Genomic DNA, 144,179 nt, shown 5'->3' on the forward strand with positions numbered 1-144,179 from the left:
AATTGAGGTGATTAGATATTGGAGAGATAATATCTTTTATCAATAAATCAATGTAGAAAAAATGATCATAGTACCATTACATTAAAACTAGTGCATCAGGTGAATCTCTTAATAGAGTGGTCCTAATAGACCTATTGTAAATCCTTTAAGAGAGTACTCACTTAGTTGTGAAGTTTAACTCCTTTCGTAAAGGTAAACTTAATAGTCCTGTATGATTTTAGAAAAGTGGACCCCTCATAGAATAGGTTCTTGAAGGTTTTGTGGGAATCATCCCCACTACCATTTTACCTTCATGTTAGAGGGGTGCTCCATTACCAAATATTGTGTCAAGTAATGTTTGATTACATACAAGGTTAATTTTAATGAGGTGTATGGTTAATTATGTTTACTATGGTTAATGTGTGAAGTGGTAAAAGTCTTTAGGAGATTGTGATTCCCCCCCCCCCTCCCCCTCATCATATCACTTTCGCATTAGGATTCCAACAATTGGTATAAGAGCTTAGATCTCTAAGAAAGAAGTCTAACCACTTGAGAGTCAAAGTCTTGGAGATGGATACCTACAAACTAGCAAAAGTGATTAAAAATTAGAAGCCTAATTTGTAGATTGCATTAGAACAAGTAATGGTTGGAAAGAAGCAATTGAGGAAATCATTAAAGAGAAGTAAGGAGATGGAAATCCAACAAAATGATAGACAATACTAGGAAGAAAGAACTGAAGACATATACGATTAAGGCAGATCTAGTGAATATGATGCAAAAATAGTGGATCTATTGGACAAGAACAATAATTTGATTGAAGAAGTAAGAGTACTAAAGAGAGAATATGAAATGTGTTCAGTAAGACTATGTGAAAGAATGGAAAAAAAGAGATAAGTTGAAGATGATAAGACAATGGTTGATGAAGATACAAGGAAAATGGCTACAAGACATGATGAAAGGGGTATCAAAATACAAAGCTTGACATACAATAAAATTGACATAATCAATTAATTATTAAGAACTAATCATGAAATTGGTAGGAGGGTGGAAGAGGTTGCAAACAAAAGATCATAAAATAGTCAATTGAAAAATAAATTGAGATATGAAAAATAAATCAATGAAATAATAAAGATATCTAAAGAGAGGATCCCCTAAAAATGAAGAGTGGAAAATGAAGAGAGGTAAATAAAGGCTGGTTACCTTGGATCCCATAAAAATGAAGAGTGGAAAATCCATTAAGATGGCCTAAAAACTAGGGAAAAGGTATCTATTACTAATGAAAGGCTCAATCTCAAGGGGTAGAGGCATTGTAAGAAGTTTTTAAAAGAAATATAGTGATTGTGACTGTGATTACTAGTGCAAACTGAGCATTTTCTTCTTATGTGATGCTATATGGACTAAAGGAGTAAAAATTGAATTGAATTCATGAAATAGGATTAGTTTTAAGTCTTTTTCATTTTTTTTACTTTGAATGTAGAGTTAGTTTAGTTTCTTTAGTAAGGCTGTTCATTGGAGTCGTGTTAACTAGTCTGTGAAGAAATGGCTCCCCCATGAAATCTAACCATAGGAAACACTTGAGGGTAGAAGGGAAGGTTAGGGGAGTCATCAATGTACATATGTATAGGAGTTGGAGTTGTGAAATTTTGGGAAGATATTTTTAAACTCAAGCCCTAGGAGAGCTAGGAAGGCTTGGTTAGAGGTTTGAAAAGTGTTGAAACCAATGTTTAGGTGTAGGGAATGAATGGGAGGTACAAAAAAAGTACAATTCTAGGAAGGGAATAGTCATACCTTGACATATCCTTGAGATTGAGGTCTTACCAATCCATTTAGGTAAGTTTCCAAACAAGTTTTTGGTCTAGCCCTAGGAAATAGGCCTTTTAGTCCTATTTGACCTACATAATAGGAATCACCTGTATCGATAACTTAGGTTTTAAGACCAAAAAATATTTTAGGGAATCAAAAAATTTGTTCGAATCTAAATTTTATTTTTCTATTTTTTTGGAGACTTTTTGCAAGAAAGAGGAATCAATGGATTACTATGGCTAATTAGAACTAGCCCTAATTAGGCTTCTTGAGTCAAAAACTTGAAATTGTTAAGGAAGAGGTCTAAAGATATTTCCAAATGGCCAAAAATTTGAGAAAGTGAAATGATCTCATGATAGTTGATGATCCTACAAAGAAGGATGAAGTTAGAGAGCAAGTTGCACTTAGAACCCTCTAAGTGTGGGTGGAGAAGAGTACTAAAATTAGTGTGTTAGTCTTTTGAGGGTAAGAACAAAGGATCAAACTCTTGAAGACTAGTTTGGATTGGTGTTAATTAATCATCTAAACCAATCAGGAACCTAGGTGTACTAGGTTCTAAGAAGAGATAACTAGGTGTCTTGAGGAGAAATGCAAGCAACCCTTGGAACACTCACACCATATTTCTATTAGAGCCTATTTAGATTAGGCTTGTACTTCATGTTTCAGCCAACATAATTAGTTGGGGATATTACGCTAAGCGGAATAGTAGAAGACACAACTGTGGTGACTAACATTGAGTTAGCCAAGAAGGTTGAAGAATAAGAAGAAGATAACAAATTGCTAAGGGAAAGAATAACTCAAATAGAGCAACCCTTGGGTGAACTCCAAGACAAAGATGATAGGGTGAAAGAGAAAATTGAACTAAAGGAAGAAAGAGAAGCAAGGGAGAAGGAACTAGAGTTGGAAGAAGAAGCACCAACCCCTAACCCTATTCTTCCTAAAGAACCATTGTCAAAGGCATCAAAAGCATTGAGTGGAAAAGCTCTAGAAGGATTACCACTATTTAGTTAACAAATGGATCCAAATTCAATTGTGGACTAGATTGACATCATTGAGAACCATTTTGAATGTGATAGTATCTTTGAAGCACAAAAAGTTGTGGTGGCCACATCTATATTAAGAGGTTCATCTCTTACTTGGTGGAAGTTTTTAAAACTTGTAGGACCAGAAAACGGGCTAAAAGCATAACATACTATGAGCAAATCACAAACTCAATAATCATATGTTAGCACCCACTAGTATACCATGAAAGCCAAACTAAACAAAAGAAAGAAAACATAATCAAAAACTCCCTTTTCCGTTTGTAGCTCCCATGTCCTTCTTTCTTCTCCAAATGATTGTAGCTCCAAAGTTGCCTATAGTGCACACAAAATTTGAAGCAAAAGACTATGATAGTGATAATGCCATGAGAATACTTGAAGTGTGATTTTATCTGAGAGAGAGAATGCAAAAAGAAAATTAGTAGAGACTCAAAAACTCAAAGATTCAAGGACTCAAGACTTAAGCATTCGGATCTCTAAGGACCAAAATGAGAGAAAGAGTGTTCATTTTATAATTTTCATGTAGGGTGAGAGCATTGGATTTTTCACCCATAGACATGCGATGTGGTAAGAGATTCCTATGACACATATGACAGAATATGCCAATTGTAAGATTCTATGACACATGAGAGTCAAATTTTGCTAAATGTGGAAGATAATCTATGACGCGTCATAAGATTCCTCAACCCACTTAAAGCCAAGAATCTATGATGAATAAGCCAAATAGGGATATGTGTAAGAGGTAATAATAATTCCTATGACACATATGACAGAATATGCAAAAAATAAGATTCTATGACACATGAGAGTCAAATTTGGAAGAGAATCTATGACACGTCATAAGATTCCTCAACCCACTTAAAGCCAAGAATGTATGACGAATAAGCCAAATAGGGACATGCGTAAGAGATAAGAATATTTGATTATGAAAAATCTCAGCCAAGTGTCAAAGGAGAATCCATGAGGTGTCACATCCAAGTGTCATGATGATGGAATATTTGAATTAAAAATCCTCTTATTCCACAAAAAAAGAATTAGTAGAAAATGGAATTAATGATGGAAAATGGAACTTAGGAAATTAAGAATTTCCATGGTTTGTAGATAATGAATCAATTAATTAATAAAATTAATTAATTGAGGATGATAATTGGGAAGAATAATTAGAAAGAATAGGATTAAATTATGCGTTATTTAAACCTATAGAGAAAATTAGTAGATGATTGGCCAAATTGATTAAATGAATGAGACCGTATCTTTTGATGAAAATGTGACGATGATGGATATCGAATAAGATGATGAAAAGGTAGACCAAAGCCATGGTCAAGTTAATTGATAGATCAAAATTGATAACATGCCAAGGACACATGACATGAATTAATTGATATGTAACATTTAACCAACATTGTAAATGCTACAGGATTGAAATTGATTGATAAGGTTCGATCATAATAACACTGATGGACACTGTCAATATTATTAAAATGGTTGATGATGCCATGATCTGACATTGAAAGCCTCAACAATGTCAAATATTGAATGATATTTTGATCTAGTACTAAGAGCCATGACAATACTAAGGTCAGATTGATAAGATTGATAAGTTGATAGGTTTCCAAGACACTAAAAGCCACAATAATGCCTAGGAGTGGATGATTGATTTGGGATGTTTGATATGTTTTGAGTTGATTAGGACTGATTTCAAGTGATTCCAAGTTGATTTGGGGTGATTTTGAGTTGATTTGATATGATTCTAAGTTGATATGAAATTGATGTGAAAGGGGATACAAATGACAAAATATGGTCAATCTAGCCAAAAGATCAAAGTTAGTAGAATAAGAAAATGGGACAAATTATTATGAAGAAGTGATGAAGTCGTAGATGTGAACCATTTTTGAGCGTCTACATTTTGCCCCTCTTTGATACAATGTGATTTAAAGCGTTGTATCAAAGAATAACTGATGAGAAAGCTCCAACATGCCCCAATAGGGATGATATATATGGGCCCCCCCTCGAGAAATTGACTAAGATAAGCATATGATAAGTCAATTTATCAACAACAAGAAGACAAAACCATAGCAACTGGTCGAATGAAAATCAGAGCTAAAATGTGAAAGTTATGAGGCCTGGAGTGTAGACCTAAAACTGTGCGTGCATGCCCAAAATGATGGAAAGATGTCATAACATGAGGGAAATCATAAAAAATGGTCATATTTGGTCAAATATGATGAGACAAATGTTATACTAAGGTTGACCCAGGTGGAAAGCCACAGAAAGGTGATTGACAATGCAGGATGATGCAAGAATGCATGAATGTAAGATGAAGATGATTTGGTGAATTAGAAGACATGATCATGGTGATAGAGAATGAGATGAAGATTAAAGATGATATGAGGAGATGTTAGTATTATGGAAAGACTTTTGCTTCTAGAAAGTGCACTATATTTCAAATGGAGCTTTATTTTGATATGGCAAAGGGAATGCAACGCATCATGGCATAAAGGGTCAGAGCACAAATGCAAGCCTTTTGTGTAAACAAGCACGATGCAAAAAAAGAATGACCTTATCCTTCTTGAGGCATATGTACATGCCCCAGACTCTCAAAGGTACATTGTAATAGACAAAAATGGAAAAAGATGACCATGAACCATCTCGGCCAGTCTCATAGATTAGTTTTATATCATCGAGTGGCATAGGAACATGATCAAAGAAAAACAAAGCCAAAAATAAATCACTCACTAAACAACATGAGCCAAAAACTATCCTTGTCCATTATTACTTGCTTTTTAGTATGTTAGGTGTTTAGATGGTGTTTGACAGGTTGATAATGTGATAGCACTTGTTTGTGGATTCAGTTGATAAGTTCATAGTGACATGTTGGATTGATTGTTGGTTCCTATTGCTTAGATATTGTGATTGGCATTGAAGTGTAGTGCTTTGATTTTCAATCTGCAAAGTGCAAGTGTTTATGCAAAAGGGATTGTTATCGACAGTGAACATGTACAAGGTTTATTGCAAATTTTTGATGGGTTTTGTGATTTTTAGGGTTTTGTGGATATTTGATTTTTTTGTGTGACTAGTTTCTTCAGGTCATTTTACAATTTTTAGGGTTTATTTCAGGACATTTTATGATTTTCAGTGATTTTTTCAGGATCATATGTGAATGTTTAGGATTTTTTCAGGACATTATGCAATTTTTTAGTGATTTTTTTAGGACATTATGTGATTTTTAGTGATTTTCTTAGGATATTTTATGATTTTTAGGGATTTTTTCAGGATCGTATAAGCATATACCAGTGTTAGCTCCAATTCGTTATGTGATAGGTCCAATGGATAAAAAGCACTTAGGGGTATGCCCCTAGTTCAAATTCAAACTTACACACCATGTAGGTAATATGCTCCCAAACAAGACGCAAATTATGTACAAAGGCCAATGACAGTGTGTGTGTGTAGACTGGTGATGCTTAAGCAAGGTAACGAAGGACATTAACCAGTTCATGAGCCATGATAAGGGACTAAGGATGTCTTCCAATATGAAGGATATGATCAAGGAATTATGGAGGGGGAAAAGACTAGATGGAATCCTGATAGATGGAGGAGAAATAATTGATTACACATGGCGCCTGTTTGCCAGGTTTTCACCATGGTACTTGCCCAAAGTGCCTATTTGCCAGGTTTTCACTTTTGGATGGAATTTTTCTCTTGAATAAAATTTTCATGCCAAGATGCCTATTTACCAGGTTTTCATCAAGGCATCCATTTTTCATGACTTTTTTCACTTTTTTTCTTTGCTTTTTTCATGACTTTTTGCTATTTTTTTGATATTTTTTAAGGACTTTTAGATGAAATCAAGAATGTCACTGACAAATGTTGAGAAGATATCTATTATTGGTTTTGCTAGCTGATGAGCTCTAGATCCATGACAAACCATAATTATGGAGGATTTGTTTTGAGTTTGTAGGTAAAATCAAACCACTAGAAAGGCCTCAAGAGATACCATCGTGTACCGTATGTAAGACAATGTCTATCTCTTGTGAATCAAGGCATCTAAGGATAATTGGGTCAATAGAAATGTCATGTGGGATGTCACTGATGATGACATATGCAAAGGCTTGTTGGATAAAGGATTGATTTTGGTTATTGGACAAATTAGGTACCTGGATTTGGGGATAAACAAAGGGATATAAGGGAGGGTTTGGAGGTTTGAGACCAATGACCTTCCGCATGAACACTGATTGAGAGAGCTCCAAAAGACTTTGTGGCATGTTGAACACTGGAACACTGATACTCATGGTATCATATTTTTCATTTTGTATCAATGGGAGCTTCTTAGCTTTTGATTTTTTATGGTCTAATGGTGCCTTTCGGTTTTCACCAAGAGACCTATGCTTTTTATTTCTTTCTCTTTTTGCTTTGTAACTAGAAGGTGGAGTAGGCTCCCCAAAGTATGCTAATGTGTTCTCTTTAGAAGAAATTTCTTCTTTATGATCTTCAATCATAATGCCTTCAAATTCTATTATAAGAGTGTCATCATTGTCAAATCGATCAAAAATTGGTGGTCCACGTTGGTCCCTATCCAAAAGTTCAGGATAACTTGAGGAGATGTCGTCATTAATGTTGAATGGGATGTGGTTGAAGGTAGATATATGAGTAACTGATTCAACTGAGTCATTGGGGTTATACTCAGAGGCTAGGGGATTGTTGGTTTCAAGTGGGATATCCTCAGATGCCTTTTCATCATTTGAAACATCCACAGTCTTATATGTAGGTACCATGGTACTAGGAGGACCTATTCGTAATGGTTTAAATCCAAGCCCCAAACTAGGAGGTTGTCCTTCTGTAGTGATAGGTTCAATGCTTCCTTGTTTTTGAGATCCAAGACCACTATAGCCATCATAGCTTTGTTTATGCATGATGGTAAACCCAAGTCCATACTTGCTAGGAGATATCAAAGTGGGTTCTCATTCTGCTTTTTCTTTCTCAATACATATGGATGTATTCTCATTGATAGAAGTATCATTCTTTGTACTGATGTGAGAAAGTGGTGACTCCCTAATGTGAGAGACTTGAGACATAAAGTACTCTCCACACCCATTGTCTTCAATCTTCATCTTTTCCTTGGCTTTACTAAGTAGTATATCAGCATCCACATACTTAGAGTAATTTGTGGGTTGTGATTCATTGTTTGTTGGGATTTGGAATGCAGTAGCATCTCTTAGATTAGCACAAAATTGGAAAGGATCTGGATCATCGGGGATGGTAACCTCTATGTTGTGATAGGAAAACTTCAAACATTGATGATATGTAGAAGGGATTGCTTTCATAGCATGAAGCCAAGGGCATCCTAGTATCATGTTGCAATTCATTTCAATGTCTAGGACATGGAACAATGTGTCTTCAGTAGCTGGACCAACTCTGACAGGTAATGTGATGTTGCCCCTAGAGAAGCGTTCACCATCATCATAAGCTTTTATTGCGATTCTTTGAGATGGATCCACATCATCTTTAGAATAACCCAAATTGTTGACAACCTTAAGAGTACAGATGTTCAGTCCTACTCCTCCATCTATTAAGACACGTCTGACTTTGGCATTATGGATGAAGACTTTGAGATAAAGGGGATCATTATGGTTAGGTTTGTCCTTAGGAATATCTCGGGGTGAAAAAGTGATATGTTGTGATGCAGATAGCTTCCCAACCATGGCTTGGAACTGGGAAAAATCAATGTTATCTGGGAAAACTGACTCTTTAAGGGCTTGATCCAAGATCTTTTGATGTTGGGGAGATGCACACAGTAGGCCCAAAATGGATATTTTTGCAGGGGTTTTTTCGAGTTGTTCAACAAGGCTATAATTAGATGAAGTAGGAGTAGTAGGTCTACTTGGGGGTATAGGTCTAGTAGAAGCATTAGGTCTAGATGGGGCTCTAGGTAGGGTGATCTTGCTATGACATGTAGTGACAACACAACAAGGGTCTTCAACCTTCAATGTGAATGTGGATATGCGGAAGTCATACTCATTAAAGCAATTGATGGTGTAGTCATAACCGGTGCGTGTGTAATTCACATTACCTTGTGAGTTTGAGTTTGAACTTGAGGGTTTCTCTTTATCATGATTACCCAAAGGATATTTGAAAATAGTATGATTAGAGTTGGATGCTAATAGTGATGGATCAACTATGATGACACCATCATCAATAAGGTCTTGTATTGCATGTTTCAGTTGGAAGCATGATGAAGTTTTGTGTCCTTTGGTGCGATGGTAATCAAATACTTTTTGTCATCCCACCAATCAGCTTTAGTCAATGGTTCATCTTTGATTGGGGGTAATTGTAGGAAGTTATTACTTAGCAACTATTGTAATGCAGTCTCAAGTGGTATTCCCAATGGTGTGAATTTCCTATCTTTGGTTCTAGGATGTCTTTTGTCTTGTGTGGAAGTCTCAATTTTCTGTTGTGGAGCTGATGTTTGATTAGAGGTTTGTGAATTTGTAGGGTTTACTCCTTTCAAAGTCAATTGAGGTTGTGTTGTGCTAATTGTACGAGCATCCACAATACCATCATTAGTCACATTCTTATTTTTGGAGAAAAATTTTGCCTTGTCATTAGATGAGTTGGTGTTTGTGTTTTCTTTTTTTATCTTGAGGACTCCCTTACAGATAAGAGCATCTTCAATACTAGCCCCTTTCTTCATTAGTTTAGAAATGGTGCTTGGAATCTTGATTTTGAGTTCATACATTAAGTCTTGGACTAAGTTTTCAATGCACAAGTTTACTTGTTGTTCTTCAGGAATGTCTAGTGAGCATTGACTAACTAAGCTTCTCCAATGCAGTAAGAATGTAATGAATGATTCTCCTATCTTTTGTTTAGTTGAGCACAAATCAGAAAGTGTCACCTCATTTGTAATGTTAAAGGCAAAGTGGGAGATAAACTTGTCTGCTAGCTTTGACCAAGATTTGATATTACCAGGATGTTTGGAGTACCATTCAAGTGCAAGCCCACCTAGAGAATGAGGGAAAAATCTCATAAGGTAAGTGGGCTCATTACTGAGTTTGGTACATGAAGCAAAAAATTCTTGAATGTGATCAATAGGGTTTCCTTTTCCTCGATATTTTTCAAACCTTGGAGCTTCAAAGTGTTTTGGGAATGGAGGCATATATAGACTTTTATCAAATGGGTTAGGACGTAGGTCCCTTTCTATATATAGAATCTGTTTCTTTTGGACTCCCAATGCCTCAACTTGTTTGGAAAGTTCTTTGAATTGTTGTAATAGTTATTCATTGGGGTTTTGCATGATGCTCTTTCCTTCAAGTCTTTTGTGTCTATGAGTAGACTGTTTGCTATGGTGAGAACTATGTCTACTTGGTTTTGACATTTTTGTGTCTGACAAGTCTGATGAAGTATCACTGGGTGGTGGAGGTAAGTTGGTACCTCAAAGATAGAACGGTCCCTATTGTTGGAGAACTTGTTGTGGTATTTGATGTGGTACTTGTTGTGGGATTGACTGTGATTGTTGTTCCATGTTTTGTTGTTGTGTTGTGTGTTGTGGTTGTTGTTGGGATACCTCTATTGGTTGTATGTGAGACCATGTGCATGCTTGTTGTTCTAGAGGTATTTGTTGAGGTTTTTGTGGCACATGTTGTTGTTGTAACAAATGTTACTGGTATGTGATCTGTTGCTCAAGGCATTTTTGGTGTTCCAACTATTGCTTGAGTTGCTCTTGTTGTTTAGCAAACATCATTTGTTGTTTTTGGAATCGCTGCTGAAATTGTTGTTGATAAATTGTGTGTAAGTCAAGTGGGTCCATATGGGATTGCATGTTAGGAATATTGGATGTTTGCCCCACTTGAGGTTGTTGTCATTGTGGTTGATGTTGTTGTTGATATGTGGGATGTGTGTCAAGTGGATGTAGACTTGGTTGTCCCTTGGAAGTGTTGGGTCCTTGTACCATTGTAGGTTGTTGTTGTCGTGGGGGTTGACTAAGTCCTTGAGAATTGAATGTCATGTTTGTATTGTCATTTTGGTACCTTTGTGTTTTAGATTTTCCTGCTTACGACATCATATTGACTTGACTATGAGATGCATTTCTATTGGGAACTAGTGTAATGTCAATAAGACTTTTCCCTTGTGTTTCCATAGGGATGGTTGCACTTGATGTTTCACATGTTGTATTTATGAGAGGTTCTATAGTGTTTGATGTCGTAGCACTGGGTAAAGTTAGGAGCAAAGGTGTACTTTGTTGATTTGCCTCCAAAGAAGGTATGTCTGGAATCCCTAGAGCATGGGTCCCTTTAGGTACATCTTGTTGTTGCATCATGTGACTAAAATCAAGTCTTAATGTCCTTTTGGGGTGTTTAGGGATTGGTGGTATTTCATCAAACAAGGGGTTAACATTGATGTGTTCAAATGTACTTTGGAGGATTTCAATTGTTGGTTCTTGATGGGACCTCATAGGTGCCATTATTGCGTTTGAAAACTCCAAAGGTTGTTTTCCCTCATCTAAGTCCAAATTTATCATGGGTTGGATGTTTTCAATTGTTGTGTTGGTTTGATTTTTGGACCTAGGACCTTCCAAGTTTGGATTAAATTTGACAATTTCTTGAGCTGCCAAACGTTTGAAGTTCTTGCAAAAACCTTTTTCTTGACATGCCCTAGCCATTTCTCCATCAATGATTCCATAATCAGTATCAAAGTCATCACTTAGGTGGACAATACCTTGTTGTATGTTTGATGTGTTAGGTTGGCTGAATTCAAAGGAATGTGATTGTTTATCTTCAAGTGAGGTTGGTACACTTCCTTCTCTTGGTGGCATTGGCATGAATATAGGTTCAAATTCAGGACTCCATTGAACCATCCCACGTGTGGGGTAAGTGTTTGGAGGAAATCTCATGGTAGGTGTATTGTTCAAGGTTTGTTGTGCCATAGCTTGAGGATCTTGTGGATACATGTTCAAGGGGTCTGCTAGTAATGGTTGTGATGCTTCAATTTGGTCTTCGTCAAAGGTTTGTTGGATTTTATTTCTCTTTCTTTGTCTTGGATGAGGTTTTGGTTGTGCTTGTGCCTCAGAAAACAAAGGTTGATAAAGTTCCTTGGGTCTCTGTGCTACTTGTCTCCTAGTAAGTGCTGGCATGATACCTAAGAGTGCAAAGAGTGGTGGGTATACAAGATATGAGTGTTTTTTTGGGATTTTTTAACTGTTTAGGAATGTTATGCAATGTGCAAAAATGCTAAATGAATTATGGTTTTGATTTGCAAAGTGAAAATGTCCTAGGGATATTATGAAAATGCAAAATGCAAGGTGATGTTTTGAAGTTTGACTAGAGGGGATGAAAATGACTCTAAGGTATGCAAAATGACAATTAGGGTTATGTTTTGGACTTGTCAAGGATGCTAAAGGTTGATGTATGCAAGGTATATCATGCAAAGGATGATGTTCTAGGGTTCGTAATGACGTTTGGGACATGCAAAATGAGGGTAAATGCTCAAGAAGGTAATTTGGTTGATGGACAATTTGATAGGGTTTGGTAGTGAAAATGATACTAAGGAATTTGATCAATGCAATATGAAGGGGATATACCACTAGGGTAAGTCAAAATGACATTTGGGGATGCTAGGGATATGATTATGCTATGACAAGGGTATATGGAAAGTTTTGAACTTAGATAAAACCTTTTGAAAGTATTTTGCCTAAGAGTTTAACCTTGTGATAAAGGACTTTGGATCTTGACCAAAAACTGATAAAAGATGAAAAGATCAAATTGATAAAAGATGAAAAGGTCAAATCTATCAAGCCATAGATAGATGTTGACCCAAGAAAATGATAAGAAAAGATAAAAAGACTAGTCAAGATCCATTATCCATCAACACTAGGAGATACTCTAAGACTCATACTTTGTTTAGATTTTTGACTAAATTCAAAGGTTTTGGGAGTTCAAAATGATATTTTGAGGACTCAAAATGATGGTGATTCTGAGCGGATGTGTGATACGGACAATTCCTATGATGCAAAAGGGGATTTTGGGTGCTAGATTCAGTTTTGGGTCAAGTGCAGAACAGGGAGGTCTAGAGGCTCCTAGATGCAATTTTGGGGTCCTAAAGTGCAGTTCGGAGGCCAAAAATGGTCATGAAGGTACCCAAGTGTGCCTTAACAGTGCCAAGTGTGATAGGTATGCAAGGATGCAAGGTGGTGAATGCAAAGTGCTGATTTTGAGATGGGAATGCAAAAAAATAAGGAAAGTGAACTGAACCTAAATGCATGCAATATGAAAGGTAATAGATACTAAATGAGGACTAAAAGGTGCAATATGAAGTCTATATGATGTAAGAATGAAGCCTAGACTAGGGTTAATGCAAGTAAAATATATGCAAGTGTGAGATCTACATTTTGCCAAGCACATTTAAGAGCACAAGTAGCCATGTTTTCCAAGGTTCGAGTGTGTTGAATCAATGTTTGCAAAGTTTGATAAAGGTTGAAATGTCTTGGCAATGTGTGAGGTTTTGAAAAGTTCAAATGATATCCAAGGTGTAAATTTAAAAGTTTGGCTTTTATCTTGATTATGTTTTACACACATGCAAGACACATTAAGACAAGAATAGCTGTTGTAAAAGTTAACAAACACACCACAACCTAGGCTTTTAGGACTGTATCCACTGAATTCCTACTTGAACCGAAGTTCAGCCATCCTTATCCAAAGTGAACAACCTAGGATCTTGGAACCATAGGCTCCCCCTTACAACACACTCACTTCTTGGGGCTACCAAGATCTGCTTCCCAAGGGGCATGACTTCCCAAGGGACTGTTGCCTCTACTAAGGACCACGAGAATGTAGGATGTCTTCACGGGCATGGGTGACCCCTTGAGCCAGCGGATAGAAAGGATTTTGGCCATTAAAACATGGTTTTTAGTAAGGGCATTCCATTTGGCAAGTGAATGATAAACTTCCGCAGAAGGTCCCCCAGCCCTAAGAACCAAGGTTTGATGCACCACAAGGGTACTGGAGGAGAGCTATCACGCAACAATACCGCCGACACAGCTTTCACTATAATCGAGTTTTATATAGCGACTGGAATGTTGACCTGGATTTGGCCTGTTACCACTCTGAGGTCATCCCTTGGCATACCCAATATCGAGTATCTTGGTCCAAGGCAGGCCTCCTATAGAAGTTACATGGATTTCTCTTACACCCAAGATCCATGAATGGCCAGGGGAGAGGATACGTCCAATGCAACTCCTAGGGATCTAACACCGTAGACACACCAGGCAGAAAAGAAAAAGGTTCTTTTTAAGCACCAAATGAAATGTTATCTAATCTAGGAAATCCACACACATAGTTTTGAAAGACACACAAAGTCTTCGACAACATCCTACAAACAAAGCATTAGTAGTTTATGATCATGTCTTCATCCCACAATAGCCACATGCTGCAAATAGATCATCAGTAACACAAAATCACCTAATCTATGTCCTAGAGAGTGATAGGAGCTTGAAATGGAGATTTTGATTGGTGCATGTGCTTACTATGAACCTAGGTGTGCTCTGATAGTATAGATCTACGTGTGAAAAGGAAGAGCAGATAGTCATTATACCCTTCCAAGTGAGCTCCTTCCTTGCACCTACAAGCACAAAACAAGAAAACCCAAGTTAGATATGCATGTTCACATTGGGTTCACCAAATGTAGGACTAGAAAATGGGCTAAAAGCATAACATACTATGAGAAAATCACAAACTCAATAATCATACGTTAGCACCCACTAGTCTACCATGAAAGCCAAACTAAACAAAAGAAAGAAAACATAATCAAAAACTCCCTTTCCTGTTTGTAGCTCCCATGTCCTTCTTTCTTCACCAAATGATTGTAGCTCCAAAGTTGCCTATAGTGCACACAAAATTTGAAGCAAAAGCCTATGATAGTGATAATGCCATCAGAATACTTGAAGTGTGATTTTATGTGAGAGAGAGAATGCAAAATGCAAATTAGTAGAGACTCAAAAACTCAAAGATTCAAGGACTCAAGACTTAAGCATTCAAACCTCTAAGGACCAAAATGAGAGAAAGAGTGTTCATTTTATAATTTTCACATAGGGTGAGAGCATTGGATTTGTCACCCACAGACATGCGATGTGGCAAGAGATTCCTATGATGCATATGACAGAATATTCCAATTGTAAGATTCTATGACACATGAGAGTCAAATTTGGCTAAATGTGGAAGAGAATCTATGACACATCATAAGATTCCTCAACCCACTTAAAGCCAAGAATATATGACAAATAAGCCAAATAGGGATATGCGTAAGAGGTAATAATAATTCCTATGACGCATATGACAGAATATGCCAAAAATAAGATTCTATGACACATGAGAGTCAAATTTGGAAGAGAATCCATGACACGTCATAAGATTCCTCAACCCACTTAAAGCCAAGAATCTATGAAGAATAAGCCAAAGAGGGACATGCGTAAGAGATAAGAATATTTGATTATGACAAATCTCAGCCAAGTGTCAAAGGAGAATCCATGAGGTGTCACGTCCAAGTGTCATGATGATGGAATATTTGAATTAGAAATCCTCTTATTCCACAAAAAAAGAATTAGTAGAAAATGGAATTAATGATGGAAAATAGAACTTAGGAAATTAAGAATTTCCATGGTTTGCAGATAATGAATCAATTAATTAATAAAATTAATTAATTGAGGATGATAATTGGGAAGAATAATTAGAAAGAATAGGATTAAATTATGGGTTATTTAATCCTACAGAGAAAATTAGTAGATGATTGGCCAAATTGATTAAATGAATGCGACCGTATCTTTTGATGAAAATGTGACGATGATGGATATCGAATAAGATGATGAAAAGGTAGACCAAAGCCATGGTCAAATTAATTGATAGATCAAAATTGATAACATACCAAGGACACATGACATGAATTAATTGATATGTAACATTTAACCGAAATTCTAAATGCTATAGGATTGAAATTGATTGATAAGGTTCGATCATAATAACACTGATGGACACTGTCAATATTATTAAAATGGTTGATGATGCCATGATCTGAAATTGAAAGCCTCAAAAATTTCAAAGATTGAATGACATGAATGATATTTTGACCTAGTACTGAGAGCCATGACAATACTAAGGTCAGATTGATAAGATTGATAAGTTGATAGGTTTCGAAGACACTGAAAGCCACAATAATGCCTAGGAGCAGATAAATCATGATTGATTTGTGATGTTTGATATGTTTTGAGTTGATTAGGACTGATTTTGAGTGATTCCAAGTTGATTTGGGGTGATTTCGAGTTGATTTGATATGATTCCGAGTTGATTTGATATGATTCTGAGTTGATATGAAATTGATGTGAAAGGGGATACAAATGACAAAATATGGTCAATCTGGCCAAAAGATCAAAGTTAGTAGAATAAGAAAATGGGCTAAATTAGTATGAATAAGTGATGAAGTCATAGATGCAAACCATTTTTGAGCATCTACAAAACTAAGAGAGAAAATGATGGAAAAGGTCCTATTATTATATGGAAAGGTATGGTAAACAAAGTGAAGCAAACTATCTTTTTCAGGACTATGAAATTCAGCTTCATAGTAGAAGACAAAATCTTACACAAAAATATTTAGATGTCCAAATATAAATCAAGGAATTTCAAAAATTATGTTTGAGGTCTAAGGTAGTTGAAGAGGAAAGCATTAAGATTGTAAGGTAGTTGAATGGCCTTAAATTGTCCATTCAAGATGAGATGACCCGAGTGAACTTCAAAACCATTAGGCTATGCTATCAAATGGCCTTAAATATAGAAGAGAAAAGTAAGAGGGAGCAAGAAACCTCTAAAGGTAAGGCTAAGAGAAAGGACAATAGAGGTCAAAGAGGTGGTTATGGTAGAGAAGTTTCAGATTCAAGGACTCAAGGTGAGGTAAAATTCAATGAACAACAAGAAGGAAGCTCAAGTAGAGGTGATAGAGGAAGAAACTTTAATTATAGAGGAAGAAGTGGTGGACAAGGAGGAAGAGGAAACTACTTTGATATTATGAAGTTTTACCATTATAATCAAATGGGGCACCCAAATTATAGATGTCCAGAGAAAAGTGGTTCATCACAAGGAGGTGAAAAGAGGACAAATCTAGTTCAATATGAGTCAAATACAAGAGACAAGCATGGTGAAGTACAACTAAATTTAGAAGAAGGGAAGAACCTCATGATGAGGAGAACTTTGATCAAAGATCTAGTAAAGGAGGAACTAAGCCAAAGAAAATCTTTATTTAGGATAAAGTAAAAAATGATGGGAAAAGTGTGTAGAGTCATTATTGACTTAGGCTCTACTAACAATAGTGTGTAAGAGGAAATAGTCAGCAAGCTAAAATTGATAAGGATACCCCACACCAATCCTTATAAGATCACATGGCTTAACAAAGGCTGAAATTTTTTAGTGAATGAACAAGCATGGGTGGATTTCTCAATTGGAAGGTATAAGGATAAAGTTTTATGTGATCTGATACCTATGGATGCATGTCATTTTCTCCTAGGTAGACAATGGAAATTTGATTGCCAAGCTATCCATGATGGAGGAAAGAACTCCTATATGTTTAAGAAGTACAATATAAATTTTAAAATATAATCATTGATGGAAGATACTAAAGCAAGGGAAACTAGTCCAAATGTTCTCATGGTGAGTGAAAAGTAGTTCCTAAAAACCATGGAAGAAAGTGAAGGTGTAGGTTTTGCATTAGTGTCCAGACCAAAGGAGGGAAATGAAGATAAGGAGACTAAGAGGGCATAATCACCTTCAAGGGATGCTACAAGCTTACCAAGGTATTGTAAGTGATGGAAAACCATCAATCTTACCTTCTAAAAGAGATATAAGCCATAGGATAGAATTTATTCTAGTAGCTACCCTACCTAACAAAATAGCCTACAAGATGACCCCTCAACAAAATGAGGAAATAGAAAGACAAATACAAGAACTCCTAAACTAAGGCCTAATTAGGAAAAGTATTAGTCCATGTGTCATACCTACTATACTTGCACCAAAGAAAGGAGGAACTTGGATGATTTGTATGGATTAAAGAGCCACTAAATAGGATAACCATTAGGTATAGGTTCCCTATTCCTAGGATAGAAGACCTAATGGATTGTCTAAGTGAAGCCAAGTACTATAGCAAGATAGACTTGAAGAGAGGTTATCGCAAAATAAGGATACATTAGGGAGATGATTGGAAAACAACCTTCAAGACCAATCAAGGGTTGTATGAATGGCTTGTCATGCCATTTGGATTGTCTAATGCCCCCTCCATATTCATGAGACTCATGAATTAAGTTCTCAAGGACTACATAGGAAAGTTTGTAGTAGCGTATCTAGATGATAAATAATTTATAGCAAGACAAGGAGTGGGCACTTAGAACAACTTGACATGAATGATCATGCTAAAAAGAGCTTTGAGTTACTCAAGGAAAAGATATCTACTCAACCTATTTAAGTGTTAGCAAGATTTAAATTTCTTTTCACTATTGAGTTTGATGCTAGCAATGGAACAATTAGGGCTATTTTAATCCAAGAGGCAAAACTAGTAGCCTTTCATTATAAAAATTTGAGTTAAGCCAAGAGGAAATACTCATCCTATGAACTAGAAATGTATGTATTGGTCCAAGCTCTAAGAAAGTGGAGGCATTATTTTCTTCCCAAGGAATTCATATTGTATTCAGACAATTAACCACTAAGTTTCTTTAATTCATAAGAGAAGTTAAGTCACAAGCACATGAAGTGAGTTTAATACCTACAAGAATATACATTCAATATCAAGCACAAGAAGAGTGTTATAAACAAGGTGGCATATGCATTGTCTAAAAGGGAACACACACTCCAAGAAATTTAGTTGAAAAGCATGGGGATAGATAATTTGAAGGATATATATGTAGATGATGAGGACTTTGCTGACATATATAAGGTATGTGCTGAATACAAAAATCATTTTCATTGTAGGTATGTTGAATATACTTTACAAAATGATTTTTTTTTCAAAGGGAATTAGTTGTGTGCTCCTAGAAGCTCTATTAGAGAGAATGTGATACAAGAAAATAATAATGGAGCTTTGAGTGGTCATTTTGAGATTACTAAAATCTAAGATCTTGTTTCAAGGTTTTACTATTGGCCTAGAATGAATCTTGATGTTAGGAGGTATGTGGAAAGTTGTGTCATATGTCAAAAAGCTAAGGGCACTTCTCTAGGTGTTTTTGGGAGTTGATCTACCATCAAAATGTGCTCCCGATGCATAGAACAATATAAAATAATGACTAAAAGTTAACTATTGATGCACTACTTCTTATTCAAAATTGTTGGTGCACCTCTGAAAAAAGTGCACCTTCAAAAAGTGCTCCTTGGAAAAGTGCACCTTGGTGACAGGATCCAAAAATCCAAAAATTATTCTAAGTATCAAAACTTGATTTCCAACATCTAGGTTTTCTTTCCTTTTATACCAAAATGATATTCGGATGCTTTCTTTTGAATTTCTCTATTATTTCCATTACTTCCTTAGCCTCTAGTAAATCTAATGAATCATACTTATTTCAAATTACTTGTCGATAGATTCTCACTTCTATCCTCATATCCACAAAATCCTTAAGCTAAGAATCAATTTCTAATAATGCTTCTTCTATTTTGAAAGCTTGTCTAATATCATCTTCTAATGAAGTTGTGTCAAATGTATCCTTAAATTGTTGAACTACTATTTGCACTAAGGATAGTTTAGTCTTTGAATCACCTTCAAAAATCTCCAAGCTAGTGATGTTGTATTATTTATCCACTTCCAAAAATTTCTCTCGAGTATTATTGTTTATTTGTTGAATATCCTCATGTAGTCCTTCCATGACTTTATTCCCAAAAGATATCTTCTCTATCCAGCCATCTAAATTATCTAGTTCCTTCACCAAGTATATTTTCATAAGCTTCCAGTACCTTTTCCCTTTAATAGATTTGAGTGCTTTCAATTCATTGGCCTAGGTACATACCTCATCCATAATCCCAAAATTATGGTTAATAACAACAACCAATTTCTAAGAATTTGTTTGGATGTTGTTCAAAAGGTTCAAATTACCTTGTATTATTTGCACTCCCCTTTCCTCCAAATTTTGATGCCATTTCTAAAAAGCATCCAAAAAGGAATCCATTTGTGGCCCTGTCTCCCTAATTTTTGATGCATTTTACAAAGTCTATTGGCTCCACTACCTCATTTAGGTAATCAAGAGCTTTAAAATATCCACCATAGGCTTACCCATTATGACCTCCTTCATCTAATAGTCCTTTAGAGTCAACTCTTCAATGTATGGATGGGGAGGTGGAATGAAAATGTGTGCCAAGAGGTCTTGATGTTGATTATTCATTATGAAGGCAAGTGTTCTAACATCACCCTTAAGTGGCTCAAGTTTCTAGGTTGCCTTTATTAATTCCAAAATTTCCTCTTGTTTAGTTACTTCCATCTATCTCTTTTGTTTTAACATAACCTCCTTCTTCAACCATGATGGTTTCATGCCCATTGATGACATATATTGTACTAAAGAGTTTGGTTCTACTATAGGTTCCTTTCCCTTATTTCTCTTCTCCACAATCTTCTTATGTTGAGGAAGAACTCTAGAAAAAGTTTCTACATCATGTTGGTTTGGAGACCTATCCTTTGTATGTAGAGGATCTTATTGCCTTTCTTCTACTATTTATCCTTCCTTGGATACTTCATCGACATGCAACATATTCTCCTTCTTCTAGATTTTGACATTCAGATTCAATCATCAGAGGAGGTGGAGCCACTCATCCTTGATCTATTAATTTTTGCATACCCTCTGCTAGTGGGGGAGGGATTCCAAGAGGTCCTTGTGGTAGTGGAGGTAGTTGACTCCAATCTTACCTTAATGGCTCCTTCCTAAAGGTGTCCCATATTTTTTGTCCTACCATCTCAATGCCTATAGATGTAAAATCAAAGTTTGAGAGGTTAAAATGTTCTTCCCCCTTGCCTTCCATTTCTACAATCTATTTTTGTTTCTCATCTTCAAAGGTCAAAACCTATATGGGCTCCCTATGGATAGATTGAGGTATCTAAGTTGAACTTCTTCTCCTCTCTTCTTCAACCATAATAGTTGAGTGAGTTCTCTTACTCAAAGGTACAAATTTAATTTTTTCCCTTCCTCCTCATCTTCCACCTAATGGATGGTTTTTGGCATTTGTGGTAAGGGGTTACTAGTATTCTTTAATCTCCTGTTCACACCTACAACCACCATCTCTATTCAGGCTCTTTTGGGCTCTTCTTTCTCTTGTTGAGCTTGTTCTTCTTGAATACCTAGTTTTTCTTGTGCCACTTCCTCTTTCTTTCTCCTTATAGGGGCTGCCTTTATCTTCTTGCCCTTACCCTTTTGTGTTTCAAAACAATCAACCTCCCTCTCATGCTAGTGTACCATCTTTGGCTTTACTAGTAATTTTGTAGGGTAAGTTAGTATGGTGACCTTTGTTCCTTTTCCTTTCTTTGGTTAGGTTGTAGCCTAAAGAGTTAGGGCTTGAGGAATTGTATCCATCCAAAAAGGTTTCCTAATCCATTCACTTGTCAATTGAACCACATGTTGACCCTGATGATTAATATCATCATTCCCGTCACACCCAATTTTTTCATTTGTAATGGGTCTTTCATAGATCTTGTCCTTGTTGCACAATGGATCTATTATCTTAGGGACATCCTTGTCCCATGATTTGAGGGGTGTCTATATGTTTAGCAACTTTTTTGCTAGCTGTAGGTTCATTTTACAATAGTCCCTAATGCAAATATCATAGTAATCTATTGCATTCAGCCAATGGACTTCCAAGGCATCTTCATATACAAATTTATTCCCCACCAAATGTTGTACCATCTTGATGTTGTCAAAACATGGATGAGGTTCTTGATAATCCTCAAGAGGATATTGATCCCATTTTGAATTAAATGTAGCAATATCTTGCTTTCGCTTCACCTCAAAGGCTCTGATGGTGATCAACCACACCCATGTCTTCTTGTGTTTTTTCTTACCTATCATAGGTAGAGGTAAGTTGTCAAGCTATTTCAAGTAATATCAACCTTTCAGATGGATATCATAGAAGCTTCTTTGGGCACAAGAGATTACCAACTACCTAGAGATATGTGAAGGTCTTAAACTAGATGTAGTAAGCACCAACCTCTGTTATCCATGTTAAAACTTCTACTCACATCATCTTTCCATATTCCCTCTCAATGAACCTGATATTGACAAATATGAAACCATCATTAACCACCCTATATTCCACACTTTGTAGTGGGATCTTCTTTTTTACCAGCTGTGGATATACTACATAAGGCCAAGTATTTGCATCCTATATGCTTGCCTTTCTATACAATCTCGAATAACCCATAGTCCTCGCTGCCAAGAGATACACCATGTATGAGATCATATAAAAATGGGGGTCATTCTTCATTAAGATCAATTACTCATGCAAATTTTCATTGAGCATTATGGCCCAATCAATAGGCATCTTTCCCATCCTAATGGTTTCTATAAAGTGTACCATCCATGTTTCCAAGTGACTTGATGCAGCAAGGTCCATAGCTCTACTCAAGAGAACTATTGAGCATCCAATATCATCAATCATATATCCACGTGTCATATCAACTTTCCCCACTCTTTAGTCTGAGGGTGTCCTATAAATTAGGTACTTTGATTTTACCAAATCCTTTGCCTCTATTTCATCTTCCCTATACCACTTGTCTACACCCTTATAGGAGATTTGAAGGTATTGATCTATTTGTGGAAGGTGGAGGACCTTCTCAATGTTTTATGACATGAGATCTAGGACTATCTCTCCTATTACACTCTTGATGACCTTCTCCTTAGGCACATGGTGATGTGTTAAGGTCATGATTAATTCAAATGATTGAACTGATGTTGGGTGAGAAGCCATTTCCATCAACCCATTTCAGATTACAGATGAAACCATACCTAACTTCTCCTTATGGTTGTTGCACAACATGAAAAATATGTTCCAATAAGTGTGGCCCAATTTAATGTCTCAGATATCCATGTATTTATTTTGGAATTGGGATTTCTTCGATGCTCCTTGATACTTGAAAGCCACCAAATTCTGTGCCATCTTTGCTTCCATGGAGGATAAGGATGCCGCCATTATATCTATAAAAAGGAAGGAATATCAATATCTTGATGTTATAAAAACCATGATGACACTTAGATGGGACCCAAATTGACAACTAACTAAGCCAAAATAGGCCAAAATAGACCAAAAATCCCATTAAGTTCCTAGAATACACAATTTCATAGGTGCACAAGGTGCACAAGTTTTCTTGTAAATTTGCAATTTTAAAACAATGTGCACAGTTGTGCACATTGTGCACCTATGCACACACAAATGTGTTTGTCTATGTCTTTAAAGGGTTTTGTTAGTTTTTAGGTATACACATGCACACCTATTGAGGATGTGTACATGTGCATCTATTAAGGGTATTCACATGTGTATGTGTGTACCTCAATAGGTGGTTTTTATACCTTAGCAAAGTTAAAAGTTTTGGTGATGTGAAGGTTTGGAGATGTGGACGTGCAGGGCATAAGAGGGTGTAGGGGTGCATTTATGAGCAAGAGAAGAGAATAAATGTGAGGAGAGAGAGAGAGAGCATGGGGGGGATATTTATAGACCTAGGGTTCTAATGTACATCTCCAAGGTTGAACACTTGTGGACATGCGCACATTTGAGGGTGCACACATGAGAAAGTGTGCATGTGCACATTTTTTAAAGGATGTGAGTGTGTAGGTGCACACTAAGCACATGTGTGCAAGTGCACACTTCAACACTTAAAAAACCCCAAAATTGGATTTTACCCCTTTTCACATGCACGATACTACCTGATTGTGAACCTAGAGGAGGGTCCTAGATGACTGAGGCACCTAACTAGGTGATCTAAGATTATTTTGAAATTAGGGGTTCCCCATTTTGTGACTCAAAATGAGGTGTGCATTGTGAGACCATAACACACTTCAACTACTTATATTTTATTCATCTTGGTCACTCTCCCTTGCCTCCCTCACCTTGTCATTATAATTATCTATCCCTCTAACTCTCATCAATCTCTTCCTCTCTATCTTACTCTATATTTTTATATCTCTCTATTTTTCAAATTCTCACTATATACCTCCCTATAATTTCCTTTATTTCTATCTCTATCTTTTCTTACCCCTCTCTTTATCATTTAGCTCTCACTATCTATATTATATTTTCTCAATTTCTCTTTGATCTTATATATGTATCTATCTTATACTATCTATCACCTCAAATATCTTTATTTTATATCTTCATCTCCCCACTCTCCTCTTTCTATTCCTATCCCTCCCACTTCTAGTTTCTATATCTTTCCCTTCACACATTCTTTCACTATTTTTCCCTCCCTATGTCTTATGATTTCCAAAATTTCACCTCTTTATCTCTCTTCTTTCTTCATTTAATTCTCTAACCATATTAAGGGTTGATTTATTTGAATTTAATTGATATGTACCCTAACTTAAACTATTAGTAAAACTAAAAAAACCATAATTTTAATTAATCATTACTCATGAATCTTATTTCTTAATCTTACTCAAAATCTATCAAAATAAAATTAAAATATATGAATAAATATTTTGTAGGATTTTACTACAAGGGGAATATGAAAAAATCTGAAATGGTGGAATAGGATTCTATTTTCATAGAATGATTGAGGAATTGAAATCTTTAGCTTTTCTATTTGACTTTGCATAAAGTATGAAAAACCTTTGTCAAACTCTAAACACTATTGTTATCTCTGAAAATCTAAAAATCAATATGACCCTATTTACTTACCAACAATTGTTGACCTTTTTGCAACCATGAAACTTTATAAGGACATGGATGCCTAATTATTGTAAGGCTTGACTTATCTAGTATCTCATTTCCATAGTGTTTTCTATCCTACCACTATCTATAATCTGGTGCAACTTTATTTAAGTAGAAGTATTTGATCTAAAGATTTCTTTAACTTAGAAATCTACAACACAAGGAATTTCTGTCATTCATTACACACAAAATGGAAAGCATTGTTTTTCTTTACTCTTAGTTAAACATATATTTGAGAAATTGAAGTTAGAGAGGAAAGTGAGACAAAGAGATAACTTAAAAAAATGATCATTAAGAATAATACTAGCTTGAAAAATATAGTCCCATTAGAATATAAAATAAAATTAATCAATGATTAATGTTATCTTTTACTATTGCTTTCTCTTCATTTTGGACATTTACAAAAACACACTGCCAACAAATTTTCTATGTATATTTATCTCCTATGTCGTCTCTAAAACCTCTTGCATGTCTACAAAATCTTTTTTTTCTTTATTCAATTATTTCTTTGAATCTATCCACTCCTTTATAACCCCATCTCATTCCACATCACATATAATAATCAAACAATAAAATATAAGATGTAAGAAGGCTTCTTCATGAGCACACTATGTACTAATATTAGAATAATTTTTATTAATCTATATTTTCTTTCATATATCCCTTTGTATCTATTTAATTATTTCTTTGACACTCTAAAACCCCCCCCACACCCCCCGCCCCCTCTCTCTCTCTATCTCTCTCTCTCTCTCTCACATACACATAGACACACATAAATGAAAAATATCTCTACAATAAAGCTCTTAAAATTTTTGGCGAAAATGAAGAATCTTTAAAATTTCTTTGTATTTTTTTTTTTTAAGTACTAAGAATAGTCACTCCATTTTGTATTTTCACTTCAAAGTGAAAGTATTTCTATTTTGTGTTTTCACTTACAAATTAAAGTGTTTCATGATTGGATGGAAATATAAGTATTTTTATTCTGACCCTCTTTTACATTACTTTCTTCAATTCGTACTTGTAAAGTTGTAATATATAATTTCCTTCTAATTCTAAATTTTCTATCTTTAGATTTTCTATTTAATTTTTCACCATCTCATCTTTGTCAAAATTTTCTTGATATTTTTATTAAAAATGATGAGTTTATATATTTTATATATTAAATTATTAATTTTTTCAAAGTACTCATCTACAAATAATAAGAATATGAAACAACATTAATAATAAATAATGAAGTCTAAATGAAACATTCTTTTTAACCAAGACCATTAAAATTTAATTTAAGGAATTCATTCATTCTTATATGAACTATTGAATTGAAGTTGTACATCTTAAATTTAAATTGTCAAGGTAAGACTTAACCCAATATTATAATAAGGAAGTAATTAAAACACATATACTTTAACTAAGATGCAAATTTGACACACCTTATGAGAAGATTTTATCTACACCATTTCTCAATTTTTGAATTGGTTATGTGATAAAATTATTTTCAAAGCCTGACAGATAACACTCTTTTTTCATCACTATGGAAAACTATTAAAGTTGTTAAAGTTATACCATTGTACACACCATTAAAATATTTTCCAACTATTCTTGACAAAAAAATATGAAAACTCTGAAAATTTGTCATGTAATTTAAATTTTATTAATTACCAAGGGTTCCAAGAAAATTTTAAGATAAAATAAATTTCTAAATATATAAAATATTTCAAGATTTAAGATGACAATATATGAATATTATATTTTTTAATTTGTATAATTAGAATTTAAAAAACATAAAAAAATTCTAATTTTTTTTTTGTTAAATTCTAGTTATTAAATATAACATTTCTTATAATCTACAATTTGAATATATAATAATACTACATTACTCAAACTAGGACATTTATAAAAACATTCCATGGAGAATTTTACTTCCCAAAAAAAGTCAAATTTCAACCTTATAATAATTATAATAATACTACAGTACTCAAACTATGAAGTCTTTAACTAAAGAAATGATACTTCCTTCACACATTCTTAGACTTTGTAAGATAAATTTGGAGAACATTAACTAACACAAATAGGTGAGATTAAAGAAAATGAAACTGTTTCTTTTGCATTCTCAAAATTGAGATGCAAGGTTTGTAAAGATGTTTTGTGTTTCATTAAAATTAAGAATAAATGTTATTCAACACACACCCCCACAACTCAACCCATCATTGAAAAGATCAGCACTCAACACAACAGTTTGGACTTCATATCCCTGTGAATATAGAGCTCCCATCCATGCATTGTGAATACTCCAAATTTTCACTGACGTGGTGTTGGTAAAAAAATTTGTCATAGTAGAATTTTCCAAATGGAGTGTGTGGCAAACCGTTCACAAGAGTTGGACAGGCCCTTGGTATGCAGCCTTATTCTGTGTTTAGAGGGGTAGCTCCCTCATATGATATAATTTTTAAAGAATTTTCAAATAAAGAATCTAAAAACTTCAAAGATTAGGAGAAAATTGTTCAAGACGAATGCACCACACACCCTTACAACCTTCTTCGATAAACAAGATTGATAACAAAGGTGATCAAGGACTATGCTTGAAACCAACCAGTATTACTAGGCACATTCATTAACATTTATAAACACTTTCACAGTACCATGAGAATGTTTACTAAAACAGATAACAATTTTGATTTTAGAATAAGAAACCCAAAGCATATCTCATTCCATTTCCTTGGACCAAGAAGACAAAAGATATTTTCAATTTCAGAGATAAAAGGTGTACATACTTTCCAAAATTTATCTCTTAATCAAAATTTCAGCATAGCGTTCCCTTATTTTTCAAACCAAAAGGTCCCTTTACAAAGCCCAAAAGAGCCCTTATATAGACATAGAGGTTAATAACTACCTCTTTGTGGTTAATAACTGCCTCCAAAATACATGATTTGGGTGAGGTTAATTAACCTCAATAAAATTAACCTCAAATAACAATGACCACTAGTTGAAATGTATAACTTGGAATATGTCTTCAGATGGTTGAATCATTAGCTTGTTGAGTTATTTGATGCAGACACTTCTTTGTGATCATCTATGTACTTCCTTGTAGACATCCTTGTCCTATTGAATATCCCCTATGTGGGCATATGCTAGGAGAACACTTGCAAAGGAAATAGGGCATGGCTTCATACCTGATTTCCTCATTTCCTTGAAGAGGATCGAAGTTTCCTCAAAACACCACCTTTGAGTATATCATAAAATCATTATATTCTAGGAGACAAGATCTCTCTGAGGCAGTTATTCTTCAAAAACCACCAAGGCCTCATCAAGCTGTCCACTCTATGCATATCTAGCAATCACTATGTTCCATGAAACCAAGTCTCATCTGGGCATATCCTTAAATAGTTTTCGAGCATCACCAACTCATTTATTTTGAGCATATGCTTCAATTGGTTGATTCCACAAAACCAAGTTCCTACCAGGCATCTGGTCAAACATACTTTGAGCTTTATCAACCTACCCATTCTGAGCATATGATGTAACCATTGTTGATCAAGACACTAGATTTTTCTCAGGTACTCTGTCAAGACTTACATAGCTCTCCATTAAACAACATTGTACTTTATCCACTATAATTTACAATCTAACAGAGGTCTATGTGTTGCTCCAATTGGGCATGCGTAGAGAGGCTATTGGCAACTGATGTTAGATATAGCTTCACACACCATCATCTACATAGGTAGTGGCTCCTTCTATATTTTCTTCTCAAGCTACAATGATATTTACCTTTACACCTGCCGAATTGGATTTATTAAAGGTGTCAAGAACCTTTCCAATTCATCCATATTAGGCTCATACAAAAAATCATTTGATTCCTTAACATTCTATCAGTTGGGCAATCTGTCAAACATTTATCTAGCACCAATTGTGATTGATAACTGCAAACATTTTGCAATGAAAGCTCTTAAGAAGCCTTTCCTGTCGGCACCTTCAAGGTTGAGATTTGGCGATAGAGTGGACAGGTGACATATAAATATTTGAAGAAACCTCAGGCTCAGTTTCCTTTTCTTTAAACTATCTCTGCCCTGCAAGCTTAAAGATAATAATGCACTCTTTTGTGCATGTTGCGGTAATCTGAAATTCCACTGTGAATGTATTATTATATAGTCTCATTATCAAATGAATGTATAGTGATCAGCCCAAAAGTGGAAGCCGTTTATGTTCACCCATGGTGATAGTTTGAAAATTTCTTGAGCATCTACCAACATCTGCACCAATCATACATTTAGCAGGAGTCAAGCAACCTTTTTAGTGAGTGCTGAAATGATAGCATAATAATATCTATCACAATCCAAAAACCAAAAATTCGAAGGCTTTATATTGCACATTGTAGGATTATTTTAGTTTGCCATGGTTTATGCTATTTTTACAATCCGCCCTATTATTTGGAGGCTTATAAACTCTTACTTCCCTTGAGCGGGTACCCAATTAATCACCTTTATAATTCATTCAGAACTCAAATATGCAGCTAAGAAGCTTCTCATTGTTTATGTAATTTAAACCACCTTTTACTGCACATGATGAATCAGCAAGGACTCTGTCTAATTCATTTCCATGGTTATTTCCAATTGCTGCCATGTACATGTCTGACTTCTTATGGGAGAGTTTTCAAACAAGTTAATAACTGCCTTGTACAGGTTAAGAAAAACATGTTTTTGGATGTTATCATTAACCTTTTGAGAGGTTAATGAAAACATGTTTTTGATGGTTATCATTAACCTTTTGAGAGGTTAATGAAAACATGTTTTTGATAGCTATCATTAACCTTTAATAACTTGAGGCTCAGAAGTCAGATTTTAAAAATTTCAAATGCTATGTGCAGCTGAGAACGAGCTGAAAACATGAAAGTTTTTAGAAACTCAAAAATTCAAAGATAAAATGGCCAATTTAATGCATAAAACTAGGCAAAATTCAAAAATTAATCATGGCTTATAAAATTGAAACAGTTTTATAACCGGCCAATAGCTGGCTCTAACTGGGGACAAGAACTGACAAGGATGAAGCTCGAATCCAAAATAATTAGAGTAGTGCTTTAGACATGGGGCTATAGAGTCACTTGAGGGATCACTTTGCAAAAGAGGGAACACACACAAAAAATGGGATAGTAAAAAGAAAAACTAAAGAACCACAAACTCCTAACTAGACTATGTACAAGGTAGGTTTCCCTACCTCCAGCCACTCAAGGTATAATCATGCAAATCCATTCATAGGGTGAGGAAAATAAATACCATGGTGCACCAACATGTGACAATTCTTAAGCTTCCATGGGTTTGAATATAAGTGTGCTACTTGAATACTAACTATAAAGTTCATAGCACACCCCACATCTCTAGATGAGAGAGCATATCCAAATAACCAGGCTTCATCAAAAATCTCTGACTTTAAAATCAAATTTTCTTCTTGTTGCATGTCATAGATGACTTTATTTTGAAAGAGTTGAAGTATAAGGCTCTCGAATTATAGGATGCACATCCATGTTATATTGAATTTTCCCATGATCTATTTCTTCTTCATTATCTTCCAAAAGATTGTCTTGAAGTCTTAAGTACTATGAAGTTATACTGATATCATGGTCAACATGGTTGGTCATCACTTCAATTTCCCTTCCATTAATATCAAAATTCTCCTTTTGAAGATCCTTTTGGTGACTAAGACTCAAAGATATCAAACCTTGTATTGGATTTCCTTCATCTAATCTATGGTGTGAAGCAACTTGTGGAGTTATGGCCAGCAAACCTTGTCTTTGAATACCAACTTGAGAATCATCAATAGAAATGCTTTTCTCTAAGAATAAAGGATTAAAGTAAAAAATTTCTCCATAGAGGAAGTTACCATCCAAAGCTTTTGAGCACAAAATTGGGATAAAAGCATCATTAGAGTTTCCTTCCTCAGTTTCCTCCATGAGATCACCTACTAACTCATTACTTTCTTCATCATGGTTATTCTTCTCATAGAAGTTATTTGGCATAGAATTTCCTATTTGATGAAAAGACTCAAAAAGAGGAATTCCTTGAACTTTGAATGATCCATAGGAATTTAATTTCACTTTCGTTGGAATAGGGGAACTTGTCTTCATATCCATATAGCTTTCATCTTCAATATGTTCAATGATATCTATCTCCTCTTGAATCATCATTTCTTCTCCAAGACAATTTTCATGAATTGTGAAAGCTAGCATGCATGATAAAGAATTAAGATTACATGGTTCATCTTCTTCTCCTAGAAGCTGATTTTTAACTTTTTCATCAATTGACCATTTAATCACAAGTTCATCAATATCATCAAATGTAAAGGTCTCCATTTCCTTAGGGAAAGTGGATATTTGTAGAAGTTCGTGGCTGCTTTTATCTCCATCAATGGTAGTGGTTTCTGATTGTCTCATGACAACTAATGTATTGATGTTGTCAATAGATTCATCATCATGAATGGTCATCAAAGGATGATTTGGAATATTTTCTCCACATAGGAAGTCATCATCTAAAACATCAAGGCACCAAGAAGGAATAAAAGTTGTATGAAATTCACCTTGATCCTCATTTTCCTCATTTTCCCAAGATTTCAATATTTCTTTTTCTTTCCCATTAGGATTGAGATGATTGAATAATTTCTCCTGGATTTTGAAATCTTCACAGCCATGTCTTGATACATTTAAAAACCCTTCTTCTCCTATAAACTCTCTTTCTTGACCGTCTCCTTTATTACACATAGGATCCCTGTCTTCTTTCAAGCATGAAGATTTAGATGAATCCTTTTTAATATTTTGATTGGAAGATGTTCTACTATCAAGAAAATAATTCTTGCATGGGTCTTCTTTCTCAAGTTCTCACAATGTTTGAACTAAAGAAGGATGTACTTTGTTAGGATCTAGGTGTGCATTGCCATAGAAGGCTTTTAAAAATTCAACCTGATTGGGATCAAAGGAGTTATGACTTTAATGAGCAATAGGTGCAAGTATGGGGACACCTTTTTTGACCACCACTATCCATTTTCAATTGAAAAGAAACACTTTTATTATCAAGTTCTTCCTTATGCTCACATGTGGAACTTCCTTCCGAAAATGATTTGGGTCTGTGAGAGAAAAATTGATTATCTTTACCATCTTCTTCATCTATTTTTTACAAAGTTCGGAGCAAAGATGGATGAATCCCTCCTGGGTCTAGTTTCCATCCACCCTAGAAACTTTTCAAGAAGCTTGCCTACTTAGGATCAATCTAATTTTGCTAAGATATAGGTGCATGAGAGACATTATTAGTATTCTTCATTGTTGATTTAGATGAAGTATATTTTTTGGCAAAGCCTTCTTTATCTTTATACACTAAATCTTTTTCCAAAAAGGATTTTTGATCATGAAAAAGAAAACCATAATTCTTTCCATCCTCTTCTTCAATCTTTTGAAAAACTTGAAGTAAGTGGGGATGAACCATTTTAGGGTCCAACCTCTTGCCGCCATAGAAATTCTTCAAGAATTCAACTTGCAGAGGCTCATCAGGAATCTGTTTCTTTGGATACAAAAAGTATTCATCATCACTATCACTATCACTATCACTTTCAACTTTTAAAATCTAAAATAATATCTTCTTGGGTGTCTTGGAAGCCAAGGTTTGGTTGGAGAACTGGAAAAGTGATCTCATGTGGTAGCACCATCATGCTTCATAACAGGGGACTATCAATCTTCTTGTTTAGTCTCCCCAGAGGAGTCACCAAAAATCTATTGGTAAATAGATTTTTCACAGTAGAATTTTCCCAATAGAGTGTGTGGTAAACTGTTCACAACAGTTGGAGAGGCCCTTGGTATGCAACCTTCCTCTCCATTTAGAGGGGTAGCTCCCTCGCATGATATAATTTTTAAAAGATTTTCAAATAAAGAATCTAAAAACTTCAAAGATCAAGAGAAAATCGTTCAAAATGAATGCACCACACGCCCTTACAACCTTCTTTGGTAAACAAGATTGATAACAAAGGTGATCAAGAACTACGCTTGAAACAACTAGTATTACCAAGCACATTCATTAACATTTATAAACATTCGTACAATACCATGAGAATGTTTACTACAACAGATAACAATTTTGATTTTATAATAAGAAACCCAAAGCATATCTCATTCCATTTCCTTGCACCAAGAAGACAAAAGAGATTTTCAATTTTAGAGATAAAAAGTGTACATATTTTCCAAAATTTATCTCTTAATCAAAATTTCAGCATGTGTGTTCCCTTATTTTTTAAAACAAAAGGTCCCTTTATAGAGCCCAAAAGAGCCCTTATATAGACATAGAGGTTAATAACTACCTCTTTGTGGTTAATAACTGCCTCCCAAATATGTGATTTGGGTGAGGTTAATTAACCTCAATAAAACTAACCTCAAATAACAATGACCACTAGTTAGAATGTATAGCTTGGAACATGTCTTCAGATGGTTGAATCATCGGATTGTTGAGGTATTTGATGTAGACTCTTCTTCATGATCATCTATGTACTTACTTGTAGACCTCCTTGTTCTATTGAATATCCCCTACATGGGCATATGCTAGGAGAACACTTGCAAAGGCAACAGGGCATGGCTTCATACCTGCTTTCCTCATTTACTTGAAGAGGATCAAAGTTTCCTCAAAACATCCACTTTGAGTATATCATAAAATTATTATATTCCAGGAGACAAGATCTCTCTGAGGTAGTTGTTCTTCAAAAACCACCAAGGCCTCATCAAGTTGTCCACTCTATGTATATCTAGCAATCACTACGTTCCATGAAACCAAGTCTTTTTTGGGCATATCCTCAAAGAGTTTTCAAGCATCACCAACTCATTTATTTTTAGCATATGTTGCAATTGGTTGATTCCACAAAACCAAGTTCCTTCTAGGCATTTTGTCAAACATACTTTGACCTTTATCAACCTGCCCATTCTGAGCATATGATGTAACCATTGTTGATCAAGACACCAAATTTTTCTTGGGTACTCTATCAAAACTTACACAGACCTCCATTAAACAACATTGTACTTTGTCCTCTATAATTTAAAATCTAACAAAGGTCTATCTGTTGCTCCAATTGGGCATGTGTAGAGAGGCTATTGCCAACTGATATGAGATATAGCTTCACACACCATCATCTACATAGGCAGTGGCTCCTATATTTTCTTCTCAAGCTACAATGATATTTACCTTTACACCTGCCAAATTGGATTTACTAAAGGTGTCAAGAACCTTTCCAATTTAGCCATATTAGGCTCATACCAAAAATCATTTGATTCCTTAACATTCTATCATTTGGGAAATCTATCAAACATTTGTCTAGCACCAATTCTGATTGATAACTGCAAAGATTTTGCCACGAAAGCTCTTAAGAAGCCTTCCCTATCGACACCTTTAAGGTTGAGATTTGGCAATAGAGTGGACAGGTGACATATAAATATTTGAAGAAACCTTAGGCTCAGTTTCCTTTTCCTTAAACTATCTCTGCCCGGCAAGCTTAAAGATAATAATGCACTCTTTTATGCATGTTGCGGTAATCTGAAAATATACTATGAATGTATTATTATATAGTCTCATTATCAAATGAATGTATAGCAATCAGCCGAAAAGTGGAAGCCATTTATGTTCACCCATGGTGACATACAAGATGGATTTTATATGATCATTTCTCTTCCTCATATGGATAGAATAGTGTGTTCCTTTATAAAACTTGAAACTTGAAATAGTTTGAAAATTTCTTGAGCATCTACCAACATCCGCACCAATCACACATTTAGAAGGATTCAAGAAACCTTTTTAGTGAGTGCTAAAATGATAGCATAATAATATCTATCGCAATCCAAAAACCAAAAATTCGATAGGTTTATATTACACATTGTAGGAGTATTTTAGTTTGCCATGGTTTATGTTGTTTGTATAGTCTACCCTATTATTTGGAGGCTTATAAACTCTTACTTCCCTTGAGAATAATTTACTGATTTGATGCCTTGGTTTTTATTTGGCGGGTACCCAATTAATCACCTTTATAATTCATTCAGAACTCAAATATGCAGCTAAGAAGCTTCTCATTGTTTATGTAATTTAAACCACCTTTTACTGCACATGATGAATCATCAAGGACTTTATCTAATTCATTTCCATGGTTATTTCCAATTGCTCCCATGTACATGTCTAACTTCTTATGGGAGAGTTTTCAAACAAGTTAATAACTACCTTGTACAAGTTAAGAAAAACATGGTTTTGGACGTTATCATTAACCTTTTGAGAGGTTAGTGAAAACATTTTTTTGATGGTTATCGTTAACCTTTTGAGAGGTTAATGAAAATGTGTTTTTGATAGCTATCATTAACCTTTAATAACTTGAGGCTCAGAAGTTAGATTTTAAAAATTTCAAATGCTGTGCAAAGCTAAGCATGAGCAAGAGACATGAAAGTTTTTAGACACTCAAAAATTCAAAGATAAAATGGCCAATTTAAAGCATTTAACAGGAAAGTTTCAAAAATTAATCATGGCTTATAAAATTGAAACAATTTTATAACTAACTAACAACTAGCTCTAACTGGGGACAAGGACTGACAAGGACGAAGCTCGAATCCATAATAATTAGAGCAGTTCTTTACCCATGGGGCTATAGAGTCACTTGAGGGATCACTTTGCAAAAGAGGGAACAAACACATGGATATTTATTGATGATCATCTATGGTTCCACTCCTTAATGATGTCCACATTAGTGCTTATTGAATGTAAAGTTTAAAAATAGATATTCTAAACAAACATGGCTTCATAAATTGTAACAACTACAACTTCTTACAAAAAGCCAAATTTCATCCTATGAAAATTTCTAAATTTGTTTATGCATATTGGTATTTTTAATTATTCTATAACATTAGATTTGCATAAAGTTTTTAAATTCATGTTCTATGTTTTAAAGTTGTATTTTTTCACATTCTCTCACAACAATCATTTGCATTTCACAAAATGTTTTTTCTTGCAAGGATGATATTCACAAAAATTACATATAATCAATATAACATATCATTTACTTCAGATATTTTTAATTTTAGTTCTCTCTACATTTAGAGTACTATTAAAATACAATATTTTTGAACCAAATATAATATATAACCATAAAACATAAACCCTAAAATTTTAGCACAAATTTTTAATGATACATCTTATTACATAAACAAGGCTTAGAATTTATAGTTTATAGGATTAAGAGTACATTTTGAAATATTTATGGAAAATCTATTACAAATTTGAAGTCGAGTGAGAGGAGACATAATAATCATTCTACAATTTTCCTTAATCTTTATTATTACTGGACTGCTATCAATTGCAACTATTTCTTCCTTTTCTTCTTTGATTTCATTATTTTCTCCTATAATAAAATTCACAAAAACTCATCCAAATAAATGAAATAATCCATTGAATTTTCTTATGCAATGTATTGATAACAAAAAATCTAATTCCTTTCCATCTTCTTCTTCAACCTCATCATTCTTGAAGATGACATCTGCAAGAAGCTTGACATTTCAAGTTTTATAAGATCCCATTCATTGTTACACAACTAGGCAAATAGATCACTTAGCAACACTATATAAGTGAAGCAACTGATTTCTATCATTTCAAAAAATAAATAGTTCTATGTATTTCTTATTTTTTAGCTATATTATAACTTCATATATAATGGATACCTACTCAAATTTGAATGCCTTCTCAAGGTCCATTAGAATGCTTGATCAAAATTACAAATGCCTTGCTCAAATTGTATCTTTTCAAATGAATAAAAATTAATAATATTATCTCAAATTCCCAAAGTAATTTATTTCCTAGGTTCTTTATGGAAACTATTAGGACATTAACTTCCTCCCTAGTAAATATCAAACAAGGTGTTAATTTCTACAAAAATATACAAGGGTCCCTTATAACACCTCACTAGGGAACCAAAGAGAGATTAACCTAAATAGTGAAACTAAGCTTATTGAATTTTTTTTTTCCTTAGGAGTTTACAAACAATAATGTAAAATAATGTGGAAGTAAGAAACAATAAGATAACATGTGCATACACTACAAGTCAAAACATAGATTACAAATCTCAAGGGTTCCATAACATAGAATTACATATATATTAAAATATACTAAATACAAATGATATATACAACTAAACTAATATAGATAAATAAATAAGAACATCACCACATATGAGAATCCCAAATCTAATTGATACAATATCGAAACACATAAAGACTCTACATCCACTACACATGTCACATGGCATGAGTTACAGATCAAAGTATAAATACACCATAGGTTTTATGACCAATACATAAATTAATATACAAGAATAATATAAGAAGATAAAACAAGTCTCTAAAGATGAATCATGATAACATAAATTTTGCAAGGATCATCCAACACTAGAATAGGAATCTAGAACAAATCTCAATGATAAAGGTCACAATACCACCTGACCTCATAGAACCCAAAAAGGCCCACTTCCTCTATAATAAGAAGATAACCATAGACTCCACACATATGTTAAACCATAAACCAATCACAAAGTTCAAGGATGGAATCCTAAAAATTTATGTAATCTCAAATTCAATACTCAAATGCAAAGTTAGTACACGCTAATCCAAAGGCAACACCACATGTAGGAAACCTTACATGTATATAGGGAAGTGTCATCACATAAATCTAACCCTTGAGTCTCATCTTGGTATCCTCTCTAGACCTTGATACTCAAGTGAACACATGTGACATCAATAAACCTTTCATACATACAAGTATACTAATTGTGCAAGACCTAATCAAGTATCTTTTCCCACTCCCATCATAGTCAAGATCTCAATCAAGTAGCCAAGCATGGGTGAGGTATATGTATTATTAATACTCCTATCCTAATAGATTTATTAACTTACTTACAATAAGTGATCCTAGTAGCCACTTGTGGGCATTGGTGCTTATTACAAGCCACTACCATGTATATGCTTAGATAAATTACCCTAATCTAATAAATCATAAATATTCATAAGTCAGATCAAAGTAATTATCAAGTATGGCTCCATATGAAGGTTTTAATGCCCGGCCAAGAGATCCTTTCAACAAGGATTCAATACAAGCCAAGATTTTTTTTTTTTACAAGTATGAATGCACATGACAACATCATAAAAGGATCACAAAGATTGCAATGGAAGAGTTCACCACAATCTCGGCAACCAACAGATCTCTGAATGCCACTACCAAACTAACACATGCAAACAAAAGCCATCAACAACCACACACAAGATGAGGGCTCGAAGAAACGACCACACATCAACAAAACACCAAGCTGGGATAGAATGCAGAATCCTAAAATTTGGCTAAGTCTGGATTTTTGAAGCCCTAAAATTTCCTAGAATCTTTATCTTATCTCGGAGAGGTCTGAAACCTATCTGAAAAGATTCATTGCATATATTAAAATATATCTTCAGTATAAGGAATTAAATATACATCAACTTATACTTAAAACAATATATTTTAAACTCCAACAAACAGACTACTTAAACACACACAATAGAAATCAAAAAGCAACACTATAGGGTTGAAGAACACCGAAGAGGGTATCCAAATCAACTCTCAAAAAGTTTGAACCAGACCAAAAAGTGCCTGCTACATGCCTGCACAGGTTTTTACAAAAATCAGGCGATACTTTAATATAGCATAGAAAAGTATTGCACAACATTTCTAAAGGAGGGTGACACTTTCAGGGATTAGGCGATACTTCTCCCAAATCCGTGCAACACTTTTAGGGTGTTGTACGACATTTCTCATAAGGAGGTGGGATACTTTCAAGTATCACCTGATATTTCTCCAAAAGGCATGTGATAGAATCAGGGGATGCACGAAAAAGTTTCAATGGGCGTGCAATATATTTTTGTGTCGCACCATGCTAATAAAATGTGGCCCATAGAAACAAAAAAACACTTAAGGAAAACACAATAGGGGAAAAAAGAAGAGAAAAACTAAGTTCAGAATCTCCACACTAGGGAGTACCAAATCCACATAGATTTAGGAGCAAACACTCAAGAGCATAATCAACAATATGCCAAGGAACAACAAAGAGGAACATCTATCCACACCCACTATGCTGATGGAGATAATGATCCAACCACAAACACACAAAAATAACATCCATAGCTAACACTCATGCCAAACAGTATGATGGCTATAACCAAGAACTTAAGATAATACAAGGGGTATAGGTCCTAGTCAAACACTCAATAGGCTACTAAGTAGGGGCTAACATCATGGAGAGTTGCTTGGCATCAACAAGCCCAAGCTTGGATTTGTGCAGATTCAACTCCCTCAATGGAAGGCTCACACACTAAAGCACTATTTTATTATCTTTAGTTTTATTAACACTCACACATTTTATTTAGTTATTACTTACTTAAAACTTTCTCTGCCTACCCTATGGTGTCATGACACCAAGCTATGAGATAGAAGCCCCCTCCATATGCTACCCTACCCTACCCATGCTCATCATATGACAAGTGCTCGTGGGCATGCATACTCCCATCCCAACCCCAATGATCATAACTTCTGGAAGTACCACTGAAGATCGGGCCTTGCAAGTCACCCAACAAATGTATGCACATGTACTTGTGTGTGGTGCACCACCATCACAAAGGTCAAAACACAAGGACAGGATGAGAACACAATGCAAAAGATAACACCCAATTGAAAGCAACACAGAAAGGATAGATTCTACATGAATCCCAAAGCCAATAAAACCATACATCATGAAATCACTCAACTGGCCTCAATCCAGGAGTATGGAATCTACATGAATCCCAATGATGCAACAAAACCAAACATCATGAACTCACTCAACTAGCCTCAATTTGAGAGTATGGATTCTACATTTATCCTAGTGTCCACGAAACAAAAACAAAGGTCCAAAAGAATCCATAAAACCAAGTATAAAATCACTCAACCAACCACAGTGTTAGGAGTAAGGATGCGACATGCACCCCAATGCAACATAAAAGTGCAATAGTGGTCTAACTAATATTCAAATGGATCATCAAGGTCCATGACCCACATTGTGCCAAGAAAATTTGAGAAAATAGGGTGGCACGCAAAATGAGGTAGAAACCCCAAAATTTGGAAAACTTCAAAATCAAAACCCATTTGACCTTTGGGCACAAAAACCCTAAAAATCCAAAAATAATAAAGTTCATACACCGTATGCAAAAATAGCCAGCATAACGGCGTAAAACCCCAAACACTCATCCAGAAAAATAGGGAAATGTTCATACCCGCCCAATCGGGTAGAATTAGCATACAAAAATGGAGGGGAACACTAGTTCTTAGCTTTAAAAAAATGGCTACCAAAAACAAAAGCAGAAACAATAAAATAGGAAAGCCCTACCTCACAGAAAAAAGGGAAAAACAAGAATCTGAATCATAAAATAAATAGCCCATAGAAGTAGTTGAAAATCGTGGCAATCCAAGGTTTGCCTGAGCTGGATCCAATGAGCTCAACCTCATTATGATCCTATGCCCGTAGCTCCCACAATGAAAAAAATAATAAATCCTCATGAAGAGGATTTTGGGTTTTACTCTCCAACTTTCTAATTCAAAAGTGAGAAGTGAGGAATTAAATTTCTTTTTGGATATTTATTCACTTTTCAAGTGAATAATCAATTAGGAAAAATAACCAACCAACCTAGTTAAACCCCGAATCGACCCAAATGAAAACAGGCTATTCCTATAAATAAGAATTCATCTATTGAAAAGCTACCAGAAATTAAAATAAATCAATTAAAAAGCTCAGAAATCCAAAAACACATAAATTGCCTTAACAACTTTCGCGACAATGTGAACCTCTAATTGCACACACATGCTTACTGGTCTAATCACATAATGCAAATGAGTTCAGATTTAATAATCATTGAAAGGGATAATAAAATAATTAAAATAAGGATACGTCGACCATACAAGGACGACATTGGTAAAATATGAATGGTTGAATCACTAACTCCATGTGCCACTGCCAAGGATATAGATCCTGCACACTAAACAACACAATCAAGTGCAATTGCATACAATAACATAGCCAAAGAAATAAATGCATTAAATCACCTAGTTTAACCATTTATTTAATTATATTAAAATAATATATTTACATCACTCATGTTCGCATAAAGCATAACAATGCAGGAATGGAGTAAATATCCATAGCATTAAATCCAACACATAACATAATCAGTGATATGTCCAAATGTCAAATAACCAGATATCATCATAAAACTCACTGTCATCTCAAAAAGGCATCATCATGCAATATGATCAACTGAATAGCATAGTAGTCTAAAATTTATGATATTGAAATCAAAGTATAACATCTGACCCTCAGGTCCTCTCAAATATGAAACATCACATAAGTAACAGATATCTCTCAGATCAAAATATAACAAGGTAAATGTTCGTAGCACATAACCAAATAATCCAACATGAACAATCCATTTCAATAATTTAAGAATTTAATAATGATTGTTAACACAACATGAAAAGGTACTTAAAATACATAAGTGACCATAGTCATAAACATGACTAACCACCGCTACAGGAACCTAATCCAGTGTAGCATGGTAATAGAACATAGTGCAATCTCTACACACATCTCAAGGTAATCATGGAACAACCTCATGATACCACATTGATCTTAGTAAGCACTGGTACAAACCTTAATGAACCATAAATCATATCACAATCTCCTAAATCAGTCAAAGCATAATCAAAGCAACTGATACATAAACATAAATCCAAACACTTCAACGGTGTAGACCACTCATGGTCACAATCATGATCCATCACAACAAAATATCAACAAGGTAGGATGACTTATAGAAGTCAAATGGGAGAGGCACTACAAAGGTAACTGGAACACACACACTAGTCCTAAAACCATAATTCTCATTAATACACATGGGTCCTCAAATCTATATTTAGAAAAATCTAAATCTGGTCCTCAAATCATAATTCTCATAAGTACATATGGATCCTTAAACTACAATATAACAAATCTAAGATTGACCCTCAAACAATTACATAAAACACTCTCATAAGGATAAAATTATAGGTCTTAGAAAATTGGTTGGGAAAAAGTAATCATGACTGAAACATTAACAAAAAGTACTTAACATAACCACAATGAAGTATAATAGACCCTCCCTTAGCCTCAATGTACAACCACTATAGCCAACGTAAATCCCACAATACCCAACAACTAAAAAGACAGCATAAACACATGCATTTCACATAAAATATTCTTAATGAATAGAAGTTCACTTATTTTCAAAGGTTTAGCTTGACTATAAAATATATCATTTTAATATTTCATAACCATTTAACTATTTAACAATGTAAAGTCTCAATTAATTCTCCTTGTATAATAAAGTTCATTAATAGAAAGTATTAACTCTCTAATGAATAATTTATTCATTTAAATATCCTTTCTTTTCATTACAACTCCATTTATATTCTATTTAAATAAATATTAAACTAATTTGAACATTTATTTAAATTCAAAACTTAATATAAAGCTCTAAGTTTATTTACATTAATAAATATCAAAATTTAATTTTCATTAATTAAATAAAACTTACTTTAAAACTTAATTTATACTTTTTTATAAATCTTGAAAAATACATTGTATTTATTTATTTATTTATTTATTTAAACTCTTAAAATAAATAAATAATAACTTTACAAATTGGGGGAAAAAATTTAAAAATAAAAAATAATTAAAGAATAATTAAAAAAATAAATTCAAAGGAAAATATTAAATTTCCTAAATATATACCAACATGCTTTTCTCATTTTTTAATTATTTAAAACCCTACGAGATAAAATTTTATTTTTCCTTTAGGGTTTCTAGTATGGTTTTTGTTTTCTAATATTTTGTTGTAAACATGGAAAGCCAAATCAACCAATAACATGATTTAATGGAAATCAACCAATTTAGATGCAAGGTAGACAATCTTTTCAAATTAAAAAGCAACATGAGTTTTCCAAACCCTGCCTATAATCATAATTGAATAGAAATAACAAACAAAGCAAAAAACACAACTCCAAATCCAAGCTTTCAAAATAAGTCTGAAATATTTGCACCAAAAAATCTTCTTCAAAATGATATACATAATCCAAAATAATAACCCAAAACCCTCATTTATAGAAGACTCAACATGTTTTCTAAAATAAGAGACTCAATTAAATAGTTTAATAATTAATTCATTTAGTTAAGTCATTTAACTAAACTTTATTTTAAAATATTAAGCTCTAATTTTACAATAAAGCATTTTTCAAGTTGTATTTTTTTTATCAATAAAAGGCAATTGCCATAGTTTAAATAAATTTGAATATTTTACCTAATTATTTTCATCTAAGTGTTTAAAGTGCAAGCATCAAGGGAAAAGAATGGGGAAGAAAACCCCATGTCTCGCTTGGGATGATAGTGTCCTCTCTACTTAAAAATACATATGCCACTTATTAGGAAAGAGGTCTTTAGGAAGGCATTCCTTCCTTTACATATAAATATAAAAACATTTGTAGAGTACATTTATCCTAATTTTGGAGATTATTTGGATAATATAAGCCTTCTCGTATACATGCTTAGAATATATTTTCCCAAATTTTGGGATTAATATACATAGATTATAATTATTTCTATTAGAGAATATTTTCTTTAAATTAGTGCTTTGTGCTTGCTACTTGTTGCATTTCCTTTGGCAAAGGGATACATCTTTTTCTTGCACACTAAATTCTGGCTCAAATCTTTGTTAGAGAATAATGCATTTATAAATATGTAGTACTTGATGAAATAAATCAAGATTTAAACTAAATTTTACAAATATTACTTGTCCATAGTTACGAATAGACATACCTCTATTTGCCTTGACAATGAGGTCAATTCTGATTAGGGAACCTAAGTAATATTATAAATATTCTAAAAAGAAGATATATTTTCTTCATATAGTTTGAAGTTATAGTTTATATGCTATGGAGGATTTGAGTTACATTTTCAAATAGTTCAACGTATACATATATGAGATCTTAAACTGCCTTTTATTAATCTAAATTGAGAGATAATAACTAATGAGAAAAACATCATACTACTTAATAGATTAAATATATAATATTTATCTTAATATTTCATGTTAATACATATATAGTTTCTAAAGTTAGGAGTAGAGGAAGAGCCCGTGAAGGGAAACATAGATCCAAGTAATGAATAGGTTGAGAGTGTTGAGTCTAATTATGTAATAGAGAAAAGAAGGAAGGGAACATAAAATATCTTATTAACAAAGATAATTGATAAATTCATTACAATTTTATATAAGACTTATGACCTTAGCTAATAGATGTGACTTGGAACTACAAATTATTCAAAAGTTATCCATTACCAAAAGTAACATCATAAAATATTAATGGTAAAGTTAAACAATTCATATAGTAGAGAGTACTGAAAGTTGTTAATTATAGAGATTCTTAAAGCCACATACATATCAAAATATTAGAAATATATCTAGATAAACATTAAAGGAGTATCTGGTTAAAACAAAATCTTCCTATGAAACTAAATCACAAGGATCTTCAAAATCCAAGCCTTCAAAAATCCTTACTTTGCGTAGATTATCTTTAACTACATTTAGTCTTGTAGAATTTTGGTAAGATGAATTTCATGCTTCCAAGGTCACTAATATGTTAGAATTCTTTAGAATAACTAAGAGGAGGGGGTGAATCAGTTATTCAAAGTCCAAATGCCCTATTAATACCTTTTTAATACTTTTTAATGAATCCATACCCTTTTTATCTGTTCAAACTTAAATCAGTCATATAAGCAAATTACTGTAAATCAACATGCAAAGATAAAACATTCAAGATCAACACATGACACATTGATTTACGTGGAAACCCAATTTTGGAAAAACCACTAGTAACATGCTACTTGATTCTCACTCTTCTGAAGTGATGCCCTGTTAAAAGCCTGCCCTATTAAAGGCTTACAACACACTGTGAAATGTGACCTTGTTAGAGGATTTCACCAAACTGTTAGGAATGGGCTTGATTAAAGGTCTTTAGAACATTCACTTGGAATGTCACCCTATTAAAGGATTTATCTAATGGCTGTTAAACCAACCTAAGTCCATAGGATTTATCTTACTGTTACAATTGCTAGAAAGTAACAATAATGGTCTTTTGATCTGATATAACTTACAACATACTTTGCAAATTTTAGATCACTCTTTCAGTTCAATCCTTATGCTTGGCTTCAATCAATTTAGCTCTGTTTGCTTGTCTCCCTCTTAAGCTTCATCTCCTTGAGTCTTCTTACTCATCTTGCCAATGAAATCATCCTTGTGGTCGTCTATCCAAACAAAGTTCCTATGCTATCTTCTCCTTAGCACATTCTTTAGCATTTCATGCTTTTATGCTTGACCATGACTCTCTCTCTCACTGTCCCCTCTATTCTTTTCATTAACTTATGTCTTCTTATATAGAAGTCTAATTTCCCTTTGCCGCTCAGTTCTCCCTCTCCAATTTTAGGGTTTGAAAATGGATTAGGTAGGATACAATGTATCTACCCCATATCTTGTTCTCTTCTAGAAACTTTTCCAGTTGTATCTTAAAAATGTTCTACATGGTGTTCTGTGCCACCAGCTCATCATTCTTATCTTCCTTTTAATTCATAAACTTCTAGATAACAACCTTGTCGGCTTAGATCTGGTGAATCTTCGATTTCCAAAATAATGCAGCAACTCGGCATTATTGAGTTACTGGTGCTAGGCACCTCTGTGTTACTCAGCACCTATACCTACTCGACACTTGGTTCTACTTGGCACTTGGTTTTTCTCGGCACTTGGTTCTACTCGGCACTTGGTTCTGCTCGGCACTTAGTTTTTCTCGACACTTGGTTCTGCTCGGCACTTGGTTCTGCTCGGCACTTGGTTCTGCTCAGCACTTGGTTCTGCTTGACATCTGAACTTGCTTGACACTTAACTAGGAATTTTCTTGGCTCTTACTAGCTTGCTCAGCTCCTTCTCTTTAATGAACTTAGTTTGAGCTTTACAAAATACTTAGATAAATCTTTAAATCTTTGATATGTTTATGTGTGCCCATTCTTTGTATCTTATAGTATGTTATCAAATACACTTTTTCATCAATGGCTTAGTTGATCCTAGTACTTCATTCCAACATCATAACTTCAACCTTTCTCTAGGTGTTCTAGTTACATCTTATTGATTGCCTCCACCTTGACAATCCACTAATTGATAGTATGTGGATCACTAAAGCAATTGTCATCCCTGCAAGTAGCAAGTTTGACATCAATGACAAGACAATGATTAACGATATTCTTTACCAGTTCCATATATTATTCCAGCAACTTTTCTTATGATCATTTCAATCATTTCCAACATAATATTCATAGATAAGGGAACGCAATAACTTTAGGCTTTAGGATTTTTAATGATTTAGAAGAGATATAAGTGTATATATACCCTATTATAAGTGTGTGTGTCTGTGTGGTAGTCTCATATATGTACCCACATGTATGTTACACATATATACTTCTTAAAGACATAATATTTTAATTAGGTGATTATTGGATGTTACATGTCATGTATATTATCTTAGATCTGTACTATTTATTCTATGTAAACATGTAGGAGCATCAATTGATTTAGACTTGAAATGTTTCAAAATATGCATGCCAATAGAAGTTTCATAGTATATGCAATGCAAAGACTCAATAAGTATAGGTCATGAAACTAAACAATGTTATAGGTATTTTGTTATCTATACATAGCTAAGTAACAACGATGAACACACCTTCCCTACATTCAACATCTAGTAAATGTGTTTTATTGAACTTAGAATTCCTTAATTGAAACCATTGGTAAGTAGGTTTCACAAGGAGGCCCTTCATTACATTACGTATGTTATGTGAGGGTATGTGCAGGATCATTGTAAACCAAACTATGGCCTTAAGTGGCAGCGAAAAACTAGCAAATCAGGGTTATGCCAACTTGACACATAATTTTAAAGTGGTTTTGGACTTTATATCAAAAAGTTGTAAGAAAATAATCTATAAGAAATTGAATTTAGTTTCTAAATTACTAGGCCTTATTTGGAGAAGAAAATATTTGATTGGTCAAAAGTTTGGATTTTAATGCAGTACTACAAAAATTTCAAGGAAAAAATAAAAAGTAGGTGTATGTTTGACCACCTTAATCAAAATCAAATGATAATATTTTTAAATATAATTATAGATATAAAAAGTAAACTCATGCACAGATGTGATGCATATTTTTTGATATTTTTATTCCAAATAAATAACTAAATATGAATTTTTCACTAAAAACATTTTGAAAAAAAAACTCTCATGTCTGACCACCTTAACTAATTGAAAACTTACCAAATTATTTTTTTTTTCCCTTATACTAGGTGAAGCATAGAATGTGACGCAACTTTTGGATCATAGGTTAACCTATGACCCCTCTCGATGCATTAGAACCAACCACATCCGTCCCTAGGGGTCCTAGGGCCCCTAGGGACATACGTTGTCATAAAATACATCGAGAGGGGTCATAGGTTAACCTATCACCCGTCTCGACGTATTAGAATGAACCATGTGTCCCTAGGGGTCCTAGGGCCCCTAGGGACATATGTTGTCATGAAATTGGTCGAGAGGGGTCATAGGTTAACCTATGACCCCTCTCGAAAAATTGGAACCAACCAAATGTGTCCTAGGGGTTCTAGGGCCCCTAGGGGCATACATTGTCATGAAATGCATTGAGAGGGGTCATAGGTTAACCTATGACACCTCTTGATGCATAAGAACAAATCACATGCATTCCTAGGGGTCCTAAGGCCCCTAGGGACATACATTGTTATGAAATGTGTCAAGAGGGGTCATAGGTTAACCTATGACACCTCTTGATGCATTAGAACCAACCACATACATCCCTAGGGGTCCTAGGGCCCCTAGGGACATAGGTTGTCATGAAATGTGTCGAGAGGGGTCATAGGTTAACCTATGACCCCTCTTGATGCATTGGAACCAACCAACCCTAGGGGTCATAGGGCCCCTAGAGACATACGTTGTCGTGAAATGCATCAAGAGGGGTCAAAGGTTACTCTATGACCCTCTCAATGCATTAGAACCAACCACATGCATCCTTAGGGCTCTTAAGACCCCTAGGGACATACGTTGTCATGACATGCATTGAGAGGGATCATAGGTTAACCTATGACCGCTCTCAACGTACTAGAACCAACCACATGCCTCCCTAGGGGTCCTAGGGCCCCTAGGGACATACGTTGTCATGAAATGCATCGAGAGGGGTCATATGTTAACCTATGAAGCCTCTTAATGCATTAGAATGAATCACATGCATCCCTAGGGGTCCTAGGGCCCCTAGGGACATAGGTTGTCATGAAATTTTTCAAAGAGCCTATGACCCCTCTTGATGCATTAGAACAAACCACATGTGTCTCTTGGGGTCCTAGGGCCCCTAGGGACATAGGTTGTCATGAAATTCATCAAAAGGGGTCATAGGTTAACCTATGACCACTCTTGACACATTGAAACCAACCAAATGCATCCCTAGGGGTCCTAGGGCCCCTAGGGACATATGTTTTCATGAAATGCATCGAACTCTAAACACATTAGAACCAACCAAATACATCCCTAGGGGTCCTAGGGCCCTTAGGGACATAGGTTGTCATGAAATGCATCGAGAGGGGTCATAGGTTAACCTATAACCACTCTCGATGCATTGGAAGAAACCAGATGCATCCCTAGGGGTCCTAGGGCTGCTAGGGACATATGTTGTCATGAAATGCACCGATAGGGATCATAGCTTAACCTATGACTCCTCTTGACGCATTTTAGAACCAATTAAATGGATCATAGGTCATAATAATAATAACGACAATAATAATATATGCTGTTATATTCAATAATAATAATAATAATATATTATGCTATTATATTTAACAATAATATAGTAAAAATAATAATAATATAATATTTATATTTATATATTATAATAATATATCTATATATAGTTATTATATTTATAGATAATAATAATAATCACATATATTAATAATAATAATAGGTCATAATAATATATAATACATAACAATAATCCTAAATAATATTACTCATCATACATTCCCCTTAATTCCCTCCAAAATTTTGGCATTGATATCGGATATCCGATCTAAAATCGGATATCTGATTTATTATTAGGTATCCGATCTTAGATCGGATACCTAATTAAATTCGCATGATTTTCCCAAAAATATTCCCTATCACTGCAAACCTGACAACATTGCCTTTTATGGGCCATTTTCACGGGTTTTGGGAAAACTCATGTTTTGGGGCTGAAACGATCAAAAAATGTTTGATAATATATCATTAGGTGTCCGATATTGTCATCTGAATCTGGAGCAGTAGTCATCGAAAGGCTAAACACAAAAGGAAGGTATCCAATGAAGAAATTATGGCATATAAGGAAAGGGACAAGGTAAATCATTGAAGGAAAAGACAAGGTATGTTAAATGTGAGTCAAATTGACGATGAATTGGTCGAAGGTGAAATTATAGAGTCAGATAATGAATATGTGCAGTTGGAGAATGAAAATGTACCAATTGATAATGATAATGTCATGATTGAAAATTTAGAGAATTTAAATTTGGAGGATGAAATGCTACTAGGTCATAATGTAATTATTTATGCACTGAATAAATTTAGGCACTATATTACCAGATATGCAATATTTGTTCATACTAATCACTCTGCTATAAAGTATCTGATGAATAATGCTGCAATATTAGGAAGATTGGCTCGCTAGTTTTTACTTATGCAACAATTTGATATCACGATAATAGATAAACCTAACAAGGCCAATATGCTAGCTAAATTTCCTTCTCAGTTGCATGTCCCTGATGATCTTGCAACCATTAATGAAAATTTTCTAGATGAACACCTTTTCCTATTATTCGCCCAAAATCCATGGTATGTAGATATTTTAAATTACCTAACCACAAGAAAGATGCTAGCCCACTTCTGTGCCAAAGAAAGGAAGTTACTCTCTGAAAAGTGTTTTAAGTATTCTTGGATTGTTGGATTTATGTTTTATACCAGACTTGATCAAGTAATGTGTCAGTGCATAAGGGAAGATAAAACATATGATATCTTGAGGGCATGTCATGATGAGCCTTGTGGATTCATTTTTTAGCCAAAAGGATAGCCTTTATAATATTGAGAACTGGGTACTATTGGCTAAGTTTACACAAGGATGCAACTAGATACACTAAGAAATGTGATAAGTGTCAACATTAGGGAAGACCCACTAAATCAAATGAAATGCCCCTGTAGCCTCAAGTAGTTGTTGCACCCTTTGATAAATGGGGGATTGACTTTGTCACTCCTATTGAATCCTCTTCACAAGGTAAATCCTATATCGTATTTTGCATTGATTATGTAACTAAGTGGGCAGAGGCCAAATCCATGAAACACCCAAGGGATAAAAATATTGCAAAATTCTTGCATGAATCCATCTTTACACAATTTAGAGTTCCTAGGGAGTTGACATCTAATCAAGGAGCTTAGTTTACATGTAACTTGATAGCTATTCTCATGAAATATATATTATTTAGCATGGTAAATCATTACCTTACCACCCGCAAGATAATGACCAAGTAGAAGTTACCAACAAGGAGCTAGAATCCATTCTCACCAAAATAGTAGCACTCCATAGAAAGGATTGGACCACATGCCTTCCTAAAGTTCTTTGGGCTTATAGAACCAACTAGAAATCTACAATAGGTTTTACTCCTTTTGAGCATTTTTATGGTAGGTCAGATGTAATGCCTGTAGAATTTGAATATAAAACATTAAGGACTACTTTGGAGCTTGGTATGGAACTCACTATTGCATAACAAGACTGCATATTGAGTTTAAATGGTCTTGATGACTGGCACAAATCTACATTGAACAACACCAAACTCATCTAACATCAACGAAAAAAATTGGCATGATAAGTTTATCAAAGATAAAACGTTTGCTATAGGAGATTGGGCCCTCCTTTATGATTCCAAGTATCGGCACAATCCAGGAAAGTTTCAAACCCACTAGTTAGGACTGTATAAAATTGTTGTTGTATTTCCAAATGGAGTGGTCCAGTTTTCTTCTATTGATCATGTTCGATTCAAGTTACTTGTCAATGGGCATCACCTCAAGCTCTACAAAAAGCCAGTCAGTTGTAAGGAGTTCCTACAGTAGTTTTAGCACAACGCAGATATACTCATTCCTATAGCCGAGAAATTTGGGTCTTCTACCTTGACTACTACTAGCTCTTGATTCCATTCAATATTTTCATAATAAACATTTTCTTTCTTAAAGTACTTTCCCAGCCTTATATTTCATCTAACCCTCTCTCTTTTCTATCATTCCACTCTATCCCATCACTCCATCATTTTTGATGATCTTTTTCGGCACACTTTCTTGCAGCACCTACTAGGTATGTGCGACATACTCTTGCATATATTTTATTTTACTCACTCTTTATTAAAAAAATTTGTTGTTTAACTTTATTACTCTTGCATATATCCTATCTTGGTGGGACCCATGCCTATACTTAGTTGGAAGGGGGGGAAATATTCATTTTTCATAATTTCAAATCACATGCAAACTTTAAAAGCTATTGTCTTATGATATGACTATCATCACATATTGATGACCTATCCTTCTATGATTGAGTCATTAAGGGAGTTAAGGACATTAATGTTGAGCTTAACTTCTAATGATAATTGGCAATGTGTTTGAGGTGATAGACCTGTACATGAGTAAAAAATTATGAGACTAGATGTAATGAAGAATATAATGAGATTGCATGCATTAAAAATCTTTATGAAGCACAAAGTGACAATATGTCAGTTTTTGTATTCAGTGCCATAATATTGCAAATTTTGTTAACTCGCCTTTATTGAACTATGGAAAATGCTATAATTTTGTCAAAATTCTACTATGAGTGATAATGGGTGGAAGTCTCTAGAGATATGAACTAGTTGATTATCAAGTTTTGTTGGGTGATGTGACCAGTTGCGAGATGTTCCAGAGAAGATGGTGGTTAGATTACTACCTCAATCTTATAGGATTTGATGAGGAGGTTTCTCTTCAATTCTTGAGCACCCTATAGGATGGCTTTAGAATGGTTAAGGGCCTCAAAATTTAATTTACAAAAGATGTGGTAGCCGAAGTCATTGGGTTACCCCAGGAAGGAGAAAATTGGGCAAAAGATTTTGACCTATGAATGACTAGGGCATAGTTCAGTGTGCATTCTGACCCTTTATTGCATATTGACAAGAAATAAGGGTATCTCTAGATTATCATTGCCTTTGGAGTTTATCTAGCCAACAACATTCATCATTCAATACTTCACTTGTGAAGGTTGTTACAAATATCTGCGTGCCCTACATTTCAAGATTTTTGCTGATCTATGACATGATTATTGATAGGTAAATCTTCCCAAATTCCTATTTAACATTCTTAAGAAGCAAGCTTCTTTAGTGCAATTAGAAAAGGATCAGTCTATCTACCATCATTGCTTGATAAAATTAGTTGTGGAAAGAGAATTGAACAAACAATCAATTGGGACATGGGAAGAGTTTTTGTACTTAAAAGAGGTAGAGCCTAGGTTGGTCGGCCCTAGAGGCCAAGGGGTTGGACAAAGGGATTTGACATTTACTAGTTATTGTAATGTTATCCCCTAGACTGAAAATGTTCTTGAAGCCTCTTCCTCTAGTCCTAGACTAGCTAAGAAGAGGATTTATAAAGCTACTACCTTTGTTTCTAGAAAAAAGAAAAGAAAAATAGAGAAGTTGTTAGTGCCCCCAAGAGCCCATCGTCTATTAAGACTAGGTCTACTATTAGGGAAAGCAAAGGTAAAGTTGTGGGACCTGAACAAGAGAAATTAGTACGACAACCTGATGATGAAAGTAATGTTAATGAAACCCTACACTCATAAGAAGAGGGAGGTTTACAAAAACCTCCTGAAGAACCTACTATAGAAATATCTGCAAGAAAGAGGAAGTGAAAGAATTCTTTGTGCCTAATGACACCTCCTAATAATGAGTGCAATAATCAGATTTCACAACCTAAAGTTGACCTTAGTGTTAACTATGTGCTTGTTATTAGTGATAAGGAGTCTGATGAACCTAAAACATCTGAGGAATTTGAAGAAAGCCCTATTATGTAGGAAAGTGATGAGAATCCATAAGACCTTCCTTTCGAGGACTATAAAAAAATTAGGCAAGAAATTGTTGAGGAAGTAATAGAAAAACTCAATTAGGATGGACTAGATACACTAGCCATAGCAGTGGTTAAATCCAGTAAGGAAGAGAATGTGGTGACAATAATTGTCAAAAGCAAAGGAGAATGCTCCACAACAAAACGTGTCAAAAAAATTCCTCATTTGACCTTTGAATGGATAGACAGTTTTAACTAGGAACCATTTCCACCACCCAATTTGTCTACACCTTTGTCTGTAGGAATCAATTTGTTTCAATGGTTGTTATGGGAAAGAGCTCAATAGAAGCTAGAAAAATAAAAATTGAAACATGTTATTAATGAATAGAGCTATCAGTTGAAATAGAGCATAGACTAGAATGAAGTTTTAAAAAGGAGGATTGAACAAGTTATAGGATTGATTGTTGAATTAATGGAATATAGATAACCATCGCCAGTGTATGCATTGTTCCTCAAAGAGCAGCTATTGAACTTCAAATTAACTAGAATTGTGGAAGGATTTAATCCCTCCATTTGAACTCCACATGAGTTTTATGACATATTCCAATCTATTCCAATGCCTTTAAAGAACTTATTGTGTGATTTGTATCTCCATAATTTGGCAATACCTAATGATACAGAGTGGAACTCACTCTTGTATATAGGGGATGTGTAGTTGAGAGTAGTGATGTCTTAGATGCATAATGAAATAAGTAGGGAACATCAAGCTAAGCCTTATAGGAATAATGAAATGACAGTCCCTTTTCTCATGAGACCAAAAGTTCAAGACACTAGAAAGACATCTATGGTTTGGATTTCTATCCTAGGAAACCTTGTTGGAGTTAGTAATGTATGCTCAATCAAAGAACAAGCCTTTGTAGACTGGGAGTAGCACTCCTGTCAAGATGTTGAGACAAATATTGTCGCTTCAAGAAAATAGTGGACATGGATGCCACATGACCTGAAGATAAGAGAACCCCACTCTCATCAAAATTTAACCCTTGCTACTATTAGAATTCCATGGTATATTGATTTGGGAAGGAATCAATGCAAATATTGGCTTCCATTAAGGTATCAACCCCCTATTATCCTACAACCACTAGTAGTAGTAAATGACAATGCAGAGGATCATGACATGACAACCAAAGTTTGGTGATGAAGAAGGTTCAAGGAAAATTATGGGTATTTTGACTATGTTAAGAATGAGCTAGGGAGAGGACAACTAGTGATTGGAGAGTTCGGGCCAAAATCAAAAACTTCATGGTTGCTAGGGACCAACAACAACTCAGTTGAGGGGAATGATGGGCCTCTAAAAGGCCATTGTTTTAAGATCTTTTTATCTTATTTTTAAGAATTTATCTTGCAGAAACAATCATGACATTTTGGTTTTAAGAAGATGAACTTATGTTTATGCATATTTTGTGTGTGTGTGTGTGTGTGTGTGTGTGTGTGTGTGTGTGGGCGCGCGCGCGCGCGCGCGCGCGTGTGTGTTAAGACATGAAGTAGAAGTATGGATAGTTCAAATATGCTACATTTTCTTGAATCTATGCACAAAAAGGGTATAATGAAGTAATATTACATGCTAATAAATGTTTCTGTATTTATGGTATGTCTTGGGTAGTTTTCCATCTATAACCATAGGATTTGCAAGAGTGGTAATTTAAACCTTATACCTTTTCTAATATTGATGATGAAATGTGTGTGTGTGTGTGGAATTTGTGTGCACATTGAATGGTTTTCAAGTACTTGTCGCAGATATTCAAGGGTCAACACCTCAGCATTAAAGTTAGAGCCAACCATATTGTTAAACCATCACAAGTGGAGAAAGTCATTTTATGCTTTTTATTGGAACAACACACAAATGTAGCTCCCACAACTTGCTACATTCTTGGAGGATTTAATCTTGATTAATGTTGATTTTGTTTCAAACCTTATGATTTTTTAATTGATCCTCATTAATGGAGTGATTGTAGAGTTAGGGAGTAGTTGTACTTTCCTTTAAATAATATATGTTGTAGCTTTAAGAACAATTTTTGAAGAAGAATAAGAAGTTGATTTTCATAGCAGAAGATTGTGATATTGTTTTTAAGCGTAATCTTTTCACCATGAATGAATAGAATGAGTAGTTCAAGTTTATTTCTTTTGTCTTGATTATCTTTTTGGTTTACTCATCCAAGGGGGCCCACTTGGTGAGTGAATTATTCCATTAGAGTAGATTTCATTTCCTTGTTTGTTTCCTTGCAAAGTAGAAGTATGTTGCTCCTGCAACCATTGATGACAGAATTGGTGAGTTGTTCCTAGAGCATAGGTGCATAGATAGGTTTACTGTTGTAGCATTACTTTTAACCTTCAAGTTAAGTTGTTATTTTAGTTGCTAGCATAAATTTCCTTTAGCATTGCCTTTGCTTTAGTTGTAATGACTTAAAGGAGAATTAGAGCATACACTTTGTAGTCATCCTCTCAAGTTTATGCTCCTGGGTTGACAAGTTAAATGAAGTCACTCTACTATTTTAAGTAAAACATATGATGTTGTCTGACCATGGAATCACTGTGAAAGGATGTCCAAAGGTATTAAATGACCGACCAATCCTTAACCAACATTAATCTTATAGGTTTTCCTAAGATAAACAATATTTTTTGGGGCTCTGTTGATATATGAATGGTAGTGAATAATTTTTTTCTAATTATAATTTCTCTCTATGAATATCATATATATATTATGTTAAAGGGGTATGGTTCTTGATTAATTTTATTCTATTTATCAAGAGATATAGAGAAATGATCAACATTTGGACGATCCTAGACTAGGTGAGACTTTTTATTTTTCCACTCAAATATTGAGATAACAAAAATTAAAGATTAAGTGATATCTATTTTGGACAACTCATTATTGTTTAGAACATAATAAAAATAATTAAAAATATATACATACATTAACATAAACATATATACATATGTATATGTATATATATCTTTATAGATATATGTATATATATCTATATATCTATACATATGTATATGTGTTTGTGTACACGCGCGCGTGCGTGCGCACACACACACACACACACACACATTCAAGGTTGTACACACTCCTGTGGATATCATGGAGAAGGTGGTTCCTTCTCTAATCACATTATTTTTGAAGTTGGGATCTTAAGTTTAATAAATCAAATATATGGTCTCTTTAGTTTTTAAAATAATTGTTTCATGCTTATCCATGTTTGTCAAGGGTACATGGCTAGAGATCATCTCCATATATGAATAAATACGATGGGTTTGTTCCTTTAGATTTTAGTTTAACATCCCTCAATGGGAAGGAAGACAACATTTCTTGAGAGTCACATTTTGAAATTTTCATTCTTGGTTTCGATTTTCTTGTGCAAAGATATAAGGGAATGAGCTTGGTAAGGATTTGTTGTTAGAGAGGCATGCCTTAATAATATCAACCCAACTATTTAGGGTCTGAGGGATTTTATTTAAGGCCTTGATTAAGGAGAATAAGAGGATAACTCAATGAGAAGAAATTTAAGTTCCTCCCTCTCCATTGGATTTAAGTCTTAGAATCTAAGTAGTCATGTTTTGATCGAAGGTAAGGATATACTGCTTGTAGGGTATAGAGTTGCTTGAAGCTACCTCAAGTGGTGGAATGTTGCAAATCCTAATTGTTTTGATAGAGGGTTATTGCTTGTCTTTTATTTTTTCCTTGTTGATCTTATGTGAATTTTTTTTAACTATCCTTTAACTTTTGTATTTTCTCTTTTGTTCTTTATGTTAGGACTTTTTGAAAATCCCTCATTCTAACTCATAGTTATGGTCAACTTTTTTACTTTAAATAAACTAAATATTCATGAATGAAACATACTTACATTTGTACCATTCCCTTTTCCATTTAATTATCAATATCACATGTTTTTAGATGATTCATGAAAATTATAAATAATTTAATAAAAATTGTAAAATCAAACTTTCACAATGTATAACTAGAACCTATAAAGATCATTTTAAAAATAATATTGAAAACATACAAATTTAAACAAATACAATATAAATGAAAAAAAAAAACCTCTAGATCCAACAAGAGCTTAATTAGGAATATAACACCATCACCTATCCTATCAATACATATTTTCAATAGATACAAGTAGTTGCATTTCCATATGATAGAAAAAAATTAAGATAACTACTTTTTCTTAACTTAGATGACTTTTCTTTTTTGGTCACTCTATAGTAATTATAAATTTCCAATTCTTTTTACAAACCATTTTTTACAAATTTTTCTTTTAATATATATTTTCTATCATCTATATTTTATTTTATTTTTTGAATTTTATTTAAATAAACTATTTTTAGCAAAAATAGTTACACAATGGAATTCAAAAATAATATTCGAAGCAATCTTATGAATTGTGAGTATTTATTTGTTTTCAATTCAAAAAAATTCAAATATTCAATTAATATGTCTAAAACTATCAAATTTATTTTGATGGGTATTATTGATTGAGATTAATTATTATTATTTATTAAGTTTGTGTAGAGTTGAATCTAAAATCTGATTTTACAATTTTTTGATGGACTACAAAGATAACATTATATTAGTAATAATAGAAATTGAAATATACCAAATCACAAAATATTACGATATAACTAGTAAATATTCGTGTTGTGCTTCTTGATATAAAAAATAACCCTTTTGTTCTTGTCCTTTGACAAAAAAGACTTTCATGCAATCGTAAATCTAAAAACATAACTAAAATTTGAATAATATTATATGTCCTCCCAAGAATTAAGATTTTAACATATCTATTACTTCATTGAAATATAACTTAGAATAATAGAAACAAAAACTTAAAAATGATTAATTAATCCACCAGAAATTCCTTATCTTTTAACATATCTATTACTTCATTGAAATATAACTTGGAATAATAAAAACAATTTTTTTTTAAATGGTTAATTAATCCACCATAGGTTCTTTATCTTTTAATATATCTATTACTTCATTGAAATATAACTTAGAATTATAAAAGCAAATTTTTTAAAATGGTTAATTAATCCATGAGACATTCCTTATCTTTTAACATATCTTTTTTTAAAAATACTTAATTAATCCACTAGATGTTCCTTATCCACAATTTAAAGAAGAAAATTAGCATGTATCATCGAAACATATAGAAATTCTTAAAACATAGAACAACCAAAAGAAGAGGGTACGCTTTCTATTTTGCAGCATAATTATGGAAGAATAATATAAAGAATTTTTTTAAAAATATTTAATTAATCCACCAAACGTTCCTTATCCACAATTTAAAGAAGAAAATCAGCATCTATCACCGAAACATATAGAAATTCTTAAAACATAGAACAACCAAAAGAAGATGCCAATGTGAAATACAGTTAGAGTTTCTGAGAAATCAATCTTGTGGGCATTCTAGCTCAGCAACATAATCACAAATCAAAAACCATGGTCTTGTTTCATGTAGGTTAGAGTTTGGAGAATGAGACACCATTGTGCAATACAATTATAGATTTTGCTCCCTTTGTCTTTCTTCCTAAGTTTTTAGAAACTATTTTCCCTACTCACAATTTTCCTTTTTTTATCTCATTCAATTTGTCTACATTTTATTTTCTCAATCTTTTCCAAATATTAAAACATTCCATTGATATAATTAATATAACTTTTTTGATTTTAGAGTTCACAATCAAATGATATCCCTTCAAAATTGACTTAATTAGGAGTATTTTGTCGCAAACTGATGAAACCAGAATTAGGGAGGCATGGGTCGATAATTTAGAAAAGGAGACTGCTCTAATCTAGGAGGTAGTAGACAATTATCCTTATGTTGCCATGGATATAGAATTTCTAGGCATATTGGTAAGACCTACAGGAAATTTTAAGCCTACTTTAGAATATCATTACCAAGCTTTAAAGACTAGTGTTGATATGCTCAGGCTTACTCAATTGGACCTACCCTTTTCGAATGAAGATGGAAACCTTCCCACATGGGTAACTGATAAGTACCATATCTAGTAATACAATTTCAGAGAATTTATTGTTGACGTAGATCTGTATGCCAATGATTCTATTGAACTTTTGAGATAGAGTGGTATTGATTTCAAGAAGAATAATGAGATGGATATTGGAAGTTTTATGGATATTGGACATTCAAAAAATAAGTTATTTCATTTTCTATGCTATAAATGAGCCTAGGATCTGAGGTATGTTATTGTACTCACACTGTACTACCATAATTATTATTGATTTGAGGCTTAATTTAAAAATAGAAAAAAGTTCTTTTCCTATTGATGCATGGCAGCTACCTTGTTACTTTAAACTACTTGAGTTACGGGTATTACCCCCAACTTGCCTCTAAGATATTCATAAGCATCCTTTGGCAATGGTTTGGTGAAGATATCTGCAGTTTGTTTCTTTATGTGAATGTACTCGAACTTCACTTGTTTGTCTTCTAGCAATTCTTTGACATAGTTATACTTGATTGCAATATGCTTTTTTTTTGCATGCATTACTGAATTTTTGGATATATTTATAGCACTTGTATTATCACGATACAATATCATAGGTTTTGTTACCTCTTCTTTCATTCCTTTCAATAGATGTGTGAGCCACACAATGTTTTTACAATTGACTATTGCTGCCACATATTCTGATTCTACAGTGGATTGGGATGTGCATGTTTGTTTCTTGCTAGTCCAAGTAACTAGCCTTTTAACTAAAAAATAATGCACCTCCACTTGTGCTTTTTCTATCATCAATGTTTCCTCCCCAATTTGCATCTGTATATGCATTGAGTTCAAACTTCTCATATTTTTTGTTATATAGACCAAAGTTATCAGTTCCTTTGAGATACCTCATTATTCTTTTTACCACTATGAGATGGTTTTCTTTGGGATTAGCAGAGAATCTAGCCACTATTCCAATCGCTAATGTTATGTCTGGTTTGCTATGTACAATATATTGTAGTTTTCCAATCATGGATCTGTACATTGTTTGATTGACTTTAGCTAATTCATCATTTTTGGATAGCTTATTTACTGTTTCCATTTGTGTGCTAACTAGTTTGGACTCCTCCAATCAAAACATTTTAAGTATCTCTTTGATGTACTTTGATTGTGTCACAAATATGCCATGTTTTAGTTGATGTACTTGCAATCCAACAAAAAATTTGATCTCTCCAAACATAGACATTTCAAACTCATGTTTCATTTTGTCAGCAAAGTCTTTGCAAAGAACTTCCTTTCCTCCAAACACTATGTCATCCACACAAAGTTTAGATACAATAATATCCTTACCTTCTTTTGATTTAATGTACATGTTGCTATTATCATCAGTTATTTCAAATCTTATTTGCACTAGATACTTGTGAAGTCTCTCATACCATGCTCTGGGTGCTTGTTTCAGACCATAGAGTGCTTTATGTAATTTACAAACCATATCCCTATTGTTCTCATCAACAAATCCTTCTGGGTGTTCAATGTAGAATTCTTCTTCCAATATACCATTTAAAAAAGTAGACTTTACATCCATCTGATAGACTTTGAAATCTTATATGTAGCATATGTAAGTAAAGTTCTTACTCCTTCTAGTCTAGCAACAAGGGAAAATGTTTCCCCATAGTCTAGTCCTTCTTCTTGAGCATAACCCTTGCATACTAGTCTAGCTTTGTTTCTAGTAATCTCACCATTTTCATCTAGCTTATTTCTTAATACCCACTTGGTGCCAATCACATTCTTGTCAACTGGTCTAGGAACCAAACTCCAAGTTTTGTTCTTCTTTATTTGATCAATCTCTTCTTCCATAACTTTATACCAATTATCATCTTGTAATGCACCATATACTATCTTAGGTTTAGATTTGCTAATCAGACATGATTCATGTCTTAGTCTATTCTTTGTCATTGGTCTTGCATCTTTGTCACCAATTATTTGTTCAGCAGGGTGATGTTTTTTTACATATTTGGATAATCTTGGTTCTGTCCTTGTTTCCATGTTTGATTATTTAGATTCAGGGTCACTATGCACTTCGTTGTCAGGTTGTTCTTGATCTATTTCATGTGTATTGACTTCAGGATCAAATTGTGCATTTTTTTCATTCTATAACTCGGCTTCTAAATGTAACTCGGCATTCATTGGTTGTTACTCAGCTGAAATTGAAATTTTTTGTTGAGTTTCAATTTGGTTGACATCATCCTCGTCAATAGGTATTCCTTCATAAGAATACAAAAAGGTTCTATATTCATCCATTTTCTTTGGTTCTTCAGCTTGGACATCTGTATGTTTATCAAATTTTACATTTGCACTTTCCACAATTTTTTTAGTGTTAGTATTCAAACACTTGTATGCCTTACTTCTAGTGGAGTAACCAAGAAATATGCCTTCATCACTCTTTGCATCAAATTTCCCATTTCTAGCATTTTTTAGGATAAAGCATTTGCAACCAAATACTTTGAAATGGTTTACATTGGGTGAGTGACCATACCATAATTCAAAAGGTGTTGTATTTTTACCTTTCTTGACTTGTACTCAGTTCTGTGTATGAATAGCTACACTTACAGCTTCTCTCTAGTATTTTAGAGCAACAATATTTTCTATCATTAATGTTCTAGCACAGTCAATCATAGATCTATTTCTTCTTTTAGCAATTCCATTCTGTGGGGGAGTTCTAGGAGATGACATTTGTCTTTTGATTCTTTTGTCATTACAAAATATCTTGAATTCATTTAATGTGAATTCACCACCTCTGTCTGATCTTAGGCATTTTAAGCTCTTTCCTGTTTCCTTTTCAACTCTAGCCACATACCACTTAAACATTTGAAAAGCATCAGATTTTTGTTTTAAGAACATAACAGTCATCATCTTGGAATAGTCATCAACAAACAACATTATGTATTTATCTCCTCTATAGCTTTGTACCTCCATTGGACCACATAAGTCAATATGAACTAACTCAAATACTTCTTTAGATGTATACTTTTTGCTTTTGAAACTTGACTTTGTCATCTTTCCTAGTTGACATTGTTTGCACATGGCATTATCAGGCTTCTTTAATTTTGGTAAACCTCTGACTTTCTTTATTTTACTCATACTGACTAGATTGTCAAAGTTGACATGACATAGTCTTCTATGCCACAACCATTCATCATCAAATTTTGCAACAAAACAAGAAACATTTTCCATATCAAGGTAAAATAGATTGTTCCTTGTTTGATCTCCTTTTCCTATCAGTTTACCATTAGTATCATAGATTTTTGCAGTTTTGTTTCCAAATTCTACTTTGCATCCTATATTGCTTGACTGTGAGACACTCAGCAAATTGTAGTTTAATTCTTCAACATAGTATGCATTATCACATGAGATTTGTTCTATAAGCTTAATGGAACCTTTTCCTTTTATTTGACATGGAGCATCATTACCAAATCTAACACTATTTCCATCATACTGAGTAAAGTTAACAAACTTACTTTTGCCTCCTGTCATGTGATGTGAGCATCCACTGTCTATGATCCACCTATCAGTTTTGTTCATACATGTTACCAATGTTGTAGGTTATTCTTCATTAGATTGGTCCTTCATGGCTACATAAACAACTTCATCACCATTATCATCAGAATTCTCTTCAATAATATAATAGTTCTTGCCTTTGTCTTTGTAATCTCTCTTATCATCTTCTCTTTTGTACTTGTACTTGTTGTCTCCCTTATAATCCTTTTTCTCTGTACAGATAATAGGCATCTTACCTTTGAATTTTCCTTTGCCTCTATGAAATCTTCTAGCTAGCAATGCTTCCAATTGTTCCACATCTTCTTCATTAGTGCTACTGTCGCTGGATACATATTTCATCTTTCTTCCCTTCTTTGATTTCACTTGTTTAGAATCTTTCAGTGATAGCTTGGCCTTGAAAGAAAATTCAACATTCTCAGGTCTGTAGTTGTCAAAGTTAGATAACTCAAATGTAGTGAGTCTACCCACTATACCTTCAAAACTTAGATTGTTTCCTGGTACACATCTTAGTTCTTGTATTGTTGATACTCTAATAGCATAGATAGCGAGCAAGGTTCTTAAGAACTTACTATTAATAGTATCTTTATACAATTGACCACTCAAACATCTTATTTCACTTACCACTTCCTTTATTCTTGTGCCATACTGACCAGCATTCTTATTTTCCTCCATTTTCATATCATCAAACTTTCCTCTGAGGCTTTATCTTTTTTCTCTTTGGACATTTTGATCTCCTCCATAGATGTCTGATAGGGCTTTCCACATTTTGAATGTAGTGTCACATCCTTTGATATCATCAAATTCAGCATAGTTGAGTGCAGAGGCAATTTTTAGCATTGTCTGATTGTGTTCCTATTTGTTTTTCAAATCTTCTGCAATAAGAGTACCAGTTGGATCAACATGTCCAGTAACAATTGAATTTTGGGCATAATCTCCTATGGATCCAGGATGTAGCTTTATCAAAATTTTCCACGCAACAAAGTTGTCTTTGTTGAGCTTGGGGACTTCTCTCTTAGGCATTTTGATCTTTTCTGCTTATAGTCCCTTTTAAACTAAGTCAAAAAATTGGCTCTGATACCAATTGTTAGAATTCTTTAGAATAGTTATCCAAGGTCCAAATTCCCTAATAATACTTTTTCACTTCTTATAATGAATCCATAAACTTTTCATGCATACAAGCTTAAAATAATCATCTTAGCAAATTACAGTAAATCAATATGCAGGAATAAAACATGAAAGATCAACACATGAGACAGTGATTTACGTGGAAACCCAATTTGGAAAAAACCACCAGTAACATGCTACTTGATTTTCACTCTTCTAAAGTGATGCCTTGTTAAAAGTCTTCCCTATTAAAAGCTTACAACGCATTGTTAAATGTGACCTTGTTAGAGGATTTTACCATATTGTTAGGAATGGGCCTGATCAAAGGACTTTAGAACATTCACTTGGAATGTCACACTGTTAAAGGATTTACAACATGGCTATTAAACCAACCTAAGTCCATAGGATTTGAAACTATCTATTACAATTTCTAGAGAGTAACAATAATGGATTGTTGATCTGATACAACTTACAACATACTTTGCAAATTTCAAATCACTCTTCAGTTCAGTCTTTTTGCTTGGCTTTTAATCACTTCAGTTCTTACAGCTTGACATCTCAAGCTTCATCTCCTTGAGCCTTCTTACTCATCATACCAATGCATCCATATCTGTGGTCATTTTTTGAAGTAGAGTAAATGTGCTTTCTTTCTCTTTAGTACCTCCTTCAGCAATTATGCTTTCATGCTTGACCTCCTCTCTCACTTTGCTTTGTGACCTTATGACTCCTTAAATAGAAATTTGATTTTCCTATGCCACTCAATTCTCCCTTTCCAACTTTAGGGTTTCAAATGAATTAGGTAGAATACAATGTATCTACCACATATCTTGCTCTTATCTAGAAAACTTCATCTAGAATCTAGTTCTATTCTCCAAAAATGTTCTACATGGTGTTCTATGCCACTAGCTCATCATTCTTATCATCTATTTGATTCACAAAATTGTAGATAACAATATTGTCGGCTTAGTTCTGGAAAATCTTTGATTTTTGAAATAATGCAGCAACTCAGCACTATTGGTTTACTAATGCTTGACACCTCTGTGTTACTCAACACTTGTATTTTCTTAGCACTCAATTCTGCTCGACACTTGGTTTTACTTGGCACTTGTATTTTCTTGGCACTTGATTTTACTCGGCACTTGTATCTGCTCAGCATTTGAAGTTCACTCGACACTTGAAGTTGAACTTGCTCGGCTTTAACTAGGAATTTGTTCGACACTTAATAGCTTGCTCGACTTTCTCTTTACTTAGTTAGGCTTTACAAATGTCTTAGCTAAAACCTTACATCTTTGATATGTTTCAATGTGCCCATTTTCTATTTCTTAGAGTATGTCATCAATACTCTTTTTCATCAATGACTTAGTTGATCCTTGTACTTCATTGCAACATCATAACTTCAACCTTTCTATAGATGTTCTAGTTACATCTTTATTGATTGCCTCCTCCTTGTCAATCAACCAATTGATAGTATTTGGATCACTAAAGAAATTGTCATTCCTGCAAGTAGCAAGTTTGATATCAATGATAAAAAAATGATTGAGAAAATTCTTTACCAGTTCCATTGTTTGACATCAATCTCTCTCATGATCTTTTCAATCATTTCCAACAATCTCCCTCTTTGGCATTGATGGCAAACCAAACTGATCAATTGATCAACTTAGTTACCACCAAGATTGTATACATTTTTTGCTACTTTGCTTGGCTATTGCATCCTTACTATTGATCTCTTATAGCTCTCTCTTTCATATATATCTCCCTCTTGCTTTGTATTGATCAGTTTTCTACATATTTCTCCCTCTTTGACATAAATGCCAAAGATGTAGCATCTTTATCATGCAAAATATAAGCTTTGGCTTCTTGATGTCTTCTCCCTCTGTCACCATGCTTGTGACTGATTTGGAGTTTCTGCTCCTGCTATCATCCTCTGCATCATTCTTCTGATATTCCAATGATTTGTTCCTATTGATGCAGGGCATCTACCTTGTTACTTTAAACTACTTGAGTTAGGGGTAACTCAACACATGAAGGAACACTCAATCGACACTAGATTTCTATAATAACTTGAAATCCACTAAAGCTACAATAGCTTGGCATCTATTAGAGCCATAATAACTTAGCATCCGTTAAAGCTACAGTAACCTGACATCCACTAGAGCTACAGTAACTTGACATCAACATGTAGAATGAAAAAAAATGAATAGGATAACAAGGCAACCCAAGATTCTCCTGCATCAATATTCATTCTAAGATCCCATTTAGTATATTTGGACACATTTTAAAAGACAATTATGTAATAAAATGAACTATCTTATTAAACCCCACCCTCCAATCACATTTTAGACTTCAAAGCAAGTCTTTATGAAGCCTTGCATACTAAGGTCAGGGTCTGCACTTGGGGGCTACCAGTACATGCCTAGGTCCATGTGAAACCTTCTAAACAATCTACTGATGACATGTGGAGGGAGTTTGGCTGAAAATGAGGTCATATTTAAAGTTGGTAGAGGGGAGGAGATGTACATCTTCCACCCTTGACTTTCCCTCCACACACTCCAAGTCACACCCACCTGCAATCTTCCTTGGGCAACATGACCCATGTATGGGGTGTCCACATGAGCCTAGGGTAGCATGGAAAGGGGGTCGTGGAAAATATAATGGGGTTAAGGGGGTAAGGTTAGATAATAGGTAAGGGGTTAAGGTGTTAGGATATGTTAGGATATGGTTAGTAGAGTGGTTAATATGTGTGAAGTTAGGTGTTAGCTCTAGATAGTTGTAGTAAGTTATATTTAAATGTTTTAATATCAATTTTTGGTTGGTTAGTATTATTTAGTCTTAGATAAACTTTTATTGTTAAGTGTTTAGATTTATTATTAGTTTTAATTAATAATAATATATTAAAATTTAAGTTTGGTTTTATTTAACTTTCTTTTGTAATTGGAATTAGTATTTATGAAGTATTATTTTAGTCTATTTTAATTTAATTTGATATATATTTAATGAAGATTTAAAAAGGGTTAGAAGTAGAAAGTAATGTTATTTTATAAATTAGTAAGTGGATAATAGTTACAATAGTCTTTTTAATTAGTTTTGATTTAAAAGTATTAATGCTAATTAAATTTTATATGGTTGCTTTATTTTAAATAATTGATTGTTTTGATTCAAAAGTAAAATGAGTTAGTTAGTGAAGATAGTTAGTGGGGATGTTATATTAGGGATAAATAATGTATCTCACTTTATAATTGTATCATGAACTTAAAAATAAGATGAAATTCATATTATGATTGGAAAATTGTATTTGCTCCTTTATTTGATTTAATGAAACATTAATGCATCCTTGAGTAATAAATCATTAGGTAATGTATTAAGGTATTGTTAGGGAAGCCTATGTCTACATTTCAACATACCTATAATTTAACTTGTAAAATGAATATTTAGAATCATGTCAAATCCCAATTTTCATGTGAGCCTTAGTCAAACATGTATCAACATAGTGGACTTATTAACATTTTTAAAAAAAATCGTGTATCTTTTCCCTATTATTTTGGGCATGACACTAATATATGAAAATATTCCTATTTTTCCCTTTGTAGGAACTAAAAATTTGCATGGAATACTTTTTTGAGAAATTATTTTGCACAATGCTTAATGACATAAATCCTTTTAGATCTCTCTCTTGAAAAGCTGATTAATGACCAACTCTAAGGTTCTAGATGGCTATTTTACAACCTGCTAGGTAACTCAATTGAAGATAAATGGACATGGGTCAACTAGTTATGGGTAAATGTGTACTTCAATGACTGAACCAAAGAAGGAGGAGGGGCTGGATCAATAGGTTCTTAAGCTCGTACCTTTGCCTCTACTACTGATAGCTATGAGTCTTGTGCCTATGCTACTTGTGCTCCTAGTTCAGGTGCTTGCAAAGTTGATGTTGTTGCTAGTTTTCAAAGGTCCCGCTTGCTTCGGTGCATCTTAGTGAGCTACTAGTATAGGTGCTGCTAATGGTGCATCTAGAGAAGCGTAAGTTACCTCTACTACTATTGCTATGGGTGCTGCTTAAACTGATGGAATCGTACGAAGGCCCCCTTATCAATGTATGCATGCTAGCCCTTCCCCTACAATTCTATGGGGGCATAACCAGGGGGAGGTAGATTAATTGTATGTTGTTGGGTCTATATCTGATATGAGTATGGAACTAGGCAAAGGGAAGCTACTGGAACTGGATATGCTTATACTAGGTATAGGTATGCTACAGAAGAGACCTAGTCGATGCTACTGGATTCAGATCTATAAATGGATAAGTTGGTGCCACTATTGCTACTGGTGACTATAGATCTATCATTAGTGGATATGCTACTACTACTTATGGTTCATTGACTAGATCATTACTTGGGTATCGATCTAGATCTGCACGGTCACCAGAATCACTTGAAGCCACTGCTGCCTATGTCTCTATATACAGAATAAACTGCTATTGATGTTATTGGTTCAATGGGATCATTGGCTTAAGCAACTACTAGTGGGTCTATATATGTCTCTGTAACTGATGGTGGATCCGGTACTGGTTCTCTATCTGGAACTAGATATGCTTCACCGATTGCTTAACTTGGACCAAGTTTGGAACAGGATATCGAGGGTCTAGAAGCTATGGGTTTGTCTTTGCTACTTACTTTGATGCTACTGTCAGCTCTATGGAAGGAGGCCTTTGCTTTTACTCACCAATTTGCACAACTTTGTTGAAACCACAAAAGAGATATATTTTTGTATTTTATGTTTTATGATGAATGAAATTTCTAAACAATAAAAATATACAAATTCCTATTTTAACTGAATGTTCTAAAAATAAAATAATGAAGATAAAGTAAAAAGAAACTAAATAAAATTATTGAAAGGGAAATTCCTAATGGATATAAGCTAGAGCAACAACATGTCAGAAATTATTATCAAAAGGATCTGGTAGGAAACCATTAAAATTAGGAATAACACATCCTCAACTCCACTAATGCAATTATCGATAGGAACTTCAATAATAGCCAAAAAAAATTTCACATTTCATCAAATTGTGAGGCCACAAAAAGTGTGTTCACATGAGATAAAATGCTATGCAAGAACAATATTGATCCTTTCTCCAATTTGTCACAACAACAAAATTTGTTAACATAAGAAAAATATTAGAACTAGAAGACCACATGATCATAAAAACATAAAAAAACCACTAGCTCCAGTATTATTCATGAACATTCATTCACAAAATAACACACTCTGACAAGAGTTACTACACTCAAAATGAGAGCAACAATAACATATATTATTGCATCAAAATAATAGCTTAGAGTACATATTACATCAATGTATTTAAAATAGATCCTCTCCTCCTTTTTTTTTAGGAGTGAGAGCTCTTCTAATATAACTCATATTAAAAGAACTAATAAAATAAGTCTCTTTACATACAAACTAACTCTCTAAATGGTGTTAAGCAGGTCTTCACCCTTGTTTTTATCAATTAATGGGTGTATGAGCTTCTACATGACTTAAAAGAATAAAATAAGAAGGGTATAAGAAGATAGAAGCCATGAGATGATCTAGGAGTCACTGTGAGCTCTAAAAATGGAAGCTTAACCTTCTCTGGGTGTTTCTGGGAGTTGAACTACCATCAAAATGTGTTTTTGATGCATAGAATGATCTAAAATAGCAATTGATAGTTAACTATTGGCGCATTACTTCTTATTCAAAATTGTTGGTGCACCTCTGAAAAAGTGCACCTTCAGAAAGTGATCCTTGGAAAATTTCACCTTCAAAAAGTGTACCTTCAAAAAGTGCACCTTGGAAAAGTGCATCTTGGTGACAGGACCCAAAAATCCAAAAATTCTTCTAAATATCAAAACTTGATTTCCAACATCGAAGTTTTCTTCCCTTTTATACCAAAATGATATCTAGATGGTTTTTTTTGAATTTGTCTATTATCTCCATTACTTCCTTAGCCTCTAGTAAATCTAATGAATCATACTTATTTCGAATTACTTTTCGATAGTTTCTCACTTCTATCCTCATATCCACAAAATCCTCAAGCTAAGAATCAATTTCTAATAATGCTTCTTCTATTTTGAAAGCTTGTCTAATATCATCTTCTGATGAAGTTGTCTCAAATGTATCCCTAAATTGTTGAATGACTATTTGTACTAAGGATAGTTTAGTCTTTGAATCATCTTCAAATATCTCAAGGCTAGCGATGTTGTATTATTTATTTTCTTCCAAAAATTTCTCTCGGGTCTTATTCTTTATTTGCTAAATATCTTCATGTGGTCCTTCCATGACTTTATTCCTAAAAGATATCTTCTCTATCCAATCATCTAAATTATCTAGTTTCTCCACCAAGTATATTTCCATAAACATCTAGTACCGTTTCACTGTAATAGATTTGAGTGCTTTCAATTCATTGGCCTAGGTACATACCTCATCCATCAGCCCAAAATTATGGTTAATAATGATAACCAATTTATCGGTATTAGTCTAGATGTTGTGCAAAAGGTTCAAATTACCTTGTATTATTTGCACTACCCTTTCCTCAAAATTGTGATGCCATTTCTGAAGAGCATCCAAAAAGGAATCCATTTGTGGCCTCGTCTGCCTCCTTTCCAATGCATTTGCAAGAGAAATATCATGATACACAAAGTCTATTGGCTCCACTACCTCATTTAGTTAGTCAAAAGCTTTACAATATCCACCATAGACTTACCCATTATGATCTCCTTCATCTGATAGTTCTTCAGAGTCAACTATTTAGTGTTTGGATGGGGAGGTGGAATGAAAATGTGTGCCAAGAGGTCTTGATCTTAATTATTCATTATGAAGGCAATTTTTCTAACATCACCCTTAAGTGGCTTAGGTTTCCAGATTACCTTTATTAATTCCAAAATTTCATCTTGTTCAGTTAATTCCATCTATCTCTTTTGTTTGAACATAACCTCCTTCTTCAACCATGATGGTGTCATGCCAATTGATGACATATATTGTGCTAAAGAGGTTGGTTCTATTGTAGGTTCCTTTCCCTTATCACTCTTCTCTAGAGTCTTCTTATGTTGAGGAAGAAATCTAGAGTGAGTTTCTATATCATGTTGGGTTAGAGACCTAGCCTCTGTATGTAGAGGATCTTGTTGCATTTCTTCTGCTATCTATACTTCAATAGTTCATCGCCATGCAACATATTCTCCTTCATCTAGATTTTGACTTTCAGATTCAATCATCAGAGGAGGTGGAGCCACTCATCCTTGTTCTATTAATTTGGGTATACCTTGTGCTAGTGGGGGAGGAATGCCAAGAGGTCCTTGTTGTAGTGGAGATAGTTGACTCCAATCTTCCCCCAATGGATCCTTCCTAAGGTGTCCCATATTTTCTATCCTACCATCTTGATGCCTACAAATGTGAAATCAAAGTTTGAGAGGTAAAAAATGTCTACCCCCTTGCCCTCCATTTCTATAATCTATTTATGTTTCTCATCTCCAAAGGTCTAAACCTAGATAGGCTCCCTATGGATAGAAGAAGGTGTCTAAGTTGAGCTTCTTCTCCTCCCTTCTTCAGCCATAGTAGGTGAGTGAGTTCTCTTACTCAAAGGTACAAACTTAATTTTTTTTCCCTTCCTCCTCATCTTCCACCTTCGGGTTTTTTTTTGTTTTTTGTGACAAGTGGTTACTCTTCTTCTTTAGTCTCCTCTTCACATCTACAACCTATAGACACCTAAATTTGATTACACTGCTTTGGTAATCCTATTTATCTATCTCTAAAGGCATCATTATTTAAATTCCTATTTATTTAATCCTTTGCCATCCCCTAGCTGATTAATTTAATTAATCATCTATAGTCCTAATTGATAAATCAAATAACTTATCATTTATCAATTAAATCCTATTCTTCTATCTAATTCCAAAATCTCCATTTATTAAATAAATCTATTTGATAAATAAAGCCCTCAATAACCCCTAACCTATCCCTAATCCTCTATTTAACCTAATCCACCCCATCCACTCGTACTAACTAAGCTTAGTCACTAACTCACCCACCCTTATGAATGCCATCCACTTGCATATCTTTAACAAGCTTAGTCTAATCCTAAACCATCTCTAATCACCCCCCTAACCTTATCACATTCCCTAAGTAAGCTTAAGACTTTCTTAAGCCAAGCAAAGTCAACAATCTCAACTCCTTCCAAAATATCCCAACCATAAGCCATAAAGACTCTTACAAGCCCATTCATTGCTCTTACAAGCCATATATGAAGGGTCTTTATGAAGATATTATCCCTTGAGCCTTCTTTGTTGACTGATCCTTGCCCTTTCCTCCATCCACTCACCCTGTGACATGTGTCACTCTCTGGTTGGTACTAAACAAGCACAATCCATGTGCTCCCCTTTGAGTGCATCCTAGCCCTCTTTAAGCTTTCATCTCTCCTAGCATATTAGCCCTCCATCCTTCAAGCCCTTAGCCTATAAATTGTATCCCCTCCCAAGCCATTTCATCACAACTTTTGAGCTAAAGTTATAGTGCTAGTTTGAGAGACAAAGCCTTTTAATCATTCCCTTATAATGCCATTTTGAGAGCAAGTTTTACATCAAATCCATTCACCCAAGCCAAAATCTATCAAGAACACCATTGAAGCTAGTTTGAGAAGCTTGAGCATACATCCCAAATCTTATCAAATAGACTCATCCCTAAATCAAGAGAACAAACTTATTGAAAGAGCCTTTCAATGGCTCACATTCTCATTTGAGTTGGTTTCTTCTTTGTCTCTCTTAAAGGTTATATTAGTATTGTTAGTTTATGATTTGTTCTCTTAATACATTAGTGTTTCTTGCTAACATATTAGTATACACATTTTGGTATGCCCGGTGGGACCCCACTATGGGTCATTTAATCATCCATTTATATCTATATGTTGTTTTTTCTAATAATCTAATGTTTCTTGTTATTTGAGTGAGTTGTAGGGTGTTTCACTTATTTTTGCAAGTTGAAGGGTGCACTTGGGAAGAAGAAATACCCTCAAAAATCCAAAAATAACCAAAAAATTAAAAAATTCTAGAAAAATTCTACGCATTTCAAGTCTTTTTCCGTAGTGTCATCTCTACAGATTGGCGTCTGCGCTAGCTACTCTGTTGTCTCCACAACCAAATTGACGTCTCCAAAGTTTGGCATCTCCACCTGGCCTTTTGCTGTTGGTGCTGCCACTAAACAATCGTCTTTGCATCCTTATCTGTTGTCTCCGCAGATCAATGCCTCTGCCAGATACTCTATCATCTCTACTACCGCCTCTAGTCTTATGTCATCTTTGCCGCCACCAACCTCAACTGTCATCTTCGCAAATCAGCGTCTCTGTCTATTTTCCAATTAACTGCACTACCAAACTAAGCTATCATCTTTGCCCTTTTCTCTGTTGTCTACACAGATTGGTGTCTTCGCATTTCAGCATCTTCGTAGTTTGGCATCTCCTCCTGATGAATTGTCGTCTCCAACTGTTGTTGTTGCATTTCTATTTTAACATCTCTATTTTTGCACTTTTTATTTAAAAAAGAAAAAAAGAAAAAAAAATTGAGTATAAATCAAATTTTAACTTTTGGTGGTTCCATAGGGTAGATGTTTTTTTAAGCATTTTTAGGCCTAGGAAAAATAACAAAAAAAGTTAAAAAAAAATTTCCCCAAGTTAATCTTTCCTTTTGGAAGATTTTGGGTGACTAATCAAATTGCTTTTTCGTCTCATTGCAGGTTGGAGCAATGAACTTAATCATGTTTTTTAGGTTTTTCTTGGAATGAACTTGCATGGTTAAACACATGTTTTTTTTAATGAATGTTGCTCAAACATAATCTTGAATGCCATTGATTAAAATCAATCTTTCTTAAAATGCATGCTTAAAAAAAACAAACTCAATCTTGAATGAAAAAGATCAATTAACCATTGCAATATCTCACATTTCAATTTTTGGGCATAAAAAGAATCTAAATCCACATTTTTGTAATCTTCTAAGTTATAAAAACAAATAAAAATTCTTTGAGTGAGTTTGTCGTTGGACTCACCCTCTTTAATCACCCATCAATTTAACCATTGGTTGCAATCTCAGTGCCATCTATGGGGATGGGTCCACCTGAGAGCGTGTTAAGTGCTCTACAAATATCAAACTCTACTCACTTAGATTTTTAGTGATTTTTCTAACTTAGAAAATTCTTTGAATGCACATTAGGCTTGCTAACACTTCAACTTTGGGCTTTAAAAAGAGTTCACTCAATATTGAATGCTTAAAAATCAATGAACATTGCATGGTTTTGACACATTTCAACGACGCTCGCATTTTTTATGTTGACGATCTCTCGATTTCCATTATGTTGATGATGCTTTCAAATTGGAATGAACATTGTATGCCATAATCATAAGTGTCTTCATTCATAGGTTACAAAAAGCTAAATCATCAATTAGAACGAACGCTTGTCATTGAAAACCAAGATCATGTATGTAGTCTTGTTTTACACTTTTTAGGAGGCCTACTTGGGGATTTCATCACCCCTTGGGATGAACCCAACTCCAGCATTCTGATGGAGTATAAGAATTGGGAAGTGAATTGAAAGACACCTCTCTTGGGATCAAGATTTTGTCACTCAGGCTAAGCCTCAAGGAACTTTATACCCTTGAGAAGTGAAAGAAGAGAAGTGGGTTACCGCTCCTCTCAGTTGTATGACATCTTTTTGGTTTCATCTATGGATTTGGGCCTCACATACCTTGGGTATATTGAGGACTCCCTAGCTAAACCAAATTTCATCCTTCTAGAAAGCTTCCTAGGATGTTGGTGTGTTTGACATGCTTGTTCCAAACTTTTTGTCTGCTTGTTCGTAGCTTTTGAAATGAATGTTTGCCAACTTTGGTCAAAATCCCAGAAAAGCAAAAATCTCCCAGCTCAAGGCATACTTAGTGTAGTTAGTACCTCATTAGAAAGTCCATCCAAATCATCCCCCTAGCCAGCTAGCAACCCAATCCAAAATCACCCAAGCCTTTAGAATTGTTGTTACTCTACCAGAGTTTGCTATCCAACCAATCTATCCAAATCAACCAATCTCACCAAGGTTATCCCTCTGATAGAGCATTGTCTAGGGTAATCCAAATTTGTCACTTGTATCCCTCATCACCTTGAGCTAAAGTTTGGGATCCACAAGTGGTCAATCTCGTGCCATGCCCATAGGATCATTAGTCTATCCTCAAGTTGACACAAACACCAATCCTGCACATAGGAAAGCAAAACTCTCACTTTTTGATAGCATGCCGTTGAAGTCTTCCATCCACAAGAAAGCCAAAAATCTCCAGCCAATCCTCCTTAGGTGTATCATGTAGATTTGACTCTCCCTAAGAAATCTTTCATCAGCCAATCCAAAATGAACGCTTAATCCAAATCCAACCATGAGCTTCCGTGTTCATCCATATGCAAGACCCCATCCCCATCCAACTCATCATCAAAACATGAAATCCCAAACCTATCACGATGTGTTTGGTCATATTGTCCTTTCTCCTGCTACATCCTATTCTAATGATTATGAAAATCTTGTTGACTATGATAGGTATCTTGAGAGTCTTAGAAGCCTTCCACCAACCATCCCCCAAAATCCAAGAGTTATTCCAAACTATCTAGTCATGCCATCTGATATCCCAGCTTCTCCTCCATCACCCAATCAACCAACCTTCCAATCTTCCACCCCCATCACACTAGCTATTCCTATCAATCCACCTCCACCTCCACCTCCAACACATGAGTCTCCAAGGAATCTCCTAGAGAAAATACAAGAAAAGCTGCCTCCAATAGTCGATAAGCCATGTCATCTAATCCAACCATGTGAAGTAGTCAGTGATGAAGCTTCCCCATCTATAATATCATGTCCATCTCCCATAGCTATCATCCCCATACCATCCATCAAATTACTTAAAATCTTTCCACTTCTCGCAAACATCAAAACCCCACCACCTATCAAATCCCTCCAAATCCTATCCACATCACCTCCAAGCATTTCCCAAATCTCCCGTAATGAACCTTATGCATCCATCTTCTACTCACCAATCTCCACTACCAAATCTCCCATCTATCCATCCAATGCCTTTGAAGAATCCATCCCTTCACCTCCTCTCACACCATCCACTCCAATCCAATCCTATCAAGATCCTACCCAAAAGCATGTTGACATCCCCCAAAGCATAAATTCAGAGATCATCATACCATGTCTTCCATCCATAGTGTAGTCACCATCCCCTCCATCTCTAAAACCTCAAGCCATACCTCCTCTACTGTAGGATATCTTTTCATCCCATCAACTAAATCAAGATCCTATCCTACCATCTCCTCCGCTTCATGCTTCCATCTTACCACCTATCCAAGCTATTCCACCATCTATAATCTACCCTCTTGGTTCACTTACATTCATCCATGGTGGCCTCCTCTCAATAGAAGAATTAAGAATGGGATCTCCCCATTGCAGTACATCTAATAAAGCACTTCTACCATTTTCTATAAGAAAAAAGTTTCCTCAGCTCATTCAAATGCTCAATCGATGGCATTATCAAGGTCAAGGTTTAGGACCACAAGAGCAAGGAATCATAAAGCCTATTATTGTAAAAAAGAATATAGGATTTCATGGTCTTGGATATGTATCCAAAGGTTCACCATCTAAAAGTGTTGGTACATGCCATCCGCAAACCAAGCCTATCTCCAGGCCCACCATGCCAGCCTCCCATCACTCCTTCAAGAAATCTTATGGCATCCCCCCTCCACCATCTTTGCAACCCCAAACAACCTACCATATCCCCCCTTTATCTGCTAAATCTATTTTGGGTCCGTATGTCCCAAAATCTACCATCCTCCATCCTCCTATCATCCAGCATAAAAATCCCACTCCTTTCATTCCTATTCAGGATCAACAAAGGCACACCTCTCTACCTATTATCCATCATCCTCCCATTATAAGCTCCTACATATCCTCTCCATCTTGCAAGCCTTCTCCTAACCATCTTCCCAAAGCTTACCACAGCAATGTGAATGCCAACTTCAAAATGCATAAAGCTAAAAATTCACATCCTAGGCAATCATATGTCTATTCTAAAAGACATACTCCAAAAAGGAAAAATCCAATCAAAGAATGCAAAACAATGCAAAAGCCTATGAAAAGAAAATCCAAAACCATGTCGATCCCAAAGAACAAAGTTGAAACCCAATGCATAATAGCATCCACCATTGCTAATCCCCCATCTAGTGACTCGTGTCCCCCATCTCCTAACTCCATCTTGGGTGCCTATATCCCCAAGCACGCTTTCAAAAATCCTCCATCAAGCTCGCATCTACCATCTATCCCCCATATGCTCTTTTCAAACCCGTCGCAACGTGCGCCAATGTTGATCCTACAAGCATCCCCATCTCATGCTCCTTTCCAGCCTTTTCATCCCTCCATCTCCTACCATCAATCCCATCTAATCCAATATATTGCATAAATCACACATTTGGTGTACCAACAACTAGCAACAAAATTGAACAGTCCAACAGCCAGTGAAAATTCCCAAAAAAGAAAAAAATAGCTGAGGAAAGCCAAAATCATTCCAGCTAAGTCTAAAGTGTAAAAGTCAAAAAAAGAAAAGAAAAATAAAGCATCCACTAGTGAAAACTTGGAAATTCAAGCGCCTTGGACAAGTACCATGATGAAAACTTGGCAAACAAGCGTCATGCGTAATCCAGCCATCCCTAGCTTAGCCTATCATCCTCATGCTTTTGGTCACATCTTGCTATCCAGTTCCATCTTCCAATTTATCCACCTATCTTTCATCCTCCAGCTTTTATCTATCACTATCCACTTATCTTCTGCAACCTCACCCCATCATCCCCGCTATCATCCATCTCCCTAGCGCCTTCAACTTTTCCATCCTAGCTTCAATCCTATCACATCCATTGTAAGACCTCCTTCCACATATCATCTTCTGACTAGGGGCACTGTATTCCTTGAAGATCTTGTCTTGTCCATCCTCCCTTGTCATTGGTATCTCAGTCTAGGCTATCCTCATGCAAATCCAATGTCATCCTCTCATTAACCATTCACTCTAGCACTTTCTATTATCTTAGCTACCACCAACCTTAGCATTGTCCCCATCCTTGGTTACACATTTATCATCATCATTGGATGCATCCTGCCAAATCCATAACTTCCACTATCACCTCATCCTTAGCTTCTGCATCTTGCACCAACTTGAGCTATCCCACTATCTTATCATCCAAAGTTCCTATATAGCTTGTAATAATCTTGTATCATAGCTTGTATATCCAATCTTGTCCAAAACAACATTGTACATTTGTAACATATCTTGGTCTATTAACTTTTGCATCCTCTTTAGCTTCATACCATTGTATCTATCTAGCTTTTGTGTCAGTTCATCCTTGATCAACATCTTGCACACATCGCACAACCCTTGGTTAGCTATTCCAATGCATCCTTAAGCTAGAACTCCTATCACCAAAGTGTTATCCTTCTTAGTTCAGCTTGCCAGATGCATCACTCATCCAGATCCATCAGCTTAGGTACCCTTTGATAGATCCTTGTAGGATATAGCTTTCCTCATGTCTGATCTTGGTCTGTTAGTACCTCGTCCTACCCATTTTGTTGGCAAATGGTTCTCTTTTGGATTTTCACTTTCTTTTGATTTGGAATTTTCTCTTTTGGGTCTTGAAATATCTTTTCCAAGAAATCTTTTTATTCCCTCCTCAAGGTTGCCATGATATTCCATATCATGGTATGCTACAAATGGGGCAATCTGAGCATGAGGTCTTCATTAGGTCTTTTGTTTTTTTTTCTTTTCTGCTTGTGGGTTACCCACTATCAGTTCCACACTACTTCCTTCGAGATTTATGTGTGATGCTAGGGCAATCCTTATGTGTTTGTTTTGAGTCAGTTTTTCAGTCCTTTGGACCATTGGTGAAAAGGCCTTGATGTTCTTGGTAACCCTGGCAATTAACCAATAGTCCTATAGAAAATCTAGTACTCAACTACATGATGGTACTTCTCTTTGAAGTATCCCCCTGCTCAAAAAGCTTCAATGGATTCTCTTCATCTCCATTATCCCCCATCCATATCTAGGATTTTTCTCTCCTATCCCAACATATGCATCAGTATCTCTTTGAATTAATATTCACTTTTAACGTTAGGGATCCACAATCCTAGTCTTAGGGATCCACCAATCCAATCAATCCACCAAGCCTCATCTTTCGAGATCCATAATCCTAGTCCTAGGGATCTCTGAAACCCATCTTCCACCAATCTAACTCTTTGAAATCCTGTTGCATCAGCTTTGTCATCCCCTCATCCCTCACCCTATCCTAGATTCCTTTTTATAGTGCTTTTCTCTTTCCTTCCCCCAATCCTAGAATGTCTTAAGCTTGCTTCCTTTGGTGAATCTAACCTCCCTTTATTATTCTCCTGTAGTGAGAGTTTGAGCTAATTCAGCCCCTTCTCATTGCCAATCTGTGTCTCTGCTCATCTCGATTTCTGGTGCTTTTCAAGAAGTCGTCGAGCCTCATTTCTCTCTTCGCCACTTTCTTGAGGGGGCATCATCTAAGTCTAGTCTCTCCTCTTCTTATCCGAGATTGGGACAACCTTGTTGCTAAAACATCTTCCTCATGTCATTTTCATTCGAACTTCTTTGAAATAATGTTTTCTCAACACTATGTCAAAGAGGGGAAAAATGTAGACACCTAAATTTGATTACACCACTTTGGTAATCCTATTTGGCTATCTCTAAAGGAATCATTAATTAAATTCCTATTTATTTAATCCTTTGCCATCCCCTAGCTGATTAATTTAATTAATCATCTATAGTCCTAATTGATAAATCAAATAAATTATCATTTATCAATTAAATCCTATTCTTCTATCTAATTCTAAAATCCCCATTTATTAAATAAATCTATTTGATAAATAAAGCCCTCAATAAACCCTAACCTATCCCTAATCCTCTATTTAGCCTAATCCACCCCATCCACCCATGCTAACTAAGCTTAGTCACTAACTCACCCACCCTCATGAATGCCATCCACTTGCATATCTCTAACAAGCTTAGTCTAATCCTAAACCATCTCTATTCCCACCCTTAACCTTGTCATATTCCCTAAGTAATCTTAAGACTTTCCTAAGCCAAGAAAAGTCAACAATCTCAACTCCCTCAAAAATATCCCAACCATAAGCCATAAAGACTCTTACAAGCCCATTCATTGCTCTTACAAGCCATTTATGAAGGGTCTTTATGAATATATTATCCCTTGAGCCTCCTTTGTTTACTCATCCTTGCCCGTTCCTCGATCCACTCACCCTGTGACATGTGTCACTCCCTGGTTGGTGCTAAACAAGCACAATCCATGTGCTCCCCTTTGAGTGCATCTTAGCCCTCCTTAAGCTTTCATCTCTCCTTGCATCTTAGCCCTCCATCCCTCAAGCCCTTAGCCTATAAATTGAATCCCCTCCCAAGCCATTTCATCACAACCTTTGAGCTAAAGTTATAATGCTAGTTTGAGAAACAAAGCCTTTTAATCATACCCTTATAATGCCAAATTGAGAGCTCAAAAAGCTACCAATTTTCCCTTACCCATCCATCTCCATTGAAGCTATTTTGAGAACCTTGAGCATACATACCAAATCTAAGAAAATAGACTCATGCCCTAATGAAGAGAACAATCTCATTGAGAGAGCCTCTTCCATGGCTCATATTCTCATTTGAGTTGTTTCCTCTTTTAGCCTCTCTTATATGTTATGTTAATCTTTTTTAGTTAATGCTTTGTTCTTTTGATAGATTAGTATTCCTTTTCTAACATATTAGTGTATACACAACCATCATGTCTATTCATGCTCTTTTGGGCACTGATGGGGAGTCTTCTTTTGCTTAGGCTCAAGGTGGCAAAAATGTTTTTGGTGCCTATTGCACCTATTCTTTCTCTTGTTGAGCTTGTTCTTCTTGAATAGCCATTTCTTCTTGAGCCACTTCCTCTTTCTCTCTCCTTCTAGGGGCTGCCATTATCTTCTTACCCTTACCCTTTTGTGTCTCAAAATAATCAACCTCCTTGTCATGCTAGTGTACCATCTTTGGCTTCACTAGTGATTTGGTAGGGTAAGTTGATATGGTGACCTTTGTTCCTTTTCCTTTCTTTGGTTAGGTTGTAGCTTGAAGAGGTAGGGCTTGAGGAATTGGATCCATCCAAAAAGGTTTTCTAATCCATTCACTTGTCAATTTAACCACATGTCGACCCCAATGTTTAATATCATTGTTCCCATCATGCCCAATTTTTGCATTCATAATGGGTCTTTCATAGATATTGTCCTTGTTGTACAAGGGATCTATTATCTTAGGGACATCCTTGTCCCATGCTTTGAGGGGTGTCTCTATGTGTGACATTGACTTCACATAGCTGCATGAATTTAGTGATATTATCATCTCCAAGAGATTCCTCATAAAGGGGCTTGAAGACCTTTCTAATTGAAGGATTCAAGCCCTTAGCCTACTAATACTCCCTATCCTATGATTTCCTATTTCTTATTTCCTTGACCCTTACCCTTTGGCCAAAAAAATATTTTAAAAATATTTGTTTTTCTTTAGATTAGGCCTCGGCCTTTAATGCAAATTAGGAAATAGTAAAATTAGGCTAATTTAATCAGCTATTTTGAATATCTATGTTATGAATTAATAGTATGTACATTGTACAATCTCAAATATAATTAATAGAAATAATATTTTTTGGCTTCTCAATCATTGTTGATGCTAGCCTATGACTCTATTTTTAGCTTCTCAATGAATTGTTCAAATGTTAGTCTGTGACTTCGTTATGAAAAATTAACTGTTATAAAGTTAGAAACAAAAAAAGGTTTTCAAAAATCCTTTTATGGTTTCATATTTGATTAATGATTTATATTAAAAAATTATTATAAGTAAAATCATCTTAGTTGTTTTGTTTTGTTAATCTATTTCATCACTTTCAAAGGGGAATAATGTTAGTAGTGGGTAATTCTATAGTTAATTCGAATAAATGAATAAGTTAAATTGTATGGTAAAATATGAATCTCATCTACCTAGAATATACATTCAAATGAAAATTAAAACCTTACATTTAACACAATAATATATTTTTAAAATCAAACCAAACTATGAAACCTATACTGTGTTGTATGTATGTTGTCTATGTTTTTGGTTTGGGTTGACTAGAGTGTTGACCAATTTTAGGACATCTACCAAAGGCTTGAGAGTTCTGTGATTGTGGTATTATGTTGATTGATCTTTTAAACTCAACCATGGTAATGTTATTGGTATGCTCCTTGATGATTTTGTTTATATTGTTGGTTATTGTTTTTAGTGTTATTATGGGATAACAGGATGAGCATTATGACCTACTTGACTTAAACATTTTAAGTCTTCAATCTATATTTTTGGGATACTTTCCGAATGCTAATAGAGAACTGATGGGTATTGTGATTTATCTTTTGATGCTTTCCAGTCACTTGTATAGGAGTAAGGTGATTTACTATGATTTTTGATTTTTGATTTCATAAGCTTAGGGTAGGTTATCTATATGTAATGTCAGGAAGTGGCTCACAATGGAGGTCGGGGCCCTAAGTAGTTACCAAGGTAACCCATTGTAAGTTGTTTAATAAGTGATAAAACTACACTAAATGAGAGTAAAATGAACCTAATAAGAGTATTTGTATGTTCTTGTCCGTGCCTTGAGTGCTAATACAGATGAGGATGGGAGTAGAGAGAATGCTTGGTTGCGACCTTGCATTGTTAGTATGAGAGGATTCTAGTGCCACATAGGAACACTAGGGGGTTGCGGTCCTGAGAGACTACTAGGGTAACTCTGGTGTTGATTCTTGTTATGACACTTATCCACTTACATAGTAGGTTTCCTATTTATTTTGTGTGCCTCTAGGTCTAGATGTTGATTTATCTTGGAACCTTTGAGTTAGATTACTTTTAAGGTTTCCTATACTTAGAGAGTACTTTTGATATTTGGATTGATATCCTATTTGGGACTTGAGACTATCTCCTTAGCATGGTGGGAGTGGGACTTTTTGGGTTACCATGTAGTCAGGTAGTAGTGCTTGTTACTCTTACCATTGAGATCCGTCTATAGATGTCATGGCTAGAGTTTCCTTGTCTACATTTCCTTTCATTCTATTCTTGTGCATTATGATGGATGGTTGTATCTTTATGATGGATAGTTATATCTTTATGATGGATGATTTCATTTATTATATTGTACTTTTTATCATGGATCGAAATGGGATAATGTAATTCTATTTTTATAATTTTATATTCTTTTAGCCTTTCATACCCTATGACATGTATAGTGGATGATTGAGTATTCTAAATTTTATTGCCAAGTGCCATTTAGAACAAATGTATATTATTATATGGACTTTGGACTTTGAATTATTCTTTCTTGTGGATGTGGTATTTATTAGACTTAGTATTAATTATATTTAAATGTGATTCAACATCTTGGGATCCTTAAGGAATGGAATCTATTTTGTTTGCTTAATTATGACTATATGTTATTGCTTCCACTACTTAATGTTTGAAGTGTATGTTATTCCTTCTTTTAAAAAAAATGTTTGGTAAAACTTAGTAAGACTTTAGGTTAATTCTTTTGGATCCCTTGGTGGGGTGTTACATCTAGTATCAGAGCCTAAGTTTCTATATTGGGAGCTTTGGTTATATTGGAACACTACTACTTGTTAACTAGTTGAACTAAAACCAAAAATTAGACTATTATATATATCCATTACAAACTAAAACTTGAACTTGTTGAACTGAAATAGAACTTAAACTTTTAGTTGTATATTTTCAAAACTTGAACAATTATACTTCAAAACTAAAATATACTTAAACCTAAAATTAGGAAAACGTGGCACATGAAGGGTCACTCAACATACACTAGGTAACTCAGCACATGAAGAGACACTCGGCATACTCTAGGTATCTCGACACATGAAGGAACACTTGATTGACACTAGATTGCTATAGGATCTTGATATCCACTAGAGCTATAATAACTCAACACACATTAGAGCCATAATAACTCAAAATCCATTAGAGGTACAATAACTCAGCATCCACTAGAACTATAGTAACCTGCCATTAACATATATAATGAATAAAAAATGAGTAGGATAACAAGGCAACCCAAGATGCTGCTGCATCAATATTTCTTTTAAGATCCCATTTAGTATCTTTGGATACATTTTAAAAGAGAATTATGTAATAAAAAGAAATGAATAAAAAATAAAATATTTAAAAACATATCTATCTTTATCCTAAGCTTTACCTAATTAACTTTAACACATAAACATAACTATCTTTTTAAACCCCACCCTCCAATAAAATTTTACACTTTAAAGCAAGTCTTTATGAAACCTTGCGTACTAAGATTAGGGTCTATACTTGGTGGCTACATTAGTACATGCCTAGGTCCATGTGAAACCTTCTAAACAGTTTGTTGATGACATGTGGAGGGAGTTTGGTTGATGAAAGGGGGGGTCCAACATTATAAACAAGGTCATATTTAAAGCTGGTAGAGGAGAGGAAACGTACATCTGCCACCCTTGACTTTCCCTCCACACACTCCAACTCACACCCACTTGCAATCTTCCTTGGGGAACATGACCCATGTATAGGGTGTTCACATGAGCCTAGGGTAGAATGGAAATGGGGTTGTGGAAAATATAATGGGGTTAACGGGGTAAGGTTAGACAATAGGTAAGGGATTAAGGTGTTAGGATATGTCAGGATTTGGTTAGTAGAATGGTTAATATGTATGTAGTTAGGTGTTAGTTGTAGATAGTTGTAGTAAGTTTTATTTAAATGTTTTAATATTAATTTTTGGTTAGTTAGTATTATTTAGTCTTAGATAAATTTTTATTTTTAAGTGTTTAGATTTATAATTAGTTTTAATTAATACTAATATAGTAAAATTTAAGTTTATTTTTATTTAACTTTCTTTTGTAAGTAGAATTAGTATTTATGAAGTATTATTTTAGCCTATTATAATTTAATTTGATATATTTTTAATAAAGCTTTAAAAAGGGTTAGAAGTAGAAAGTGATGTTATTTTAGAAATTAGTTAGTGGATAATAGTTACAATAGTTTGTTTAATTAGTTTATGATTTAAAAGTATTAATGCTTTAGATCTTTTTAATTAAATTGTATATGGTTGCTTTATTTTAAATAATCGATTGTTTTGATTCGAAAGTGAAATGAGTTAATTAGTGAAGATAGTTAGTGGGGATGTTATATTAGGGATAAATAATGTATCTCACTTTATAATTGTATCATGAACTTAACAATAAGATGAAATTCATATTATGATTGGAAAATTGTATTTGCTGCTTTATTTGATTTGATGAAACATTAATTCATCCTTGAGTAATAAATCCTTAGGTAATGTATTAAGGTAGTGTTAGGGAAGCCTATGTCTACATTTTAATATACCTATAGTTTAACTTGTAAAATGAATATATAGAATCATGTCAAACCCCAATTGTCATGTGAGCCTTAGTCAAACATGCATCAACATAGTGGACTTATTGACCTTTAAAAAAAAAATCATGTATCTTAGCCCCATTATTTTTGGCATGACATTAATATAGGAAAATATTCCTATTTTTCCCTTTGTAGGAACTAAAAATCTGCATGAGAACACTTTATTGAGTGATCATTTTGCACAATGCTTAATGAAAGAAATCCTTTCAAATCTCTCTCTTGAAAAGTTGATCAATGACCAACTCCAAGGTTCTAGATGGCTATTTTACAACCTCCTAGGTAACTAAATTGAAGATAAATGTGAATGTTCACAAGGAGGTCTTTGGTGGTACCCACCAATTTGCACAACTTTTCTTAAATGTAACCACAAAAGAGATATATTTTTGTATTTTATGTTAATTTCTAAATAATGTAACTATATGAATTCCTATTTTAATCAAATTTTCTAAAAATAAAATAATGAAGATAGAGTAACAAAAAACTAAATAAAATTATTAAACAGGAAATTCCTAATGGATATAAGCCAAAGTAACAACATGTCTGCAAATTATTATCAAAAGAATCTGGTAGGAAACCATTAAAAATTGGAGCAACACTCCTCAACACCACATATACAATTGTCGATAGGAACTTCAATAGTAACCAAAAGATGTTTCACATTTCATCAAATCATGAGGCCACAAAAAGTTCATATGAGATAAAATGCTATGCAAGAACAATATTGATCCTTTCTCCAATTTGTCACAACAACAAAATTTGTTAACATAAGGAAAATATTAGAAATGAAAGGTCACACAATCATAACAACATAATAAAACCACTAGCTCCACTATTATTCATGAACATGCATTCACAAAAATAACACCCTCCAACAAGATTTACTACACTCAAAATGAGACCAATAATAACATATATTATTGCATCAAAATAACATCTTAGAGTACATATTACATCTATGTATTTAAAAAAGATCCTCCCCTCCTTTTTATTAGGAGTGAGAGCTCTTCTAATATGACACATACTAAAAGAACTAATAAAATAAATCTATTTACATACAAACTAACTCTCTAAATGGTGTTAAGCAAGTCTCCACCCTTGTTTTTATCAATTACTCGGTGTATGATCTTCTACATGACTTAAAAGAATAAAAGAAGAAGGATATAAGAAGATAGAGGCCACGAGATGATCTTGGAGTCTCTGAGAGCTCTAAAAACGGAAGCTTAAACTTCTCTAGGTGTTTTTGGGAGTTGAACTAGCATCAAAATGTGCTTCTGATGCATAGAACAATCTTAAATAGTAACTAAAAGTTAACTATCGATGCACTGCTTCTTATTTAAAATTGTTGGTGCACTTTTGAAAAAAGTGCACCTTCAAAAAGTGCTCCTTGGAAAAGTGCACCTTGATGACATGACCCAAAAATCCAAAGATTCTTCTAACAATCAAAACTTGATTTCCAACATCCTGGTTTTCTTCCCTTTTATACCAAAATGATATTCAGATGCTTTCTTTTGAATTTCTTTATTATCTCCATTACTTCCTTAGCCTCTAGTAAATCTAATGAATCATACTTATTTCAAATTACTTGTCAATAGTTTCTCACTTCTATCCTCATATCCACAAAATCCTCAAGCTAAGAATCAATTTCTAATAATGCTTCTTCTATTTTGAAAGCTTGTCTAATATCATCTTCTGATGAAGTTTTCTCAAATGCATCCTTAAATTTTTGAACTACTATTTGTACTAAGGACAGTTTAATCTTTGAATCACCTTAAAAAATCTAAAGGCTCACAATGTTGTATTATTTATCCACTTCAAAAAATTTCTCTCGAATCTTATTGTTTATTTGTTGAATATCCTCGTGTAGTCCTTCCATGACTTTATTCCCAAAAGATATCTTCTCTATCCAGCCATACAAATTATCTAGTTCCTTCACCAATTATATTTCCATAAACTTCCAATAATTTTTCCCTTTAATAGATTTGAATGCTTTCAATTCATTGGCCTAGGTACATACCTCATGCATCAGCCCAAAATTATGGTTAATAACAACATCCAATTTGTAAGCATTTGTCTGGATGTTGTGCAAAAGGTTTAAATTACCTTTTATTATTTGCACCCCCCTTTCCTCCAAACTATGATGCCATTTCTGAAAAGCATCCAAAAAGGAATCCATTTGTGGCCCTGTCTCCCTAATTTCCAATGCATTTTCTAGAGAAATCTCAAGATACACGAAGTCTATTGGCTCCACTAACTCATTTAGGTAATCAAGAGCTTTTAAATATCCACCATAGGCTTACCCATTATGACCTCATTCATATAATAGTCCTTTAGAGTCAACTCTTCAATGTATGGATGGGGAGGTGGAATGAAAATGTGTGCCAGGAGGTCTTGATCTTGATTATTCATTATGAAGGCAAGTGTTCTAACATCACCCTTAAGTGGCTCAAGTTTCTGGGTTGCCTTTATTAATTCCAAAATTTCCTCTTTTTTAGTTAATTCTATCTATCTCTTTTTCTTTAACACAACCTCCTTCTTCAACCATGATGGTTTCATGCCCATTGATGACATTTATTGTACCAAAGAGGTTGGTTCTGCTGTAGGTTCCTTTCCCTTATTGCTCTTCTCCAGAGTCTTCTTATGTTGAGGAAGAACTCTAGAGCATGTTTCTATATCATGTTGGGTTGGATACCTAGCCTATGTATGTAGAGGATCTTATTTCCTTTCTTCTACTATCTATCCTTCCTTGGATACTTCATTGATATGCAACATATTCTCCTTCTTCTAGATTTTGACATTTAGATTCAATCACCAGAGGAGGTGGAGCCACTCATCCTTGATCTATTAATTTGGGCATACCCTATGCTAGTGGGGGGGGGATGCCAAGAGGTCCTTGTGGTAGTGGAGGTAGTTGACTCCAATCTTACCCCAATGGCTCCTTCCTAAGGGTGTCCCATATTTTTTGTCCTACCATCTCGATGCCTACAGACATAAAATCAAAGTTTGAGAGGTCAAAATTTTCTTCCCCCTTGCCCTCCATTTCTATAATCTATTTTTATTTCTCATCTTCAAAGGTATAAACCTAGATGGGCTCCCTATAGATAGATGGAGGTATCTAAGTTGAACTTCTTCTCCTCTCTTCTTCAACCATAGTAGTTGAGTGAGTTCTCTTACTCAAAGGTACAAATTTAATTTTTTCCCTTCCTCCTCATATTCCACCTCATGGATGGTTTTTGGCATTTTGGGTAAGGGGTTACTCTTCTTCTTTAGTCTCCTCTTCACACCTACAACCATCATCTCTATTCAATCTCTTTTGGGCAATGATGGGGAGTCTTCTTTTGCTAAGGCTCGAGGTGGTAGAATTTTTTTTGGTGCCTGTTGCACCTTTTCTTTCTCTTGTTGAGCTTGTTCTTCTTGAATACCTATTTTTTCTTGTGCCACTTCCTCTTTCTCTCTCCTTCTAGGGGTTGCCTTTATCTTCTTACCCTTACCCTTTTGTGTTTCAAAACAATCAAGCTCCCTCTCATGCTAGTGTACCATCTTTGGCTTCACTAGTGATTTGGTAGGATAAGTTGGTATGGTGACCTTTGTTCCTTTTCCTTTCTTTGGTTAGATTGTAGCCTAAAGAGTTAGGGCTTGAGGAATTATATCCATCCAAAAAGGTTTCCTAATCCATTCACTTGTCAATTGAACCACATGTTGACCCTGATGATTAATATCATCATTCCCCTCACACCCAATTTTTGCATTTCTAATGGGTCTTTCATAGATCTTGTCCTTATTGTGCAAGGGATCTATTATCTTAGGGACATCCTTGTCCTATTATTTGAAGGGTGTCTGCATGTTTAGTAACTTTTTTGCTAGCTTTAGTTTCATCCTACAAAAGTCCCTAATACAAATATCATAGTCATCTATTGCATTCAGCCAATGGACTTCCAAGGCCTCTTCATATACAAATTTCTTCCCTAACCAATGTTGTACCATCTTGATGTTGTCAAAACATGGACGAGGTGCCTGATAATCCTCAAGAGGATATTGATCCCATTTTCAATCAAATGTAGCAATATCTTTCTTTTGTGTCACCTCAAAGGCTCTAATGGTGATCAACCACATCCATGTCTTCTAGTGTTTTTTCTTACCTATCATATGTAGAGGTAAGTTGTCAAGCTATTTCAAGTAATATCAACCTTTAATATGGATATCACGAGAACTTCTTTGGGAACAAGAGAGTATCAACTACCTAGAGATATGTGAAGGTCTCAAACTAGATGTAGTAAGCACCAACCTCTATTATCCATGTTACAACTTCTACTCACATCATCTTTGCATATTCCCTCTTAATGAACCTAATATTGATAAATATGAAACCATCATTGACCACCCTATATTCCACACTTTGTAGTGGGATTTTCTTTTTTACCAGCTATGGATATACTACATAAGGCCAAGTATTTGCATCCTATATGCTTCCCTTTCTATACAATCCTAAATAACCCATAGTCCTCGTTGCGTAGAGATACACCATGTACGAGATCATATAAAAATGGGGGTCATTCTTCATTAAGATCAATTACTCATGAAAATTGTCATTGAGAATTATGGCCAATCAATAGGAATCTTTCCCATCCTAATGGTTTCTATAAAGTGTACCATCTATGTTTCCAACTGACTTGATGCAGCAATGTCCATAGCTCTACTCTAGAGAACTATTGAGTATCCAATATCATCAATCATATATCCACGTGTCTTATCAACTTTCCCCACTCTTTAGTCTGAGGGTGTCCTGTCAATTAGGTACTTTGATTGTACCAAATCCTTGGCCTCTATTTAATCTTCCCTATACCACTTGTCCACACCCTTATAGGAGTTTTGAAGGTATTGATCTATTTGTGGAAGGTGGAAGACCTTCTCAATATTTTACAACATGAGATCTAGGACTATCTCTCCTTTTACGCTCTTGATGACCTTCTCCTTAGGCATGTAGTCATGTGCTAAGGTCATGATTAATTCAAATGATTGAACTGATGTTGGGTGAGAAGCCATGTCCATCAACCCATTTCAGATTAGAGATTAAACCATACCTAACTTCTCCTTATGGTTGTTGCACAACATGAAAAAGTGAGACAAAGAGATAACTTCAACAAATGATCATTAAGAATAATACTAGCTTGCAAAAAATAGTCCCATTAGAATATAAAATAAAATTAATCAATGATTAATGTTATCTTTTAGTATTGCTTTCTCTTCATTTTGGACATTTACAAAAACAAACTGCCAACAAATTTTCTATGTATATTTATCTCCTATGTCGTCTCTAAAACCTCTTGCATTTCTACATAATCTTTTTTGTCTTTATTCAATTATTTCTTTGAATCTATTCACTCCTTTATAACCCCATCTCATTCCACATCACATATCATAATCAAACAATAAAATATAAGATGTAAGAAGGCTTCTTCATGAGAACACTATGTACTAATATTAGAATAATTTTTATTAATCTATATTTTCTTTCATATATTCCTTTGTATCTATTTAATTATTTCTTTGACACTCTAACCCCCCCTCTCCAATTTTCTCTCTATATAACTCTCTCTCTCTCTCTCTCACACACACACACACACACACACACACACACACACACACACACACACACACACACACACACACACACACACACACACACACACACACACACATACACATACACATAGACACACATAAATGAAAAATATCTCTACAATAAAACTGTTAGAATTTTGGGTGAAAATGAAAAATCTTTAAAATTTCTTTGCATTTTTTTCGTAAGTACTAAGAATAGTCACTCCATTTTGTATTTTCACTTCAAAGTGAAAGTATTTCTATTTTGTGTTTTTACTTCAAAGTTAAAGTGTTTCACGATTGGATGGAAATATAAGTATTTTTATTCTGACCCTCTTTTACATTACTTTCTTCAATTCATACTTGTAAAGTTGTAATATGTAATTTCCTTCTAATTCTAAATGTTCTATCTTTAGATTTTCTATTTAATTTTTCACCATCTCATCGTTGTCAAATTTTTTTTTCTATTGTCATTAAAAATGATGAGTTTATATATTTTATGTATTAAATTATTAAATTTTTCAAAGTACTCATCTACAAATAATAAGAATATGAAACAACATTAATAATAAATAATGAAGTCTAAATGAAGCATTCTTTTTAACCAAAACCATTAAAATTTAATTTTAGAATTCATTCATTCTTATATGAACTATTGAATTGAAGTTGTACATCTTAAATTTAAATTCTCAAGGTAAGACTTAACCCAATATTATAATAAGGAAGTAATTAAAACACATATAGTTTAACTAAGATGCAAATTTGACACACCTTATGAGAAGATTTTATCTACACCATTTCTTAATTTTTGAATTGGTTATTTGATAAAATTATTATCAAAGTCTGACAGATAACACTCTTTTTTCATCACTATGGAAAACTGTTAAAGTTGTTAAAGTTTTACCATTGTACACACCATTAAAATATTTTCCAACTATTTTTGACAAAAAAATATGAAAACTCTAAAAATGTTTCATGTAATTTAAATTTTAATAATTACCAAGGATTCCAAGAAAATTTTAAAATAAAATAAATTTCTAAATATATAAAATATTTCAAAATTTAAGATAACAATATATGAATATTATATTTTTAAATTTGTATAATTAGAATTTTAAAAACTTAAAAATTTTCTAATTTTTTTTTTGTTAAATTCTAGTTATCAAATATAACATTTCTTATAATCTACAATTTGAATATTATAATAATACTACATTACTCAAACTAGGACATTTATAAAATCATTCCATGGAGAATTTTATTTCCCAAAAAATAGTCAAATTTCAACCTTATAATAATTATAATAATACTATAGTACTCAAACTATGAAGTCTTTAACCAAAGATATGATACTTCCTTCACACATTCTTAGACTTTGTAACATAAATTTGGAGAACTTTAACTAACACAAATAGGTGAGATTAAAGAAAATGAAACTGTTTCTTTTGCCTTCTCAAAATTGAGATGCAAGGTTTGTAAATATGTTTTACGTTTCATTAAAATTAAGAATAAATGTTATTCAACACACACCCCCACAACTCAACCCATCATTGAAAAGATCAGCGCTCAATGCAACAGTTTGGACTTCATATCCCTGTGAATAAAGAGCTCCCATCCATGCATCGTGAATACTCTAAATTTTCACTGATGTGGTGTTGGTAAACAAATTTGTCACAGTAGAATTTGCCCAATGGAGTGTGTGGCAAACCGTTCACAAGAGTTGGAGAGGCCCTTGGTATGTAGCCTTCCTCTGCATTTAGAGGGGCATCTCCCTCATATGATATAATTTTTAAAGGATTTTCAAATAAAGAATCTAAAAACTTCAAAAATTAGGAGAAAATCATTCAAGACGAATGTACCACACACCCTTACAACCTTCTTTAGTAAACAAGATTGATAACAAAGTTGATCAAGGACTACGCTTGAAACCAACCAGTATTACCAAGCACATTCATTAACATTTATAAACACTCACATAGTACCATGAGAATGTTTACTACAATAGATAACAATTTTGATTTTACAATAAGAAACCCAAAGCATATCTCATTCCATTTCCTTGCACCAAGAAGAAAAAAGATATTTTCAATTTCAGAGATAAAAGGTGTACATACTTTCAAAAATTTATCTCTTAATCAAAATTTTAGCATAGTGTTCCCTTATTTTTCAAACCAAAAGTTCCCTTTACAAAGCCCAAAAGAGCCCTTATATAGACATGGAGGCTAATAACTACCTCTTTGTGGTTAATAACTGCCTCCCAAATACATGATTTGGGTGAGGTTAATTAACCTCAAATAACAATGACCACTAGTCGGAATGTATAGCTTGGAATATGTCTTCAGATGGTTGAGTCATTAGCTTGTTGAGTTATTTGATGCAGACACTTCTTTGAGATCATCTATGTACTTCCTTGTAGACCTCATTGTCCTATTGAATATCTCCTACATGGGCATATGCTAGGAGAACACTTGCAAAGGCAACAGGGCATGGCTTCATACCTGCTTTCCTCATTTCCTTGAAGAGGATCAAAGTTTCCTCAAACCATCCACTTTGAGTATATCATAAAATCATTATATTCCAGGAGAAAAGATCTCTCTAAGGTAGTTGTTCTTCAAAAACCACCAAGGCCTCATCAAGCTGTCCACTCTGTGCATGTCCAGCAATCACTATGTTCCATGAAACCAAGTCTCGTCTAGGCATATCCTCAAAGAGTTTTTAAGCATCACAAGCTCATTTATTTTGAGTATATGCTGCAATAGGTTGATTCCACAAATCCAAGTTCCTTCCAGGCATATGGTCAAACATACTTTGAGCTTTATCAACTTGCCCATTCTAAGCATATGATGTAACCATTGTTGATCAAGACACCAAATTTTTCTCAAGTACTCTGTCAAAACTTACACAACCCTCCATTAAACAACATTGTACTTTGTCCTCTATAATTTACAATCTAATAGAGGTCTATGTGTGGCTCCAATTGGGCATGCATAGAGAGGCTATTGGCAATTGATGTGAGATATAGCTTCACACACCATCATCTACATAGGTAGTGGCTCCTTCTATATTTTGTTCTCAAGCTACAATGATATTTAGCTTTACACCTACCAAATTGGATTTACTAAAGGTTTCAAGAACCTTTCAAATTCATCCATATCAGGCTCATACCAATAATCATTTGATTCATTAACATTCTATCAGTTGGGCAATCTGTCAAACATTTGTCTAGCACCAATTGTGACCGATAACTACAAACATTCTGCCACAAAAACTCTTAAGAAGCCTTCCCTGTCAGCATCTTCAAGGTTGAGATTTGGCGATAGAGTGGACAGGTGACATATAAATATTTGAAGAAACCTCAGGCTCAGTTTCCTTTTCTTTAAACTATCTCTGCCCTGCAAGCTTAAAGATAACAATGCACTATTTTGTGCATGCTGTGGTATTCTAAAAATCCACTGTGAATGTATTTTTATACAGTCTTATTATCAAATGAATGTATAGCGATCAACCCATAAGTGGAAGCTATTTATGTTCACCTATGGTGACATACAAGATGGATTTTATATGATCATTTCTCTCCCTCACATGGATAGAATAGTGTGTTCCTTTATTAAACTTGAAACTCGAAACAGTTTGAAAATTTCTTGAGCATCTACCAACATCCGCACCAATCACACATTCAGCAAGAGTCAAGCAACCTTTTTAGTGAGTGCTGAAATGATAGCATAATAATATCTATCACAATCCAAAAATGAAAAATTTGAAGGCTTTATATTGCACATTGTAGGAGTATTTTAGTTTGCCATGGTTTATGCTATTTGTACAATCCACCCTATTATTTGGAGGCTCATAAACTCTTACTTCCCTTGAGAATAATTTACTGATTCATTCATCACCTTTATAATTCATTCAGAACTCAAATATGCAGCTATGAAGCTTCTCATTGTTTATGTAATTTAAACCACCTTTTACTGCACATGATGAATCATCAAGGACTTTATCTGATTCATTTCCATGGTTAGTTCCAATTGCTGCCATGTACATGTCTAACTTCTTATGGGAGAGTTTTCAAACAAGTTAATAACTGCCTTGTACAGGTTAAGAAAAACATGTTTTTGGACGTTATCATTAACCTTTTGAGAGGTTAATGAAAACATGTTTTTTATGGTTATCATTAACCTTTTGAGAGGTTAATGAAAATGTGTTATTGATAGCTATCATTAACCTTTAATAACTTGAGGCTTAGAAGTTAGATTTTAAAAATTTCAAATGATGTGTGGAGCTAAGAACGAGCTGGAGACATCAAAGTTTTAAGAAACTCAAAAATTCAAAGATAAAATGGCCAATTTAATGCATAAAACTAGGTAAGTTTCAAAAATTAGTCATGGCTTATAAAATTAAAATAGTTTTATAACCAGCCAACAGCTGGCTCTAACTGGGGACAAGGATTGACAAGGATGAAGCTCGAATCCAAAATAATTAGAGCAGTGCTTTATACATGGGGCTATAGAGTCATTTGAGGAATCACTTTGCAAAAGAGGGAACAAACACCAAAAATGAGACAGTAAAAAGAAAAACTAAAGCACCACAAACTCCTAACTAGACTATGTACAAGGTAGGTTTCCCTACCTCCAGTGACTCAAGGTATAATCATGCAAATCCATTCACAGGGTGGGGAAAATAAATACCATGGTGCACCAACATGTGACAATTCTTAAGCTTCCATGGATTTGAATATAAGTGTGCTACTTGAATACTAACTCTAAAGTTCATAGCACACCCCACATCTCTGGATGAGAGAGCATATCCAAATAACCAGGCTTCATCAAAAATCTCTGACTTTAAAATCAAATATGTTTCCTATTGCATGTCATAGATGACTTCATTTTGAAAGAGTTGAAGTATAAGGCTCTCGAGTTTCTTAATGCATTTTTTATCTTCTCTTGTGCTTGGTGAACCCTCTTCTTTTTCCATGGGCATGGTCATGGTTGAATCCTCTATAAAATTATTTCGACTAGGATGCACATCCATGTTATATTGAATTTTCCCATGATCTATTTCTTCTTCCTTATCTTCCAAAAGATTGTCTTTAAGTCTTAAGTACTGCGAAGTTATACTGATATCATGGTCAACATGGTTGGTCATCACTTCAATTTCCGTTCCATTAATATCAAAATTCTCCTTCTGAAGATCCTTTTGGTGACTAAGACTCAAAGATATCAAACCTCATATTGGATTGCCTTCATCTAATCTGTGGTGTGAAGAAACTTGTGGAGTTATTGCCAGCAAACCTTGTCTTTGAATACCAACTTGAGAATCATCAATAGAAATGCTTTTCTCTAAGAATAAAGGATTAAAGAAAACACTTTCTCCATAGAGGAAGTTACCATCCAAAGCTTTTGAGCACAAACTTGGGATAAAAGCATCATTAGAGTTTCCTTCCTCAGATTCCTCCATGAGATCACCTACTAACTCATTACTTTCTTCATCATGGTTATTCTTCTCATAGACATCATTTGGCATAGAATTTCCTATTTGATGAAAAGACTCAAAAAGATGATTTCCTTGAACTTTGAATGATCCATAGGAATTTAATTTCACTTTTGTTGGAATAGGGGAACTTGTCTTCATATCCATATAGCTTTCATCTTCAATATGTTCAATGATATCTATCTCCTCTTGAATCATCATTTCTTCTCCAAGACAATTTTCATGAATTGTGAAAGTTGGCATGCATGATAAAGAATTAAGATTACATGGTTCATCTTCTTCTCCTAGAAGTTGATTTTTAACTTTTTCATTAATTGACCATTTAATCACAAGTTCATTAATATCATCAAATGTAAAGGTCTCCATTTCCTCAGGGAAAGTGGATATTTGTAGAAGTTCATGGCTGCTTTTATCTCCATTAATGGTAGTGGTTTCTGATTGTCTCTTGACAACTAATGTATTGATGTCGTCAATAGATTCATCATCATGAATGGTCATCAAAGGATGATTTGGAAGATTTTCTCCACATAGGAATTTATCATCTAAAACATCTAGGTACCAAGAAGGAATAAAAGTTGTATGAAATTCACCTTGATCCACATTTTCCTCATCTTCAATCATATGTTGTGTAGTTTCCCGAGATTTCAATATTTCTTTTTCTTTCCCATTAGGATTGAGATGATTGAATAATTTCTCCTAGATTTTGAAATCTTCACAGTCATGTCTTGATACATTAAAAAACCCTTCTTCTGCTATAAACTCTCTTTCTCAACCATCTCCTTTATTACACATAGGATCCTTGTCTTCTTTCAACCATGAAGATTTAGATGAATCCTTTTTAATATTTTTATTGGAAGATGTTCTACTATCAAGAAAATAATTCTTGCATGGGTCTTCTTTCTCAAGTTCTCACAATGTTTGAAGTAAAGAAGGATTTACTTTGTTAGGATCTAGGTGTGCATTGCCATAGAAGCTTTTTAAAAATTCAACCTGATTGGGATCAAAGGAAGTATGAATTTGATGAGCAATAGGTGCAAGTATGGGGAAACCTTTTTTTACCACCACTATCCATTTTCGATTGAAAAGAAACACTTTTATTAGCAAGTTCTTCCTTATGCTCACATATGGAACTTCCTTCTGAAAATGATTTGGGTCTGTGAGAGAAAAATTGATTATCTTTACCATCTTCTTCATCTATTTTTTGCAAAGTTCAGAGCAAAGATGGATGAATCTCTCCTGGGTCTAGTTTTCGTCCACCATAGAAACTTTTCAAGAAGCTTGCCTGCTTAGGATCAATATGATTTGGTTGAGATATAGGTGAATGAGAGACATTTTTAGTATTCTTCATTTTTGATTTAGATGAAGTACATTTTTCATCAAAGCCTTCTTTATCTTTATACACTGAATCTTTTTCCAAAAAGGATTTTTTATCATGAAAAAGAAAACCATAATTCTTTCCATCCTCTTCTTCAATCTTTTGAAAAACTCAAAGTAATTGGGGATGAACCATTTTAGGGTCCAACCTCTTTTCGCCATAGAAATTCTTCAAGAATTTAACTTACAGAGGCTCATCAGGAATCTATTTCTTGGGATACAAAAAGTATTCATCATCACTATCACTATCACTATCACTTTCAACTTTTCCTTTGTACCAAACCATGATTCTGAGTTGCCACCTTCAAAGAGTCGCCAATAATCAATCTTTGAAATAGAGTCGCCAACCTTCGTTCTAGGGAAGGTACCTTTTATCAATCATGTTATTGATTATTGTTCACTTAGTTTTGGATTTGACCAAGATTTTGCCTCTTTCTTCTTGGAATGACTACTATTCTTTCTATAACTACAACATTCTACCCAATAGGAGCCCTTCACAAGATTTCTCCGAACTCTTCTTCTTCTTCAAGAACTGATTCACCAAATGGTATTGTTGAGCACTTCATCTACACCTCTAGGCTAAAGTGTTGAAATCTGAAATAATATCTTCTTGGGTGTCTTGGAAGCCAAGGTTTGGTTGGAGAACTGGAAAAATGTTCTCATGTGGTAGCACAATAATGATTCATAACAAGAAACTATCAATCTTCTTGTTTAGTCTCCCCAGAGGAGTCACCAAAAATTTGTTGGTAAACAGATTTGTTACAATAGAATTTGCCCAACAGAGTGTGTGGCAAACCATTCACAATAGTTGGAGAGGCCCTTAGTATGCGGCCTTCCTCTCCATTTAGAGGGGCAACTCCCTCATATGATATAATTTTAAAAATATTTTCAAATAAAGAATCTAAAAACTTCAAAGATCAGGAGAAAATCATTCAAGATGAATGCACCACATGCCCTTACAACCTTCTTCGGTAAACAAGATTGATAACAAAGGTGATCAAGAACTACGCTTGAAAATAACTAATATTACCAAGAACATTCATTAACATTTAAAAACACTCATACAGTACCATGAGAATGTTTACTACAATAGATAGCAATTTTGATTTTAGAATAAGAAACTAAAAGCATATCTCATTACATTTCCTTGCACCAAGAAGACAAAAGAGATATTCAATTTTAGAGATAAAAAGTGTAGATATTTTCCAAAATTTATCTCTTAATCAAAATTTCAGCATGTGTGTTCCCTTATTTTTCAAACCAAAAGGTCCTTTTACAAAGTTCAAAAGAGCCCTTATATAGACATAGAGGTTATTAACTACCTTATTGTGGTTAATAACTGCCTCCCAAATACGTGATTTGGGTGAGGTTAATTAACCTCAATAAAACTAACCTCAAATAACAATGACCACTAGTCATAATTTATAGCTTGGAACATGTCTCCAGATGGTTGAATCATCAGCTTGTTGAGTTATTTGATGCAGACTCTTCTTCGTGATCATCTATGTACTTCCTTGTAGACCTCCTTGTTCTATTGAATATCCCCTACGTGGGCATATGCTGGGGGAACACTTGCAAAGGCAACAAGGCATGGCTTCATACCTACTTTCCTCATTTGCTTGAAGAGGATCAAAGTTTCCTCAAAACATCCACTTTGAGTATATTATAAAATCATTATATTCTAGGAGACAAGATCTCTCTGAGGTAGTTTTTCTTCAAAAACCACCAAGGCCTCATCAAGCTATCCACTCTGTGTATATCCAACAATCACTATGTTCCATGAAACCAAGTCTCATCTGGGCATATCCTGAAAGAGTTTTCAATCATCACCAACTCATTTATTTTGAGCATATGCTACAATCGGTTGATTCCACAAAACCAAGTTCCTTCGAGGCATTTGGTCAAACATACTTCTAGCTTTATCAACCTACCCATTCTGAGCATATGATCTAACCATTGTTGATCAAGACACCAAATTTTTCTTAGGTGGTCTCTCAAAACTTACATAGCCCTCCATTAAACAACATTGTACTTTGTTCTCTATAATTGACAATCTAATAGAGGTCTATGTCTTGCTCTAATTGGGCATGCGTAGAGAGGCTATTGGCAACTGATGTGAGATATAGCTTCACACACCATCATCTACGTAGGCAGTGGCTCCTTCTATATTTTCTTCTCAAGCTACAATGATATTTACCTTTACACCTGCCGAATTGGATTTACTAAAGGCATCAAGGACCTTTCCAATTCATCCATATTAGGCTCATACCAAAAATCATTTGATTCCTTAACATTCTATCAATTGGAAAATCTATCAAACATTTGTCTAGCACCAATTGTGACTGATAACTACAAACATTCTACCATGAAAGCTCTTAAGAAGCCTTCCTTGTTAGCACCTTGAAGGTTGAGATTTGGCAATAGAGTGGACAGGTGACATATAAATATTTGAAGAAACCTCAGGCTTAGTTTCCTTTTCTTTAAACTATCTCTGCCCTGCAAGCTTAAAGATAATAATGCACTCTTTTGTGCATGTTGCTGTAATCTAAAAATCCACTATGAATGTATTATTATATAGTCTCATTATCAAATGAATGTATAGCAATCAGCCCAGAAGTGGAAGCCATTTATGTTCACCCATGGTGACATACAAGATGGATTTTATATGATCATTTCTTTTCCTCACATGGATAGAATAGTGTGTTCCTTTATAAAACTTGAAACTTGAAATAGTTTGAAAATTTCCTGAGCATCTACCAACATCCGCACCAATCACACATTTAGCAGGAGTCAAGCAACCTTTTTAGTGAGTGCTGAAATGATAGCATAATAATATCTATTGCAATCCAAAAACCAAAAATTTGAAGGCTTTATATTGCACATTGTAGGAGTATTTTAGTTTGCCATGGTTTATGCTATTTGTACAGTCTGCCCTATTATTTGGAGGCTTATAAACTCTTACTTCCCTTGAGACTAATTTACTGATTTGATGCTTTGGTTTCTATTTGGCAGGTACCCAATTATTCACTTTTATAATTCATTCAGAACTCAAATATGCAGCTAAGAAGCTTCTCATTGTTTATGTAATTTAAACCACCTTTTACTGCACATGATGAATCATCAAGAACTCTATCTCATTCATTTCCATGGTTATTTCCAATTGCTCCCATGTACATTCTGACTTCTTATGGGAGAGTTTTCAAACAAGTTAATAACTGCCTTGTACAGGTTAAGAAAAACGTATTTTTGGACGTTATCATTAACCTTTTGAGAGGTTAGTGAAAACATGTTTTTGATGGTTATCATTAACCCTTTGAGAGGTTAATGAAAACATGCTTTTGATAGCTATCATTAACCTTTAATAACTTGAGGCTCAAAAGTCAGATTTTAAAAATTTCAAATGCTGTGTAAAGCTAAGAATGAGCCAGAGACATGAAAGTTTTTAGACACTCAAAAATTCAAAGATAAAATGGCCAATTTAAAGCATAAAATAGGCAATATTCAAAAATTAATCATGGATTATAAAATTGAAACTATTTTATAACCGACCAACAGCTGGCTCTAACTGGGGACAAGGACTGACAAGGACGAAGCTCAAATCTAGAATAATTAAAGCAGTGCTTTATCTATGGGGCTATAGAGTCACTTGAGGGATCACTTTGCAAAAGAGAGAACAAACACATGGATATTTATTGATGATCATCTATGGTTCCACTCCTTAATGACGTCCACATTAGTGCTTATTGAATGTAAAGTTTACAAATAGATATTCTAAACAAACATGGCTTCATAAATTGTAATAACTACAACTTACAAAAAGCCAAATTTCATCCTATGAAAATTTCTAAATCTGTTTATGCATATTGTTATTTTTAATTATTCTATAACATTAGATTCGCATAAATTTTTTAAAGTCATGTTCTATGTTTTAAAGTTGTATTTTTTCACATTCTCTCACAACAATCATTTGCATTTCACAAAATGTTTTTTCTTGCAAGGATGATATTCACAAAAATTACATATAATCAATATAACATATCATTTACTTTAGATATTTTTAATTTTAGTTCTCTCTACATTTAGAGTACTATTAAAATACAATATTTTTGAACCGAATATAATATATAACCATAAAACATAAACCCTAAAATTTTAGCACAAATTTTTAATGATACATCTTATCACATAAACAAGGCTCATAATTTATAGTTTATAGGATTAAGAATACATTTTGAAATATTTATGGAAAATCTATTACAAATTTGAAGTCGAGTGAGAGGAGACACAATAATCATTCTAAAATTTTCCTTAATCTTTATTATTACTGGACTGCTATCAATTGCAACTATTTCTTCCTTTTCTTCTTTGATTTCATTATTTTCTCCTATAATACAATTCACAAAAACTCATCCAAATAAATGAAATAATCCATTGATTTTTCTTATGCAATGTACTAATAACAAAAAATCCAATTCCTTTCCATATTCTTCTTCAACCTCATCATTCTTGAAGATGACATTTGCAAGAATCTTGACCTTTCAAGTTTTATAAGATCCCATTCATTGTTACACAACTAGGCAAATAGATCACTTAGCAACACTATAAGTGAAGAAATTGATTTCTATCATTTCAAAAAATAAATAATTCTATATATTTCTTATTTTTTAGCTATATTATAACTTCATATATAATGGATACCTACTCAAATTTGAATGCCTTCTCAAGCTGCATTAGAATGCTTGATCAAAATTACAAATGCCTTGCTCAGATTGTATCTTTTCAAATGAATAACAATTATTAACATTATTTCAAATTCCCAAAGTAATTTATTTCCTAGGTTCTTTTTGGAAACTATTAGGACATTAACTTCCTTTATAGTAAATATCAAAAAAGGTGTTAATTTCTACAAAAATATACAAGGGTCCCTTATAACACCTCACTAGGGAACCAAAGAGAGATTAACCTAAATAATGAAACTAAGCTTATTGAATTTTTTTTCCTTAGGAGTTTACAAACAATAATGTAAAATAATGTGGAAGTAAGAAACAATAAGATAACATGTGCATACACTACAAGTCAAAACATAGATTACAAATCTCAAGGGTTCCATAACATAGAATTACATATATATTAAAATCTACTAAATACAAATGATATATACAACTACACCTAATATAGATGAATCAATAAGAACATCACCACATATGTGAATCCCAATTCTAATTGATACAATATTGAAACACATAAAGACTCTACATCCACTACACATGTCACTGGGCATGAGTTACAGATAAAAGTATAAATACACCATAGGTTTTATGACCAATACATAAATTAATATACAATAATAATATAAGAAGATAAAACAAGTCTCTAAAGATGAATCATGATAACATAACTTCTGCAAGGATCATCAAACACTAGAATAGGAATCTAGAACATATCTCAATGATAAAGGTCACAATACCACCCGACCTCATAGAACCCAAAAAGGCCCACTTCCTCTATAATAAGAATATAACCATAGACTCCACACATATGTTAAACCATAAACCAATCACAAAGTTCAAGGATGGAATCCTAAAAATTTATGTAATCTCAAAGTCAATACTCAAATGCAAAGTTAGTACATGCTAATCCAAAGGAAAAACCACATGTAGGAAACCTTACATGTATATAGGGAAGTGTCATCACATAAATCTAACCCTTGAGTCTCATCTTGGTATCCTCTCTAGACCTTGATACTCAAGTGAACACATGTGACATCAATAAACCTTTCATAAATACAAGGATACTAATTGTGCAAGACCTAATCAAGTATCTTTTCCCACTCCCATCATAGTGAAGATCTCAATCAAGTAGCCAGGCATGGGTGAGGCATATGTATTATTAATACTCCTATCCTAATAGATTTATTAACTTACTTAAAATAAGTGATCCTCGTAGCCACTTGTGGGCATCGGTGCTTATTACAAGCCACTACCATGTATATGCTTAGATAAATTACCCTAATCTAATAAATCATAAATAGTCATAAATCAGATCAAAGTAATTATCAAGTATGGTCAATATGAAGGTTGTAATGCCTTGCCCGGAGATCCTTGCAACAAGGATTCAATACAAGCCAAGATATTTTTTTTTGACAAGTATGAATGCACATGACAACATCATACAAGGATCACAAAGATTACAACAGAAGACTTCACCACAATCTCGCCAACCAACAGAGCTCTGAATGCCACTACCAAACTAAAACACGCAAAAAAAAGCCAACAAAAACCTCACACAAGATGAGGGCTCAAAGAAATGACCACACATAAAAAAAAACCAAGTTGGGATAGAATGCAGAATCCTAAAATTTGGCTAAGTCTAGATTTTTGAAGCCCTAAAATTTTTGAGAATCTTTATCTTATCTCGGAGAGGTCTGAAACCTATCTCAAAAGATTCATCGCATATCTTAAAATATATCTTCAGTATAAGGAATTAAATATACATCAACTTATACATAAAACAATATATTTTAAACCCCAATAGACAGACTATTGAAACACACACAACAAAAATCAAAAAGCAACACTATAGGGTTGAAGAACACCGAAGAGGGTATCCAAATCAACTCTCAAAAAGTTTGAACCAGACCAAAAAGTGCCTGCTGCCCACCTACATAGGTTTTAACAAAAATTAGGTGATAATTTAATATAGCATAGAAAAGTATTGCGCAACATTTCTAAAGGAGGGTGACACTTTCAAGGATTGGGCGATACTTCTCCCAAAGGCGTGCGACACTTTTAGATTTTTGTACGACATTTCTCATAAGGAGGTGCAATACTTTCTAGTATCACCTGATATTTCTCCAAAAAGCATTTGATAGAATCAGGGGATGCACGACAAAGTTTCAATGGGCGTGCAATACATTTTTGTGTCGCACCATGCTGATAATGTATCACCCATAGAAACAAAAAAACACTTAAGGAAAACACAATAGGGGAAAAAAGAAGAGAAAAACTAAGTACAAAACCTCCACACTTGGGAGTACCAGATCCACATAGATTGAGGAGCAAACACTCAAGAGCATAATCAACAATATGCCAAGGAACAAGAAAGAGGAACATCTATCCATCCAAATCAAAGCAGTAAAGAACGTACAGAAAGAAACATTAGAGTGAACAGAAATGATAAAACAACTAACTAAGTATGCATTTTGTTCCCAACCATCAATGGCATCATAAGACTATCGTGGGCCCTAGCCATCCCCTGCACATAACATCCCAAGCCATCGATCAAATCATTGCTACAATATAAGCATAAGGAAATCTAACATGCTAGTAGTAAAGCATAAGATAATCCAATACAAAAATTCACATCATCTAGTCATATTCTAAACTTTATAATATGGGAATGCATCAAATAAACTAACATCAGCTAAACATGATATCTAAGCATTCCAATGAAAGCATAAATCACAAGAAAGCATACTCTAAAACTCAAAGCATTAAGTGAAAACATCCTGCAATGGTTGCACTAGGATAAGAGACCATCTCTATACATCGATCCCTAGTAGTGGTGAAGGTAGCTATGCCTCCAAACCACATGGCACCCGTAGGTCCACACCCACTATGCTGATGGAGATAATGATCCAACCACAAACACACAAAAACAACATCGATGGCTAACACTCATGCCAGACAGTATGATGGTTGTAACCAAGAACTTAAGACAATGCAAGGAGTACAGGTCCTAGTCAGACACTCAATAGGCTACTAAGTAGGGGCTGACATCATGGAGAGTCACTTGGCATCAACAAGCCCAAGCTCGGATTTGTCCAGATTCAACTCCCTCAATGGAAGGCTATAGACTGTGTAGATTCAACTCCCTTAATGGAAGGCTCGTACACTAAAGCACTATTTTATTATCTTTAGTTTTATTAACACTCACACATTTTATTTAGTTATCACTTACTTAAAACTTCCTCTGCCAACCCTATGGTGTCATGACACCAGGCTGCGAGATAGAAGCCCCCTCCATATGCTACCCTACCCTACCCATGCTCATTGTATAACAAGTGCCCGTGGGCATGCATACTCCCATCCCAACCCCAATAATCATAACTTCTGGAAGTACCATGAAAGATCGGGCCTTGCAAGTCACCCAACAAATGTATGCACATGTACTCGTGTGTGGTGCACCACCATCACAAAGATCAAAACACAAGGACAAGATGAGAATACAATGTAAAAGATAACACCCAATTGAAAGCAACATAGGAAGGAAAAATTCTACATGAATCCCAAAGCTAATAAAACCATACATCATGAAATCACTCAACTGGCCTAAATCTAGGAGTATGGATTCTACACAAATCCCAATGATGCAACAAAACCAAACATCATGAACTCACTCAACTAGCCTCAATTTGAGAGTATGGATTCTACATGAATCCTAGTGTCCATGAAACAAAAACAAAGGTCCAAAAGAATCCATAAAACCAGGTATAAAATCACTCAACCAACTATAGTGTCAGGAGTACGGATGTGACATGCACCACAATGCAACATAAAAGTGCAATAGTGGTTTGACTAATATCCAAATGGATCATCAAGGTCCATGACCCACATTGTGCCAAGAAAACTCGAGAAAATAGGGTGGCACGCAAAATGAGGTAGAAATCCCAAAATTTGGAAAACTTCAAAATCAAAACCCATTTGACCTTTGGGCACAAAAACCCCAAAAATCCAAAAATAATCAAGTTCAGACACCGTATGCAAAAATAGCCAGCATAACGACGTAAAACCCCAAATGCTCATCTTGAAAAGTAGGGAAATGTTCATACCTGCCCAACCAGGTAGAATTAGTTTACAAAAATGGAGGGGAACACTAGTTCTTAGCCTTAAAAAAATGGCTACCAAAAACAAAAGCAGAAACAATAAAACAGGAAAGCCCTACCTCACAGCCAAAAGGGCAAAACAAGAATCTGAACCATAAAATAAATAGCCCACAGAAGTAGCTAAAAATCGTGGCAATCTAAGGTTTTCCTGAGCTGGATCCAATGAGCTCAATCTCATGATGATCTTATGCCCGTAGCTCCCACAATGAACAAAATAGTAAATCCTCATGAAGAGGATTTTGGGTTTTACTCTCCAACTTTCTAATTCAAAAGTGAGAAGTGAGGAATTAAATTTCTTTTTGGATATTTATTCACTTTTCAAGTGAATAATAAATTAGGGAAAATAACCAACCAACCTAGTTAAACCCCGAATCGACCCAAATGAAAATAGGCTATTCCTATAAATAAGAATTCATCCATGGCAAAGCTACCGGAAATTAAAATAAGTCAATTAAAAAGCTTGGAAACCCAAAAACACATAAATTGCCTTAACAACTTTCGCGACAATGTGAACCTCTAAATGCATAGACATGCTTACTAGTTTAATCACATAATGCAAATGAGTTTAGATTTAATAATCATTGAAAGGGATGATAAAATAATTAAAATAAGGACACGTGGACCATACAAGGACGACATTGGTAAAATATGAATGGTTGAATCACTAACTCCATGTGCCACTGCCAGGGATATAGATCCTGCACACTAAACAACACATCGAGTGCAATTGCATATAATAACATAGCAGAAGCAATAAATGCATTAAATAACCTAATTTTACCATTTATTTAATTATATTAAAATAATATATTTACATCACTCACGTTCGCATAAAGCATAACAATGCAGGAATGGAGTAAATAGCCATAGCATTAAATTCAACACATAACATAATCAATGATATGTCCAAATGTCGGATAACCAGATATCATCATAAAACTCACTATCATCTCAAAAAGGCATCATCATGCAATATGATCAACTGAACAACATAGTAGTCTAAAATTTATGATATTGAAATCAAAGTATAACATCTGACCCTCAGGTCCTCTCAAATATAAAACATCACATAAGTAACAGATATCTCTCAGATCAAAATATAACAAGGTAAATGTTCGCAGCACATAACCAAATAATCCAACATGAACAATCCATTTCAATAATTTAAGCATTTAATAATGATTGTTAACACAACATGAAAAGGCACTTAAAATACATAAGTGAACATAGTCATAAACATGACTAACCACCGCTAGTAGAGCCTAATCCAGTGTAGCATGGTAATAGAACATAGTGCAATCTCTGCACACATCTCAAGGTAATCATGGAACAACCTCATGATACCACATTGATCTTAGTAAGCACTGGCACAAACCTTAATGAACCATAAATCATATCACAATCTCCTAAATCAGTTAAAGCATAATCAAAACAATTGATGAATAAACATAAATCCAAACACCTCAATGGTGTAGACCACTCATGGTCACAATCATGATCCATCACAACAAAAGATCAACAAGTTTGCATCCATCATAATGACTTACAGAAGTCAAATGGGAGAGGCACTACAAAGATAACTAGAACACACACACTAGTCCTAAAACCATAATTCTCATTAATACACATGGGTCCTCAAATCTATATTTAGAAAAATCTAAATCTGGTCCTCAAATCATAATTCTCATATGTACATATGGGTCCTTAAACTAGAATATAACAAATATAAGACTAACCCTCAAACAATTACGTAAAACACTCTCATAAGGATAAAATTATAGGTCTTAGAAAATTGGTTGGGAAAAAGTAATCATGACTAAAACATTAACAAAAAGTACTTAACATAACCACAATGAAGTATAATAGACCCTCCGTAAGCCTCAATGTACAACCACTATAGCCAACGCAAATCCCACAATACCCAACAACTATAAAGACAACGTAAACACGTGCATTTCACATAAAATATTCTTAATGAATAAAAGTTCACTTATTTTCAAAGGTTTAGCTTGACTATAAAATATATCATTTTAATATTTCGTAACCATTTAACTATTTAAAAATGTAAAGTCTCAATTAATTCTCCTTGTATAATAAAGTTCATTAATAGAAAGTATTAACTCTCTAATGAATAATTTATTCATTTAAATATCCTTTCTTTTGTTTACAACTCCATTTATATTCTATTTAAATAAATTTTAAACTAATTTGCACATTTATTTAAATTCAAAACTTAATATAAAGCTCTAAGTTTATTTACATTAATAAATATCAAAATTTAATTTTCATTAATTAAATAAAACTTACTTTAAAACTTAATTTATACTTTTTATAAATCTTAAAAAATACATTTTATTTATTTATTCATTTAAACTCTTAAAATAAATAAATAATAACTTTACAAATTGGCGGACAAAATTAAAAATTTAAAAATAATTAAAGTATAATTAAAAAAATAAATTCAAAGGAAAATATTAAATTTCCTAAATATATACCAACATGCTTTTCTCATTTTTTAATTATTTAAAACCCTACGAGATAAAATTTTCTTTTTCCTTTAGGGTTTCTAGTAAGGTTTTTGTTTTATAATATTTTGTTGTAAACATGGAAAGCCAAATCAACCAATAACATGATTTAATGGAAATCAACCAATTTAGATGCAAGGTAGACAATCTTTTCAAATAAAATATCAACATGAGTTTTCCAAACCCTGCCTATAATCACAATTGAATAGAAATAACAAACAAAGCAAAAAACACAACTCCAAATCCAAGCTTTCAAAATAAGTCTCAAATATTTGCACCAAAAATTCTTCTTCAAAATGATATAAATAATCCAAAATAATAACCCAAAACCCTCATTTTTAGAAGACTCAACATGTTTTCTAAAATAAGAGACTCAATTAAATAGTTTAATAATTAATTCATTTAGTTAAGTCATTTAACTCAACTTTATTTTAAAATATTAAGCTCTAATTTTACAATAAAGCATTTTTCAAGTTGTATTTTTTTTATCAATAAAAGGCAATTGCCATTGTTTAAATAAATTTAAATATCTTACCTAATTATTTTCATCTAAGTGTTTAAAGTGCAAGCATCAAGGGAAAAGAATGGGGAAGAAAACCCCATCTCTCGCTTGGGATGATAGTGTCCTCTCTACTTAAAAATACATATGCCACTTATTAGGAAAGGGGTCTTTAGGAAGGCATTCCTTCCTTTACATATAATTATAAAAACATTTTTAGAGTACATTTATCCTAATTTTGGAGATTATTTGGATAATATAAGCCTTCTCTTATACATGCTTAGAATATATTTTCCCAAATTTTGGGATTAATATACATAGATTATAATTATTTCTATTAGAGAATATTTGCTTTAAATTAGTGCTTTGTGCTTGCTACTTGTTGCATTTCCTTTGGCAAAGGGATACATCTTTTTCTTGCACACTAAATTCTGGCTCAAATCTTTGTTAGAGAATAATGCATTTATAAATATGTAGTACTTGATGAAATAAATCAAGATTTAAACTAAATTTTACAAATATTACTTGTCCATAGTTACAAATAGACATGCCTCTATTTTCCTTGACAATGAGGTCAATTTTGATTAGGGAACCTAAGTAATATTATAAATGTTCTAAAAAGAAGATATATTTTCTTCATATAGTTTGAAGTTATAGTTTATATGCTATGGAGGATTTGAGTTACATTTTCAAATAGTTCATCGTATACATATATGAGATCTTAAACTGCCTTTTATTAATCTAAATTGAGAGATAACAACTAATGAGAAAAACTTCATACTACTTAATAGATTAAATATATAATATTGACCTTAATATTTCATGTTAATACATATATAGTTTCTAAAGTTAGGAGTAGAGGAAGAGCCCATGAAAAGAAACATAGATCTAAGTAATGAATAGGTTGAGAGTGTTGAATCTAATTATGTAATAGAGAAAAGAAGGAAGGGAACATAAAACATCTTATTAACAAAGATAATTGATAAATTCATTACAATTTTATATAAGACTTATGACCTTAGCTAATAGATGTGACTTGGAACTACAAATTATTCAAAAGTTATCCATTACCAAAAGTAACATCATAAAATATTAATGGTAAAGTTAAACAATTCATATAGTAGAGAGTACTGAAAGTTGTTAATTATAGAGATTCTTAAAGCCACATACATATCAAAATATTAGAAATATATCTAGATAAACATAAAAGGAGTATCTGGTTAAAACAAAATCTTCCTATGAAACTAAATCACAGGGATCTTCGAAATCCAAGCCTTTAAAAATCCTTACTTTGCCTAGATTATCTTTAACTACATTTAGTCTTGTAGAGTTTTGGTAAGATGAATTTCATGCTTCCAAGGTCACTAATATTCATAGATAAGGGAATGCAATAACTTTAGGCTTTAGTATTTTTAATGATTTAGAAGAGATATAAGTGTATATATACCCTATTATAAGTCTGTGTGTAGACACACACACACACACACACACTTATACTGTATTAAGTCAATGTATTTTGTAATAATCGATACAAAAATAAAGTACAATAAGTCACCTCATGTTTTGCGATGTGTGTGTGTGTGTGTGGTAGTCTCATATATGTACCCACATGTATGTTACACATATATACTTCTTAAAGACATATAATAATTTAATTGGGTGATTACTGGATGTTACATGTCATGTAAATTATCTTAGATCTGTACTATTTATTTTATGTAAACATGTAGGAGCATAAATTGATTTAGACTTGAAATGTTTCAAAATATGCATGCCAATAGAAGTTGCCTAGTATATGCAATGCAAGGACACGATAAGTATAGGTCGTGAAACTAAACAATGTTATAGGTATTATTGTTATCTATACATAGCTAAGTAACAACAACGAACACAACATTCAACATCTGGTAAATGTTTTTTTATTGAACTTAGAATTCCTTAATTGAAACCATTGGTAAGTAGGTTTCACAAGGAGGCCCTTCATTACATTATGTATGTTATGTGAGAGTATGTAAAGGATCATGGTTAACCAAACTATGGCCTTAAGTGGCAGTGAAAAACCAGCAAATCAGGGTTATGCCAACTTGACACATAATTTTAAAGTGGTTTTGGACTTTATATCAAAAAGTTGTAAGAAAATAATCTATAAGAAATTTAACGTAGTTTCTAAACTACTAGCCCTTATTTGGAGAAGAAAATATTTGATTGGTCAAAAGTTTGGATTTTAATGCAGTACTACAAAAATTTCAAGGCAAAAATCAAAAGTAGGTGTATGTCTGACCACCTTAATCAAAATCAAATGATAATATTTTTAAATATAATTATAGATATAAAAAGTAGAGTCATGCCCAGATGTGATGCATATTTTTTGATATTTTTATTCCAAATAAATAACTAAATATGAATTTTCCACTAAAAAAATTTTGAAAAAAAAACTCTTGTGTCTGACCACCTTAACTAATTGAAAACTTTACCAAATTAATTTTTTTTTTCCTTATACTAGGTAAAGCATAGAATGTGACACAACTTTTAGATTTTCGATATGAAATCAAGTATCTGATCACGACGAGTTTTCCAATTGCAATTTTGGAGGGAAAATTGAGAGGAAAGATTTTCCAATTGCAATTTTGAAGGGAGAGAAATTTGAGAGAAAATAAATTTTCCAATTGCAATTTTGGAGAGAAATTTGAGAGGGAAACTTTAGAGGGTTTTAGAGGGAAATTTATTTGGGGGAAATGTGGACATTAATATTATTATTACATATGATTATTATTATTAACTATTATTATTATATATGATTATAATTATTTTTATATATAGTAATATGTATAATAATAATTATTAAATTTAATATAGTTTTAAATATAATTATTATTATTATAACTAAATATAATATAGTAATTTATATGATAAATATTATTATAAATAATAATATATATGGTTATTATTATTATCAAATCTATAATCTAGTAACATATATGATTATTATTGTTATATAACCTAATAATATATTATTATTATTATATTAATATATATAGTGTTATATTATTATTAAATATAATCTTGTCATGAAATGCATCGAAAGGGGTCATAGGTTAATGTATGACCCCTTTCGACATATTTCCAATGGGTCCCTAGGGGTCCTAGGGCCCATAGGGACATACATTGTCATTAAATGTGTTGAGAGTTCTTGACACATTAGAACCAACTACATGCATCCCTAAGGGTCTTAGGGCCCCTAGGGACATATGTTGTCATGAAATGCATCCACATGGATCATAGGTTAACCTATGACCCCTCTCGATGCATTAGAAGCAACCACATTTATCCCTAGAGGTCCTAGGGCCCCTAGGGACTTACGTTGTCATAAAATACATCAAGAGGGGTCATTGGTTAACCTATCACCCCTCTCGACATATTAGAATGAACCACATATGTCCCTAGGGGTCCTAGGGCCCCTAGGGACATATGTTGTCATGAAATTTGTTGAGAGGGGTCATAGGTTAACCTATGACCCCTCTCGACACATTGGAACCAACCAAATGTGTCCTAGGGGTTCTAGGGCCCCTAGGGGCATACGTTGTCATGAAATGCATTGAGAGGGGTCATAGGTTAACCTATGACACCTCTTGATGCATTAGAACCAACCACATGCATTTGTAGGGGTCTTAGGACCCCTAGGGACATACGTTGTTATGAAATGTGTCGAGAGGGGTCATAGGTTAACCTATGACATGTCTTGATGCATGAGAACAAACCACATGCATCCCTAGGGGTCCTAGGTCACCTAGGGACATAGGTTGTCATGAAATGTGTCGAGAGGGGTCATAGGTTAACCTATGACCCCTCTTGATGCATTGGAACCAACCAACCCTAGGGGTCATAGGGACCCTAGAGACATACGTTGTCATGAAATGCATCAAGAGGGGTCATAGGTTACTCTATGACCTTCTCAATGCATTAGAACCAACCACATGCATCCCTAGGGCTCTTAAGACCCCTAGGGACATACATTGTCATGAAATGTGTCAAGAGGGATCATAGGTTAACCTATGACCCCTCTCAACATACTAGAACCAACCACATGCATCCTTAGGGGTCCTAGGGCCCCTAGGGACATACGTTGTCATGAAATGCATTGAGAGGGGTCATAGGTTAACCTATGAACCCTCTCAATGCATTAGAATGAATCACATGCATCCCTAGGGGTCCTAGGGCCCCTAGGGACATAGGTTGTCATGAAATTTGTCAAAGAACCTATGACCCCTCTTGATGCATTAGAACAAACCACATGTGTCTCTTGGGGTCGTAGGGCCCCTAGGGACATAGGTTGTCATGAAATGCATCGAAAGGGGTCATAGGTTAACCTATGACCACTCTTGACACATTAGAACCAACCAAATGCATCCCTAGGGGTCCTAGGGCCCCTAAGGACATACGTTGTTGTGAAATACATCAAACTCTCAACGCATTAGAACCAACTAAATGCATCCCTAGGGGTCCTAGGGCCCCTAGGGACATAGGTTGTCATGAAATGCATCAAGAGGGGTCATAGGTTAACCTATAACCACTCTCGATGCATTGGAAGCAACCAAATGTGTCCCTAGGGGTCCTAGGGCCCCTAGCGACATACATTTTCATGAAATGTGTCGTTCTCGATGCATTAGAACCAACCACATGCATCCCTAGGGGTCCTAGGGCTCCTAGGGACATACGCTGTCATGAAAATGCATCGATAGGGGTCATAGGTCATAATAATAATAATAACAATAATAATACATGTTGTTATATTTAATAATAATAATATATATAATATATTATGCTATTATATTTAACAATAATATAGTAAAAATAATAATAATATAATATTTATATTTATATATTATAGTAATAATAATAATATATATATATAGTTATTATATTTATAGATAATAATAATAATAACATATATTATTATATTTAATAATAATATAATATAATAATTTTATATATTAATAATAATAATAGGTTATAATAATATTTAATACATAAAAATAATCCTAAATAATATTACTCATCATACATTCCCCTTAATTCCCTCCAAAATTTTGGCATTGATATCGGATATCCGATCTGAAATCGGATATCCGATCTGAAATCGGATATCTGATTTATTATTGGGTTTCTGATCCTAGATCAAATACCTGATTAAACTGGCATGATTTTCCCAAAAATATTCCCTATCACTGCAAACTCGACAACATTTCTTTTTATGGGCCATTTTCACAAGTTTTGGGGAAACTCATGTTTTGGGGCCCAAACGATCAAAAAATGTTTGATAATATATCATTAGGTGTCTGATATTGTCATCTAAATGGGGAGCAGTAGTCATCGAAAGGCTAAACCCAAAAGGAAGGTATCCAATGAAGACATTGTGGCATATAGGGAAAGGGACAAGGTAAATCATTGAAGGAAAAGACAAGGTATGTTAAATGTGAGTCAAGTTGACGATGAATTGGTCGAAGGTGAAATTATAGAGTCAGATAATGAATATGTGCAGTTGGGGAATGAAAATGTACCAATTGATAATGATAATGCCATGAGTGAAAATTTAGAGAATGAAAATTTGGAGGATGAAATGCTACTAGGTCATAATGTAATTATTTATGCACTGAATAAATTTAAGCACTATATTACTAGATATGCAATATTTGTTCATACTAATCACCCTACTATAAATTATTTGATGAATAATCCTCCAATATTACCAACATTGGCTCGCTAGTTGTTACTTATGCAAGAATTTGATATCACGATAATAGATAAACCTAACAAGGCCAATATGCTAGCTAAATTTATTTCTCAGTTGCATGTCCCTAATGATCTTGCAACCATTGATGAAAATTTTCTAGATGAACACCTTTTCCTATTATCTTCCCAAAATCCATGGTATGTAAATATTGCAAAGTACCTAACCACAAGAAAGATGCTAGCCCACTTCTATGCCAAAGAAAGGAAGTTACTCTCTGAAAAGTGTTTTAACTATTCTTGGATTGTTGGATTTATGTTTTATACCAGACTTGATCAAGTAATGTGTCAGTGCATAAGGGAAGATAAAACATATGATATCTTGAGGGCATGTCATGATGAGCTTTGTGGAGGTCATTTTTTAGCCAAAAGGATAGCCTTTATAATATTGAGAACTCGGTACTATTGGCTAAGTTTACACAAGGATGCAACTAGATACACTAAGAAATGTGATAAGTGTCAACATATGGGAAGACCCACTAAATCAAATGAAATGCCCCTATAGCCTCAAGCAGTTGTTTCACCCTTTGATAAATGGGGGATTGACTTTGTCACTCCTATTGAATCCTCTTCACAAAGTAAATCCTATATCGTAGTTTGCATTGATTATGTAACTAATTGGGCAGAGGCCAAATCCATGAAGCACCCAAGGGATAAAAATATTGCAAAGTTCTTGTATGAATCCATCTTTACACAATTTAGAGTTCCTAGGGAGTTGACATCTGATCAAGGAGCTCAGTTTACATGTAACCTGATAGCTATTCTCATGAAAGAATATATTATTTAGCATGGTAAATCATCACCTTACCACCTGCAAGATAATGACCAAGTAGAAGTTACCAATAGGGAACTAGAATCCATTCTCACCAAAATAGTAGCACTCCATAGAAAGGATTGGACCACATGCCTTCCTAAAGTTCTTTGGGCTTATAGAACCACCTAGAAATCTACAATAGGTTTTATTCCTTTTGAGCATTTTTATGGTAGGTCAGATGTAATGCCTATAGAATTTCAATATAAAAAATTGAGGACTACTTTGGAGCTTGGTATGGAACTCACTATTGCATAACAAGACCGCATATTGAGTTTAAATGGTCTTGATGAATGGCGCAAATCTACATTGAACAACATGAAACTCATCCAACATCAACGAAAAACAATGGTATGATAAGTTTATCAAAGATAAAATGTTTTCTATAGGAGATTGGGCCCTCCTTTATGATTCCAAGTATCAACACAATCCAGGAAAGTTTCAAACTCACTAGTTAAGACTGTATAAAATTGTTGTTGTATTTCCAAATGGAGTGGTCTAGTTTTCTTCTATTGATCATGTTTGATTCAAGTTACTTGTCAATGGGAATCACCTCAAGCTCTAAAAAAATCTAGTCAGTTGTGAGGAGTTCCTGCAGTAGTTTCAGCACAATGCAGATATACTCATTCCTATAACCGAGCAATTTGGGTCTTCTACCTTGACTACTACTAGCTCTTGATTCCATTAAATATTTTCATAATAAACATTTTATTTCTTAAAGTACTTTCCCAGCCTTATATTTCATCTCACCCTCTCTCTTTTCTATCATTCCACTCTATCCCATCACTCCATCATTTCTGATGATCTTTTTTGGCACACTTTCTTGCAGCACCTACCAAGTATGTGCCGCATACTCTTGCTATTATCTTATGATATGGCTATCATCACATATTGATGACCTATCCTTTTATGATTGAGTCATTAAGGGAGTTAAGGACATTAATGTTGAGCTTAACTTTTAATGATAATTGGCAATGTGTTCGGGGTGACAGACTTGTACATGAGTAAAAAATTATGAGACTAGATGTAATGAAGAATATCATGAGATTGCATGCATTAAAAATATTTATGAAGCACAAAGTGAAAATATGTCAGTTTTTGTATTCGGTGCCATAATATTGCAAATTTTGTTAACTCACCTTTATTGAACTATGGAAAATGCTATAATTCTGTCAAAATTCTACTATGAGTGACAATGGGTGGAAGTCTCTAGAGATATGAACCAGTTGATTATCAAGTTTTTTTGGGTGATGTGACTAGTTGCGAGATGTTCTAGAGAAGAGGAAGGTTAGATTACTACCTCAATCTTATAGGATTTGATGAGGAGGTTTCTCTTCAACTCTAGAGCACTCTGTAGGATGGATTTGGAATGGTTAAGGGCCTCAAAATTTAATTTACAAAAGATGTGGTAGCCGAAGTCATTGGGTTACCCAAGGAAGGAGAAAATTGGGAAAAATATTTTGACCTATGAATGACTAGGGCACAGTTCAGTGTGCATTCTCACCCTCCATTGGACATTGACAAGAAAGAAGGGTACCTCTAGATTATCATTTCCTTTGGAGTTTATCTAGCCAACAACATTCATCATTCAATACTTCACTTTTGAAGGTTGCTACAAATATCTGCATGCCCTACATTTCAAGATTTTGGCTCATCTATGATATGATTATTGATAGGTAAATCTTCCCAAATTCCTATTTAACATTGTTAAGAAGAAAGCTTCTTTAGTGCAATCAGAAAAGGACCAGTCTATCTCCCATCATTGCTTGATAAAATTAGTTATGGAAAGAGAATTGAACAAATAATCAATTGGGACATGGGAAGAGTTTTTGTAGTTAAAAGAGGTAGAGCCTAGGTTGGTCGGCCCTAAAGGCCAAGGGGTTGGACAAAGGGATTTGACATTTACTAGTTTTTTGTAATGTTATCCCCTAGACTGAAAATGTTCCTAAAGCCTCTTCCTCTAGCCCTAGACTAGCTAAGAAGAGGATTTATAAAGCTAATAACTTTGTTTCTAGAAAAAAGAAAAAAGAATAGAGAATTTGTTAGTGCCCCCAAGACCCCATCGTCTATTAAGACTAGGTCTACTATTAAGGAAAGCAAAGGTAAAGTTGTGGGACCTGAAGAAGAGAAATTAGTATGACAACTTGATGATGAAAGTAATGTTAATGAAACCCTGCACTCATAAGAAGAGGGAGGTTTACAAAAACCTCCTGAAGCACCTACTATAGAAATATCTAAAAGAAAGAGGAAGTGAAAGAATTCTTTGTGCCTATTGACACCTCCTACAAGATGAAGTGCGAGGTTTTCTAAAGGAAGTAGGGTTACTGAAACCCCTGTTCTAATGGTTGACCTAGAGTCTTCTAGGGTACAGAAGGAATCCTCTTTGGAGGAAAAATTGCAAAAGGATATAGCCACTGATAATGAGTGCAATAATCAGATTTCACAACCTGAAGTTGACCTTAGTAACATTAACTATGTTCTTGTTGATAGTGATAAGGAGTCTGATGAACCTAAAACATCTGAGGAATTTGAAGAAAGCCCTATTATGTAGGAAATTGATGAGAATCTAGAAGACCTTCCTTTTGAGGACTATAAAAAATTTAGGCAAGAAATTGTTGAGGAAGTAATAGAAAAACTCAATTAGGATGGACTTAGTAATATTTAATGGTGAAGACTTAGTAATATTTAATTGAGGACTATTAGAATATGGACCTATGTTAATTGATTGATGTAATTGATCATTTAAATAAAGTTATAATCTCTTATTTGAAGAATGATAATTGGTGCTCTTATAATATAACGAATAATGATCCTAGAAAAGTTGAAAGGTTAATCAATTAGAATATGGATCATGGTTAAATATAAAACAATTTAATTAAAGGTCAATGATGATCAGTTTAGTGAATATTTATCCTTAAGTTATTCTTAGAATAACGCTATCGGAGAACAAATGGGTTGACTTGTAGGTCAAATGATAAGTTAAAACACTTGAAGTATACTTGCAAATAGAAAACTGGAAACCCCTACACATTATTCAACTATGTGAATTTAGTAAACCAAAACATGTGTTTGCATCGTGTATTCTATATGCTTCTTGTTTTGGGTTTTGGGTTGACTAGTGTTGACCAGTCCTAGGTTGTTACCAGAGGCTCGGGGGTTATGAGATGTGATGGCATGTTGATCTTATTTGGTCTTGATCTTTATAAGCCCAACCATGGTTATGTGATCGTATGCTCTATGAAATGTTTTTATTTGTTTTTCAGCCTTCATGTGTGAAGCAGAGATGTATATATATCTGAGATGCTTGAGCTAATCATTTTTGAGTCATCAATCAGTTATCCTTGGATTAATTTCTAGTTGCCATGATGGGACTGAAATGTGGATTTATTTCTTGATGATGTCATGTTGTGACATGTTTGACTCAACCATTTTGGAGTCTTCGATCAGTATGATTTTGAGATATTCTTGGTTGCTTGTTGAGAACCATTTATCTTGAGATATATTTTGGTTATTGAGAACCAATTGATACTTATGATTATTAGTGATGCCTTCAGTTGCCAATAGAGAACTGTTGTGGTCATGATTTTCTATAGATGCTTTTTCAGATGCTCATGGAGAATTGATGATTCTTATCTTGGAGATTTGATGATTCTTATTATGGATATTTGATGCTTTTATGCATATTTGATGATTTTATTATGGATTATCTTTTATGATTTTGAGATTTATGATTCTGTGAGCTTAGGGTAGGTAATCTACTTGTAGTGTCGAGAAGTGGCTTGCAATGGGGGCCAGGGCCCTAAGTGGCTACCAGGGTAACTCATTGTAAGTTTGGTTAATAAGTGATAAAATTTACACACTAAATGGGGATTAAATGAACCTAAAAAGATAATTGTTTTGATGTTCTTTCCCATGCCTTGAGTGCTTGTACAGTCTAGGATGGGAGTAGTGAGAACGCATGGTTGTGACCGTGCATTCCGTAGTATGCCTTGTCAGTATGAGAGGATACTAGTGGCCGCATGAGATCAGTATGGACCCATGGAGTTTAGCTAATTGCTAGCGTAACTTGTACATGATAATTGCGATGACACTTTCCCACTTGCAGAGTAGGTTTCCTACATGTCTTTGTGTGCCTCTGGGAATTAGATGTCAATTTTGTGTGTGATTGGAACCTTTGAGTTAGTATACTTTTAAGATTCCTGGACTTCTAAGGATTTGTGCTATGTGTTATGGATAGCCTATTTGGGACTTGAGATTATCTCCTCAACATGGTGGGAGTGGACCACTTAGGTCGGGTGGTAGTGTATTTTTACTCTTATCATTTGAGATCCATCTGAGACACCGTGGTTGGAGTATCCTTGGTTGGTATTTATTCTTCATTATGTTCTTGGAGCATTATGATAGATAATATACCATATGATGGATGTATTTACTAGTATGTTTCTTATATTGATGATTTGCATATGTTAGATGATGGTATCCTATGCTTTACTTTGCATGTTAGTAGGATGTTTTAGGAGTGACATTCCTACTATGTTAATATCGATAATCTCTTTGGTGCTTTGGAATGTTATGCATGGAGGGATGGCTAGGATCCATGATGGTCTAATGATTCTATTTACAGTTGGGAGGAACCATGCACTTAGTTATTTATGTTTGTGATATATGGTTATCTTTTGTGATGGATGTTTATATCTTTTGTGATGATGTATCATGTATGATATGTGGTTTCATTTATGTTATTGCATCATGGATTAATATTAGATGATGATGATGTACTTTATTTACTTGGATGTTTATTCTTTTAAGCTTTTCATACCCTATGATATGTAAAGTGGATGATTGAGCTAAACTAAAATATAATTACAAAAGGACACTTGTATATTGTTTAAGTACATTGTATGTATCATTGTTATTTCATAAGGATGGGATGTTAGATGAATAGTTAATTTAGATGTGATACAATGTTAAGGGATCTTTAAAGAATGTAACCTATTATGTATATATGTTATATTTATTTTCATTTGAATTGTTGCTATTACTTCTGCAAATGTTATGAATGGTTTTATCTTTCACATTTAAAAAAAAAAAAAATTGTTTGGCAAACTTAGTAAAATTCTTTGGATAAGACATGAAGTAGAAGTATGGATTGTTCAAATATGCTATATTTTCTTGAATCTATGCACAAAAATGGTATAATGAACTAATATTACATGCTAATAAATGTTTCTCCATTTATGGTATGTCTTGGGTAGTTTTCCTCCTATAACCATAGGATTTGCAAGAGTGGTAATTTGAACCTTATACCTTTTCTAATATTGATGATGAAATGTGTGTGTGTGTGTGTGTGTGTGTGTGGAATTTGTGTGCACATTGAATGGTTTTCAAGTACTTGTTGTAGATATTCAAGGGTCAACACCTCAACATTAAAGTTAGAGCCAACCATATTGTTAAACCATCATGAGTGGAGCAAGTCATTTTATGCTTTTTGTTGGAAAAACACACAAATGTAGCTCCCACAACTTGCTACATTTCTGGAGGATTTAATCTTGATTAATGCTGATTCTTTTTCAAACCTTATGAGTTTGTAATTGATCCTCATTAATGGAGTGATTGTAGAGTTAGGGAGTAGTTGCAGTTTCGTTTAAATAATATATGTTGTATCTTTAAGCACAATTTTTGAAGAAGAATAAGAAGTTGATTTTCATAGCAGTAGATTGTGATATTGTTTTTAAGTGTAATCTTTTCACCGTGAATGAATAGAATGAATAGTTCAAGTTTATTTCTTTTATCTTGATTATCTTTTTTGTTTACTCATCCAAGGGAGCCCACTTGGTGAGTGAATTATTCCATTAGAGTAGATTTCATTTCCTTGTTTGTTTCCTTGCAAAGTAGAAGTATGTTTCTCCTGCAACCATTGATGATAGAATCGGTGAGTTGTTCCTAGAGCATAGGTGCATAGTTAGGTTTACTGTTGTAGCATTACTTTTAAGCCTCAAGTTAAGTTGTTATTTTAGTTGCTAGCATAAATTTCCTTCAGCATTGCCTTTGCTTTAGTTGTAATGACTTAAAGGAGAATTAGAGCATATAATTTGTAGTCATCCTCTCAAGTTTATGCTATTGGGTTGACAAATTAAATGAAGTCAGTCTACTATTTTAAGTAAAACACATGATGTTGTCTGACCATGGAATCACTGTGAAAGGACGTCCAAAGGTATTAAATGACCGACCAGTCTTTAACCAACATTAATCTTATAGGTTTTCCTAAGATAAACAATATTTTTTGGGGCTCCATTGATATATGAATGATAGTGAATAATTTATTTCTAATTATAATTTCTCTCTATGAATATCATATATATATTATGTTAAAGGGGTATGGTTTTTGATTAATTTTATTCTATCTATCAAGAGACATAGAGAAATGATCAACATTTGGACTGTCCTACACTAGGTGAGACTTTTTATTTTTCCAGTCAAATATTGAGATAACAAAAATTAAAGATTAAGTGATATGTATTTTGGACAACTCATTATTGTTTAGAACATAATAAAAATAATTAAAAATATATACATACATACACATACACATATATACATATGTATATGTATATATATCTATACATATGTATATGTATATATATCTATACATATGTATATGTGTGTGTACACACAAGCGCGCGTGCACACACACACACATTAAAGGTTCTACACTCCGTGGATATCATGGAGAAGGTGGTTCCTTCTCTAATCACATTATTTTTGAAGTTGGGATCTTAAGTTTAATAAATCAAATATATGGTCTCTTTAGTTTTTAAAATAATTGTTTCATGCTTATCCATGTTTCTCAGGGGTACAGGGCTAGAGATCATCTCCATATATGAATAAATAGGATGGGTTTGTTCCTTTAGATTTTAGTTTAACATCCCTCAATGGGAAGGAAGACAACTTTTCTTGAAAGTCACATTTTGAAATTTTCATTCTTGGTTTCAATTTTCTTGTGCAAAGATATAAGGGAATGAGCTTGGTAAGGATTTGTTGTTAGAGAGGCATGCCTTAATAATATCAACCCAACTATTTAGGTTCTGAGGGATCTTATTTAAGGCCTTGATTAAGGAGAACAAGAGGATAACTCAATGAGGAGAAATTTAAGGTCCTCCCTCTCCATTGGATTTAAGTCTTAGAATCAAAGTAGTCATGTTTTGATCGAAGGTAAGGATATACCACTTGTAGGGTATAGAGTTACTTGAAGCTACCTCAAGTGGTGGAATATTGCAATTCCTTATTGTTTTGATACAGGGTTATTGCTTGTCTTTTATTTTTTCCTTGTTGATCTTATGTGAATGTTTTTTAACTATCCTTTAACTTTTGTATTTTCTCTTTTGTTCTTTATGTTAGGACTTTTTGAAAATCCCTCATTCTAACTCATAGTTATGGTGAATTCTTTTACTTTAAATAAACTAAGTATTCATGAATGAAAAATACTTACATTTGTACCATTCCCTTTTCCATTTAATTATCAATATCACATGTTTTGAGATGATTCATGAAAATCATAAATAATTTAATAAAAATTGTAAAATCAAACTTTCACAATGTATAACTAGAACCTATAAAGATCATTTTAAAAATAATATTGAAAACATACAAATTTAAACAAATACAATATAAATTGAAAAACAAACCTCTAGATCCAACAAGAGCTTAATTAGGAATATAACACCATCACCTATCCTATCAATACATATTTTCAATAGATACAAGTAGTTGCATTTCCATATGATAGAATAAAATTAAGATAACTATTTTTTGTTAACTTAGATGACTTTTTTTTTTGTCACTCTATAGTAATTATAAATTTCCAATTCTTTTTACAAACCAATTTTTACAAATTTTTCTTTTAATATATATTTTCTATCATATATATTTTATTTTATTTTTTGAATTTTATTTAAATAAACTATTTTTTGCAAAAATAGTTACACAATGGAATTCAAAAATAATATTGGAAGCAATCTTATGAATTGTGAGAATTTATTTGTTTTCAATTCAAAAAAATTCAAATATTTACTATTAAATTTATTTTGATGGGTATTATTGATTGACATTAATTATTATTATTTATTAAGTTTGAGTAGAGTTAAATCTAAAATCTGATTTTACAATTTTTTGATGGACTACAAAGATAACATTATATTAGTAATAATAGAAATTGAAATATACAAAATCACAAAATATTAAGATATAACTACAATCGTAAATCTAAAAACATAACTAAAATTTGAATAATATTATATGTCCTCCCAAGAATTATGATTTTAACATATCTATTACTTCATTGAAATATAACTTAGAATAATAGAAACAAAAAGTTAAAAATGATTAATTAATCCACCAGACGTTCCTTATCTTTTAAAATATCTATTACTTCATTGAAATATGACTTGGAATAATAAAAACAAAAAATTTAAAAATGGTTAATTAATCCACCACAGGTTCCTTATCTTTTAATATATCTATTACTTCATTGAAATATAACTTAGAGTTACAAAAAAAAAATTAAAAAATGGTTAATTAATCCATGAGACATTCCTTATCTTTTTTTTTAAATACTTAATTAATCCACCAGATATTCCTTATCCATAATTTAAAGAAGAAAATCAGCATCTATCACCGAAACATATAGAAAGTCTTAAAACACAGAACAACCAAAAGAAGATGCCAATGTGAAATATAGGAGAAGTCAATCTTGTGGGCGTTCTAGCTCAGCAACATAATCACAAATCAAAAACCATGGTCTTGTTTCATGTAGGTTAGAGTTTGGAAAACGAGACACCAGTGTGCAATACAATTATAGATTTTGCTCCCTTTCTCTTTCTTTCTAATTTTTTAGAAACTATTTTCCTTGCTCACAATTTTCCTTTTTTTAATCTCATTCAATTCGTCTACATTTTATTTTCTCAATCTTTTCCAAATATTAAAACATTCCATTGATATAATTAATATAATTTTTTTGATTTTAGAATTCACAATCAAATGATATCCCTTCAAAATTGACTCAACTGATGAAACCAAAATCAAGGAGGCATGGGTCGATAATTTAGAAAAGGAGACTACTCTGATCTAGGAGATAGTAGACAATTATCCTTATGTTTCCATGGATATAGAATTTTTAGGCATATTGTTAAGACCTACAGGAAATTTTAAGCCTACTTTAGAATATCATTACCAAGCTTTAAAGACTAGCGTTGATATGCTCAAGCTTACTCAATTGGACCTCCCCTTTTTGAATGAAGATGGAAACCTTCCCACATGGATAACTGATAAGTATCGTATCTAGTAATACAATTTTAGATAATTTACCATTGACGTAGATCTGTATTCCAATGATTCTATTAAACTTTTGAGAAAGAGTGCTATTGATTTCAAGAAGAATAATGAGATGGATATTGGAAGTTTTATGGATATTGGATATTCGAAAAATAAGTTATTTCATTTTCTATGCTATAAATGAGCTTGGGATCTGAGGTATTTTATTGTACTCACACTGTACTATCATAATTATTATTGATTTGAGGCTTAATTTAAAAATAGAAAAATGTTCTTTTCCAAATTGAAGACTTCAATCAGTAAGTAAGAGTTTAGTATTTTATTTTTTAAAAATTGTTCTCCATCAATAATGTACAAGAAATCAAAAGGATGAATTAATTAAGAAGTGAATTATCATTGTGAAATTGAAGTGGTATAAATTAACAATATAAGGGAAGATATATCTAGAAATCTTAAATTGTAAGGATTTTGTCAATTTATTTTTGTATCTCTATGTATGAGCGAATGGCTTAAAGTAAGATTTCTTTTGGGTATTCACTAATCTCTCTTAATAGATTGTCAGAAGGCAAAGTGGTCTATGACAAATATTATAATTAGACCTTCTTCTCTTATGCAGAACCCATAAAGATGAGTCCATCTAGAAAGAATTCCTATATACACAAGCTATACAGCCACAAAATTAATCGGTCATACAAAAGAGGAACACTATATTATTTTTCCCAAACATTATAAAACATATATTAAAACCATCAACATTATAAAACATATATTAAAATCATCAAGTCAAAAACAACATAAGTGGCCACTAGCCAAAACAAATTTGAAAGTACATTTCAAAACTCTGAATCAGTAAGTAAAGAAAAGAGACAAACTAAATTTCTTAGATTATAATGAACCCAAAATCTAATATTACATCTAAACCAATAAATCAATCAAGAAAATAAACAACAAATTTTTGAAACCCTAACTAGAGATCATAGGTTTTTAAAATCATACAAAAACCCCACAAAAATTCTTAACAACACATTTCGAAACTAACACAGTTTATCCAAAAAAAATTTGAGGACTACCATGAGCAGTAAAAAAAAATCGCTCCTACAACCCTAAATTTGAAGCACACGGATAATTTCTTCAACCAGTTGGAATCGAAAACCCTAAAATATTATTTGATAAATTGTGAGTATAATATTTATTGACATGACAAAGCACTGGAGCACAATTATGGAAGTTTTAATATGTAACTTCGAATTGCAAACTTGTGTTCCCGTTTTCATCATTTGACCAATTTAAATACCAAGTCTAGATTGACAATTGCATATTCAGTCCCCCTTTGGAGTGAATATGAACACTATGTATATGCCCATCTCTAAATGCATGAATTTATCATCAATTTTCTATTTAAAATATAATTATAAAAGTCTGTTCCAATATGTTTCTCCTTTCTGAGATTATTAAATAGTTTAGATAAATCAAAATCCAAGGATAAATAGCTAAACTTGGTTTGGACCAATCCAAATTCTAAAAATTAATATGTGATTTGATGAGACTTGAAAATTTTGTGGACTTTAGAATGGAGACCAATCCAAAATTGGTTACAGAACACACAACTTCAATTCCATTTTAATAAGAATTCAATCACTCTCTTTTACCCTCAAAGATCGCAAAAATATAATTTGGGAATTGAATGGTATCGACTTTAAGATTGCTATAATTAGCCTATTCAAGATTTGATCCAGAATTGTTTCAAAGTTTTGATTTTATTTCATATTATTTCCAGATAGTATCGGCCCATATCGAAGGACACAATAACACTATTTCTGGCAGTTATGGTTTAGAGTCAATTCTAGTGTTTATCAATAATTTCATCTGATTGAGTATGGAATTCCTTTTTTTGAAATCGATATTATGATATTATCAGTTGGCTTACTAAAATCCAATTTGAATGGATGGGAATACAAATTGGTTCCATGAATCTATTACTGAATGAGTTAAATATTATTTTACAATATAGTTTTAATGTTTGATATTAAAAGGATCTCCCTTTTAAAAGTTTTTAAAAAAATGCTAATGCTATTGGGTTTGAGAATGAAGGCATGATTTGGAAATGAAAGGTTAGTTCTCTTCTATGAAAATGAAAGCCAATTTATAATTGGTTCTGCATAGTAATTTTTTTAGATTAACTTCTTGGCCAAATGTGGTATGGATTTTATTAGTTTATTACTAATCAATTGGAGATGATTATATAAGGAGACCAAATTAAATTAATTCCACAAAATATGTCTTCATGGTTGATTCAGAAGATCTAATTTATAGGAAAGCTAATTTTCTAACTGGGCTCATTTTCTTATCTCACAAGACCAAATTGACCTGTTGTGACTTTTATCAATGTCTCTGAGCTTTTGCTGAAGATATCTCAAATGGGTATGACTTGAATTTGATCACAAATCTTCCAAAAGAACAACAATCCTTAATGCTAATAAATAACAATACAAATATATATTAATTTTGCTATTAATCTTTCACATCTTTATGAACTAGCCATCCATCAGAATCATAAACAGTGTCATCAGTTGTCATTCACCATTCTTCACTTTGTCTATCAGAAATGGATCTTCCTTGAATATTATCTCTTGTGTTTTGCACCTACATAGCAACAATGTTTGCAATTCAAGATACTGATTTTTTGAGCTATTACTATCATGAAAATCTTCTCATTTTCAACATTCCAAATAAAGAAGAAATCTAGAATTTTTATTGAACAACACATATGTCAAATAAAATAATCAGTCGTAGGCTTTTCCTTAGAAAGTGATTGAACACTCTCCATGTTCTCTAAAGTTTTTTGAAATTTTTCTTTCAAATGTGGTGGCACTTCGAAATCAAATGCCCATGGAACATTTTGCTTCTCCTTTTCCATTGGTCTCTTGTTCACTGCAATCAATTTGCATTTCATTTAGATTAAGAATTATTCACATATAATGATAAAAATAATTCATTTGATTGAAGTGATAAAGAATATGTGATATACTAGCCTAATTGAAAAAAAATGAACTAAAATTACCCAATGAGGTGAACGAGCTCATTCTTTGTTGGGTCTCCCTTAAGAGATCTCTGAATTCTAATCCACTCCTCTTTTTAATATCCATAGATCATAAACAAATAGTTAATCTCCAAAACCAAAATTAAGGAGAATCAAAGAATTTTTTGGGCAAAATGTTGTTAAACATGGATTCTCACCTGTCTTTTACCTGTAATTTCATAGTGTTGAGGTACCTTCTCTGATTCTAGTTCTCTGATTCTAGGGTGTTTATGGGTGTATTCATATTAGTATCCTCTGTAATTGTACATATAAACTTCAAATGCACTTACCTTTAAACAATATGTCAATAATTGTATATATGAAGAAGATGCACCTACCTTTAAATGTTAAATCCAAAGGTTCTGAAGATTGTAATAAAATTGGAAGATCATCAGTGTAAAACCTTTGAGACTTTTCCTTCAAATGTGATTGAGCTTGTTTCACATGCTCTAAAATTTTTTGAGCATTTTCTTTCGACTATTGTGGCACTCCCTGTCCAATTGCTAGCAAAATAGTCTGCTTCTCTGTGTCCATTAGTTTCTTGTTAACTGTAATCAGTTTGCATTTTATGAAGATTAAGATTTATTCCTATGTAATGATAAAGAAATCATTTGATCGAAACTTAACTAAATAGAGTTACAAATTTTGAATTATATGAATTAAAATTACCCCATGAAGTGTAAGAGCCCATCCTTCGTTGAGTCCTCCTTAAAGGGTCTTCAAATTCTTAGTTGCTCCTCCTTTTCAATGCCTATAGAAAAAATCATAACCAGAAGCTCATCTATCATCCTAAGTTAATTCTCTTATTTTGATGATGGAACACAGAGTGTGATCCAAAAGATTGATTGTAGAAAATAAGTACAATCAAATCTACTCGAAACAAAAATTGAAATCAGAGAGAATCATGAACAATTAATCTGTAAAACTAAAATCAAAGAGAATGAAAAAACTTGAGAAAAATGTTGTGAAATTCAGATTCTCACCCGTCTTTCACCTGCAATTAGAGATTGCAATGGTGCCCTCCCCAATTTTGAGGTATTTATATTGGTGTCCTCTGCAATTGTAAACAAATTTCTGCTATGCTTGAGAAACTAAGGCCTATTTCCAAGAATTTGATGCCTTTGAAATGGATTCTTCACAAAATGCTCATGGGATAACTCAGCCATGTAATCTTTAGCAATTTTGACAGGATCAAATGTAGAAACATCGATTTCTCCCCACTGCTTCCCCTGTTCTTGTTCTGCAATTGTATTCCATGCAATTGCAGGACAAAACTGACTTGTTTTTCTATTCTTAAAACTGGCATTTTTATCTTTCCTTTCTGGCTCTACATGCTCTAAAGAAAAATGAACATGTTTTCCTTCCCTCCTCATTTTCTTTTTTTCTGGCTCTGCATGCCGCAGCGCAAAATTGACATTTTTTTTAGTCCTGCCCTTTTTTCTCCCTTGTGGCTCTGCATCTTGCACATCTTCGTCCACTGCTTATTCAAATGTTGTACTTCCTCGAGATGAATTTGAAGCATTTTACAACATATTCTTTAATAAAACGCTTGGCTAGATCCACGATTCTTCTCATTATTATCTCACCAATTGCCATTCTACTCTTTGAAATTTCCTGCTCTTTTTCCATTTTTTGGGTTGTGAGATGGGTTGCTGCAAGAAAGGTTTGATCTTGGTTTAAATATAATTTTTTCATAGTTTGATTGTTTCATAGTATGGTAACTTTCTTCTTTTGTTCATGACAAGTTTCCCTCTGTGTTGAACGTAGATGGCATTTTCCATCTGCACTGCTACTATGACATTTGACTTACCAAGAAATATAATTGCAACTTTCTTATTTTGATGAAAATATCTACAATGGTATCCTATCTGTCTTTGCAAGGTTGAATGAAATTTTGAATTGCAATTTTATTTGTCGTTTTAAGTAGATTGCTCTCATTCGAGGAAGTGGTAAAATGCTAAAATGTTAATTATTAGTGTAACAATAGCAAAAAATAAGAAAGTTACCATCCACGTTCAACATCAGCAGTAGTAGTGCAGACGAAAAATGCCATCCACATTCAACACAGAGGGAAACTTGTCATGAACAAAATAAGAAAGTTACCATACTATGAAACAATCAACCTGCAAAAAATTTATATTTAAACCAAGATCAAAATTGCTAAAATAAAGTAACATGTAGCATCACGGAAAAAGAAAATTAGAAATTGCTAAATTAATTTTCTAAATGCATGAATTCAAATTATATTTCATATTAAAAATTATTTTAAAAATTAAAAAAAATCAATATTTTGACAATATTTATACTTTTATAAGAAGGTCAAAAAATGGCTTATATACACATTACAAGTGAGAATAATTTATTGTATTTAATAATATGTTATTTATATTTAGAAGATCTTTTATAGGTTTATTGTTAATTGAAAAGATTATATATACAGTTTTATAACATATAAATTTAGATAATCTAACCAATTTTGAAGTTATAATATGTTGTATAAAATTAGGGAAAAAAAATTCAAATTTCAATCCTATTGCTAAATACATCGAAAGAAACTATCCAACTATGGTGATGGTCCATGATATCATAGGTTATATGTTACATAATAGAAGTTGACCATTTCTACACTATAAAACTCATTATTCAACTCCAATTGAGTTAGTTGTATCATGAGCCACTACAAACATGATGCACTATTAGATGAAAATTTTAATTATTTAAAAATAGTATATGTGTTAATTAATCAGTTATTCTAACCTTTCACAACCAAAAGTATTAAATTTTTTTAAGACTAAACATATTTGGTTCACCATTTTCAGAAGGGTTCCAAGAGAATGTATAATAGGTTGGATAGATTCTATATAAACAAGGACTTTTTTATTGTCCTAATAGATCTAAGGGTGGGTGTGTAGAGGTGATCTCATATTCTTTATTTGATCACCACCCTATTGTCAACTCATTTTATTTTAGAAATACTTGAATGTGATGGAAGGAAGGAGTAAGCATGGATTCACCCTTAATACCTCTCTCCTCTGCGAGGATGATGTTTTGGCTATAGTATATGTTATTAAATTGTTCAATCAAAAGATTCCTAATCATGAGAGTGCCATTGAGAGATTGAAGCAAAATGTGGTTTCTTAGAGATTAGTATTCCAAGTGGTAGGTAAGAAGTTGGTCAAGGATGCAAGGAAAGATGAGGTGTGCCTTTTCCCCTCCCTTCAGGAGGTTGAACTAGGAGTGTAGTCCAACCCTTCTGGTATGTAATCAATAGATCTCTTGTCGCATATCAGAGAAGCACAAAGGAGATTGCTTAGTAAAGAGGATCCAAAGAACTAAGGTTAAGAAGATGACCCATTATCTGAACCCTTAGAATATGGATTCATAGTTCTTCTTTAAAACTCTTATAACTAAGGAAACCAAGGATATGATATATTTCATTATAGATGATGAGACAACTATTGACTCTTAGGAGGATACCATATTTTCCTTTGCTTCTTTCTATATTAGATTGTTTAAGTTAGAAGATGAGGGTCGATGCATAGATGAGGCTAAGTGTAATATCAAGGAGCTCATCCCAACCAAAGTCTTGGAGGAAGATGTTGGAATGTTGGGCCTAAACATATTAGCTAAGGATATTAGGAATGCTATATGCAAGATGTGTAATGATAAAGCATGTAGACTAGATGGTCTTCATGTGGAGTTCTTCAAGAAGAATTTGGATTGGATTAGAGATGAGCTACTATAGATTTATGACCTGAAGAAATTAACAATAAGTCCTTGGGTTTATACATTTACCCTAGACTAATTAAGTTGTTACCAAAAGGCAAAGACAAGACTTTGATCAAGAACTAAAGGCTAATCACCCTTCTCAATGTATCATATAAGATTTTAGAAAAAGTGTTGGTGATCAAAATGGAAGAATCTCTCCCAAATATCATCAATGATTCTCAAATTGGTTTTCTTAAAGATAGATGCATCTTGGAAAATCCCATTACTTCTTGGGAATCTATGGATTAGGACAAGTCTCTAGGTCAAAATATGGTAATATGTTGTCGATAGACTATGAAATGGCCTATGATAGGATTAAATGGAGTTTTATTATTGCAATGTTAGAAGAAATTGTGTTTCCTCCAACCTTATATAAAATGGTCTCTACTCTTATGAATGAAATAGTAGCTGCTATCAAGATCAATGATGTTAGATTAGGATAACTTTCTCTTTCTGGATCTATTAGACAAGGATGTCCTCTGACACCTTCCCTATTTGTAATTACAAAAACTTATATTCTAAGAGATGAATCCATATCTCCCAAGGTGGATGAAATAGTCTTTTTAGACAATAAAGAGACCTTGAATATACAATTTATAGATGACACAACTATTATGTTTGGTCTAAATGAAGAAAACATGAAAATTCTCATGGAAAAGTTGGATCTATGTTGTTTAGCATCATGTAGTAAAGTTACCTATCTAAATCCATTCTCCTTATATGGGATGAGAATTTTCTATCTTCGTATGGTAAGTTCTCTATTTAGTGGGGGGTTCCTAATCATGTGGTCAAATATCTAGGCATTCCATTTGTAGTTAATCCCAATTTGAAAAATGTGTGGGACTCGATAAGAATTAAAGTTGAGAAGAAACTCAATAAGTGGAACAATAGATTTATGTCTCCTTCTACTAGAATTTAGATTTATCAGAAGGTACTACCCTCCTACTCCATTTATTTCTTCTAATCCTGGTTGTTTAACCATGGATAGTTCAATTTCTTGCCACAAAATACCCAATATTTCTTGTATTTTGATGGAAAGGGCAATACAAAGAGGCATGCTATTAGTTGGGATTGTTGCACTAGAAGTAGAGAACTAGCAAGTCTAGGATTAAAGGACTTGAGGACTCAAAGGGTTATCTTAGCTACAAAATAGATTGTCAATAGCAAGCCAAGTGGATGAGCCCTAGACAATTCCTATTAGGAACAACATTTTGAGGTTTGTCGCTACTCATGCTAAATAAGGGTGGGTATCAAAATCATTAGTTTTGATATTTTTATACCCATTTGGAGGATTTGGAGCACTGGCAATTGATGGTAGCAATTTAATGGAGAAGGATGGGAGCATCTATTGGAATAGATCTATTTGGTGTAACTTATTCCATTATGGTAAACCATTAGCTCTTTACAACGATACTCTATAAAGAAATTGTTGGACACAACTAATGCTGATGAAAGTAAAGGGGAGATTGTTGGATAGAAGTGTGTTACTTAGGACATAGATACTATATTTTCATTTTGTTACTTAGGACTTGATATCTTGACATATATTTATTTTTAGACTTGATGAATAGTAAATTTTGCTACTTATATGATAATAGTTACCTTGTGATTTTCCATTATGATATGTATTAGGACGTAATTGGCATAGTCAATGAATTAATGGATATTTAGTTAGTACTTAATTATTATGATAGAAAATGGAATAATAATGTAATTCAAAATGCTTAAATTGATCTTGTTGGAAAAGTCAGTAATATGTAGATTTTTGAGGTTTAATGATTAAATGCTTTATAAGTAAATGATGGAGAATAGGAAATTAATTATGAAATGTGTTATATGTAAATTATGGAATAATGGAATTAGCATGTACCATTACTTTCATATGTATTTTATATGCCACTTTTCATTGGACTACTAATGCTCGAGTTTGGTGTGCAGGAAAGGAACCATGGAAACATAATGGGGAAATGAGGTATAAACACATGTTAATATGACATTGCCAAGGCAAATCTTTAGAAGATTTGTAAACCTCATTGTGATGTGTTTATTTTGCAAATGTGAGATGTATGTGTGTAGTATGTATTTCATGAGTAGATTCAAAACCTATCATGTGTGTTGTGTAGTGATTTTTGTGTGTGTCACTTGACACTTGTACTTGTTATGTGAAAATGACATGTTCTCTTAAGATGGATTATGTGGCCACCTTATCTCAAATTAAAATCCTTAATTAAGAATTAGACATATTGCCTTGACTTAGTAAGGGAAACAAAAGTTACCACCATAGGAAATTTGAAATTGGAATTATGAGGGCCAAAAAGTAGCTCCAAAGTGTATTTTTGATGAAAATAAACCTTATCCATGATAATACTTCAAGTTAGGGGGCTAAAATTGACCACTAGAGTGCCTAAAGGACCAAGGAGACCCCAAAAAGATTGCATTTTTTTATTAAATCCGAAAATGGGAGTCTTATATAGAGGATTGGACAAATTAGGAACCCACTTACCTACTCTTTAATTTTAGAGACACTTAGGGTTTGAAGGAAGGAGGATAAGGAGCTATACAACAACTTCCATTGCCATTGCTTGGAGTAAGGTTGGTATCCATGATCAAGGGTGTTGTCTTCATTATATTGTAGGTTTTGATATGGTGTTGTTATGGCTTTGTGAAGAATCTTGTTGTATGTATTGTTGAATGTGAGAAGTTTATGTGTATATTTTCCTTGAATCTTGCTTTGTTCTTGTTGCTTTTTTGTGTAAATGGGTGTGAAGCATCACTCACCCTTGGGAGGGAAGAGATGCTTGGGTGAAGGGGTTAGTTGGGCTCAACCATGTAGTTGAGAAACTCTCCCATGTGTGGAGATGAATTTTATGTGTTTCAATGGAGTATGGACTTCATCATTACTTCCATTCTTGGGAGGTATAAGGAGGTATATGAAAATAAAAATCATTGTTAAGCCTTGAAGAAATTGTGAGTATATAGGATTCATGGATATGACATTCTCCTCATGGAGAGCCCACCTTCACCCCATTTCTTGATTCTATTGCTGAATCTTTGTGCAAGCCTTGGGATGGGTTGTATTGTGTTGTGGTGTGTTTAGTTGTGTTGTTATGGTTATGCATGATATGTGAGTTTGAAGGTGTACAACCTGTTGTGCCTTGTTTCCCCAAGCTCAGTGGGTGGCCTCCTTGAGGCCTAGGATGGGAGGTGAGCCTCCATGGTTCTACATTTTGTCTCTTATTGTAGGTTTTACTAAGGCCTGGCACTTTTGGAGTTCCGAAAGATTCTCCATTGCATAGGAAGGGAGGATACTATTGTATTTGTGTTGAAAATAGAGAAATAAGCCCCATCTTGTTATGTGATTTATTTGTATTTGTAAGAGTATTGTTATTGTTCTCATCCCTTTGTCAATAGAGAGGTTGTGAATCCTCCATGTATTGAAAAAAGTTCTTTCCACTGTGTATATTTTGATATGGTGATTTCACCACCCTATGCTCATGCTTGGCAAGTGTGTTGGATGGAAGCTTTGAGAGGATCATGAAAGAGGATTTCATTGTATTGATGTTGTTGTTTCATTAGCTTGCTTACGAATGTACTGGAGAAAAGGATTAAGCATCATTGTATAAATTAGTAAGATTGAAAGGAAATTGTCTCTTGTATCATATTATTCTCCATTCTCATAGAAATAATTAGATGTATTATATGATCAATCTTGAGTTATATATAGATGTAGAATAGGCATTCAATAGTTAATGTAATTCATATTTAGTTATAGTCATAAAGTGGAAATCATTAATGGAATTTGAATACTTGTTTTTCATGAAGTTACATGCAAAATATTTCAGTTATGTTTCATATAAAACTATCTTGTAATTAAGTTTGATAGCAATAAGGTAATTGCTATGTACACAATCATTAGATTTACTATATAGAATATGCATTGGATTGGATTATACAATGTTAAAATATCATCAACTGAATTTTAAAATAATCATAGAGAATAAGTTTAACTCTATAAAAAAAGAGGCCTGTAGGTGCATATTCACTTGCTGGAAAATGTATGACAACTTAAACAAAAGCTAGGAAAAAGGAGGGCTAAGACTTAGGAAAATGTGGGGTAGGTAAAATAGGATATAAATTAGTATGTAAGGGGTAAAATAATAAATAGTAAGTACATGTAATCTATGGTATAGTATGGGTAGGATATTTTAAATGAATTATCATGATAAGGTAGTAAGATAGGTAGATGGGTAGTAGGTTAGTGTTGATTATTCTTAGAAAATTTAAAAATGGGATAGTTAGGTTTTAAAGGAAATGTTAATTTATATTTATATTAAGGATTTTTTTTAAAACAAAAAGTAAATTAATGTTTAAATATAAAATTAGGAAATTGGAATAAATTAGGGAGTAGAAGTAAAATAGATTTGAAATTGATTTGGTGTAAAAGTTAACTTAGGCAGCAATGAATTTCTTCAATAAATTGTGGTTAGAAGTGATGTAATGAGATGATAATTTAGTAAGTTTTATAAGATATGAATTAATGATTAGACAGGGTATCAAACCTCAATATTGAAAACTAATGAATCATCATCACCATGCAAGGATTAATTGCTAGTTAATAGACATATGTAACAATAATTATAAAAGCAATTTAGAAGCATTTGAAACACGATATACATTAGGTTAAGAACAACATAACCATACCTCATAATTTGGATGCAACTTACAAAAAAACTACATTAAACTAACTAACAAAGTTGAAGTATACCCTACCTCTCTGATTGAAATTCAGAGTAGTCAACCAATGTCTAAATTCCCATCATAACTCATAACCTTAGAATGCAATTGATACACATTAAGTATAATAGTTTACCTTTTAAAAATTAACCCAACTCAATGCAAATGTAAACTTCATCTAACTAACATCACACCATCCGACCCCATTGCATAACATAAAGGTTCCTTCAATTTTTTATTTTTTATTTTTGTGGTGTTTTTGCCTTGTAGGTTTTGGGCATGACAAAGTGAAGCTGATGAAGATGAAGGTCAAAACAAAGCTACAAAGTATATGTAAAAGAGTTAGATCAGTCATCATATTGTCATTAATGTCAAGCTATCTGACAGTACTAATTTATATAAGTTGCAATCATCTAAGAACCTAATTGGAAAATTAATAAATCATTCTATGAAAATATGATGTCAGTTTGATTGTTGTACATGATTTCATGGAGAGTTGAGATGATGTAGAAGCAAGTTAGAGTGGTCAATAAATGAAGAAGTCATAAAGAGAAGTAATTTAGTATTGAACAAGAAAGTCAAGTGTTGACTGTACAAGTGTAATATTAACCAAATGCAATATTAAGTAAGTATGGAGAAGTTTGAGATGCAAGAACATTGTTTGGTAAACAAAGTATAGTTTGTGAAAGATTGATTAATGACTAATATAGTATGAATATCTGGATTGTTCAAGAAGTTTCTAAGATAAGGAAAATTTTTTTTAGCAAGATCAACAGTCAAAATAATTAAGAAAATATTTGATAATGGAGATTTGAAGTGTGGTTGGTGTGTTGGCATTAACTTATTATAGCCATTAGTGACAACGCTTATCTACATCAGTATAGCAACTGAGAATTCTAGTGTTAACCAAGCTTCGCAGTTCACACCGAGCATTCTAGTGTTAATCGAGCTTTACAATTTACACCGAGCATCTGTAGTGTATACTAAGCATTTAGTGGTTACCTTTTAGGTTCATCACTTATCGAGAATTCATGAAGCTACTAAGTGAATGTGCAATCCAATAGTGTCTGACAAGTTTACAGTGTTCATTGAGCTTCACAGTGTTTACCAAGTGATGGAAGTATAGTCTTTACCAAGTAACAGAAGTATAGTGTTTACCGAGTGAAATCAAGGTAAACGAAGGATCCAATTTTTATCGAGTGACACTATATCTATCGAGTCTCCAATGGCTATTGAGTTCCAAGCTATGTTGTGTGGTTAGTATGGATCGAGCCTATACTTCTACTGTGTGCATGATGATACCGAGTGATGTAGTGGATGTTGAGTATCAGAAGGTCACCAAGTCAACTTGAAGAACCTGAGTTTTCTATTGTTTGGCTAACTCAGTAATGTTTTGTTCACTTTTGTTTTAGCCGACCTTGCAATTGTAATTATTGGAATGGTATTTATGTAATGTAATATATCATTTACAAGTGAGAGATGTCTATGAAGGAATGGATATGAAAAGTTTTGAATGAAAGTGAATCATCAGTAGAGAAGAGTATTTAGCAAGGTCTACAAGGAGCAATAAAGATTCATCAGTCATAAGAGCTGATCTATCTTTCAAGGATATAATCAACAATCAAGTTTTTGTGTAGATCCACTATTTCATCCTAATAGGTGAATCAATTTTGTAAATCCTTTAATAGGGTAGACTTAATAGTCTTTTGTATAAATCTCCTAACAGAGTGCATACTTTAGTGTATGTTTGTAAAATCCTCTAACAAGGTGGACCTAGCATTCCTTTGTGCTCCTACCAAGGCAGATCACCAGAAGTGGTCAATGTAAGCCTTAACAGGCCAACTTCATACTGCAGTAACAAAGTTTTGTGGGTATCATCCCCACCCTAGTTTTACTTTCTATTTGGAAGGTTTCTAGGTCACCAAATCACTGTGTACATGTGTTATAAATATTTTTTCTCCCATATATACAATAGATTAGATGAATGAATGGTGAATAGTATATATGGTTAAAGTGCTGAATTGTTTTAAAGTTTTGACATTACTAATTCATCCCTCCCCTCTTAGTAACCTATCATATCTTGAATATTTCCAACAATTGGTATTAGAGCAGTTTGGTTCTCGGGACAAAGCTTGAAAACTTGAGCAAAGATCAAGGACAATGGAGATATTTAGACTTGACAAAGCTATTGAAATTGAAAAGCTAGATCTAGAAATGGCCATGGCTCAACTCAAAGAAGATAAGGAGCATCTTTCTCAATCCCTAAAGAGAAGGAAGGAACTTGCAAGACAAATGAATGACCATCAGTATATTGAAGAGAAGATTGAAGACCTTTTAGCATCAAGTAGCTCAAATGAAGCAAATGAGGCTATCAAGGAACTCCTAGCAAAGAATGGCTCTCTGCAGGAAGAGTTAAGAAAGCTTAAAAGAGAACAATAAATGGAATCAATCTGGCTATGTAAAGTTTTGGAATAGAGAAACAAGGAAAATGAAGACTTAGAGGTAAGAAATAATCAATCCCTTCAGCATGAAGATCTTGTAGATCAACTATCTAATGAAAATGAAGAAGTTATGAATCTAAAATTTGAGAATGAAAGCCTGAGGAATGATTTAATCACTGAAAGAAAAATCAATGAAAGTTTGGAAAATGACCTTAATGTTGAAAAACAAATCAATGAGAGAATGATGAAATCTCAAGCAAAAATGACTCAATTAAATCAGCAAAGTGAGTAGAATTTTCATAAGCAAAAAGGTAAAGCTGAACTTGGTTATAAGGAAGAAGGTGAAACCTCCAAAAAAAATGCCCAAAGGAATCAAAGACCTACTTGCAATCACTGTGGTAAGTTAGGTCATACATCAAACAAATGTTGGAGTAATGCGAAAGCTAAATTCTATGGTAAATGCTACAATTGCAGTCAACATGGTCATAAAGCTAATGGATGCAAGGAGAAACCAAAATTTGAAGGCAATTGTCACAAGGCATTCTAATGCAGATCCAAATCATTCAATCCAGCAAAACAACTTGTTAAAGCAATATTTGGATGGGACTACAATACCTAGTGTAGATGTCATCATTGTGGAGAATATGGACATATTGGTATAAACTGTGCAAGACATCACCTAAGGAAAAAGGACACTATTGTAAGATGTTATACATGCATTGAACTCAGTCATATAGCTAAAAACTAAATGAACATAGGAAGAGTCAAAGATGAAAAGATAACTAAAGCTGATAACATTTAGAAGTAGATGAGGCAACAATGGATTCCAAAATCTACCGAGCAAGATAGTTTAAATGATGGCAATGTCACTCAAGAAGTGGGTGACTCCACCATTTCCAATTAGATTCATAAAGGAGAATATGGAACTACATCTTCTAGTGATATCTCAAGTAGTTCCAAAATAAAAGAAAGCAAAATGATCAAATCAGTATTCTAGATACACAAGGATCAAACAAAGTGTATCTTTTTCTGACTTGCATCTATCGAGGAAAGTCGGTTGAAGACCTTGCCAAGCTACGTCGGGAGCAACAAAAGTTTTATTCAATGACTGAGTTGCAAGCTTCTACTAAGCAAGTGAATGACAACCTATCAAGCACTATGTCATCTCAGCTACCTTTGTACTAAGCATTTATGACAAAATTTTCATCAAAAGGGTAGAATTTCATTTCATTTTTCACCATGATTACAGAGCTAAGAAATTTCTAGCGATTTCAAAGAAAATTCTAAAGTACTTTCAAGAAATTTTTAAGAGGAGAATTTTTTCAAAATTTTCTTACACCTACCAAGTAGCAATGGCATCCGGGAGTAGCAATAGCACCAAGGAAAAATGAGGTTCAGAAATGCTAGTTAAAGGTGTAGAGTGGAAGATGCTGAATTTCAAACTAGTTCCAACAATTGCAAAATCACTCAACCCCAATGGAGCTCAATCACAAAATCCACCAAAGGTACTTCTCATAAATGACATTCGTAATCATTTTAAATGTTCTATTCAAGAGATTGGAAACTTAGAGAGGGATAATTCCCTAGGAGAAATGAGTGTTGATTGTTCTTTGAAACCTGAGCATAAACATCTGGAGACCAAAGGCTTAACCCACATCTTGCATATGCCAAGAAGTTTTCAAACTAAGTGGATTAGGTACATACTCAGTCATGTTCACAATGGGAAACTATGGTTAGAGAAGCCAGTGTTAATCACCAAGAAGATGATTCATAAGATTATTGGTGTCCCCATACTTAGCAAAGCAAAAAACATCAAAACCCTAGGTCAGGAGGAGTTGTAGAAGAAAACCCTAGCTAAGTGGGATGGGAGAGGTTTAAAGGTTAGCACTATTTCTGACATTGAATTAAGGTTTTAGCATTCACGTCATTGCCCACAAAATTTATAGCTCTAGTCATCTGAACAATGTGCCCTGTGAGGCTGTGGATTTGGCTTTCAAAATTGTGAAAAAGAACCTTGAATTTGACCTATTAGAATTATTTTTGAAATAATTCAACAAGAACATGGACAGCATAAGGAATTCAAATATTAATACCTATAAATTTGGTTCCTTATTGACTTGTTTATTTTTCTATGTTCAAAAATTCTTTCCATCAACAGGAATTGTAGTGTGGAGAAAAGACATTCCTATTCTATATCAGATAAATGAGTTTGTAGCAGAAATGGGTGAAAACTTTGATAGTATCATGGATAATTATTTCAAAGATTTCAAGGAATGGATGAATAATACATTTCAAATTCCACCAAAACTTTTTGAAGATTACAAAGATGATGTATGCTTCATTGTTGACTATGATAAAGTGTACATTTAGGCAGTTAGACCCCAAGCTGCATGGGTAAAACCTCTTCCCTATGAAGTTAATATTGATGAAACTAGGGACATTATTGAAGCACTAGTAAATGAGCCTGTAGATCCTAACCTTCCTGCCTTTGGCACCTTTGATGAAGCCAAGACCAAAATTGAGCTTGAAATCAAGCTACCCTAGGCTATAAGCAAAAGAAAGAGGAAGATAGCCAAGTTGAAAACTGAAACCAGCCCTCTTATGCTTACTGAAGGAAAAGGTGAAGATGAAGAAAATGAGCAAGAACCAGAAGATAGATAGGAAGAAATAGAGAAGGAGGTAGAGCCATTCCAAAAGAAAGGCAAGGTAATCATTAGCAAGCCACCCAGAGCCTCCACAGCTATTTTCACTAGGTGAGAAAAAGGTAAGAACAAAGGTGAAGTAGTATTTAGCAAGCCCCAACTGACCTTCCAAGAAATATTGACAAAATTGGAAGAAGGAGGTGGCAGTACAAATTTCAAGGCATTGGAATTTGAAACAAGGAAAAATGCAGAGAAAATGCCAATTGAGGAACAGATACTCAATAAGATGGGAAAATGGAAATACTCCCCAGACTAGCTTGCCCCTCAAATCTCCAAAGAACTAATGGAGAGATTGCAACCTAGGTGGGAGTTAGCCACCGAAATGGAGAAAGATATATATGAGAAATCCTTAAAGAATCTTCTACCGAGTCTTATTGAACCAAACATAAAGGTAGCAATGAAGAACTATAAAGGTAAAATGATGATTAGATTTCACACATGTTTGATTTTAACTAAGGACATTGAGCATGTTGGAAGTGATGCAACAAACATGTGGAAGAACATCTATCATCTGCGCAAGCCCAGTGATGACCTTGTTGAAGTCAAGGATGATGACAACAGTGACAATGATGATTTTGATAGCACTCCATCCATCATAGTTACTCTAGGAGAGTTGCATACACTAATGGAAGCATAAGAGGAAGAAGACAAGGAGGAAGAAGCACACGAGGAAGAAATAGATGAAGAAGATCTAGTAAAAATTACAGCAAAAGTTATTGCATCCCTTCCTCAATCTCCACCAAAGATAGTTACATCTACTTTGGAGATAGCTTTTGCAAGTGAGATTGTGAGCACAATAGTCACATCAGTTGCTCAATCTTCACCAACCTCCTCCGAGCTCTAGGTATCTGAAATAGATGTGCCAAGCACTTCATCTACCGAGCTATCTGTCACTTCTTCAGCCACCGAGTCAGCCTCCTTAACCCTTTCATCATCAGTAAGTGTAATAGTAAGTCCTACAATTTTTTCTCCATCAGTTCCAGTAAGTTCTACAATTTTGTTTCCATCAATACTATCTATATCCACTCGACTCCAATCAGTTCAGATACTACTATGGGTACTCTATTGAGTGCGATACCATTTTTGGGAAGTGTTTCAATTTTTGATCTAGTTAGTACTTCTATTGGCATTCAATCCTCAAATCCTATCCCAATTTTCATTACTAGCCCTTCTATCTCCACTATTGTGTTTGTTCCTAAGGTCAAACCAGTCATCACAAAAGTCAAACAAAAGCATCCATTAAAACATCTTATCATTGGAAAGGAAATCGTAGAAGATGTTGACTTAGACATAGAGATAGTGATTCCAAATATTGACTATGACAATTCTACCATTGAAGATATGAGGTTAGCCAGTCAACTCATAGAGATGAAAGCTATGCAGAAATAGTTAAGATCAGAAAGGGATAAGGAAGATAGAATAATTGAAAATGCCAAGAATATAATTACATATTCTATAAATGTTGAAGTAGATTCTACTCAACACATTTTGATTTAGTTAGAAGAGGTTGTACAAAAATTTAATGAAGATTCTTCCAGACAAGAGAAACTTATTGAGAAAGCTAAAAAGAAATTTGATAATAAGGTGCTAGAGCATATTGCTCAAAAGATAGCAATAAGTCACCAAGTTAGCTTGAAGAACTTGAGTTTTCTACTGTTTGGCCAACTCAGTAATGTTTTGTTCACTTGTGTTTTAGTCGACCTTGCAATTGTAATTATTGGAATGGTATATATGTAATGTAATATATTGTTTAGTAATCAGAGATGTATGTGAAGGAATGGATATGAAAAGCTTTGAATGAAAGCGAATCATCAGCAGAGCAGAGTATTCAGCAAGGTCTACAAGGAGTAGTAAAGATTCATTAGTCACAAGAGGTG

This window comes from Cupressus sempervirens, chromosome 6, assembly GCF_028749045.1.
Source record: "Cupressus sempervirens isolate cs-2001-9-10 chromosome 6, ASM2874904v1, whole genome shotgun sequence".
NCBI classification, from domain to species: Eukaryota; Viridiplantae; Streptophyta; class Pinopsida; order Cupressales; family Cupressaceae; genus Cupressus; species Cupressus sempervirens.